Source organism: Monodon monoceros, unplaced genomic scaffold (assembly GCF_005190385.1).
Source record: "Monodon monoceros isolate NGI ecotype Baffin Bay Population unplaced genomic scaffold, NGI_Narwhal_1 Super_Scaffold_19, whole genome shotgun sequence".
Taxonomy (NCBI): domain Eukaryota; kingdom Metazoa; phylum Chordata; class Mammalia; order Artiodactyla; family Monodontidae; genus Monodon; species Monodon monoceros.
In genome coordinates this window covers 80,724,017-80,868,195 of record NW_021703775.1, presented here as the reverse complement: position 1 = coordinate 80,868,195, position 144,179 = coordinate 80,724,017, and the positions used below count along the sequence as shown (strand labels likewise).

General features: G+C 44.6%; 1 protein-coding gene across 1 annotated transcript; it reads right to left on the bottom strand.

Annotated features, from left to right (window-relative positions):
- Positions 1-53,996: 53,996 nt before the first annotated feature.
- NOL10 (nucleolar protein 10) lies at positions 53,997-140,776 on the bottom strand. Its single transcript, XM_029232113.1, has 21 exons — positions 140,621-140,776; positions 136,654-136,699; positions 134,279-134,377; positions 131,523-131,600; positions 130,229-130,266; positions 128,889-129,025; positions 128,084-128,149; positions 126,581-126,641; positions 121,824-121,909; positions 116,987-117,065; positions 115,632-115,781; positions 113,089-113,155; positions 110,783-110,835; positions 84,603-84,729; positions 81,025-81,104; positions 80,725-80,823; positions 79,588-79,677; positions 71,291-71,464; positions 70,780-71,027; positions 60,722-60,824; positions 53,997-54,800 (listed from the first exon to the last, which is right to left on the bottom strand). Exons 1-21 carry the CDS (start codon positions 140,684-140,686, stop codon positions 54,681-54,683), a joined length of 2,067 nt encoding a protein of 688 aa, XP_029087946.1. The 5' UTR covers positions 140,687-140,776; the 3' UTR covers positions 53,997-54,680.
- Positions 140,777-144,179: the final 3,403 nt, after the last annotated feature.

The window sequence follows — 144,179 nt, the reverse complement described above, 5'->3', positions numbered from 1 at the left end:
GCTGAGCCTGGACCGACCGGCTGGTGGGAGCCTCTGTGCCAGTGGTGTGAGCTTTGGCAAGTCAGGCCTCCGCTCCAAGCCCCCGTTTCCCTGAGCATAGGACAGGAGGCACCTGCAGCACGAGCCCTGGAATCGCCCTTGACCCCGCTCCCTGGCCAGAGGGCTCTGAGCAGGGGCAGGAAGGGGCGGCCAATGGCATCGGGCTCCAACACTTACTGCCTCCATCCTTATAGCCAGGTGACCCCACGTGGCACATGTGCTTCCTTGTCAGCACTTGGGGACGGCAACATCCCCTTCACAGAACTGTCATGGTTAAGAAATGAAACTTAGGTACAGACGCATGGAAAACTGTTGACCACAGCATGCGACCTGGGGTTTGCTTGCTGGCTCATCCTTCAACTTGACATATTGAAACATTGTGGATTTCTCTCTTCCTTTTCTGGAGCTCTGTCCTGACGTCCAAGGGCCAAGGTTCAAATCCCAGGCCTTCACTGAGGGGCTGTGTGACTTTGGGCTCTTCCCATCCTTGTGGAAAGGAGATAAAGATTCCCACCTCTGAGCCTTGCTGTCCCCGAGTAGAAGCCCTCAGTCCAAGGTCAGCCTCACGGTAGATAAATGCAGGTAAATAAATGTTTGTTTTCCTTCCCTCCAGGCTGGCAGAGGTCAGTGGTGTGACATGGACAGTTTCATCCAGGCTACGAGAGACAAGAGAAACCCCGTTCATAGCCCCTCTCCCCAGAACCTCCGTCAGAAACTCCTTATTGACGTGTGCCTTGAAATAAACACCCAGGAGGATCCAGTCACAGGCCAGCCTAAGAAAGGGACTGAAAAACCAGCACAAAGTCAAAACTCCTTGGCCTCAGACAACAGCTGAGCAGAAATGGTCCCCTGATTCGGGACCATGGGGTTCCACATTCAGCTGATTGGCCTCAGCTTGCTTATCTGTAAAATGGGCTCTTTGGACTAGGCAATGCTCAGGATCACTGGCGCTCTGACCTCACTTGTGGTTTGCATAAATTTCAAGCTCAGACAAAGGTGGCAGGAGTCCTGGATTGGCCTTGCCTATTTTGACCTCCTGCTCTGGCCAGGGTAGGTCTTCTGAGGTGTGGTGCTCCCGGGTTGGTCCCTGGGGTCTCCAGCACTGCGGAAAGGGGGAGAAACTTGCCCTTGGGGAGCCCTTGCTCTGGGTGGGCCCTGGGCCCCCAGCAGTCATGGAGGGCATCACTATCCCCAGGGCCAGGTGTCAGTGAGGGGCACCAAGGGCGCTGCTCCCAGCTCTGGCCTCTGCCTGATGGCCTCCTGGGAGGCCATCCTCTGCTTGGCCCCCACCTGAGTCGTATCCCTGCTTCTCTGGCTTTCCCCCTGGAGGCTCAGCACCAGGGCTGATGTAGGGCCTGGACCTTGACCCCCCGGGGTGTGGCTCAGCCCCTCACATTAGCACCACCCGTGAGGCAGGCCCGTGAGCCATGGCCACTGAGCCTGCGCGTCCGGAGCCTGTGCTCCGCAACGGGAGAGGCCACAAGAGTGAGAGGCCCGCGTACCACAAAAAAAAAAAAAAAAAAAAAGAAGCACAAGTCTTATATACCAAAAACTATAAAACTTCCCTGAGAGAAACTGAAGATTTAAATAAATGGAAACACACTTCACATTCATGGATTGGGAGACTCAATATTGGATGGATGTCAAATCTCTTCAGAGTGAACTGCAGACACAGTGCAGTCCCTAGCAAACCCCAGCAGGCACTTTCTGCAGGTATTAACAAGCTGATCCATAATTTATATGGAAATGCAAAGAACCCAAACTAGTCAAAACAACTCTGAAGAAGAAGAACAAAGTTGGAGAACTCATGCTCCCTGGTTTCAAAACTCATTATAAAGTTACAATAATTAAGACAGTATAGTACTGGCATAAGGATATGTATATGTGTATGGTAGTAAAGAATGGTGTTTCAGCAAATGTGCTGAAATAATTATATATCCGTGTGCCAAAAGATGAATTTAGATCCTTAACTCACACCTTACACAAAAATTAACTCAAAATAGATCCTAGACATATGTATAAGAGCTTAATATTTTTAGGAAAAAACATAGGATAAAATCTTTGTGAACTTGGGCTAAGCAAACAGTTCTTAGATACAACTGTGAAAGAAAAAGAACTGATAAATTGGACTTCATCTAAAAGTTAAAATCTTTTGTACTTTAAGAGACACCATTAGGAAAATGAAATGACAAGCCACAGACTGGAAGAAAACTCTTTGTCAATCAATATATCTGATAAAGTACTTGTACCCACAATATATAATTCAATAAGAAGACAAACAGCCAATTAAAAGATAGGCGAAATATCTGAATAGACATTTCATCAAAAAAAGATGCACGAGTCGCTCATTAGTCATTAGAGAAATGCTAATTAAAACCACTTCACATTGAGATACCACTTTACACTGGCTATAATTTTTAAAACTTGCAATACTAAGTGTCAACATGGCTGGTGGGAAAATATGTTGAAACTTCAAAAAAACCACAGTTTTTCAGTTTCCTAAAAAGTTAAACATAATTTTACCATATAACCCAGGAATTTTCTCTACCCGAGTAATGAAAAATATGGCCATACAAAAAGTTGTACATAAATTTTCATAGAAGCATTATTCATAACAGACAAAAATGGAGGAAATCCAACTGATCATCAACTGATAAATGGATAAACAAAATGTGGTCTGTTCATGCACTGGAATAATATTCAACAAAAAAAAGAACAAACTGATACAACATAGATGAACCTCAGAATATTATGGTAAGATAAGATAGATACAGAAGACTTCATACTGTATAATTCCATTTATATGAAATATCCAGAAAGGACAAATTTATAGAGACGGTGAGCAGATAGGTGGTTGCCTGGGGCTGGGTGTGGGAATGGAGACAGATGTCATACGTTCTCGAGGGATCCTTTGAGGGTGATGGATGCTTTAAAAGTCAACTGTGAGCCACTATGGAGAACAGTATGGAGGTTCCTTAAAAAGCTAAAAATAGAACAACCATACTACCCAGCAATCCCACTACTGGGCATATACCCTGAGAAAACCACAATTCAAAAAGAGTCATGTACCACAATGTTCATTGCAGCTCTATTTACAATAGTCAGGACATGGAAGCAACCTAAGTGTCCATCGACAGATGAATGGATAAGGAAGATGTGGCACATATATACACTGGAATATTACTCAGCCATAAAAAGAAACAAAATTAAGTTATTTGTAGTGAGGTGGATGGACCTAGAGTCTGTCCTACAGAGTGAAGTAAGTCAGAAAGAGAAAAACAAATACCGTATGCTAACACATATATATGGAATCTAAAAAAAAAAAAATTGTTCTGAAGAACCTAAGGGCAGGAATAAAGACGCAGATGTAGAGAATGGACTTGAGGACACGGGGAGGGGAACGGTAAGCTGGGACGAAGTGAGAGAGTGGCATGGACATATAGACACTACCAAATGTAAAACAGATAGGTAGTGGGAAGCAGCTGCATAGCACAGGGAGATCAGCTCCGAGCTTTGTGACCACCTAGAGGGGTGGGATAGGGAGGGTGGGAGGGAAACGCAAGAGGGAGGAGATATGGGGATATGTGTAAATGTATAGCTGATTCACTTTGTTATAAAGCAGAAATTAACACATCATTGTAAAGCAATTATACTCCAACAAAGATGTTAAAAAAATTAATTAATTAAATAAAATAAAAAATAAAAGTCAACTGTGGTGATTGATGGCTGCACATCAATTTACAAATGTAAATCTACTGAAAGTCATTGAATTTTACACTTAAAACAGGTGACTTTCAATGTACGTAAAATTATACCTCAATAAAGCAGTTAAAATATATATTCATAAAATATATGTGTAGAAAAGACTGGAAGAAAACATGCCAAAACAGTAAGATCTTTTATCTTTGGGTAATAGGATTATGGACGCTGTTATTTTCTACATTTTCTAAATGTTCTCAATGGGTCTGCAGTTCTTAGATATTCAAAAAACAGTGTTTTTTTTTTTTTGTTTTGTGTGTGTGTGTGTGTGCAGGATATGAGGCAAAACTTGTTTGTTGTTTGCTTTGGTGAAAGAAGCTGTTGTCTTAAAGCTGCCAGATGCTTCTTGAGCAGGAAAAGCAAAGACATGCCTCTATTCTGGGCAGAGGCCTCAGGGTCAGCCTCCATAGCAATGCACACGGAAGAGTCACAGGTGTTCATCATCTGGACAAAGGCCATTCCGGAAAATAATCCTTGAAACACAGAGTTCAAGGTCACGGCAGGGTGAGAAGGTGGGCAAATTCATAAACAGTGAGAAACCTCCTGGAAGAAAGGAGTTGGAGACCTTGACTCCTTCCCTTTTATATTTGTTAAGAAAAATTTTGTTGACTATAAACTACATCAGGAAGTGCATAAATTCTGAGCAAACAAGTCCATGAACTTTCCAAAGGTACAACTACCATTCAGAGCAAGATACAGAATGTTCCTGCAGCTACGTCATGCCCCCTCCCAGTCACTAACTCTCCCAAGGGAAACCACCCTTCTTATACCAAAGACTGTTTCACCATTTTTGAACATTATGTGTATAAAAGCATGCAGCACATTCTCTTCTGCATCTGCTTCTTTTTTTTTTTGCACGGGCCCTTCACTGTTGTGGCCTCTCCTGTTGCGGAGCACAGGCTCCGGACACGCAGGCCCAGCGGCCATGGCTCACGGGCCCAGCCGCTCCACGGCATGTGGGATCTTCCCGGACCGGGGCACGAACCCATGTCCCCTGCATTGGCAGGCGGACTCTCAACCACTGTGCCACCAGGGAAGCCTTGCATCTGCTTCTTTTATTCAGCCTTATGTTGGTGTCTTGTACACGCTGTTCATTCTCATTGCTGTGTCCTGTTCCATTGTATGATATACCTCAATTTATTTATTTTTTTAATTGAAGTATGGTTGATTTAAGATGTTGTGTTAGTTTCAGGTGTACAGCAAAGTGATTCAGATATATGTGTGTGTGTGTGTGTGTGTGTGTGTGTGTGTGTGTGTGTGTATTGACAATGGTCCTTGTCGACTCACGGTTTTGTCTGTCTTCATTTTAGCCCCTTTGGTGGGTATAGTAGAACCACATTGTGGTTTTACTTGCATGTCCCCCATGGCTGATAAAGCACATTTTCTTTTGCTTACTCGCCATTGGCTGTGTTCTTTGGTGGAGAGCCTGTTCAAGTCCTTTGCTTATTTTTCTATTGGCTTGCCTGATTGTTATTGGTTTGTGGGAATTAAAATATATATATTCTTAGGACACGTCCTTTGTCAGAAATATGTGTGGCAGGGGGCTTCCCTGGTGGCGCAGTGGTTGAGAATCTGCCTGCCAATGCAGGGGACATGGGTTCGAGCCCTGGTCTGGGAGGATCCCACATGCCATGGAGCAACTGGGCCCGTGAGCCACAATTACTGAGCCTGCACGTCCAGAGCCTGTGCTCCACAACAAGAGAGGCCGCGATAGTGAGAGGCCCATGCACCGCGATGAAGAGTGGCCCCCGCTTGCCGCAACTGGGGAAAGCCCTCGCACAGAAACGAAGATCCAACACAGCCATAAATAAATAAATGAATTAATTAAAAAAAAAAAGAAATATGTATGGCAGGTAACTTCTACTCTGTGGCTGACCTTTTCATTCTCTTAATGGTGCCGTTTGATGAAGAGCAGTTTTTCCTTCTAGTAAAGTCCAGTTTATTGGTTTCTTCCCTTATGGTGAGTGCTTTTTGTGTTTTGTTTAAGGAATCCTTGCTAATCCCAAGACAGTGAGGGTGTCTTCCTATTTTTTTCTTCTGAAAACTTTACTGTTTCACCTTTCCCATCTAGATCTGCTGTACATTTGGAATTGATCTCTGTGAATGTATGGAGTGAGGCAGGTGGAGTTCAACATCACTGGAGCCTCTGAGGGTGGGAGAGACAAGGCCCCACCAGGAGGGAGCGGGCTTGGCCGGGTGTGGCTGGGCAGCATGAGCTCTTTCAGCTCTGCGTGGGTCTCCGACTAGACTGCGCTGTTGACCTGGCCACTACCCAATGTGACGGAGGCTATGAAGAGGTGGGAGGGGCTGGGAGCCAGATACTCAGGTAAGCATTGGCACAGGTGGCCTTGGTCTGGCACGCTGCTGAGGGAGGCCGGGGTGCCCATGGCAGCAGAGAGGCGAGGGGCGGTCACAGTTGAATGGATGCAGGCAAAGACCCCTCCTCCTCTCCTGTACCCTATGGAACCACCTCCAGGCCAGCTGAGGGAAAACCATTGGACTGCGTGAGACCTGTGCTTGGCAATGATCCTTCAAGGCCACGATGAAACCACTGCAGAGGGAAACTGGGTCAGCTCCTCACTTCTCTACAGCTGGAAGCAGAGTGTCCAGCCCTTTCAGACTGAGTTCTCTGAGGCTCTTGGGAAATTGGTTAGATGCGTGCTCAGTTGACTAATTTGAATATTAAAAAGAGATGTGCCTGAGAAAGTGGGTCACACCAGTAATGTATATAAATAAGTGAATCACCCTTCAAGCCATCAAAATAGCTGGTTTTTGATGTGGCCTAGCTGGCAGTTCCTGAGGAAGAGGTAATTCTCCTCACCAGGCCCACCAATGGAGCAGCTGCTTCGGAAAATGTTATGCTGGGTGAGTTTCCACTATGTGGCATAGGCCAGAGCAGGGGATTGCCAGGAGACCTCCCTCTAAGCACTTCTTATCAGTGTTGAATTGAAGGTTGCCTTCCAGAACTTTCCACATGGTCTCGGATGGCTAAGTTAAAACATGGTCTACCAAAGGACTGACAGATCAGTTTAAACTTTGCTCTCCACTGAACAAAAAGTCCTCTTCCAAGAGACGTGCCTGGTTTTCTTCCCCCACCTCAACTCTTCCAAGCTACCAAAGGGGAAGCCCATCCCTCCTGCATAGCCTTTGGGAGTACGGGGTGGGGGGGAAGCAGGGCCCTCTCCACTTGCTCTCTCTTTTTTCCTATGACACCCTGGGGGTCTGCCTTTCTCTACATCACAAAGGCAGTCATAAGACTGGAGGAGTCCTTCTGTTCTGGTAGAAAAAGCATAGGCCTTAGGATAGATTTGCCTGGGATGAATCCCACCTCCATCAGTTCCTACTAACTGTGAGATTCTGGGCAGGTTCTTAATCCTTCTTAGCCTCAGTTGTCTCATCTGTGAAATGGGGACAGTGCCTAGCTCATAGAGTTGTTATGAGGACTAATCAGGATGATGAATCTCAAGAGTCCATGTATCTTTTTGGAACACAGTAGGCACCCAATAACATTAGCTAATATTATTCCATTTTAAACTACCGTCTCCCTTGGGTGTAGGTGCAGAGCCCATCCATCAGAATAGTCCAGAGACACATTGTAGAGCTTTGGCCCAACCTTCTTTGGAAATTTACTTCACTCATGAAGTTCCATTGTGAAATATCGAAACATCGATGTGGAAGAAAGGAAGACAAAACCCAGATTCTGAATCAACCAGTAGGTGTAGTGTTTCAGAGACTCCACAGGAGGGTGAGCCCAGTGACTCACCATAGTGATCCTTTTACTTTTCCTAGTGACCAATCTGATTTTTCCATTACACGGCAGTGATTCACCGGTTCAATGGTTATAACAAACCATTGTTGAAATGCCATCCCTGAGAATGAAATCACCTGCCTCCTTGTTCTCTGAGAAGGGAGCAGCTGAATGGTGGATCGCACCCTGGACTGGGAGTCAGGAGACCCCAGCCCAGGCTGGCCTTGACACAGATTCCCCCGTGTTGCTTACCTTCTCTGGCCTCAGTTTCTCCACCTTAAAGTGAGATGTTGGACTACATCAAACCTAAGCTTTGACATTCAAAGAATTTACAATATTAAACTTTTCTCAGTGAGAGTCTTTTTGCTAGGCAACAGTTCTCGGAGTGTTTGCGATCAAATCCTAAGTGCATGGCACTACAGAGGTGGACATGGAAATTAAGTTAAAGGGCAGGGTGGGGGAAACAATGGATTCATGCTAGATGTCTTAATAATAAATTAATCTAGCCTTGGAGGAATGGGGTCCCCACAATTTTTCCCATCTGTCCTGTGTTATAAATAATAAACGGGAGAGGATCTGCATGTACTGACACTTCAGCTGCCAGGCTGATCATGGCCCTCAGCAGACCTAGGCCAAGAAAGAAGGGAAGGGCTTTGCAGAGGCAATTATACTTGCTTTGCTCATTCCCTGGCAGGAGCTCCATGTCTTAGGACTGACCAAGTAATATAAGCCCATTGGACACATCATTGGGCTACCCTGCCAGTAAGAGACAGGGCTGTCCTGGGCTCTCAAAATCTAAATTTCCTTTTTACTTTTTTTCTCATCTTTAGCATTTTTGGGGCTTCTTAAATCTATGGATTGGCATCTTTCAACTGTTCCAAAAAGTTCTCAGGCATGACCTCTTCACACAATACCCTTGCCCCTTCTCTCTTACTTCTCCTTGGAGAACTTCAGTTATATGTATTTGGGCATCCTTACGCTATCTGTCTGGTCCCTGCATCTCTTTTTCATGATTTTTATCTTTTTGTCTCTCTGTGCTGTCATTTGGATAATTTCTTCTGACCTACCCTCCAGTTCACTGATTTTCTCTTTGTCTATATCTAATTTCCTAGTAAACCCATCTATTGAGTTTTAAATGTGAGTCATTGTATTTTTCATTTATATTTTTAAAAGATCTATTTGATTCTTTAAAAAAAATCTGCCAGATCAGTTTTTTATAGTTCTCTATTTCCTGCCGATTTTTAATCTTATATTTTATTTAACATAATAAGCAGTTTTATAATTTTTTTCTATCATTCTGTTATATGAAGCATTTGAGGGTCAGCTTAGCTGTGTTTTTTTCTGCTTATTCTTGCTCTTATCGCCTCATTTCCTTGTGTATTTCATTATATTTCACTGAGTGTTGCTTACTATTCCTGAAAAATTACTTAGTGGGAATTTTTTTGAGGACTGGGATGAATGTGACTTCTTCCAGAAAGGATTTGCACTTGCTTCTGCCATGTACCTTGGATCATGTCCCCTCCAGGATCACTTTATTCTAAACTTTCTTCTTGAAGTTTTTTGGCCCCTTCAGATGATGTGAATGTAGGCTACCAGTCCACACAAGGGTTAGCATGTGGTTACAACTTCCCAGAGATGAACTTCTCCCCTGACCTCCTCAGTGTCAAGAAACTGGTCCTTGTAGTCTCTAAAGTGGGAGAAGAAGGGAAGTTTGCTTCTGGTCACACTCATCCTGGGTGCGTAGCCCTTTGAAGATGAAGCCTGATGGGCATCAGTGGTTGTCTTCCCCTGCTGGGTAGATACAGTACCTGTCTTTTACAGGATTTATAGCTGGGCCTGTCCTTGGAGACCTCAATCTGGGAACCCACTGGCGATTGCGTAACAATCCACCCCCCAACCCCGTTTCCACATCCCAACATGGACAAAACATCTCTGGTCTTCAGTCCTGGGGGCCTGGTGAGTGACAGTCAGTACCTCCCAAAGTTGGTGAGTTGGGGTGGGGGGTGGCAGGGTGTGTGGATGAGCAGAAACCCATCCCTGTGAGGATGTTTTAGGGAGGAGGGGGCTGGCCTTCTCCATGCTGGCCACACGCTTTTCTTCTCATTCCTCCTGTATGCCACGCACTTCCCAGACCTTGAGCTACCTGCCTAAAATGTTACCTCCCAGCCACACCCTGATTTAAATACTCCCCCACAGCCTTCAGATCTTAGTTTCAACACCAGTTCCTGACAGAATCTCCTGACCAGGTGGGCGCTCCTCTCGTTGTCACCCAGAGCAATCATACTTCTCCTTCATAATGCTTGTCACCCTTCAAATGACTATTTACCACTCGGCTTTCCCACTGGATGGGAACCTGCTCAGGGGCAGGAACCACATCTGTTTTATGGCTTCTGTGTTATCAGTGTCCAGCACATGCACAGCTGGCCCGGAATCTGCATTTGCTGAGTGAATGAAAAATCAAAATCCACAAATGGAAAAATAGTTACTGACACGTTGAAGATACTCATGGTATAATGTTAAGCTAAACAATCACACCAGGACTTCCCTGGTGGCACAGTGGAAAAGAATCCGCCTGCCAATGCAGGGGACATGGGTTCCAGCCCTGGTCCGGGAAGATCCCACATGTCACGGAGCAGCTAAGCCCATGCACCACAACTACTGAGCCTGCGCTCTAGAGCCCGCGAGCCACAGCTACAGAGCCCACGTGCCGCAACTACTGAAATCTGCGTGCCTAGAGCCCATGCTCCACAACAAGGAGAAGCCACTGCAATGAGAAACCCATACACCGCAACAAAGACCCAACGCAGCCATAAATAAATAAATAAAGAACTTTATTAAAAAAAAGAATCACGCCAGTCAATGAAGGGGCATGAAATTATATCTATAATGTGAAACAATTTGGGGGGAAATGCCCATAGGAAAATACTGGGAGCAAAATGGAAAGAAATACAGCAAAATGTTAACCTTAATTAATTCTGAATGGTGTGGCTACAAGTGATTCTAATATTTTTGTATCTTTCTGTAATTTCCAAATTCTCCGTAATGTACATTTTTGTTCTCAAAATACAAAAGATGAAAGTCCTTCAATAGACAGAATACATGGAGACTTGAGTTAAACTTGGGATGTGTTTGCTCATGGTCAAAGCTGCATCAGGTCAACGAGGAGGGAGGAGGGAGCTGGGAGCCCGTGTGACGGCTTCATCAAAGGGCGTGGAGCCTTGAAAGGTCACTCTATGGTCCCAGGGCACGGATGTCTTTCTATATGGTAAGCTCCGGGGCCCTGAGCATCCATCATGGGCACATTCCCAGGCATATCTGAGGGCACACTGTCCACCCAATGCAGGTGTGCTTCATGTAGGGCTACTGTCTGTTAGCAGGAGAATTCACTGCAGGTGTGATTGTGGTATTTCACCTGTGTATTAGTCTGCATGGGCTGTTATAACAAAATACACCAGACGGGTGGCTTGAGCAACACACACTTACTTCCCACAGTTCTGGAGGCTGGAATTCTTAAGATCACGGTGCTGGCCAATTCAAGCCCTGGTGAGGGGCCCACTTCCTGGCTTGTAGATGGCCAACTTCCTTCTGTCTTCACAGGGTAGAGGCAGAACGATGGTCCCTCTTCCCATCATGGGGGCTCCACCCTCATGGCATCATCTAAACCTAATTATTCCCAAAGGCCCCACCTCCAAATACCATCACATGGTAGGGGGCGGAGGTGGTGGTTGGTAGAGCTTCAACATAGGAATGTGGGTGAGGAGGTGACACAACACTGAGTCCGTAGCAACCTGCCTTCACACCTTCCTTTGAGCAGAAATTACATTGTTGCCCCCCTCCCTATGGGAATGCCTCAAAGCACATTACTTATATACCCCTTAATGTCTTCCTACCTGTTCTCCCAGAACACTTTATTTGAATTCAGTCATCTGCTTACCTTATTAATTGATTCACTCATTTATTCATTGAATAAAGACAGACAATACAATGGAGAGCATGTGGTCCTGGATTCTGAGTCCCCAGGGCAGGGCCATGCTTTGGTCATCATTTTAGCCTCACCGCCTACCCCAGGGCCGGGGTGCCCTGTAGGAATGCCCAGTGGACAGAGGAGTGAGGCAGGGTATTCCTGGCATGAGAAACAGCCCACAGAGCAACGGCAGGGAGTGAGGGAGCAAGGCTGGGACACAGGACGGCAGCCAGATGATAAGGGGCCCTGAAAGCTAAGCCTCGGGCTTTGTGCCTGGAGCACAGTGGACCATTCGTTTGAGCTGGTCCGCTCATTGGATCAGGGGAGTCACACCATCTAAAGGACTTTGGAAAGAACTGGCCCAGGGAAGGAAGGACTGGAGAGGGAGGAGACCGGAGGCAAGGAGACCTGCTAGGAGTCCCAGGATTCCCGGGGTTACCGCAGCCTTTGGGATCATTTTGGCGCGTCTGTCTCCCTGTGAGCTTTGGAACCCGACACCACACAATGCTTGGCCCTGAATGGTGCCCAGTGGAACTGGGGGAGAGCAAGACCTGCCAGCCCCTGCCGTGCAGAGCCATGAACACCTGGTTGAGGCTCCCCCGCACTCTGTCCTGTTGAAAGGACACACCTGGAGGCACCTGGGAAGCAGGAGGGTCAGCGAGGCCCTGATAGAGAGGCACTCCTGGTCCAAGTCCTAAAGGCTGAGTAGGTGTCAGCCAAACGGAAGCAGGAGGTGAAGGACGTGTTGCTGAGGGGCTGCTTGAACAAAGGAGCAGGTGTGAGAACAAAGTGACAGGGCAGGCAGCCAGGAGCAATTTTTTGTTGTTGGAGGGAGGCCAGGGCTGAGGCTGGGGAAGTGCAGCGGCCCTGTCAGGCAGCCGTGCTCACCCTGGAGGGATCAGGGGGCTTGTCTGGGTGGTGCTGGGAGCTGGGCGTGAGGAGGCCATTCCAGCAGGGTCTGATGCATGGGCGCTGCGAACGGGCCAGCTGGGCAGGGGCATGGAGGCAGGATGGGGGCAGGGACCACAGTAGAAGCTGCTGTAATTACCTGCATAGGAGGAGCGGAAGAGATCCCCCAAATTTAGGAGGCAAAATTGGGAGGGGCAGGTGATGGCCTGCGTGTTGCATGTGAGAGATGGGGGCAAGGAGACCCCCAGATCCCTGGCTCAGGCGGTCTCAAGGCGGAGGGCGGGGGGGATGTCAGGAGCCAGTCCTGGACGCGGCGAGCCTGTGGTGCGGATGGGACACCATGGTGGGCCGCTGAGGGGCATCTGGACATGGGGCTTCAGGAGTCATGGGCAGGCAGGCGAGGCCTCCAGAGCCCGAGCAGAGTTCAGGGGGAGCTGTGGGCTGAAGACAGAGCCCCAGAGCCAGACACTGAAGCGGCCAAGGAGCTAAGGAAGAAAAAGCTGGAACAGCCCAAGGGGCAGGAGGAGGACGGGCAAGCTCTCCTTTCAGAAGAGTGCGGTCCACACAGTCAAACATGACACAGAGATCCAGAAAAAAAAAAAAAATAACGGCCCAGCCCAGAGCACGAGAGCGCCATCCTGCGTCCTTGGCCTTGGGTCCCAGTTCTTCTACTTACCTGCTCTGTGATCCTGGGCAAGTTACCTTTTTTCCTCATTGACAGAGAGCATAACCCCTCTCAAGGCGATGCTGTGAGGGCTGCTGCATGGCACGGGCCCTCTCTAAGCAGTGCCCCTCCAGCGTCAGCCGTTACTATCGCGGGCGTGGAAAGAGGCCAGCCGCTGAGTCAGGGCTTTATCCGTTGTCTCAGCTCCAAGCCCACCCTCCCGCCCCCGGCTCTAATGGTGCTGGAGTGGGGACCCTGCCAACCGCCATGCCCACACCCCTTGTGGCTGCCTCTGCCCCTGGGAGGCTGGAAGATGGGAGAAGGGGAGAAGGGACCTCCCGTCTGTTTTCCACGTGGGTCAGCGTCACTTCAGCGGCAGCCGGGGACCACACAGCGGGCCTGTAACTTGCAGGTCCCCTGAGCGCCCAGATGGCTCCGCAGATCTGGCCTCACCTGCCCGCTTCTGTCCTTCACACACATGGGCAGACTTCGGACATTTGCTTGGTGTTCCTCTGACACCACCATCCCCAGATACCCACTAGGCTTGCTCCTCCAGCCCCCAGCCCGGCTCAGCCCGGACCCCCGTTTATTGGTGCCGTCCCCTCTCCCCAGCAGCCTCTAGCCCTCCCACCTGCTTTGGCCCCTCTCTCCTCCACAGCACTTACTTAGTATTTTTGTGGGTCCGCCCCCGCTGGAGTGGGACCCCCCCAGGGAGGGATCTTTCGCTGTTTTGTTCACAGATGTATCCCCAGCACCCGGATGCTGTCTAGCACCTATGGGCGCTCAGGTGATATTTGTTGAATGAAGAACCGGTGAACAATTGAATGAGCGGTTGGGAGTCAGTGCTCTGGAGGGGTTGAGGGTCCGGAAGAGATGAGGGGTAGGGATGTGGGAGGCAGGCATCTCCCCCAGAGTGAAGCACGGCCCCTGGGGAGGCCAGATAAGCCAGGAAGGGGCTTCCGGCCACACCGGCGGGCAGGGGGAGAGCAGAGGGAGTTGGCAGGGGGAGGGGAGGCAACCATGCAGGGAGAGGTGGGGAGAGGAGACTTGGGGGTCCAGGATGGCTCCACAGAGGATCTGACTGGCCTCCAGGCCAGTCAGAGGCAAGGAGGCCCAGGCGGCGCCGCAGACGCTGGGGTCGTTGCTGAGGTCAAAGGCACCAAACTGGAAGGGGTAGACCCTCACGGGCATCGTTAGGCCCACCTCACACTGGCCCATCCTGCCAGGTGCAGGTAACCTCGCGTGCTGAGTCCAGCCTGCTGGGGGAGGGGGCCGCAACTTGTGGGCTCTGTAGTAGCTCCTTGGTCGTGGTGGCAGAGGGCGGGACCCCAGAACAGGGGTCACAGTGACCCGGGGTCAGGTCCCCATCCCAGCTGACTGGCTGTGTGGTCCTAGGTGTGTCCGCTTCACCTCTGGATTAGTTTGCTGTTGCTGCCATAACAAATGACAACAGACTTAGCGGCTTATAACAGGCCAGGTTGTCCTCACAGTTCTGGAGGCCAGAGGTCCAAGGCAAGCTCTGGGGCTACGATCAAGGCACCGGAGGGCTGATTCCTTCTCCGCTCACCAGCTTTTCTGAATCCTGCAAGGTTACCCGCTGGTAATAGCTATAGGTCTGCTGCAGGGAGAACCAGCCTGTGCCAGCCTGCATTCTAAACAAGTGAAAATTGTTATGTGCCGTTTCTACAAGCGAAAACGGGGTCTCGGAGAAGACGAGTGACTTGCCCAGAATAAATGGAGCGGCGGGATTCGAACTCAGGGCATTCCAAGAGGAGCACCCCGCCTCTCTGCCCTGCAGGAGCCCCTCGGCTGCCCGGGAGTCCGTACACTTGAGGGGCAGGCTGCCTCTCTCAATGGCCTGACACCTGCCCTGGCAGAACTGACTTGAGTTTGTGTCTCTGTGGGCCCAGAAAGCTGGCCTGTCCTAGCTTCCCAGATGAAAGAGAGAAAAACTGGTGCCCTAGGGTCCATCATAGAGACTCACAGCACTTTTCCTAAGTGCTTTGCACGTTTGATCTCATTTGAGCCTCACGACAACTATTTTCCACTTTGAAGATGGGGAAACTGAGGTATCCGAAAGGCCAAGCACTAGGCGCCCACGAGCAGGGCCGATTGAGGACCACAACCCAGGTTTTCTGATTCCCCGTCCCGCCTGCTTCCACCACACCGGGTGGGTCCCTGGGGAGGGGCTGTTTCATAGGGAGATGGGCTGTCAGAACCCTAGCGGGAGCCTGGCCAGGCCGTGGCCACACTGCCGTCTGACAAGCCCAGGGGCCTGTCCCAACGAGACTCAGATCCGTGTGGAGACAAGTGTGCAGAGTGACCGGCTGTCCGGGCAGACCTGCTGGCACCCTCCGAGGCACAGAGGGCCGGCTCAGAGGCTGGGCTTCCTTCCTTCTGTGGCAGCACCTCCGGCGCCTGGGTTCCCAATCTGGCCGTCAAAGCCAAATTTCAGCTCCAAGTAAAAATGAGTCTGAGTTATAAACCTTTGAAGATGCGGGTTCTTAATGAAAACAGAGAGAAGCCAATTAGAGTGGCATGAACAGTAATCGCTATAATAAGGGTAACTGAGTTGGATTTATTATAGCTGATGACGGACTTTTTTATTTTTTTCGTTAAGTAGAGAAAAAGAATAATTTACCAATATTAAAACATGGTTTAAGTTTTCCTTCAAACCCCTGAGAAACAGATCGGTTTCTGGAACTTCATCTCAAATGGGTAAGCTGGGACGAAGTGAGAGAATAGCACTGACATATATAAACTACCAAATGTAAAATAGCTAGTGGGAAGCAGGCGCATAGCACAGGGAGATCAGCTCGGTACTTTGTGTCCATCTAGAGGGGTGGGACAGGGAGGGTGGGAGGGAGACGCAAGAGGGAGGGGATATGGGGATGTATGTATGCATGTGGCTGATTCACTTTGTTGTACAAGAGAAACTAACACAACGTTGTGAAGCAATTAGACTCCAATAGAGATGTTAAAGAAAAAAAAAATAGTGAGGCTGGAAGAAAACGAGAAAAAGCCACCCTTAGTGAACTTGACTTTCTCAGGTAGGAGCTCTTCTTTTCAGAAGCAAAATCAAATGAATCCAGAAGAATCTGGGAGGCAGTAACGGAAAGTGAGAAGAACAGAAATTGGGAAATCGGACTCCATCATTGTCTGTGTGATTTAGACAAGTTCCTCAGCTTCTCTGAGCCTTAGTTTCTGTGTCTATAGAATGGTGATAATAATACTAACACTGCAGGTTTGTTGGGAAAATTAAATTAAGCTAAATTACATTAAATTTAATTGAAGAAAGTATATAATATGCCTGGCAAGTGGTACACTCAATAAATGTTAACAACATTCCCTAATAGTAGGGAGTTATCTATGGAGAGAGCCCAGGGCTCCAAAAGTCCAGCCACACTATTTTGTTTTTTTAACAAGATAGAAATTTATTTCTCTCTCATCTAAAATTCTACAGGTAAGTAGACCCAGGCTGACACGGTAATTTCATAATCTTCTGGGACCCAGGCCCCTTCTCTCTTAGTGTTCTGCCACCCGCTGAATGAAGCTTTTGCCTTGGGGCCCAATATGGCTGCCAAGCTCCAGCCATCATGCCCTGTTTTCAGTTAGCAGGAAGGAGTAAGGAGCACGGTGGGGTTCTCTGACGTTCTTTAAAGAACACTTCCAAGAAGCCACACACAACACTTTAGCTTACGTACGTTCGGACAGAATTTGTCACATGCCCCACTCGGCAACAAGGAATTCTGAGGAATGTAGTCTTTATTGCAGCAGCCACGTGTCCAGATAAAATTAGGATCCTTTTGCTAAGGAAGAAGCGGGAGGAGCACTGGGGTAAAATAGGCCATCTCTGACCCGTTGCCCCGTTTGACAGGTTGGCCATGTGAGCTGATGGGATAACGCACATGTACTTCTAACATCAGTGCCTGCAGCTCCCCTCGTTACACGGGTGCCTCCAAATCTCTCGTGTCTGACTTCCTTGGCTCGAGCCAGAGCCTGAGACCAGCCAGCTCAGAGGTGGAAGTTGTGCAATGCAGGGACAAAGTGGCATTTTTATGTAGATATTTATTTGGCAGTAGGAATTTACCATGTGCCATGCACCACGGGTATCATAACCTCTCCAAAAGTTTAGGCTTAAAAAAAAGTGAATTTTGCTTTTAGATAATGTTTATTGATGTGGGAAAATCCACAGAATATTATATTCAGTTACAAAGCTCACCCCCAGCGTACAAAACAGTAGGCAATGTGGGATCTTCCCGGACCGGGGCACGAACCCGCGTCCCCTGCATTGGCAGGTGGACTCTCAACCAGTGAGCCACCAGGGAAGCCCTATAGTTATCTTTATACACTGAAAAGGGCCTAGAAGAAAGACCACAAACACCTACTGTGACTGCTCAGATGCGCGATTATCAGTGATTTTTGTCTTCTTCATCCACTTTCTCTATTTTCCAAGTTTCTCACGAGCACGGGTTACTCTCATAATCATAGAAAGCAATTGAATTATAAACTTATATTGGTGCTCCGGGAATGGTATCCAGGAGATGGCCAAGCAGGGCAGGCAGGGGCAGGCAGAGGAGGGGGAGACTGGCACTTCTTTGCCCCGGACTGAATTTGGAGTTTGGGACAAACCCCTGGGGACCCAACTACACCTCCTGCCAGTTGGAAGATGAACACAGCGGCTCCGGGTCACGGGAGGCCATGGCAGGGAGAACCTCTTGCTGCCAGGTTCTCACAAGAGGGCCCTGCACTTCGGGCTGTGCTGTCCATAAGCCAACTGAAGTCTCCAATCAGACGTTTAGCGAGTTCAACGTTGCCGTGAGTGAATTCTCCATTTTTCGAGAGCTCCCTGCCAAGAGCTGTGCTCTGCTCTCTCCCTTGGGTGGGGGGCTTCTGATTTATTTTTTGCACAGGGCCTGGGGTAGACCTGTAGGGAAGGATACAGGCTCTGCTGGGTAGCCTGAAACCCCAGGGGGTGGGAGGTAGAACTGCCCAGGAAGTTGAGCGAGGCCGAGAAGGTGGGCTGGGTTCAGGTCCCAGCTCCGGGCCTCAGGGTCCCCACCTGTGCAATGGGAGCGCAGGGCTATACCTCCTAGGTTCTTCCAGCTGGGACAGTGTGGACTCAGGCTAGAGGCTAGATTCAGAATCTCTGGACTCAGAAACAGATCCACTGGGCAGGTTTGCTCTGGGGTGACCACTGGCCTCCCTCTAATCAGAAGAACTGTTTCCCTGCCAGCTCCCTCCCCCACTGGGTCTCCTCACGCCCTGCCATTGGTGTATGGGTGGGCCAGGCTCTCCCCTGGGCCCCCGGAGGCAGGGAAGCTGGAGAGGATGGGTACGGTGGTCTGGCGGGAGTGGATCCGGGGAGGGAACAGGTCACAGAGGACCTCGAGTGCGGCTCAGGCGGCCACCCGGTCTGGAAATGAGGAGAAGCCGCTCCTGGGGCGGGGCCCCCTCTGATCGGCTCAGTGAGTGGAGGACACCTTCGCACCCAGTGAAGAAAGACGTCCTTCTCTGGGGGCACAGCTGGGCGGCCCCTCGCAGCCCTCCTCCTATGATGCCCGGCCCCAGGAACCGCTCCTGGTGCTTCTGCTATGGCCTCTGATGCAGGGATAAAATGGGGATGAAATGGGCAAAAGGCACTTTAGACAAATGAGCAGAAGGGCATGAGCCCCGCCGTGGGCTCAGAAAGCAGCATTTGTGGAGAGAGAGGTCACATGACGGCTCTATGTTGTTTTTTTAAGGTAGAAAATCACATGGTATCTATCTCTCTTATTTTTTCTTTTTTTTTGCAGTACGCGGGCCTCTCACTGCTGTGGCCTCTCCCGTTGCGGAGCACAGACTCCGGACGCGCAGGCTCAGCGGCCATGGCTCACGGGCCCAGCCGCTCCACAGCATGCAGGTTCCTCCCGAACCGGGGCATGAACCCGTGTCCCCTGCATCGGCAGGTGGACTCTCAACCACTGCGCCACCAGGGAAGCCCCCTGACGTACATGTTTTAGTGAAGGGCTCTTTGTAACACCTGCTCTCAGTTTTTATCTGCAAGTGGCTTGAGTGGACCCTCATCCTTGGGGACTATTTTGGCCTGGTACAGGGTTCAAATTGGCCTTAATTTCCTTTAAGCACCATGCCTTCTATTTTTTTTTTATAGATCTTTATTGGAGTCTAATTGCTTCACAATGCTGTGTTAGTTTCTGCTGTACAACAAAGTGAATCAGCCACATGCATACATACATCCCCATATCCCCTCCCTCTTGAGCCTCCCTGCCAGCCTCCCTATCCCACCCCTCTAGGCGGTCACAAAGCCCTGAGCTGATCTCCCTGTGCTATGTGGCTGCTTCCCACTAGCTATCTACCTTACGTTTGGTAGTGTATATATGTCCATGCCTCTCTCTCACTTTGTCACAGCTTACCCTTCCCCCTCCCCATATCCTCAAGTCCATTCTCTAGTATGTCTGTGTCTTTTTTCCTGTCTTACCCCTAGGTTCTTCATGACATTTTATTTTTTTCTTAAATTCCATATATATGTGTTAGCATACGGTATTTGTCTCTCTCCTTCTGACTTACTTCACTCTGTATGACAGACTCTAGGTCCATCCACCTCACTACAAATAACTCAATTTCGTTTCTTTTTATGGCTGAGTAATATTCCAGTGTATATATGTGCCACATCTTCTCTATCCATTCATCCGATGATGGACACTTAGGTTGCTTCCATGTCCTGGCTATTGTAAATAGAGCTGCGATGAACATTTTGGTACATGACTCTTTTTGAATTGTGGTTTTCTCAGGGTATATGCCCAGTAGTGGGATTGCTGGGTCATATGGTAGTTCTGTTATTAGTTTTTTAAGGAACCCACCTACTGTTCTCCATAGTGGCTGTATCAATTTACTCTCCCACCAACAGTGCAAGAACTTCTATCCCTAAAAGTTTGGTCTGCAACTGTTCAGAGGGTGACACTTGTGACATCCCTCCTAGGGCTTTGGGTGTTGCCACCTATTGCACCGTAAACTCACCTGATCTCTTTAGGGCCACAATGTGACGTCTCACTTTCTGCCCCTGATATGTGGAACCGACACGCCCTAGGTTTCGGGGGTACGATGAGGTCATGGGTGTGAAAACGTCTTTCACAGGAAGGAATGGCGATGGGGACGATGAGGCGGCCACCAGCTTCCTTTCTCCAAAGCCCTTCTCAACAACGCAGACAAAGGCCAGAACTTGGGCCCAGCCGAGCCCTGGGGGCAAACACGAGACACCTCTATCTGCTCTGGCTCTGGATTTCGGTCTAAGACCAATCGGTTCAACCCCTGGCTTTAAGCTCAGTCATTATGGGACTTTAGAAAGTCCCCCATCCCCTCTGAGCCTTCACCTCCTTGTCAGTAGAACGGGGACAATAATCTCTAGCTCAGAGGCTTACTGCAAAGAGCAGACAAGACAGGGGGTGTACGACGCCTCGCAAACACTCAACGCAGAAAACGCATCCCCAAGTGAGCAGCCCCAGAGTGGCGCTGGCTCCAAGGCTGCTGCCCTTCTCTGATTGGCTTAGAGCTGAGTTAGAGCTGCCTGTAGCACCATCAGTCAGTTCTCCTGAGTAGCTGCAGCCCCAGGAGTCTCCACTCTTTGCAGAAGGCGCCTCTAATGTGCAAATACCCAAAACGAGTCTGGTGAGGTACACAGGCAGTTGTGCTGAGTAGGATCCGAACCTGGGGGCCCGACGGTATGAGGGCAATCCTCTGGAAGCGGCACGATGAGAAAACGATTCCCAGCAGTGCTTCCATCGGTGTGTGTGTGCAAGGTCCACAGAGCGTGTCCATGCAAGAGACAGAGCTTTGCCCACGTGGCACAGCCAGGGCCTCTCCGGGCAGCCTCCAGCCCCCTTCTCCTGCTTCCGGGCCCCCTCCCCAGGCTGCCTGCTAATGAGCGAGCAAGGGAAGGACCTAGGAAACTCCACGGAGACCCCATTAGTAAACCAACTCCTTACATGTTAAACAAACAAACAAACAAACAAAAATGTGTGGTCAGTTTTCTTTGTGCATAAAGGCCCTGAGGGGTGGAAGGACACCCATCTGCCCCCAGGAGGCAGATTTCATGCTCTGAGTTGTGTAGACCTGATGGGAAAAGTATGTTTGGGGATAGGGCTTCCCTGGTGGTGCAGTGATTAAGAATCTGCCTGCAAATGCAGGGGACATGGGTTCGAGCCCCGGTCCGGGAAGACTCCACAGGCTGCGGAACAACTAAGCCCGTGCGCCACAACTACTGAGCCTGCGCTCTACAGCCCACAAGCCACAACTACTGAGCCTGCGTGCCACAACTACTGAAGCCCACGTGCCTAGAGCCGGTGCTCCGCAACAAGAGAAGCCACCGCGATAAGAAGCCCGCGCGCAGCAACGAAGACCGAACGCAGCCAAAAAAATAAATAAATAATAAAATAAAATAAAAAAAAGGATGTTTGGGGACTAAGAAGTAAAACCAGGATAGGAGATTGGGGAAAGAGAAGGACCTGGCAGGAAGCCAGATGACAACATATTCAGAGGCCACAGTCCAGGTCCTCTGGGGGCCGAGCAAGGCTTCATGGCTGCGTCCCTGTAGTCCATCCCTCCCTCCAGGCCAACCCAAGTGTTTTCCAACATCCACACCTCCTTCGCAAATGTCCCAGGCCCTGGTGGTCCTGCTGGTACGTCTGGTCTCCTGGGCACATGGCAGGAGCTCTGAACAGACCCGAGTCGCCAGGTGTACTTCTGTCTGGGGCAACTGAGTGGCGTTTCTGCAGGCCACCTCTGCTTCTCTCCCGGGCAGGGGATGAAAGTTCAGGCTCTGCTCTCCCAAGAAGGTCAGAAAGAACCTGTTCATACCAAGGATGGATGACGAGGTGAGCAGCGGTCTCAGGAACAGAATGGGAGGTATAGTGGACAGTCAACCTGCCCTGCAGGGCTTCAGAGGACAGAGGTCGGTTCTCTGACTACAGGCTGCAACACTGGGCAAGGGAGTGAGGCCCGACCAGGTCCAGTGCCCACCCAGACCGGCCAAATGAGCACAACCTCACTCCCCAAGCAGGCCATGGACACGCCAGGGGGCATCCAAGAGGGAGTGGCCATGTCGGGAGCCGTGCGACCCTGCAGTCACACAGGACCCTGCTCTGGTTTAACGCTCCGTTCCGGAAATTCGTAATAATTTCTGAATAAGGGCCCTACCTCTTAACTTTTTTGCACTGGTGTGAGCTAGTCTGGTCTCTGCCCTGGTTCCTGGCACACAGCTCCCGAGACCTTTGTGATAAGAGCTCTAGAAGAGTCTTTTGCTCTAATATTTGGCCTTTGATCCCGGTTCCTGGCACGAGTTCTTAAATCCCTCGGAATTTCCTGGGTGATAGCAGGTGTGTTTTGTTCTAATGAGGTGACTCTGGACAGCTCCTGGGTGGCGGCTGGTCACCAGAAAGGCCAAGCCACAATGAGAAGCTTGGAATTTTCATCCCCGCCTCCCTCCACCCCTCACCGCCCCCCCGTTTCCCAGAGAGGGGAGAGGGAAGATGGTGTTAACGATCAATCATGTCTGCATGATAAAATCTCCATAAAGATCTCAAAAGTACAGGGTTCAGAGAGCGTCCAGTCTGGTGGACGTGCGTGGGTACTGGGGGGGCAGGGCAGCTCCACGCCCCTTCCCACACACGTCGCCGCACGCATGTCTTCCATGCTGGTTACTGATGTAAACCAGTAAACATCAAGGAAATTGTCTTCCTGAGTTCTGTGAGCCACTCTCGCAAATTAATCAGAGGAGGGGGTCGTGGGAAACTCCCCTTCACAGCCGGTCGGTCAGAAGCACAAGTGACACCTGGACTCACAACTGGTGTCCAGAGGGGAGAATGAGTTTTTCCTAAATTATGAAATTATGACATTTTTCTGCAGACTCTGCAGCTGGGCCTGAGCACTGTGGCGAGGGGCCTGGTCAAAGGCGGACCCCTCGCAGGGCCAGGCCTGTCAACTGGGAACACAGGGAAGACTCACGAGGGGAAGGCCGTGTTCATATACGTGCAGCGCCCGGCAGAGAAAAGAAGGACCGGCTTCCTCCGAGCAGCCCTGGAGGACGGAGCCGAGGCCGGTGGCCGGAGCCGGGCTGGGGTGCAAGGGGCTGCAGGGCTCAAAGCTGCAAGGGCTTCGCACCAGAGGTGGGGATGCCTGGCAGACGTGCAGGGGATGCTATGAGTGAGACCTGGGTCCTGGATCTGATACCTGGAACAGCCTTCCTGGACCTTGAACCTCAATTGAAGGCTGTGAGCCACCTGGTGATGGAGAAACCACCATCCAGCACCCAGAGGGAAGTATGACGATGATGGCATCTCCTGAGCACAGGCAGCGCCACCTGCCCTGGCCCAGATCACAGACAGGAGGTCTTGCCTTTCCCAGGTGCTCTTCCCCACGTGGGAAGCTGGCAAGCTCCCAGACCAGGCGCTGGCTGAGCCCAGCTGAGCTGCAGCGGCCAGGCCTCCCAGCATACCCTCCAGTCCCGTCATCAACTTCTTGGGCTGCCGTTTCAGATTTGGCATCTCTCGGCCCTGGGGCTTGACACGTGCCTCCTGTCTGACTGCTCCTCAGCTATAAAAGATGCAGCCAGCTTTCCCCGTGCTGCCCCAGTCAGGCCCCAGTGGTGGTTCTTTAACCAAGCCTCGCTTGCTAGCTGCTGTTTCCTGCTGTTTGCTTAGCTCTGTCACGACTGGTGGTCCAGCAAGAAAAGAAAGGGCGTTCTCCTACCAAGACCTGTGAGATGCAAAATCAATTGAGCCCAGTTGTTTGGAAATTCCTTGCCTTGGAACCTAATATTCTTTTGGCTTTTCGCTTTGATCTTGTGTCTGGAAAACCTTTCTTTCTTGGCCTGGTGAAGGTTATTCTAGCTCGAGTAGCATGTTTGGAGCAGAGAGGCTGTGTGGGCAAGCTGGAGCTGGGGATGGTGATGTCCAGAATGGGAGCGGCCTCCTTCCTTCATTTCTCAGGAGTGAGTTGCTGCTCGTGCAGGGGCCAAGCTGTCCTGGTTTGCCCAGGACTCTTCTAGCACGGGAAGTCTCACAGTCACCCCAGGCCTCTGGCCTGGAAGGAGGGGCTGGGGGCCCTCAGCGCAGGTGGCGGGGATGGGGGAGGTTACCTCGAGGACAGGGCTCAGAATTCTCTCCCACTCTCCCCCCTCCCCACCCCCTCCCCGCAGCTCTGCAAGGTGGCGCTGGCTCGGAGACACCAGCCCACAGCCAGTGATGGGCCAAGAAAAACAGATTCTGCTTCCCAAGCCCTTCCCTGTCTCCCCCCACTGAGGCCCCTCCAGCAGTCCATCCCACCACCATCACTCCGAAGCCCTCCCTTTCCAGCATTTCCTGTATGCCTCACATTCCCACCGGGTCCTGTGCAGTAGACACTCCGACTGGCCTGTGTCCGCTCCTTGGAAGAGCATCTAAATCCGTGGGATTTCCCACATGGTGAGGTGTCTTGTTATTCACAGTGGGCCCCCAGACCACACCTGACGGTTTATGCTAACCGACGGCTCAGGATAGGGGCTGGTCACACCAGGGAGACCAACCGTGTGACTAGGGGGTTGTGGCTTGAGCCACAAGATATCAGACCGGACCTGGGGGGCGGGGACGGAGCAGAGACTGAGGTCAACCACACCGGCTGTGAGTCAATCCATCATGCCTACGTACTGGGATGCCCCCCAAAAGTGCTGACACTGACGCTCAGGTGAGCGTCCTTGCTTGGCAAACGCTCTGACAGTTGTACTTTGCTGCTGGAGGCACACCATGACCCTGAAGATTATGGAAGCTCTAGAACGCTCCTGACCTCACCCTACACAGGCTGAGGTCCTCTGGGCGGTTCTAATTCATTATCTTGCTGTAATAAAAGTGTAACCATTGAGTCTAGCACTTTCCTGAGTTCTCCCAGTCACTTTAGGGAATTATCAGACCTGAGGGAGTCTACGGGAACCCCTGGATTTGTAGCCAGCTGGTCTGAGCATGCAGTTGGTCTAAAATGAGGTCTGTCTCGGGGAGGATGGGGCCCTTAACCTTGAGTTTGCTGACCCCTGGGAGCTCCCCTTCCTGAGGCCTCATCCTCTCCACACCACCCCCCAATTACAACATCCCTCTCACTGGGTCCCTGACTCCTGTCTCTTCTTCTCTCTGCATCATCCTTCAACTTGCTGCCAGAAAGACCTTCCTAAAACTCGAATCTTACCTTGATCCCTTCTTCTGCTCTTCACTGGCCCCCGTTACTTTCTGGGTTAGATCTAAACTCCTTGGCCCAGGGCTCTTGCTGACCTCTTTTTTGCCCAACTCAACCTCAGGCAACTTCCCTCTGGCTTCACTGCCTTCCTTGGAGTTTCCTGAATCTTACTGTCACGACATAGGTCATAACTCTACTTTAATCTTCGAAACTCAGCCAGAACGTCACCTCCTCCTGGAAGTTTATCTTCGACTCTTTTCCTATGCCTCATGACTGATGTAGGTGCCCCCGTACTGGTCCCAGCACTCACCATCACCCCATGGTACTTACACCCGGCAGTGCAACTGTCTGTCTTTCTGAATCGATGGCTACACTGTGCACTTCTCAAAAGCAAGGACCGTGCCATTCAACCTCATGGCTTCAGCCCCCTCACGGCATTTGAAACCCAGGAGGCTCCTAGCACATGTTTGTGGGATGAATGGGTGAACCTTGAGAATCTTCACTGACTCTGTCATCTGAAGAAAGCAAGATTTACAAACATTTATTATTCCATTTGACACTGGTCCCACGTAGCCTGTATGTCAGAAGGTTGTCCTGCACACAGTATACAGAGAGCTCTCAACCACATTGTGTCCCACATTTTGTCCCTCTTTAGATTTGTGTGACATTTGCAGGTCACTTGTACCCAGGGGGTTCCTATGGATAGTTGGATTACATCGTCTGATATCAGCTAAAGTAACTGTGTTAAAATGGAGAAGTGGTTTTGAAATATTCAGCAAAAAACCAAAAAAATACCCCAAAAACCCTAAGAGTGGAAATAATCCTAATATACAGGCCCAAGTGGATAATAGATACGGTATAAAAAAATAAAGATTTGGTCTCTATCCCAGTTCCTGGCATAGAGCTCCTAAAATCCTTGCAGCTTCCTGTGTGATGAGTGTCTTTTGTATGCCGATGGGATGACTCTTGGGGGGGCCAGCTAGATAATTTCAGCGTGGGGGTTGCTCACCAGAGAGATCAAGTCATGATTAGGGAGTTGGAACTTTCAGCGCCAACCCCTGACCTCCAGGGAGGGGGGCGGGCTGGAGATTGAGTTCAGTCACCAATGGCCAATGATTTAATCAATCGTGCCTATGTAATGGGACCCCATTAAAAACCCCTAACCACTGGGTTTGGTGAACACATCCATGTGCCAGAGGGTGATGCACCCCAATTCCATGGGGATGAGGTGCCTATGCTTCAGGCCATTGCAGACTTGGTCCTATGCTTGCTGTTCATTTGTACCTTTTATAATAAATGGAGACAGTCAGTAAAGCATTTCCCGAGTTCTGAGTCATTCTAGTGAATTAGCAAACCAGGATTGGGGGCAGGGGTGGGCGTGGGGATGGGGCTGGGGGCAGAGTTGTGGGAACGCCTGAATTTGTAGGCAATGGGGTCAAATCACGGGCCACCTGGGGATCCCAAGTGTGGCTGGCATCTGAGATGGGGGCCATCTGGGAATTCCCTGGCGGCCCAGTGGTTAGGACTCTGGGCTTTCACTGTCAAGGACGTGGGTTCAATCCCTGGTCGGGGAACTAAGGTCCCCCAAGCTGTGCCGCACGGCCAAAAAAAAAAAAAAAATTAAATTAAATTGGGGGCCATCATATAGGACTGAGCCTTTAACTTGTGGGGTCTGACATTAAATCCAGGTAGATCATGTCAGAATTGGGTTGAATTCTTGGTCCCCCAGAGTATTGGAGAATTAGTTATTGGTGTGGAAAAACAACACGCGTTTGGTGCCACCAGCGATGGCAGAAAACACTGCACAATAGGTACTGAGCTCACAAACATCTAGTAAAAACAGTGCATATCTAGTGGTCTGTGACAAGAAGTCAGCCATTCTCTAAAAGCTACCAAGACCATTGGAAATGTGGATTTATACTGATTGCTCTTACTGACAGGAAGCCTCCCTCCAAGTTCGCGTTCATGCATTGCATTGTGCCACGCCACTTCAGTCAGCAGCACATTTATTTATTTATTATTTATTGATGGCCGCGTTGGGTCTTCGTTGCGGTGCGCGGGCTTCTCATTGCGGTGGCTTCTCTTGTTGCGGAGCACGGGCTCTAGGCGCATGGGCTTAGTAGTTGTGGCTCGCGGGCTCTGGAGCACAGGCTCAGTAGTTGTGACGCACAGGCTCAGTAGTTGTGGCTCGTGGGCTCTAGTGCACAGGCTCAGTAGTTGTGACGCACGGGCTCAGTAGTTGTGGCTCGCGGACTGTAGAGCGCAGGCTCAGTAGTTGTGGCGCACGGGCTCAGTTGCTCCGCAGCCTGTGGGATCTTCCCGGACCAGGGCTTGAACCCGTGTCCCCTGCATTGGCAGGTGGGTTCTTAACCACTGCGCCACCAGGGAAGTCCCTCAGCAGCACATTTAAAAACTAAGCCCCCAGAGCCCAAGACACACCTCAATACTTTTCTCTACAAACTTTAGTTAATCCAGTTCTTCACAAACTCTTGCAAATGAACTCTTTTCACTCTTGTAGTGAAAAGTGTCTAGAAGCTTCTTTTGAGTTTTATTTTAATAGAAAAAGCCTAAGAGGCATTACCAGTGTGCAAACACTTAAATGGATGAAACAGTGATATAGAAGAGGGTCACAAACCAAAACACATTCCTTTGTCAACAAATACTGTTGGAAAATGCCTAGAAAACACAAGTGAAAATCTGAACATTCATTAGAACAAATTATTCAGTGGGAAGTTTGCCATATACAGTTGGATAAAACTAGGGATATTGTTACTGTATCTGGAAAAGATTATGTTTCAAGATCGAAGTGCACAAAGAACTACTATTATTTTCATGAGCCACCAAAAGAAGGTATTTTATCAACTCTAAGTGACCTCTTCAAAACAATGTGTTATTGAAAACCTCTGTGAGCAACTGGAGCTTCATTTTCCTTGGAATTAAAAAAAAAAAAAAAAAGGGATTCAGAATCAGGTTACAAAGAGGGAACTCATTGCCTCCATCGCCGAGGAAGGCAAAGAGTGTGACGCCAACGAGCAATGTGACCAGAAGTGGTTAATTTTATAAAAACAACACTTTTAAACATAGTAGGATCTTTTCAATACTTTGCAACAAGATAGGAGTGAAGAAAATCTCTCATTCCACAGAGATTCAAAGGTGATCTTGTGACAGAACACTTAAAAGACCCACTGAGCTGAGAACAAACAAAAAAGAAGTGCTCCAAACACAGGGAGCCTTTCTCTGATCACGTGACCATCACCTACAGATACTTTAAACATAGACACCCGCCCGCACATGATCTGTCCCTTCAGAAAATAAAACGACATTCTGATAATTCTAAGACAGTACTTGCTTTAGTATGTGCAACTGAGCATTTGAAAAATATATTTGAAAATGTTCCCATTGTCGTGTGATTTTTTGAGGGGGACCACTGGTAATCAAGGTGTCAATAAAAAACTTCCATATCTGCGCACCCCAAAAACTTGGGAACAACAGCAAAGACGCTCGGGAACACAATTCTCTGTTTCCAATTCATCCCAATAAAAAGTCTTGGTGGGTTTTGAATACCTTTATTAAAAATATAATAAAAGCCTGTGATTAGTTTGCAAAAACAACAGGTAGACAACAGGGAAGATGGAAAGTTATTAGCCAGATTTTAATGACAGAAAGAAGATCTTTGTGTAATTGGTGGATTTATTTATTCATTCATTTATTTATTTTGGCTGCACGGCTTGTGGGACCTTAGTTCCCTGACCAGGGATTGAACCCGTGCAGTGAATAAGCAAAGTCCTAACCACTAGACCTCCAGGGAACTCCCTGTAACTGGTGGATTTAGAAGAGAAGTGTGATTTAGTCAGAGTAGACAGATGACAAGGCCCTCATTTGTTTGTTTGTCCTTTATTATTATTTATTTATTTCACTTAGCATAATACTTTCCAGGGTCATCCACGTTGTACCATGTGTCAGAACTGTACCTTCCAAACTTATCTCCCTCCAGACCCCGCCACGACCTCTGCTGTTCCGGCCAGGCTGATCTATTGTTCCCCAATACACCTTCCACATGTCTGTCTCTGACCCATAGCTCATCCTATTTCTCCCTTCTGGAATGTTCTTCCTTTGTTCTCACCAACTCAAGCCCTGCTCATGCTTGGAGCTGAGCTCCAACCTAACTGTCTTTACGAAGCATTCTGAATGACCCCTTTATCCTCAGAGGAGGCTTTCTCCTGGGGTCCCTCAGCACTTACAACTGCACCCAGCACGCTGGGCTGTCCCCTCTGTGTGCACCCTGCTTCCCAGACTCACAGGCGGCTCTTGAAGGAAGACTTGGCCTTGTGTGTCCCTGGTACCCCTATGAGCTCCACACCAGCCCGCTTGCACAGCAGGTGCCTGATAAGTGCAAAAATGCATGGACCGTGATACATTGTCCTAAGTACCCTTTGCACCTGTAGGTCAATTCAGGAGCCACTTTCTGTGTCTGCCAGCCCAGTCGGTGGTCAGGACCGCCCCGGCCTGGAGCAGGCGTGGCTCAGCTTTGAAGACCGACAGGCCCCAGCTCACAGTCCAGCTGGGCCCCTCAGTGGCTGGGGGACCTTGGTTGGTCAGCTTCGATTTCTTCATCTACAAAATGGGCAGACACTGCGGGCTTTCTGGGGTCAGTGTGCGCAACAGTTGATCCCACGTGCGAAGCATATCGCCCGCAGTATCCAGCTCTTAAAGGTGCGAGGTCCACAGTGGCTGAGGGACCTGGACACCGTCCATGGTGGGGGCATGCCTTCCCTACCCACCTTAACCTGGGTGGGTAGGGAACACGACGCTCACCCCAAAGCTCTGCCGTCATTGGCCTTTTCTGACGGGAACCCCACTTAGTGGCTACAGGAATAAACTGAGGGTGGAAAGAAAGAGATTCCGTGGGGTCCTTCCACTGTGGACGGTCATGACCCCCTGGCTTCACCCCAACCCAAGCCATGTGCCCACCACTGCCATCTGGCTCTTTATTTCACAGGAAGAAAAGAACTGGAAACAAAACTGAGTGTGAGGCTGGGCTCTGGGTCAAGGGACGACAGGGAGGTGTTGGGACCCAGGAGCCCCTGGTGCCCAGAGGACAGGGATGCCGATGCCCCTCCAGTCTGCGCCTGCGGCTACTGGCTTCCATTCTGACATTTCCCCCCAAAGCCAAGTTCTCATAGCAAGTGGAATTCCCAAAGCTTTTCTCACCAGTGACCCCTTGTCTGGTTGACCCCAAGGTTGGAAACAAGTCTCATTGTCAGAGAAGGCTGCAAAAGACATTCCTGGGATTTTATCTTTAATTGTTAACGAGTTCATATTTATTTATTTGTTTGTTTATATTGAAGTATATTTGATTTACAATGTTGTCTTAATTTCTGCTGTAGAGCAAAGTGACTCAGTTATACACATATATACATTCAATATTCTTTTCCGTTATGGTTTATCCCAGGATATTGAATATAGTTCCCTGTGCTCTACAGTAGGACCTTGTTGTTTATCCATTCTAAATATAATAGGTTCCTTTTTCTTTCTTTCTTTCTTTCTATTGAAGTATAGTTGATATATAATATTGTGCTAACTTTTGCTGTGCAGCAAAGTGACTCAGTTATACACATACACATTCATTTTTATATTCTTTTCCATTATGGTTTATCTCAGGATATTGAATATAACAGTTTCTTTCTTAAGAATCTGTTTAAAATGTTTCTTTTTCAATGACAGAAGTAGGTAAATAGGCTTTGAAGAACTAGAAATAATACAAGCGTGTACAGAGGAGAATATAAAAGTTCCTCCCCTCTCCCCACTCCAAGCTGGGAGGAAACTGTCAGTGTCAGAAAAAGAGCCTCTGCTTTTCCACCCAAAGGAAGCTGGCCTCGTGGCCCCGATGCTTTGTCCTCTTTCAAGCTTACACAGACGTTTCCTCAACAAGGCTGGCGTCGGGCTGGCCCGGCTCCCCAGCTCCAGCTATTCTCCTATGTTTGCGGCGTGTGCTCACTTCTGCCGGGATGGCTCCCGTTCCCAGGGCGCTGCAGGCCCCGCACCAGAAGGCCTGCTCCACCAGCCAGGAGCTGCCCAGCCTCGAACAGCTGACCCCAGTACTTCCTTCCTGGAGGCCCTTCCTCTCTGGGACGCTGACCCGCACATGGCCTGGGCCAAAGGCTTCATTCAGCAGCCTCTGGAGGGAACTTCCCATCTGGAGAGATTGGTGCTAAGAAGTGATGTCATCCAGACCTGTCATCCACATAAATTAGGTCAAAAGTGAGCTTGGCATCCCTCAAAAAGGGCCCGTCTGGAACTTAAAATAGGTAGTTTTTAGAGTGAAAAAAGAGAAGTATTATTGGCACAGCAGGAAGTCACTGTATAGACTTTGTTACTCCTTAAGTAACACGATTTTAAAAGGTTGGATGAAATCAAATTAAAACACTTATTATGTGCTAGATGGTGAAAAGAATAAAGACACATAAACCCTGGTGTCTCCCTTCAGGGAGATTTAAAGTCATGGATATTGCTGTCATTTGGATATATTAGTCATTTGATTTTGCACTGTGAAGCAAAGATCTAAAGCTTCATCCTTTCATCTTCCAGAAGTTCAGCCCATAGCCTTGCTGGTGCTGGTACAGGAGCTCCACAAAATCACCAGGATCTGGGCTCTTCCCAACTCTCAGTGCCTCGCCCTGGGGTGTGTGCCTTGTCCTCATGGCCCAAGACGGCTGCTGGAACCTGGCCATTGTGCTGAAATTCCAGCCATTGTGGAGAAGGCTGGAGATTGGAAAGGATGCTCCCTCCATAAGAAACATTGGCTCCCAGAGTGGCACTTATCACTGCCATTTTCCCTTGTCTAGAACCTGGTGACATGGTCACACCTAGCTCCAGGGAGGCTGGGAAGTGCAGTCTTTATTCCAGAAGGGCATGTGCTAACATTTGGGATTTCTATTGGAAGATGGGGAGAGACGGTATTGGGGATATTGTTACTACTATGCAGTAAACATAAAGGAAGTGCTGGGCTTTGGAGGGCTGTGGCCTCGGGGAGAAGTTGGGCGGACAGGCCTCTCGACACCACACCTAGAGTATGCAGACCACTGGACCTGTTTGCTCCAGTTAGTTATATAGATTCTGAGACACTCAGGTTGAAAGTCCTGGAGGACACTTGTTCCCACTTCAAACCCCGTGCTGACTTTGGAGGCCCCTCACAGGCTGCCCCTCTTCTGTTTGAACAGACCCGTCGACACGCATCATTTCCTTCCAAGGCAGTTCTCATTTCTTCGACTTAGACAGTCTCTCTGTAGCTTGAACTTAAACCAGCTCACGATTTCTACCCAGGAATAATTCGATTAAATTAAAACGCGAATGAGGTGTGGGTTCCTTGCCAGGCCAGGGGACACGAAAGCCACTGAGAGGGGAACCCCCGATGTGCACACAGACCTCAGGGCACTCAGGGCACGAGTATGTGCCCTGTGGGTGGGCAGGAAGGGACCTCCTACCCAGAAGTGAGAGCAGGCAAGGAGTGGGCTGCCCCAGATGAGGGGCCAGAGACAGGCTCAGGGCTGGGCTTGAACCCGGGGCCGCTGGTCTGCGAGCACCTTTAGCAATAGCATCCTTTCCCCAGCCCCTGCGTAAACCTGTGTGCAAACCCCAAGGGCAGCTCCACTGAGGGGGGCTAGACGGGCAGGGCACGCCCTGCTGGGATTCCCAGGCCCCCATATTGCTGCAGGGAGTGGGGAGCCCCCAAGCACCCCTGAAATGATGCTGCCCTTGTCCTGTCAGGCCCAACAGCCCTACAGGTCATCCTGACAAAAAGGCCCGGAGGAGTGAGACACCCCCAGTATCATGGCCACGTTCCCAGGGGCCGGCCACACCTCAAGGGTCAGGCGGGTTGCCTGCCCAGGCTGTTGGCTTTTTCCATATTTACCCCTGAGAGTTCCTCCAAACAATTGAGAGGAAATACTCTCAACCCCAGCTGTCCAGGATACACGTGTCTGCAGCCTTTTTCCAGGGAGGGATCTGCTGATCACAGGAAGGAAGCCCAGCCCGCAGGAAGCAATACTGTGGCATCGCTGATTTCTCAGCCACTGCGTTCTCCAGGCCGTGAAAGACGCATTGCCTGCATCCTTCCCCAAATGTCGGGTTTGCTGTGGTCCCCGGGGCTGCCACCGTGCTCCACCAGCAAACAAGATGCCACGGAGGTCTGCACACCGGGCCACGCAAGGCTCCCCTCATACACACACGCAGCCTGGCTCGAGCCCCACTTTGAGAGGTTTGGGGCCCCTCTAGCCCAGGGACCCTACCTTCTGACATGAATTACAAGGCAAGCCTCAATCAGCCACTCATGATCTTTCTGTCCGCTATCCCTGAGGACCACGGGAAAGATCGAAAATACAACCGGAACATGCAGTCCATCCCTGTCGAGGACCCGGGCCCAGGTGGAAGAGGGAGATGGGCCCAGCACCACCCTCTCGGCCCCCAAGCCCTACTTTTTCAAACCAAGTGACTCTGTGTCAGCTGTTTGGTTCACCAGGGCTGCCATAACAAAGCACCACAAACTGAATGCCTTCAACAACAGAAATTCATCAGCTCATGGTTCTAGGGCTGGGAGTCCAAGATCAAGGTGTTATCAGGGTTGGTTCCTTCTGAGGCCGTGAGGGAGAATCTGTGACAGGCCTTTCCCCCAGCTGCTGGTGGTTTGCTGGCAATGTCTGGCATCCCTTGGCTGGTAGAAGCATCACCGGGATTCTGCTTTCATCTTCACATGGCCTTCTCCTCGTGTTTGCGTATGTGTCCAAACTTCCCTCTTTATAAGAACACAGTCACCTTGGATTAGGGTCCACCCTGATGACCCCATTTTAACTTGATCATCTGAACGACCCTATTTCCAAATAAGGTCACACTCATGGGTACAGGAGTTTAGGACTTCAACACGTAGATCTGCAGGGGACACAATTCAATCCATAGTAGCAGATAAACTACAGGACCCCTGGTCATATGTGAATATCAGTGTGTCCCATGCAGGAGATGGGACATACTTATACTAAAAAATTATTGGTTGTTTATCTGAAATTCAGATTTAACTAGGCATCCTGGACTTTTTTTTTCCTCTCCACTGGCAACGCTACTATGAGTAAACCCCACCTATGAAAACTGAGATATTGTCAACAGAAAAGTGGGATGATTCGTTGTTTTATGAGAAGATTAATCATAGGTGCTTTTAAACAGCAAATCCCTCTGGAGGCACTAAGGCAATCGGAGAAAAGACCAACATCTGCGCAGGCTAGGGCAGAAGCCCCGTCTGTCCTACCTCTAGGGCTGGGGTAGGGAGGGTCAGCCTGGGGAGATGTACACGATGCAGCCCTTCTGGATTTGGGCTCCCAGGTGTGTGAGGGTGGCAGGGGTGAGCCAGGTGGGTGACCCTCCCCTGGGCCTGGGGCCCAGGACCGTCTTGGCCCGGTCGTCCACCCTCTGAGCCTCGGTCTCTCCCGCACACCGGTCTCTCCCGCACACCGGTCTCTTCCTCCCCGTCTTCACAACCCCTGTGGCAGCTCCCCGCCCAGGTCCCCCAGGGTGCAGGGCCGCTCCTTCAGTCCTGGGCTTTAGACAGTTCTCCAGGTAGAGCACGAGGGGGAACAAACATGCCAAACTCCAAGGCCAGGTGACAACGAGGACACCAAGGGACATGAGAGGCGGGTAAGTGAGGTAAGGGATGCTCAGGGCAGGGGCAGGTGCTGAAGTCCCCACGTCCAGGGGTCTGGGTCCCCTCAGGGACGTGAACTGCTCTGTCCTTAAGGCGAGAGGCTGAGAGCCTGAGCCCACCCATGGGAGGCTGGCAGGCTGGAGGCTCCCTTCAAGGGAAGCGCCCTTGGCCTGCACCCCCCGAGCCGCCAAGCCCTTCCCACACAGTCAGCTGCTCAGTCGAGAAGATGTGGCCGGTCTGGCCGTGGGCTGCCGGTGTTGGGAGCTTTCTCCACTGAGAGAAGGTCTGAGGGGAGCTGAAGCACATCACTCTCTCCAGGGTTCTAGAAATCCAGATTTTCCATTGTGGTGAGCAGCTCCCCAGAGATAATGGCAGGAAAATTGTTCAGACAGATGGGATCAGATGTGGTTAGAATTCACCTGGAGTTCTTTTGTGCCGAGGAGCTGAGCTCCGCCGTAGCTGAGGTGACAGTAAATCACAGTGTCCATCTAAGCGGCATTGGGCAGCATGAGTCACCAGCAACTAGACAAAGGGCAATTAGCAGTGCCAGGCAGAAGCTTCAGGGGAACAGGGTCCTGGCACCTCTGCCTAGTGGCTCAGGGCTGCCTCAGCCCCATCTGGCTGGCACAGCAGAGCTGAGCCGAGGGACAGAGCCGGCATTCGCTCCTGGCAGCCACGGAGGCCCCATCATCCCCTCGAGCTGCACTGAGCGCCCCATTCCAGTCTAGGACCTGACCCGTCACATTTGGCTTGCATCTTCCCCCAGACGTGCTGCTCACTACCTATTCCCAGGTCCTATGGAGCCTCAGGTGTTCACTCCTGGAAAAGCACAAATCCAAGTGGTGACAAGGAGGGCCTAATCCTTGGAGCCTGACTGAGGGTGGCAAACACCCATGAGAGGAGGAATTGGTCTGTCTGCACAATTTGAGGAATCTGACAGATTGGGTATGACTCAGATGGGTAAGTCTACCATCTCCTTCGAATGCATCCTACCTCGTGTAATAATACTGGCGTGGGTTTTGTTCTCTTTTTCCATCACTACTATTTAATACCCACACTCATCGTTTCCCTGAATGATGAAACTGCAGCCACAGACAGCCATCAAGCATTGCAGACACAATCCCTCCCCCAGAGCGGATGGGTGCTGATGGGCGCAGGGAGACGCACGGGGTACAGGAGGGGAAGCAGGCACCGTGCGTCTGCAGGTGGTGTCTGGGGGTCACGAGGGGCGACCCTGATGCGCCCGGTGGGCAGCGGGAGGTAAGGACAGACCGTCCTGGGCGGGAGGGGCCGTGGCTGTCCTCCCTCACGTCACCTTGGCAACCACGCGACAGCTCCACGGATCAGGGCTCAGGCACTTCAGTCAAGCCGCAGAAAAGACGGAGAGTCCCAGCCCCTAGATGGGATACCAAGAAGTGGGGTGTTGCTGTAACAAATACCTAAAAGATATGGAAGTGGCCTTGGAACTGGGTGATGGGTAGAGGCTGCAGGCGTTGTGAGGGGCGGGCTGGGAGTACGGAAACGAAGGGTGATTGCGGTGAGGACACAGAAGGAAGCGGGGAGAGCTGGGAGGAAGGCCCAGTCTTCTTAGGAAACATCAAAGTGGCCACGAGCAGAACGTGAGCAGAAATGTGGATGGTGTCAGAAGGACCCACCGTGTGGCACAGGGAACTCTACTCAACACTCTGTAAGGACGTATACGGGAAAAGAATCTAAAAAAGAGCGGCTATATGTACAAGTACAACTGACACACTTCGCTGTGCACCTGAAACTAACACAACATCGTAAATCAACTACACTCCAATAAAAATAAACAACAGGGCTTCCCTGGTGGCGCAGTGGTTGGGAGTCCGCCTGCCGATGCAGGGGACGTGGGTTCGTGCCCTGGTTGGGGAGGATCCCGTGTGCCGCGGAGCAGCTGGACACGTGAGCCATGGCCGCTGAGCCTGCGCGTCCGGAGCCTGTGCTCCGCAAGGGGAGAGGCCACAACAGTGAGAGGCCCGCACCGCAATAAATAAATAAATAAATAAATAAATAAAAAGAAACACACACACACAGAAAACAAGAAACGTGGATGGTAAAGGCCATTCTGATGAGGCCGTAGACGGAAGCAAGGAACATGTTATTGGAACCTAGAGAAAAGGTGATCCTTGCTATGAAGTGGCAAAGAACTTGACGGAACTGTGTTCATGTTCCAGTGTTTTGTGGGGGGTAGAACTTGTGAGTGAGGGAATTGGATATTTAGGAGATCTCTAGGCGAAGTGTTGAAGGAGCTGCCTGGTTCCTCCCAACGGCTTCTGCTAAAATGCAAGAAGAGAGGAATGATTTGAACGCAGAACTGTTAAGCAAAAAGGAACTAGAACCTAAAGATTTGGAAAACTCTCAGCCTAGCCATATTGTGAAAAATAAACCAGTGTGTTTGGGAGAGAACACTAAGGGTGTGGCCAGCGACCATCTGTTACGGAGTGAACTAAGGCAGAAATGGAGACAGACGAGAGTCTTCTGGAATGTTTCTCGGGAATGGAAGGGACTCTTCAGGGTCTGGTTTTGTCATGTTTTGTTTTCAAGCTATTTATGTGGTGCTGCAAAGAAAGGCTCGTGTTATTCCAACAAAGCAAGGTCAACTTGTCAACTTCACGTCAACTTTAGGACTGAAGACATTGGCCCCAAGTACTCAGAACTTCCAGATGATAGGAATTTGGCTTCTGCACTCAGGTCTTAGGAGAAAATGGCCCAAGACAACTAGGAGAGCTTGTGTTCAAAGGGCAACCTGCTGCAGTCAAAGCCGCGTCTTTGCAAGAGGTGCCCTAGCCCCTAATTCTTCCTACCTGCTCTCAAGTCAGTGCCAGGCCCTGGGCCTGGGGACCCACCAGGGGTTCACGGCTGAGTAAGATCCGGTCCTGGCCTTGAGGACTCAGTTCGCTCCTGTGGGGAATTATAACCCCCCAGTGCAGCCCTCAGTGAACACGGGAGGGCGGTTCTGGGCACTGAGGGGGCCGCTGTCCTCAGTATCCCCTTGGAGTCCTGTCCAGTGGTGCCTGAGTTTCAGAACGAGAGACCAGCCACATCCAGTCCATTTCTATTCCAAGACAGGACTTACCACGGCAGCAAAGGAAATCACAACTTTTTAGAAGGTTTTGCTAGAATGGGTAACTTTCCCCTTAGCTGGCTAGAGAATGGATTTAACTGCCCAGCCATGAGATTCTACTACCCCGGACACTTGCTCTCACACGTCGAGATGGAGCCTGGAGCTGGCGTGACGTGGGCCTGGCTGGTCCTTACTGGCAGTGCTGCAGGAATGTCACCTTAGCGTTTACACCCATTAGTGAGGCTTTGGGCAAAACCACAATGGCCAGAAGACTGGAGATGACAGAGGGCTCAGGAAAGAGCCTTGTATTTCTCTCATGTCATGAAGGAAGTCGTCTGAGCCGATGGGGCAGCCCAGCTGCAAGAAGTCCCTGAGGGGCCCAGGTTCACTCCCTCCTGTGGCTCTGCCACCTCCCCATGTGCGTGGTCAGAGCTGGCCAGCAGCTTATCTGACACATCCCCACCTCTCGGGAAGAGAAAGAGAGGAGGTGCAGGAGAAGACATTTCCCTTCGATCTGGTGACGTGGAAGTAACACATGTGACCTGCTCACATCCGCTCCCAGGGGCTCGAGGACGCAGCCTTGGGCTAGATTGTGCGCCCAGCTAAATCGGGAGTGTCCCGTGACTAGAGGAGTAAGGGGGACAGTTAGCAAACACCTGCACAGCCGGCCGTGACGCGTGGGGTCGGATGGGGCGGAACCCACCGCAGCCTGGGTCACTGTCCCAGCTCTGGTCCTAACTGACACCCGGACAAGCCGCCTCTGGGCTTCCACTTCTGCAAAACGGGGTGGAATCTGCCCCTGGGGTTTCCACAAGTGCGAAAGCACTGGCACAGTGTCTGGAATATCCTAGGTGCCCCGTCAGTGGCAGGCCTTGTTATCAAGCCTGTTATTTATGCTCACAACCTCCCAAATGGTCTGGGCGGTTACACTGAATTAAGATTTATTATGTGCAGGGACTTCCCTGGTGGTCCAGTGGCTAAGGCTCCGCGCTCCCAGCGCTGGGGTCCCGGATTCTATCCCTGGTCAGGGAACTAGATCCTGCATGCCGCAACTAAGAGTCCGCGTGCCACAACTAAAGATCCCGCACGCGGCAACAAAGATCCCGTGTGCCGCAACTAAGACCCGACGCAGCCAAATAAATAATAAGTAAATAAATATTTTTAAAAAGGTTTATTACATGCATATTAATGCATGAAAACCTAGGTCCTCGGAACCTGAGGATCATCTGCGAGCCTGAACCAGAACTAGAAAGACAACCCCGTGGCAGCAGTCAGATAGATCTGTGCTCACGTGGTTACAGTTCCTTTATACACATTATCATTCGCCCCGCGTTATCATCTTTTGGGAGGGAGGAAACAGGCTCCCGAGCTTGTGTGACCTGCGCCGGGTCACAGAGCTGACACCTGATTCCAAGTCCAGGGCTCTTTCTCCACCACGGCCGCCTCCTCCTTCAAACCCAGATCCAGACATGCTTCCCACCCGAGGGGACTCTCTCCATCCTGAGAATTTTGGGTCCTCTAGACCAGGGGTCCCTGTTAGGAACCTGGCCGCACAGCAGGAGGTGAGCGGCGGGCAAGTGAGCGAGGCTTCATCTGCCACTCCCCACAGCTCCCCGTGGCTCCCCACGGCTCCCCACGGCTCCCCATCGCTCGCACTTACTGCCTGAACCATGCCTCCGTCCCCTGGTCTGTGGAAAAATTGTCTTCCACGAAACCGGTCCCTGGTGTCACAAAGATTGGGGACCACTGCCCGACTTAGTAGCCTTGGTCTTGTGGTATGTAAAGCTGCCATAGCCTTGGCCAATGCATGTGGGTGTGGAATAGAGGGCGGGTGACCTGCTTGGAACCAGCCAGAGGCCACAGTGGGAGAGGCGGGCTTCATATTTACTGGGGGTGCCTCTCCTTTTTACCATCAGTTCTTCTGAAATAACTGGGGTAACAAGAAAAGCCCTGTGAGCAGAGTTCCCTTGGCTGGAGTGAAGGAGGTATGGACAAGACAGCCCAAGGGTGTACTGGTTTTACTGGACATGCAGTTACCTTCAGCAGGACTGGGGGGCTGGTCACTTGCTGACTGGGGTCCGCTCCTGGTGAGGTCCTGTAGACTCATCTGTGTCTGAAGAGTCCTCCAGATACTGCTTTGCAGAGATCAGCAGTTGGAGGCCAGAGCTGTAAGCCAGCCTGGATGGAGACCTCCCCACCTCTTGTCTCTGATTTTCTCTCCTTTCCGTCCATTCCCAGTCTGGCACCTTGAGACACCTGGTTAACCCAGACATCCTTTCCTGGAGCATCAAATGCCTAAGAATAGCCCTTCCTAGACCACCCAGGTATGTGCGCACCTTGAATTTCTGCTCCCAGGTATGTGTGCACAGACAGATACAAAAATCAAATAGAATAAGGGGTGGATATCCAGTATATATAAAGAACTCCTACAACTTAACGACAACAAAAAACCCCCAAACAACCCAATTTAAAAAATGGGCAATTAAATAGATATTTCTCCAAAGAAGATATACAAATGGCCAACAGGCACACGAAGAGATGGTCAACATTTGTCGTCAGCTGGGGAATGCAAATCAAAGCCACAGTGAGATACCATTTCACATCCACTAGGATGGCTATTGTAAAAAATAAATACATTTTTTAAAGTAAGGAATAAAAACAGAAAATAACAAGTATTGGCAAGGATACGGAGAAACTGGAACCCTGGTGCATTGCTGGTAAGAATGTAAAATGGTGCAGCCCCTGTGGAAAATAGACTTACCATATGACTCAGTAATTACACTCCAACGCCTATACCCAAAGGAATTGAAAGCAGGGACTCAAAAAAGATACTTGGGCACCAAGGTTCACAGCAGCCAAAAGGTGGAAGCAACCCAGTGTCCATCAGCAGATCAATGGATAAGCCAAGTGTGGTCTATACATACAACAGGATATTATGCCATAGAAAAGAATAAAATTTGGATACATGCTACTGCCACAAAGATGCATCTTGAAAACACACGGTTAGTGAAATAAGCCAGACGCGGAAGGACGGGTATTGTATGATTTCAGTTATATGAGGTACGTAGAATTGTAAATTCATAGAGATGGAAGGTAGAGTAGAGGTTACCAGGTCAGTGGGTATAGCGTTTCTCTTTGGGATGATGAAAAATTCTGGAGATGGATCGTGGTGATGGTTGCACAACAATGTGGATGTGCCTAGTGCCGCTGAAGTGTTCTCTTACAAATGGTTAAAATAGCAGAATGATTCTCCCCCATGGATGGCACAGGCTACTGTTACTTGTATTAACAATGGCATTTTCAGTGAGCAGATGCCCCAGTTAGCAGAGTGAGGCTCGCTGGGCACTGGGGCCTGAGCCGGGCCTGGGGAAGGGCTGGTGCTAGGACAGAGCAGGAGCCTGGCCCGGGGCCCCCACTGTGCCGCTCGCTCCACGGTGCACGCCCAGCAAGCATGGGGGACGGAGGGGGCGAGTCGAGTTGAGTCATCTGCAGGGTGTGTAGATCCGGGGAGGGTCTCCAAACTTGCTGGCCGTGGAGGAAATAATTTTCATTTTTTCTGAACTCTCATCTAACCTAGACATTCAGCAGGGACTCTGTTTCCTATTTCAAGACTTCTCCATACAGCTGTGTTTGCAGACACCTTCATAAACAGACGTCCAGGGGAAGGAACCAGAAGGAACCGGGCTTCTCTGGGGCCGCTGGTCAATCCCTCGGCCCCAGCGCGCCTCGAGGGTTTGAACGGGAACATGGTGGCGGAGCCAACCGAGGGGCAGGAAGACTCTCAGAGAAGCTTTCTGGATTTGACCTCCAGCCATGAAACAACTGTAAACAGGAACGGGAGTCAGAAGACTTCCTGAGCATCTATTTACTGGCACCTACAGAGCCCTCCGCCTGGCTGGCAGAGGCGGCCTGAGCTGGTGCAGTAACGCCGGCCTCTGCCCCCCCGATATGGGTTAATAGTCCCCTTTCTCTTGTGGCTTTTCCAGGGCTCTCAGAGGGAGCACGAGGGCCGGTTTCTGGATGGGGCCTCGGATTGCTCTCTCCTGGAACATCCGTCTTGCTTCCTTCGCCCCCCATGTGGCTGGGAGGTGGTCCCCGGGTGAGAGCCCCTCCCGCTACCACCCCCAGAGCCGAAAGCCTTGAGCTTCTCCTACCTCCGCACACCGCTTACCATTTTGCCTGATCTGTGTTTCCGGTTTGTCTTTTTTTTTTTTTAAATACACTTAATGTTTTTCAACAGCTTTAGGGTTACAGAAAAATTGAGAATATGGTACAGGCTGTTCCCAGGTACCCACACCGGTTCCCACTCTTGCGAGCATCTCAGATTCGAGCGGCACATTTGTTACAGCTCATGAATCAATGCGGATATGTTATCCTTAACTTAAGTCCAGACTTTACTCAGATGTCCTTGGCTTTAACCTAACGTCCTCTCTCTGTCCCAGGACCCCAGCCAGGACACCGTGTTACATTTAGTATCATGTCTCTTTAGGTTCCTCTTGGCCTAAGTTTCTCATGGATTTTTGTCTCCCTCCTTAGACTGGAAGCTCCTTAAGGACAAAAAGCACCCCCAACCCCTCACTGTGCCCTGAACGTGCTTTGCCCACCGAGTGCCCCATAAATGAGGAAGCATCGGCCTGTAGCTGTTTTCTCCCAGCAAATATCCAAACACCAGTAAGATCAAGCGAGAAAAACCAGTGGTTGTTCCTGTAGAGACGGGGTTCTGGGGGAAATTCGCTTTCCTTGTTACATTTCTATAATGTTTAAATCATTTTAAATAATCAGCATGTATTTCTCTTCTAATTAGAAAGAATAAGGGAAAATCGAGTTGCGAGTTGGGGCCTGACGGTTTAAGAACACAGCCTGGGTGGGTTTGTTCAGCACTGGAGGTGTCTGGACGTCACCCCCTCAACACACGAAGAGGCTGGTGCCCTGAGATATGGGGTGGCCGCCTGGGGTGACCATCGGGTACAAGATGTGCCCAGAGCATGGTGTACTGGTTCCTTCCAGCCCTCACCCACCCACCCAGGGTGCCAGAAGAGACGAGAGCTTCAAAGCCATTTGGTATAAATGAAACCCGACACATGCCCATGACCCCCAGTATCCTCCTAAGGCATTTTGGACACCCAGGTCCCACTTCTGAAAAGAACCATTGTTGGAATGAGCAAGGCGATGTGGTGATGGAGGAAACAGGGGCTCAAGGTGGCCATGTCACCCTTGGGCTCAAGAAGATGCCGGGGTACCCTTGCTCTGGAATCGAGGCCCCGCCCCTCTGGCTCCCGTGCCCCGCCCCCCCCCAGCCCTTTCACCTCCTGGCATATCTGCGGGCTGTCACTCATTCCCTGGGCCAGCCCTGTGCCTGGAGGTTCAGACTCCACTCCCCCAGCTCCCACGTTTCCCCTGCACTCCCCATCCGCTACTCCCACCCTGCACTGCCTTGCCCTGTCATGCTTTTCTTGGCTGAATTCTGTCCCCATGCAAGGAGGGACCCGGTCTTATCTGTCTCTTATATGTCCCCGCCTCTCATTGTCTGGGACAATGCCAGGCACACACTGGGGGCTCAGAACACATCTTGCCTAAGGGTTTGAAGAGCAAACTGATTGAACAAGTATTTTCAAGTATAACTGACATAAACCCTGAAGCCTCAAGCCGTGTTTAGAGACCATATCCTAATAAGGGAAGCTGGGAATTCAGGCAGACAAGCCAAGTCAGGTCTCCAGGGCCTGACTGCCCCCAGCTCCGGGGCCTCCAACCCGTAACAGCCATGCCCGCTTGGCTGCCTTCCCGCATTTGCCCTGACCTGGTGACCGTCTTCCCAGCAAGGGCCCTCGGGGAGAAATGGGCAAACAATGAGGTTTTTCCACCAGACACTCCGCAGCCTAGAAATGATGGAAATATTTTCTAAAACTGCTGAGCTATAAGTCAGATTTATATACTGTGTGTTGTTACTTAAACTGCAGATTTGCTTTGGGCAGAAGTCAAATATTTGGTACCCAAGAAATTCGGATTCTGAAATCAAAGGCAGAAAGCACAGGGGTGAATGGGTGCAGGGGAATGTTCAAAATTCACCCGAAGCTCAGGGTTTATTCTCATCCAGAAGACTGCAGGGAAAGGAGCAGCAGGGATTTTTCCATTAGGGGTCTTGGCAATGTCCCAAGCAAGGGAGGAGAGGCCATGGCGACCATCAGGCAGCGGGACGAAGGAGGGGGGAGAAGCAGGAGGTGAGTCCTCTGGTCTTCGTCCCCAGCATCCTCTGAGATGGCCCTTCAAAGATAGAAGCTGTCTGGCAGGTTGTATCGGGAAGCGGGAGTGACCAACTGGTGGAGATTTGGCTTCTACTGATGAAACTTGTGGCGCAAATGGGGTCAGGCAGTGGGGAGCGGAGAGTAGGACCGCATCAACTGTTTCCATGGTAACGGAGCCTGTGACCCAAGTGTGGAGTTCACTTCGCTGACACGGGGCCTGGGACCTCATTTGGGGCTGAGTCTCCACCGTGGTGCCACCTTGTCACACAGTCAGATGACCGTACTGTGGGCAGAACCCACTGGAAGGGTGTTCCTGCAGTGCCACACTTATGTGCCAAGCTGGGTCCACACTGGACCAAACGTGTTGACAAGACTGGGCAGGGAAGGGGGGTCAGATGTTGAACGAGGAACCTACCATTTTCTAAGCACTGTCTGGTTCTTTACACACTTTATCTCATTAAATGGCCCTGCAGCCTCGTGAGGTAGAATTATGCCCACTTGACAGAGAAAGAAATCCAGGGGCTTTTAATGTTTCCAAGTTTCTAGATGTGGTAACCGGCGAACCTGGCTGTTTCCTCTGAGCCTTTGGTACCCGGAGATCTGCAGGTGGGAGGCCAACGGTGGGTGTGGTCCCTGTCGAAGAAGTTGTTGCTATGGTTACCAGTAGCAGGGAGGAACTCTCAACCCACAAAGTTCACAGAGGTGCAGCTCAGTCTGATGGCCTTTTTTGTACGGGCACGCTCAGCCCCACGTCACCAGAGGGTACGACAGGAGCCAGAACAGGGTAGAGGCGTGCAGTGTATTCTGTCCCAGCCCCTCACCCTTTATCAGCATCGTTTGAGACGGGGCTGCGTGGGGCTGACACAGCCCATCTCCTGGGGCCTGTCAGGGCTGGGAGAGTTAATTGGAGGGTTAAGGGTAGAGACGATGGATGGCCCTGTGAACGGAAGAGCGAGCGGTTAGAAAGTAATAAGAGATGAGGATGAACAGAGAGTGAGGAGAGGCGGATAGAACGCTTAGATGGTGCGGCCCCTGGGGGCTCCCCAGACTACGGGTGAGCTGGCGGGTCTTAGCCCCCAATCCTGATTTTTTCACGTGGTGCCTGCCACTCAGCTCTCCACAGTGAAGAACACGCGGGTTCTCCTTCACGTGCCGCTGCACTCAACTACACGAAAGGCAATGACCCATACTTGCTAGGCCAAAGCCTGAGGGAAAGTAATTATTTTCCAGCAGACCTTTTTTTTTTTTTTTTTTGCGGTACGCGGGCCTCTCACTGCTGTGGCCTCTCCCGTTGCGGAGCACAGGCTCCGGACGCGCAGGCTCAGCGGCCAAGGCTCACGGGCCCAGCCGCTCCGCGGCATGTGGGATCTTCCCGGACCGGGGCACGAACCCGCGTCCCCTGCATCGGCAGGCGGACTCTCAACCACTGCGCCACCAGGGAAGCCCACAGCCACACCTTTTTACGTGTGTTTTTCAAACAAATCTGTTGTCATGGTAACCCTCTTAAAACAAGATGTGACCTGGTTTAAAGAACCAGAGCTAATTACAATAGTGCTTTATATTTAGTTATACCTTTCTTCTGAGGAGTTTAATGGATCTCATTCATTAAGCTCCATCCTCTGAAGTCTTTAGGGGACAGATACTATTAAACCCATTTTATAGACGCAGACACCGAGGCACGGACGGGTTAAGTGACTTGGCTGCTGACTGGCAGCTTAACCACGAGCAAGTCTGGGCCAGACCCAGGTCTCCTCTTGTTTCCGTCTGTTTTCTCTACTCATCAGGCTCCATTCTGGGTTTTGAAGCCCTTCATCATGAAAGGCTCAGAGTTTCCCACAGTGTGGCTGGGGGACCCCAGATTCTGCTGCCTTCCTTGTGCAGAAAAGGCTGTCCAGCCAGGGGACTTAGGGGCACGGGGAGGGAGAGAGGAGGCCGGCCCTTCAGGGGTCTGGGGGCCAGAGGTGCTGTTCCTCCAGCATCGCACTGCCTGCGTCACAGCCTGCAGAGCCCGCATCATCCTGCACACTTGGCCAGATGTTCCCAGGGCTGATGGGGCGGCAGGGGCACACAGCTGACACCAGGCTGCTCCTGCCTCCATGCCAAGAGTCTGACACTACACTGGCCAACGGGCTCCTCCTTCAACCTCCAGGCAAAAGCCTGCCCTGGGGCCTCTGCTCGGTGGCTCTCAAAGGGGACCCTGCTATGTTAGAAACCCGAAGTTTCTGGCCCCATCTCAGACCCGCTGAATCAGAAACTCTCTTTCTCAAGATTTCTGGGGGCTTTTCAGTATCTCTGACTAAAATGTTCCTCCCCCAGCATCCCAGCCACCCTTCCTCCCCTCCTTCAAGCCTTTTCTCAGATCTCACCTTCTCAGCAAGGCCTATCCTGACCCAGCCTAGTTGGCTCACAGGTGGGCTCTGTCCCATCCCACCTCCCGCTGACCCAGCCCTCAGGGCCCTCTTCACCCTCACGACGTTTGAGAGACAGTGCCTGTCCCCGCGTGAAAATGGAAGCCCCGTGAGAACATGGCCCTTTGCTTGGTCACTTGCACGGTGTAATCCATCGATACTGATACGCACCATGATTTTTGACTCAGGTGACTGGATGAGCAACGAGGAAGAGGAACAAGTACTTGGGCTGAGGGTTGGTGGGGGCAAGGGGTCGATGCCGTGTGTTTTGGGCGAGGTGACCCGAGGCACCAGAGGGCACACGGATGAAAGGTACAAGAGGCGGTCCTGTGAGAGGAGGAGGAAATCCCGGGGCACGTCCGCACCTGTGCAGGTACACGAAGATCGGCCAAGGACCAGACAGCGCCCAAAGCTCAAGGAGCCAAGCAGGGCGGGAGAAGCGGGTCTCAGATCCGGCAGACACAGGAAGTGAGCCTCCCCCTCTACAGGGCTTCAGTACAGGAATGGGGGGAGGGCAGGAGGGCGGGTAGGGAACACCCGGAGACATTCAACTTGCCCTGCAGAGACCTAGGAGGCAGACCCAGCCGGGATGGGAGGAAGGCCATTTGTCAGCTGGGTATGTCAGCAGAAACTGGATGGTGAGTTCAAAGGGACAGGACAGGGGAAATCCAATCAGGCAGGTGTGTGGCCAGCTGAACTGGAAGGTCGGTCCCGTCAAATCCCGGGAGTCCAGGATTCATGATGCTGTCCTGAGTCTGAAAGAACCCAAGGCTACTAGAAAAATACAGCTGGCCTCCCTCCCACCCAACAGGAAAGCTTGCGGCCCTATAACTTTGAAGTTCCATCTGGGTTTACAAAATAGTCTCAGAGTCTGGAACCCAGCACCGTCAGAGAATAACAACTTCCTCCTCAATTAAGATGTGTGTGTGTGTGTATGTGTGCGCGCGCGTAGACAGGAAAACTGGGAGTGTGTGGGTGATTTCCAGCCCCTGCAGGACAGCTGGGCAGCAGGATGCCCCACAAACACCCTGAGCTGTGTCCTTCCTGAAACCTGGCTCCAGGCCCATCATATCTTTAAGGGCAAGGACAGAACGTCTTCTAATACATTTCCATTCACCCAGGATGCGCTCATGATAAAGGTTACATGTCTTGAGTAGAAGGCGGCACCCTAATTCCCAAGAGAATTCATTCAAATGTCACAGACTTTTTATTGCATAATTTTGGAAAATTTACATGTGGATAAAACATGAATTTCTGGAATAAAAATTATTAGGACTGGAATTTCCCCTACGTGTTCAAAAAGGTGTGTGGTACCCTAAATCAAGCCACTTATATAGGCCTTAATATAAGGACACTCCAAATATAAGGCAACTCGCTGTTTTCCCAAAAAGAAGAAAAAAAATTATGCCAACTTGGACAGGGATGTCGAGGAAATAATCAAGTATCTACTTATAGTATTTATTTATACATATACTTTTTCTAATACTTTGCTGTCCTCTTTCAAAGTTTTGAGAAGAATTCAGTCACTTCAAGACCCAACACGTTAATTTACTTTGGACTTTTCTTGGATTAAAATACATTACTTTTAGTATTCTCAGTGCAGATGAGAGATGAGTTTTCTATCAGATAAGAAATATGGAGGCAGGTCTTTTACAAAGAGTAGAATGGTTATGTAACTACCATCATCTACGTTTGCTTAAAAACAATGACAGCATAAACTCCAGGATTTTGGTTCAACTTCATGGCTACATAGGTAATATGAGGTTTAAAAGTCATTTCAAAACCAAAATCAATCAAAAAATAATCATATTTTTAATGCATCAAGAGTTTACCTAAGAACCATAAAATCTTTTAAATTTTCTTATAAAACCACCCAAACTGCTCTTCTATAAAATCTATTTTGCATTTAATTTATGCTGAAGATAGAGGTTTGAAAAAAAGAAAAGTCACTGAAATACTCGTCTTGTGCATTCAGTCAAAAAAAAATTCTCATGGAAGCTCCAGCAAAATGTCTCACTACACAATTTATCACTATTAGAAGTTACAGCAACAATTACAGGTTTGGGGGACAAACTTTAGGGGGTTCTGCCAACATGCTCCTGGAGCATGAAGACAAACCCATCTGTTAGGGTAGGTGGCAATTTCCAACTGGGCGCTGGAGCCATCATTACTGGGTCATGTAATCAATTTAATAGGTGGGAACTTATTTGGGGGAGGATGGCGGGGTAAAGGAAATGTAATAGGACAGAACAGAAAAATGCCAGCCTGCTTTATATACTGGGAGGTACAGTTTGTAACACTTTTGATACACGTGTTCTGGGTCACAGTGTCAAATGTATTTCTTACTGTGGGACACGGTAAAAAAATTTTTTTTGAAAAACAGGTAGGATTCTGGAAACTCAGAGAGGCAATAAAATCCGAGGAAACGCAAAAGCAGAACCCAAACTTCTCAACTCTTACGTCCTGTGTTTTATTACTCTGAGGAAGCAATTGGTGTTCTACAAAGATGCTCACGGGGGGTGGAGGGGCAGGAAGGAGAGAAAGGAACGGGATGGACAGTTCCTGGGGATTAAGAGATTCAGCCAGAACAAAGGGTTCTGAATCAAGGGTGAGCTTGTGTAAGCACAGAAGTTCAAGACACGGTGAGCAGGGCAAGAAGCTCACCTTGGCCCAATGAGAAAACAGAAGGTATTAGAAGAGAACGTCCACCTGCCTCCCTGTCACCTATCTGAACCCCAGTGGCCTCTGCCCGTGTGTCTGTGTGAGGTGGGTGTCTCTGTGCACTCTATCCCATTCCCTCTCAGGCTAGTGTGGGGGTGCTAAAATTTGTCTACAGATTCTTTCTAGGGTTGTCAAATCTAGCAAAAAAAAAATACAGATCATCCATCACATTTGATTTTGAGATGAATGATTTTTTTAAATCTAAGTATGCCCCATGTAATATTTGGGACATATCTATACTAATAAGTTATGTTTATCTGAAATTTAAATGTAATTGGGTGCCCTGTATTTTATCTGGCAACCCTACGGGATACTCCCTCCACTCAAAAGATGGTACCCAATTCCTCTCCCACTGTGAGTGGGCTGTACTTAGTGACTCACTTGTAACAAATCAAAGAAAGGGTAAGTGATGATGTGCCACCCCTGACACCAGGTCATAAAAAGCACAGTGGCTTCTGTCTTGGTCTCTCTTGCTGTCTGGGATCCCTTGCTCTGGGGGAGGGAGGACACTCGAGCAGCCCTATGGAGAGGCCCATGGGGCACGGAACTGAGGCCTTCTGCCTACAGCCATGTGTGTGAGCTTGGAAGAGGGATCCTCTGGGCCCAGTCAAGACTTCAGATGACTGTGGCCTTGGCGGACGTCTTGATTGTATCTTCACGAGAGACCAGGAGTCAGAACCACCCAGCAAAGCTGCTCCTGAATTCCTGATCCACTGAGGCTGTTGGATAACTGTTACCTTAAGCCCCTGTTTTGGGGCAATTACACGGCAATGACAACTGCTGTACCTACTAGTGGGTATCGCTCCAGTAGCTGTCCCGCCTCTCTGACGTCACCATTTCCTTTCCCTGGCTTACTTCCAGTGGTGTGCAGTCATGCTGGATCTCTCCCGTTTTAAAGAAAACTCTCTCTTGATCTCACATTTTCTGTTCCCCTGTATTCCCAAACTCCTGCCAACTGCTGTCTGTAGTCACTTCTTCTGACTCCTTTTTTCTTCTTTCCTGTCAATTAGGCCTTTCAGCTCTGTAAAAGCTCTTGTCAAGTGAGAATCATCCCTCTGCTATTCAACCCCAAATCTGATCTTCTGTCCTCATCTAACTTGACTCAACTATTCATTTGATAAATACTTATTAAGTAGCTACTATGTAACCAGGCATTGTACTAGGTGCTGGATATACAGCAGTAAACAAAACAGACCAGAAAAGAAAAAACAATCTCCCTAACCTTATGGAAGGCACTTGTGGCGTGGGGTGGAGGATGGGATAAACAATAAACAAGTAAAGCGCTACGAATATTTCTTGTAAAATGATACGATGTCTGGGATCAAAACACTTCAAAACAAAGGGCCAATGGACAGGAGTAAAGAGGAAACAGGATGAGCTTCTGTGGTTAATTACTGAAGCTGGATGATGAATGCGTACACGGAAGCTCATTAAACCGTTCTCCACTTTGGTTTGTGTTTGAAATTCTCCATAGTAATAAGTTTGTTTGTTTGTTTTTCTTCTCTTAAAGCACATTGTGGTGGGTATCGGTGCTGGGAGCAGGGGTGGGACAATTCTGCACAGGGTGGTCGTGACCTGAAAGGTGAGACAGACATGCCGTGGGCCGACGAGAGAGCACTCCAGGCAGAGGAAATGGCAGCTGCGGAGGCCCGGCTTAAGAGGACACTCTGTGTGTTCCAGAAACAGCATCACATGGTGACGAGGAGTAATTGAACGGGGTGCAGAGGGGCCGGACCGCATCATGCCGTGGAGGCTCTGAGGATCCGGGTGTTTGCTCTGAGGGCAGCCCCTGCAGGGTTCTGAGGAGAAGGGACCTGATCGGATCTAGTCCGAGTGGAATCCGTCCTCACCCCCTCAGTCCCACACCAGCTTGGCTGGGGCCCAGCACTGGGGCCGCGGCCTCCTCTCCCCCTCATGCAGCGCCGCCAGCCCAGCCCAAATCCTGCCAACACACCTTCAAAACAAATCAGGTCCCACCACCGCCTCCGCCCCGTCCAGGCCCGCCCAAGTCACCCAAGGGCCTCAGCGCTTCTGCCCATTCTTCTCATGGCAGCTGGAGGATAAGTGAGGCAGGTCTTTCATGAGGTGGAAACCCGTACAACTGTCTTAGGAACTTTAATCATTTCAGTTGCAGGCATAATAAGACGTCCATGAATGGCACTTGAACAGCACGTTATAGTATGAGGAACAACCCATATAGCACGATTCGTTGGTATCGTGGTAGGTATGGTAATAGTACACAGCTGTTCACAGACATTTAAAAGGATATACCTTCTACTGTTAGTCGTTATGGATTAGTTGGGAATTTGTTATCATGGGTACATGTGACTTTGATGAAACAATTCTGTTTCTTATGACTTTAATTGAAGTATAACATGACACAGAAAAGTGTACAAGTCATGAGAGTAGCTCAGCTCCCAGGTTAAGGACTGGAATCAACCAGGTGCTATAGATGCCCCATCATGTCCCCCTTCAACCACTTTCCCCTCTCTCCAAAAGTAACCACTGCCCCAGCTGCTGGAAGCAACTTTCTTTTAATAGTTGGACCCAAAATAGAAAATATTAGGCATCAGGTCGAGGGTGTCAGAGAACAAAGGGGATCTGGTACAGGCAGGCTTAGAGAAGTCATGACTCGGTAACCACAGGGTGGTCCTGAGGTAAAACCCACGCCCCCAGCTTTAGGCTGGGCCTCTCCTACTGGCTCAGGAACCCCCTGCCCTGGAGAAGCACGGCCACATCATCAGGCTGCTGAGGAAGCTATCAGAAACACAGGGAAACTATGGAAAACGAAACTCCAAGAAAGAAATGGGGGGATTGTAGCAGGTGCTTCAGGAATCGCCACCCTGAAGAGGTGGGCCTGTTTAAGGGGTCGCTAGGGGAACAGCGGGGCCTGGAGGATGCGCTCTGCAGCTTTCTATCTACCCAGCAAGTTTTTCTCGAATGTCCCTCACAGCTTCAGCTCAGGCCCTCCATCTGCCCTTTCAGGACTCCCCCAGAACAAAAGCTGAGGGGCACCTCGCTCTAGGAAAATCTTGATATTAAAGAATACGTTGAGGGACTTCCCTGGTGGTCCAGTGGTTAAGAATCCACCTTGCAATGCAGGGGACGTGGGTTCAATCCCTGGCCAGGGAACTAAGATCCCACATGCCACGGAGCAACTAAGCCCGCGTGCCACAACTACGGAGCCCACGCGCTCTGGAGTCTGCACGCCACAACTAGAGAGAAACCCGCACGCCACGACTAAGACCCGACACAGCCAAAAATAAATAAATAAATGAATGAATAAAAAAAAAAAGTAAAAAAAAAAAAAGAATATGTTGAGTTCAGAGGGGCACGTGTGCAGAGGGGAGGGGCGTGGCTGCTGAGCGAGCACTTCATCCAGCACTCCCGAACCCGTGCGAGGTGCTCGTGCACGTACAGGCCGCATTCGCTCCTCACCGAAATGAAGCGTCAGGCCCGCTTACAGGAGGAAACGAGACTCAGAGAAGTTACGGTCAGTGGGTACGGAACTGGTAGCAACAGGCCTGGGACCCCACCCTGGGTCAGGCCGTCCCCGCTGCCAGCGTCCCAAGCGTCCAGAATGGGTCCACACCATCCTCCTGGCCCTGGCGATGCTCCAGACTCAGACAAGCCCTAGCTTCACAGGGCGAATGAGGCCCCTCTGCCAGCTGCAGCACTGCTTCTGGAATCTGGCACACGGTGTACTGGCTCCCCACGTCACACGGAGGGCCCCAAAGAAGGAAAAGGGGGGCCCGGGAAGGCCAGGTGTATGTACAGAAGAGCCTGACCCCAGGAAACAGGTCTGGAGCACAGCCCTCAACCCCTGGGGACAAACTCCAGCTGGCAGTGTCCTTTAAGTTCTTCTCAAACTCCCAGCTCCTGAAGACAGCAGCGTGGGAGACAGAAAAGCGAGCCACAGAGAGCTGAAGCCCCGTGAATAGCTTAGGGGACGAGCTGAGAAAGGAAAGTACCAAACAGGTGCGGGACCCTCTGGTATCACAACACAAGTTGGGTTGGCTGCCCATGTAACCAGAGTCTCTTTCTGGTGACCGTGTCTGTCACACACACACACACACACAGACACACAGACACACACACACACAGAGACACACACACACGCGCGCGCACGCCTACTCTCTCTCAGACCACAGAGGTAACAGTGTGACCCATGCCGTTCCCTGCCTGGGGGAGCAGGCCAGTCTGCACAGAAGCGGAGATATAACGGGGAGGGGGTGTAGGAAGAGAAGAGGGGAGACCTGAGCAAACAGGAGTCATGTTGAAACAGGAGGGAGAAAAGAAAGGAGGGCAGACGGGCCTGAGTTTGGAAGGCCTGGATCCAGGTGTCCCGAGGCAGCTAAGGCTCGACAGCCTGGCTGTGTTAATTAACGCCTTTGCCTCTTGGCTCACAGCATTTCAAGTTAGATTCCATCATTTACAATCCAAAGAGTCACTATCCCAGTTGTACATAAAGAAACGCATCTCCAAAATCACATTCATACACAAAAAACTAAGGAAACCAAAGTTATTTTTCAAATTAACTCAAGGAATGGGTCTCTCTCCAAGAAGCTGTTCAAATGAAAGCATTTATTTTTATAAACATTTTCTCCAGCCAGTATGTCTCTAATTATACTTAAGAAACAGAATAATAAAAAAAAAAAATCTGTATTTAATCTTGTGCCAAGTTAAAAGAATATCCAGTAGCTTCCACTTCTTGTTTTAGGCTGTTATTACCATTACTTTATATTCTCTTGGTATAAAAATATATTAAAAAAAAATCCCAAACTAACACATAAACAAGCAACACAGCTACCAGCATATCCTTATAAACATAAACATGACCGACGCTCACAAGTCAGGCAAGACAGGAATGGCATCTCGGGGTGGTTGACTCATGGATGGTGGCAGGCAGTGCAAGAAAGTTTCTGGAAGACCGTTAGTCCTGGTTTTCAGCACAAGAGAACCTCTCATGTCACGTTTCACAATATTCAAAAACAACCACCTCGTTTACTTGATTAAAACCGGGGCAAGGGACAATGTTCTCGGGGAGCCCTGGGGGCACTGCATGGCCAGCGGGCGCAGCCCCGCAGTCTGACCAGAGGCCTGGGACCGGCTGCCAGATGTCGACCCCTGCAGACGCAGCGAGGGTTTCCGCGGGGCTCCGGGAGCGTGCGTCCCCGGCGCAGACAACACCCTCTAACGATGGTCAAGTAGGGGAGGCAAGCTCCTCCAAACCACATGTGGGGCCGGTTCCAGACTCAGTGGAACGGCCGTCCTCTCCTGGGCCTGGACTTCAGGCGACCGGCTGAACGGCGGAGGGTCTTCCTCTCTTGTCGGTGCCGTTTCGCAGCCTCCTGCTGCTGCTTCTGCTGTTCCGACTAAAAGAGAAGATTAAATGAGGAGAGAGAAAGAGAAAGGGAAGGCCAACACCCCTTTTCTGTGGCCATCAGAACGCCAACAGCACAACCACCAATCACTGCCCTGCTCCGGCAGGGACAGCAGGACGAGGGCCAACCCTTACGGTCACTGTGAAACCTGAAACCCTAAACCCCTGGGTAAGAGAACGGCCTTGACACACGGGTCTAAACCACACAGTCTGAGGCTGGCTTTCCAACTCCCCACACAACACGGCCCCTCCCAGGAGAGCCAATTTCAAGAGGACGCTATTGCTTTCAAGATGTCCACGACTTCTCACGTAGAACTGTCTTTCGTTTACAAGCCAGAGACATTCATTAGTTTACTCAGACTGTCTTAAAGACACAAAAGTACTTCTGTGTCCTGAAAGCATATAATAACCCACCCATGGTTAAGCGTTCAGTCTCCAGAGCTGGTTCCAAAGAGTTTTTGGCTATTTCCAGAAAGTCAAACTCCCCTTGGAAGGCAGAGATCTACCATTAAATGCTGATAAAGGCTCGGCAGACACGTCAGTCGCAAGTTCATGGCTGGAACGGGCGCGTGGGTTCTAGGCGGGCTGCTTGAAAGGCACCGTTCTCAGCACCCAGGCGAGAGCCAGACCTCCTCCAAACAGTTTCACTACGTTTAGCAGAAATTCTTAAAAGAGAGGAGTTTCAACGCAGAATCCGCAATGAAGTAAGAGCTATAGAGTTTTAAAAACACTTTTGGTGGTTTGGATAATACAAACTCCTAACCATGAAGCTCAAAAAAAAAAAAAATCTTAGCCGGTGGAACTGACAGAAGGTAACTGTGAAAGCAGGGGCAGGGACAAATTTTTAAAGGTTGGAAAACACTGCCTTATAGATACCTATGTACGCAGCCTGCCTGCCTGTGACCTGTATTTTCCATGCACCTGAAAATACTATTTGTATTTTAGTCTTGAAGAGAAAGTCCCTGCGTTCACTTCCAGCTGGTATCATTCAATATTTTAAAGAGTTGGAAGGTGAGGGAATCGTGAGAAAGGAAAGCAATTTATAAGACCAAAAAGAGATGAATCGCCCCTATTCTAGGAGACTCTTAGAGATTCCGAATAATTATTTAAGTTCTTTTTCTGACTATTACCATTTTTGCAAAGCCTTTTCACAATAAAGCCTGCCCTGTGTACTCCTCCCCTTGGCTCTACCTTGGCCCCGTCCCAGGTCGGGGTGCCGTCCGCACCCCACGGGCCCCTCACTGCAGGGGAGGAGCCTCCAGCCACAGGACTTTTTAAAAATAAAAACAGTATGTAGTCTTCTGCTAACTAGAACTTTTCAATAACTTTCCACGGCTCTTAGGATTGAGGTTAAAATTGAACATGACCTACTCACCAGGCCCCACAGGACAACTCTACACGTCTTTCTAGTTACACCCAAAGCCACAGTTCCCCTCCCCAAGATGGCTGTTTCGCACGCATAGGCGCCTTCAGATCCCTGAGCGCGCCTGGAACCCTGCCTGCCCCACCCAGGCTCTGACTTGACTCTAAGATCCAGCCTGTCCCTCACTCATCTGCCCCACACTCCATGGTCCAGGCCAGGTCCCTGACACTCACAGCCCCGGGCCTCCCTGGGAGCACGTCCCACATTACAGTGATGTGACTGTGTGTGTATCCCCCTCTATAGCCTGAGGACTGTGGTGGCAAAGACCAAGTCTGTCTTGTTCTGTGTATCCCCAGAATGTGGCACAGAGCAGGTATTTGATACACATTTGTTAACGGAAAAGTCAGAAACCCCGAGGGAAACTGCATACTCCCTAGCAGACCAAATAACAGTGTCATCAAGACCCCTGTAAAGTCAGTGAATTTGTTTTTGCATGTTAAAAAGTATCCCTAGGGCTTCCCTGGTGGCGCAGTGGTTAAGAATCCACCTGACAGTGCAGGGGACACAGGTTCGAGCCCTGGTCCAGGAAGATCCCACATGCCGCGGAGCAACTAAGCCCGTGCACCACGACTATTGAGCCTGAGCTCTAGAGCCCGCGAGTCACAACCAGTGAGCCTGCATGCCACAACTACTGAAGCCCGTGCACCTAGAGCCCGGCTCCGCACAACAAGAGAAGCCACCGCGATGAGAAGCCCGCACACTGCAACGAGAAGCCCGCACACTGCAACAAAGAGTAGCCCCCGGTCGCTGCAACTAGAGAAAGCCCGCACACAGCAACAAAGACCCAACGCAGCCAAAAATAAATAAATACATTTATTTATTTTTTAGAAAAAGTATCCCTAAAAAAAGCGCTTCTTGTCCAAATAACTTTGGGAAAATAAAATAAAGATGAACAAGGTGTTCTGGGTGGGGCTTTTAAGTCAGGTGCTGTTATGCGTCTCTAATACAGACATCAGTAGTAGATTACCCTTATGTGTCCGGTGGCAAAGCCCCTTTCCACGAAGCCCTGCCCACTGGTTCCCACAAGGCAGGAGCCTAAGCAGGAGCTCGTATGCAAGAGCGATCGTCCTGCAGACAAACCCCTGTCCAGAAAAACCTCTCATCAGCCCCCTTCTGAAAAGAGGCTGTATTTGGAAGACGTCGCCACCATGTGACCCATTTGCTATGACCGAAGAGCCAACTAGCTCACTCCCCTCCTTGTTCCTGTCCCGACTCCCTCCCCTACAGCCACAGCAGCCCTGTCACAGAGACAGGGGAGGATGAACACAAACCCACACCCTCGTACTAGCAGCGGCCCAGGGCCCCTGAGGGACTGAACTACAGGACATTTGAAACAGGATCTGGGACCTAATCCCAGTTTTGCCACCTCACAATTTTAAATAATATTAAAGCATAGGTTTTCTCCCTCAATTTGATTCACATATGAAAATACTGGGAAAACTCGAGATCTTACCTGACTATATTGTACCCCTAGTATAAAACGATCTGTATAAACAAATATACAAACAATTCCCTAAATATTCTTAAGTAAAACTAAGACTTAATAGTTAAAATTCTGTTAGCCAAATGATAAAACAGGCATAAGCCAAACACACCAATTGATGCATCCCCCAGAATAGTTTCCAAGCCTCTGCTGGACTCAACCACGAGGCTGTGTTAAGTACTTTTTACTCAGTGTTGCTTTTGTTTTCAGGGGGAAAAACACCCAAGAAAATCAGAACCATCTTATTTTCACTTTACCACGAATTACAGCCTGATATTCAACTCAGTACCTTCCAATTAAGGGGAAAAAGTGGGAAAGGAGTGGGCATGCATCCTCCTTGAAGCTCACTCCGTGCCACAGAGGGAGCGCAGGGCCAGGGCAGCCGCGAGCCAGAGGTCCTCCCACAGCTGCCGTGCGCCTGACGCCCCCTCGGCCTCTTGGACTTCAGGGGGAATCGGGAAATGTTTGACGGTACACAGAGAATTTCTAAGAAACTAGGTGCAGGCACAGTTAGTTCATCTGAACACAGAGCCAGTTTTGGCTTATTTAAATGAGAAGTGTAAGAGTGCAAATTTGCTCTAAATGGAGGCAGATTTAACTGAAAAGCTTCTTACACTTATAATAAAGATGTTCTGAGGCGGGGTGGGAGGAGGGGGGACTTGGAGAAAGGTGGTCAAAAGATACAAACTTCCAGTTAGCTAACACTGCTGTATTATATTACACACATGAAAGCTGTTAAGACAGTAAATCCTAAGAGTTCTCATCACAAGGAAAAAACAGCTTTTCTTCTTTTTTTTGCTTTTTCTTTTTATTGTATCTAATACAATGGATAATGGATGGTAACTAAGAAGAAAAATGTCCTTATCATTTGCCAAGCCTCCTGATGACACCAAGAGAACTGTCAAAGAATCAGAGATGAATGGGAGAGGATGTGAACAGACATTTCTCCAAAGAAAATATACAAATGGCCAATAAGCACATGAAAAGATGCTCTACCCTCATTAGTCACCAGGAAGATGTAAATCAAAACCATAATGAGATACCACTTCACACCCACTAGGATGGCAACAATAAAAAAGACAAACAATAACAAGTGTTGGCAAGGAAGGGGATAAAATGGAACCCTCATACACTGTGGGTGGGAATGTAGAATGGTGCCACCGCTTTGGGAAACAGTCTAGCCGTTCCTCAAAAAGTTAAACAGTTATCATATGGCTCAGCAACTCCATTCCTAGGTATATACCCAAGAGCAATAAAAACATGAGTCCGTGCAGAAACACAGGCCTGAATTTTCACAACAGCATTATTCATAATAACAACAAAAAAAAACCCAACCCAAGTGTCCACCAACAGATTAAAGGATAAGCAAAATGTGGTATATCCACACAATGAAATATCAGTCATAAAAAGGAATAAAGTCCTTGCACATGCTACAACATGGATTAATCTTTAAAACATGCTAAGGTGAAAGAAGCTGGTCGCAAAAGAAAACACGTTGTATGATTCTATTTATATACAGTGTCTAGAACAGGCAAATCCCTAGGCAGGGGAGATGTGAGTACGGGGTGATTGCACAAGGGGTTTCCTCCTGGGGCGATGAGGATGTTCCAGATTTAGACAGTGGTAATGAACACCCAACTTGGTGAATATACTAAAACCTCTGAACTGTATGTACACTTTAAAAGGATGAATTTTGTGATATGTGAATTAGAACTCAATTTTAAAAAAGAATCAGAGGAGGAGTCTTTGTCACTCTTTCCCTCTTGGAGACAATGTATATTAAGGAAGATTGACTAAATGAGAAAAAAAATTTGACAAATAAAACCATGTAGCAAAAATAGAAATGAAGTTTTCCCTCTCCTGAGAACAAAGAAAAATAAAGGGAACAGTGAACAGGCTAGAGAAGAAACATAACCTGGCCTGAAAGAGTTAATCAATCCTAGTTTTATTTTAACTGTTACTAATCTGTAGTGTCTGTAGTTAGATCTGTCCTTCACAAAGCTAACCTGTCACCCCTAATCCTGTGTAATTTACATTCTACACCTGGTATTTGCTCCCCCTGTAATCTCTTGTAGCAAATCACCCCTTGTAGCCGTTTGCACTTCAGAAAGGAGGTCACAGACCGATAACCCAGAGACTAACGGACCCAATTACCGGGCTGCTGGACCCAATTACCTGGTTGCCTGACTCCAGTGGGGGCTGTCTTGAAATAATGCAAGAAGAAGAATGTAAGACCTTCATCATTTTGACCCTTATCACTCACCTCGGACTGCGAACTCCCCTATAAGAATCCCTGTAACTCCCCGGGAAGGGGGGGCACAGTTCTTGAGGCGCTAGCCTATTGTGTCTTCCCTTTGCCTGGCAAAGAAAATAAAAAGCCTCTCCACTTCTTATCTTCCAAATCTCTGTATTTGTATTCGGCATCGGTGCGCAGGGAGCCAAGACTTGGCAAGAGCTTCACCCATGAGTTCCTAGCAAATATTTAAAGCAGCTTATTCCTCCTTCAATGGGTACCAGGCATCATCAAAGCCGGCTGAAGAAATGACTGTTACAAGTCAGTTCAGAATAACCTACTACCGACAGAAACTACCTACCCTGGATAAGCTGATCTTACTGCCATGAACACATCAGAACTCACCAGTTCTTGATCTCCTTTAAGTCCATGTGAGCCTGAACTATTCCATCATACCGCAGGAGGTCACGACTTGTGCTTTAGAAGGCCCTATTCAGGTGGTCCAGCCACCCAGAAACCACACGGCAGCTCCTCACCAACAGTACCAAGCCTGGGGTCACTGAGGCCCTGTCTCCCTCAGGACACCAGAAACACGCCAGCTCTGCCGAGGCCAAGCCGTGTGCTTGCGGCCCAGGACAGGTCCTGGCTGCAGGAAAAAGGCCTGAAGAGAACATAGCTCCTCAACAGGGGAAAAGCCTGGGAAGACACACACAACACTACTGGAGGCCTATTTTGCTTCTATAAATTAAAAAAGAACATTAAAAAGCAACTTACCTTCTTTAATGTAAATGTCAATTGTTTGCTGCCAACCGTGGTGTCCGATACACACAAAGTCCCATTTTTCGCTTCGAGTTTCAACCGGTCTTCAAGGGTTTTACTGCAGGAAATTTAAGAGAATGACATATTAATTAGCATTTTGTTTTGATTTACCATTTGAAACAAGTTTTAATTAGAATTGATCACACGAAGAATGATCTTTCACAAATTTGGTAAAGACAGAAAATGGCATTCGTTTAATACAATCAATGGAGAGAATTGCGGGCACTCAAAACCATCATTATTCAGACTCAGCAGATCCCTAGTAGAAACAATGGCTGTCCCAAACCCCCACTAATTTAATATTTTAAGTGGGGGTTCCACATATTTCAATGGTTGCTACTTATCTTACTAAATCACATTTCTGAAGCCAAAAGGCAAAGGAGCAATATTTCTGAAGCCTGTAATTTACCGTAATAGTCAGCGGCACTTACGCTGCTAAAGCATTTTATATGTAATCCACGCATGAGTTAGGTATGTGAGCATCTTGGCAACTCATTCACCTTCTACAAAGGACTCAACACAAAGGAAGCTCTCCAGGTCGAGCCACAGAGAAGTGCTATGAGAATTCTGATTTGTCCTTCACTCGGTCTTAGCTCATGGACCACACTCATCACCCACAGTATGACCAACTTGAAACGTGAATACTCGTCTAGACGATTACACAGAGGGAACAAAAGCAGTTACACTGAGGGTAAATTCTATCTGATCCAGCCCTATTCACTGCTACTTCTCCAGGTGTTTTCCTTTCAATTTCTTACCTGAATTACCCTTTCTGACACAATTTGCCCAAATTTCAATTTCATTTCATTTCTTGATCATGTTTCTAAGGTCTCTTTTTATAATCTTTGTCACTGTTATGGTTTGCTGTGCCCGGCAACTGATTGCCAGCTACAACAATCAAGACGTTAAATTTGAATTTTGTACCAGTTATACAACACTTCATTGAATGTTCTTATAATAATGTATTATTATAAAATCAGATCATTGTTAAGCTGGTTTAGAGGGAAAAAACAGTATTAAGCCTAAAGATAGACATTTTGAGTCAGTTTTTTTTTTTTTTTGCGGTACGCGGGCCTCTCACTGTTGTGGCCTCTCCCGTTGCGGAGTACAGGCTCCGGACGCACAGGCTCAGCGGCCATGGCTCACGGGCCCAGCCGCTCCGCGGCATGAGGGATCCTCCCGGACCGGGGCACGAACCCGCGTCCCCTGCATCGGCAGGCGGACTCTCAACCACTGCACCACCAGGGAAGCCCCTTGAGTAAGTTTTAAAGTTAGCTCTAGCCCTTCTAGAAAAGGCTAAAAGCAACACCCTCATATCCCTGGGATGAAACTAGGAGGGGAGAAGAGAGGGAACAAAAAACAAGAATATGGTTTTCTCTTCTATTCGGTTCCTTCCTCAAAAAAAAGTAAATATACTTCCCTTTCCAATCCTCCTTGCACCAACTTAAAACTGTGCCCCCTTTTTAAAAGTGAATATGAAAAAACTTGGTTGAATTTAAAAGGGGGTGTGCGCACTGTGTGGAAGGGTCTTCTTTTTCCTGAAATATGATCTTCGTAACTAATTACTGAGAACACAGCTCCTAAATGATCCATTAGACAAAGTGATGCTCCTTTGAAATTCTGAAGCCAATGTTTGATGTTTACACCTTTGAAAGCCCTACCTCTAGCTTATGACTACTAGTTAGTACTAAACATACCTTTTTTACATGATTTGAGACGTAAACGTGGTTAGCATAAAAGTGGCACTGTTTTCTAAGCAATAATGTTATTAGGAAGCACTTTTAAAGTACTTTTCATCTTCAAGGTTCTTAACAGACTAACTAATTAATCCTTTCAACATCCCTGAGACAGAAGCGTTTATCCTCTATAGATGGCACAAAGGGAGGCACGATGTTCTCTGACTTGCCCCAGGCCACAGAAGGATTCAAGCCTAAAACCAGGACTCCACCTGAAGAATTTCTGGTTTCCAGGCGTGTGTCAGACCATGCCTGATTTATAAAGGTTTGCTCAGGAAATGTGTCCACTAAGTATTCTAAATGACAAGCTTCCACATGACAAACTGAATGAGAAATTAAGGTTTGGTTTCGCCTTTTTTTCACTTGAGCAGAACTCAAGGGTGACGTGTAAACTGACTCCGGCGCGCCTGTGACTCACGTCAGCTCTGCAAATTCCTCCAACCCTTCATTGCACTTTTGTTCTTTCCTTTCAGAGCTCCAAGTGCTGAGATTTTAAAGGTAACAGGAATCCTGAGTAAGTATGGAGCCACTGAGACAAGGTGGTACACAGAGAACACTAATTTGGGAAGAAAAAGACTTTTCAAGTAAACTGTGGGAAATGACTACTCTTTTCAGGGTGACCTATTTCCTGCAGGTAGGGCAGAGAAGCTCTGGTCTCCTCTCCGTGTACCTGGCCGGGCACCTGCAGAAACTTGTTCTGCCTCGGCTGCTTGGAGAGCCCTGAGCTTTAGGAGGAGCCGTGGCACAGGATCAGACGCAGGGGCCGAGGGCAGAGGCTCCTGCAGTAAAGCAGGCCCCGCTTCCCTCCCTTTAAAGGCAGCGCGAGGAGAGCGGCTGTGAACCACCAGTCCCGAAGCCTGAATTCCCGAAGCGTGAATTCGCTCAGAGGGGATTGAAGACGCAGTCAGGCCCCTGAAAACTGTCTACTGTAACCTTAGAGGAAAAGGCAGAACCCCCCACCCCTGCCCGTCCTGCTCCCGTTCGCCCAGCGCTGGCCAGCCCTCCGTCCTGCTCCTCCTCCTGTCTAGGCTTCGGGTCGCGGGCCTCTGGCTGCTTTGTAACTGACGGTGAAGTTAAGAGGTTTAGGGAGAAAGTACCCCCCTGCCGGTCACAAGACGATCAAAACTCCCCCACATCTGCGGGGACTGCTGAGAAGACAGACATGGGCTGCAGAAGGTGGAAAGTGACAGGAATGACTCAGTACGGGATGGAGAGGGTATGGGGGGAAGAACCTACATGATCAGTGCGGCTGCATTAAAAGAATGAAGAAAAACGGGCATAAACTACGAGGGGAAAAAAATCAAATTAGATATTTATTAGATGGCCCAGGACAGCTGAATGATTTACTTCTTTGAGGCTTTAAAACACACACACACTAGTATCTATTTCCTTAATTAAAACTAATTAAAAATAATGCTCCTTCACAGAGTTTTTAAATCACTCTGTGAGGAAAGGGAGGTAGGGGAGTGGAAGACATACCTAAAGGCACCTGCTTTAGTACAGCGTTGAGAAGAGCGAAATGAGCTTAACAGAACGGAATCACCCCACACAGTCTACATCAAATGGAGTAAGAAGAGAATGGAGAAACAGAAGTATTTAAAACTTAAGTACTTCGTTTTAAATATATAACTTTGACAAATATTTACATACACTGTCAAGGTTACTGGAAACTATTTCAGTGCTTTCAGTTTGCACTCGTGGCTTCAAAGCCTCTATCTCAGCAGATATAAGTTCAAGCAACCACGAGATCGGTTATCTCAACGTGCAGCTCAGTTAAAATTTTAGAAGATCCCTGATATTCACTGTTGTTGCCAAGTGTGGGGAAACAGGCACCCTGGCAAGAGGGCAAAGGGCCCAAAGCCCTTCTGGAGGCCGATCTGGCCAAATTGATCACACACCTCTTTTGGTCCAGCAAATTCCATCACTAGGTAAGGCAGTCTAAAGAAATTCTTGCGCATGTGTATACATTTATAACTGTGAGAAAGGAAGAGAAAAACAAGAAACAACCTAAACATCCAAAATTAGATAGCATGGCCCATCCAACTTATGACATTTTTTTTTTTTTTTTTTTGCGGTACGCGGGCCTCTCACTGTTGTGGCCTCTCCCGTTGCGGAGCACAGGCTCTGGACGCGCAGGCTCAGCGGCCATGGCTCACGGGCCCAGCCGCTCCGCGGCATGTGGGATCTTCCCGGACCGGGGCACGAACCCGTGTCCCCTGCATCGGCAGGCGGACTCCCAACCACTGCGCCACCAGGGAAGCCCTTCATGAAATATTTATGCAGCCATAAGGCAGACCTCCATGTATTTACCATGAAAAAATTTCAAAACTTATTGTTCAGTGAAAAGAGCACGTGAAACAGCAACAAGGTTAGTGCGATCCTTTCATGTCAAAGGCAGAAAAGCTACAACTGTACACGTGAGTGTGTGCATATACGGGAGTGACTGAAACCTAAGAAGGCGCCCAGAGCAGGACCTCAGGAAGGGAGTGTGGGTAAGAAGAGACTTTCACCTTTCATCCTGTGTTCCCAAGTATTACAATGATAATATGCTCGTGTATTACTGGAGCACATATTACTGGAGTAATAAAAGATTCTCTTTTTTTTAAAGTGAAAGTTTGGAATTAAACTGCTTTCAAAATTAGATTTTAAAAATGTTTATATTAAAAACGAGACTGCGTTCTTTTAGTTCTTATCCACAGTCAGTGAAGAAAATTAGCTGAAGAGTAAAAACTGGCCATAGTTATTTAAAGTGGGTAAGTTTGCAGACATGATAAGCAGCTCACCAAGAGCTACTAAAGTAGCTGGTGAAGAAGATGAGGTCGTCAAAGGCAAACAATGTCTTAAAAATCTTTGAATTTCCAGGACCTACCAGAGGGTAGGTGCTTCAAAGAATGCTTTCATGAATTGGGCTGAAAGGGCCACCTAGCGTGTAGTATGTATTGCCCAAGAAGAGGAGCTACCCTCAACTACTGAAATTTAGAAAGTTATCCCAAGGACTCTTTCTCTGGGGTTTACCAACAGACACCTCCAATATTTACATCACGCGCTGCAGACCAAGGCTGCCCCAGGTAACTGAAGAGCTGATGTGCCCAGATTCCTGACGGCGGCCAGCCGGCGTGAACTCCCAATCTTTCTACCCAGAAACACAATCATCTCCACCCATCCTGACTTCTCTCCCTTGTCTCTGAAGATGTACTGGTGCTCCTGGCCCCATTCACTCCGGACTGCGCACCTAAATCAGCTCTGCCAATTCAGGCCAGTCTCTCATTTCTTCACTCTCCCCTTCCTCTCCGCGTACTGATCAGTCACATCTCTCAAGCCTAAAAGCCCTTTCCTATCAAGTTACTGGCTCTGAATACCTTCCTTTCACTGCCAATGTCTTGAGAGAACCATCTATGCTAATTGTTCACAATATTCTTTTATCTCCCATTCATTCATCAATCCTGAGAAATTCATCGCAATAAGACACTCTTCCTATGGCCTTTTTCCAACCTCCATTCCGGGGCCTCCCGTGCTCCGCCTGACATTCGAGCCACGCCCCTCTCGGTGAAAGTCTCTCCATGCTTGGCTCTTTCGTTTTCCTCCCGCCTCTCCGGCAGCTCCTTAGTAATGTTTACTGCCCACGTTCTCCTTTACCAGCCCTCTAAATCAGAATTCTCAGCCCCAGCCTAGCGATATATTCCCAACACCTCTAAAATCATATGTGTTACTTTGCATGCACTTGTATGCTGTCAGAGAGGTGTACGGTTTTCATCATAGACACAAGAAAAATACTTGTTCCCAAGGGCTCCACTCTTGGCCCTCATCTCCCTCTACATGATGGTGGGAAGTCTTTTTTTTTTTTTTTTTTTTTGAAGTACGTGGGCCTCTCACTGTTGTGGCCTCTCCTGTTCCGACGCGCAGGCTCAGCGGCCATGGCTCACGGGCTTAGTCACTCCGCGGCATGTGGGATCCTCCTGGACCGGGGCACGAACCCGCGTCCCCCGCATGGGCAGGCGGACTCTCAACCACTGCGCCACCAGGGAAGCCCGGGAAGTCTTTTTGATGCCACAGTTTCAGTCCCGCAATGAAGCTGGTATCTCTTACACCAATGTCTCTGGCCCACCTCCTACATTTCCATTTGTCAGCTGGACATTACCAAGAAGACATTTGGGTCTTGCAGACTTAATGTGCCGAACACCCGGCTCAATACTTTAGCCTTAAATTTGTTTTTCGTTCTGTATCCCTTATCTCGGTGGCAACATTGCTAGACATTTCAACGTCACCCCTGACTCCTGTGACATTAAATTAGTGACCAAACAGTGCTGTAGTGTGTCTTATTCTTAGACGTACTTATGAATACTCAGGCTCCTCTCCACCCCACACTTCAGGCTTTCGTCACTTCCCGCCAGGACTGCTGTGCAGTGTGTGAGCTGACCTCAAAGGCCCAGTTTCTCCCTGCATTCTCTCTAAAACTGCGGTTATTTCATAACAGTCTCTGGGAAATAGGGACTTTTTCGCTTATGTTTTTATTTTCTACAACAAACATGTACTGCTTTTACTGTGTAAGTATTTCCATCGTTGGGAGAAGGGGCTGAGCAGATCTGATCACGTTCATCTTAGCCCAAACCCTTCCCTGGCCCGCCAGGACCTGGGTCGGGGCCTAACACGCCTCTCCGGCTCATCAGCTGTGCCCCTGCCACTCACTCTGCGCTCTCGCTGCACAACGAGAGCGCTTCCCTCACTTCCACACAGCAGTCCTCCCTCCACGCCGCTCCCTCGGCCTAGAATGCCAGCTTTCCCACCCTGCTTTCCGTGCTCATCTTTTTCTTTCAAGAGACCAGTTTTAATAGGACCTCTAATAAAGACGCCCTCAAATCTCTAAAAACTGACCCTCTTTCTTCCTTGTACACGTTCCCCAGGCCTCTGAACAGCTCACAGTGCCAGCGAGAATGGGAATGCAACGGGCATGTGAGCTGTGCTTTTCCTTTCCATCCCCCGGGCCTAGAACAGCACTTTGCTCACATGAGGCACCCGATGAATGACTGACTGATGAATGGGTGGGTGGGGAGGCTGACAGGTGGATGAGCAGACACACAAACAAAGCGCAGCATACTGGAAGGCATATGAAAAGGTGCTGACAGACATGTGCATTTACCTAAAGCCTTGTTACTACGTCAAGCAAAGGACTCACTCAAGCACCCGGTCAGGATTCACTCTTCACTTTTCCCTTTATAGAAATGGTTTTAAGGTTGGGCAAGTCCAAGTGAACTTTTAAACATAATACACTTGCTTCTGATGTTGTGTTTTGTTGGTCGCCTTGTGGTAACTCACAGAATAAACATAAGGAATCACTATAGCTGTCTGAAGGATAAATGGTTCAATGCTTCATTAAATAACATTAAAATATTACAAGTTCAGAATTTGCCAGAATAATCCGGTCAAGACCAGAGTTCAGTAAGCAGTATGTGCCAAAACGCCAGCCAACTGCAGGCTGTTCATACCAAAGGGTCATTACTTTAAGCAACTGGATTTGGCTTTTAAGCTTGTGTAAGTATCATCACTCACATAGCTCCTCTTCTCAAAACAACTGTTTAACTTGCTGACGTTTAACGTAGTAAGAACGTTTAACTGCAGTGCATTAACTTAGCTATTATCTATCATTAAATACTACATTTTCATCCCTTTTGTTTTTTACCTTAATATCCTACTACAACCCACAGGCAAAGCAAGAATGTCAGTGAGTTTAGTCATGTCTCCCACCCCCAAATTGTGGCTTCCTGTTACCATGGTTACCCTGAAAACAACTGCTCCCAGATTTTCCTGGGTTTCAGGTAAATGAGTTCTTTTTCAGCATATCTTGAAAGGGTAACTTCCAGAGTTGCCTGACATGTAGGCAAGGCATAGAAGATTCACACTCTCACAAGGATTTATCAAGTGCCTACTCGGGTCTAGGTACTGATCCAGGAGCTAGGGGTAAATAATGTAAGACAAAAACAGCAGATAATCTAAAAAGAAATTCACTCCACGGAATCAGAATACTGAAAACAAGCAGTCTTCCCTCTGCTTCTGAGTAGGACTCCAAATAAAAATCTAAGAATGACAGCTACGTAAAATGCGAGGTTGCACACATTGCTGATGGAAGGTAAAATGAAGAAGCCTCTTTGGAAAACAGTGCGGCAGTTTCTCAGGTTAGACACAACGTTACCATGGGACCAACAATCCCACTCCTAGGTACGCAGCCGGGAGAAATGAAAACATACGTCCATGCAAACATACACAAATGTTCATAGTACCATTATCTGTGATAGGCAAAAACTGGAAACAACATAAATATCCTTCAACTGATAAATGGATAAATAAAATGTGGTATATCCATACCCTGGAATATTATTTGGCAATAAAAACTAATGAAGTACTGACACATACTACAACATGGATGAACATATAAAACATTATGCCAAGTAAAAGCAGTTGGACAAAACACCACATACTATATGATCCCATTTGTATGAAATGACAGGGACTTCCCTGGTGGTCCAGTGGTTAAGAGTCTGCCTTCCAATGCAGGGGACGTGGGTTCGATCCCCAGTCGGGGAACTAAGATCCCACATGCCGCGGGGCAACTAAGCCTGTGTGCCACAACTACTGAGCCCCCGTGCTCTGGAGCCCGTGCACCTCGACTGGAGAGAAGCCCGCATGCCCCAAATAAGACCAGACACAGCCAAATAATAAATAAACAAACATTAAGGGAAAAAAGAAATGTCAGAATAGGCAAATCTATAGAGGTAGAGAATAGGTTAGTGGATGCCCGGGGATGGGATGGGGTAAATGGGGGTGAATACCCACGGGGTAAGGAATTTTGTTTGGGGGTAATGAAAATGCTTTAAAACTCACTGCGGTGGTGGTCGCAGAACCCTGTGAATAGGCTAAAAACCAACGACTTACACACTTTTAGTACGTGACCTGTATGTTATACAAACTACATTTCAAGAAAGTTGTTATGAAAAAAAAAAGTGAGGTTGGTAGGTAAAGAAAATTTCTTCAAAAGGTATTAAGCCTATTACTAGATTCTTTGTCTACCAACGTCTCTTTTGTTAGTCAGAACCAGAATTTCTAGGTGCTCCTGGATCTAAGTTGAAGGGTTTGCTCGTCATTTGGTTTCCCAGATATTTGCGAGAAACTGCTGAAATAAAGATAAACAGGCACACCTCCATTCCAGAAACAAGTCAGCCTGTCTGTCAATATCCTCCCCACCTTTTCCCCCTTCTTCCGTCTGAAAAACCACATTTTTCAAAACGGGAAGGTGGGGGCTAGAGAAGTACAGGGTGCAGAGCTGGTACCGCCCCTAATGCCTCACCTGTCTTGCTCGGGCCCTCCTCCTCCCCGCCTTTCCTTGGCTCCCCAGGCCTTTAGGCTCTTCTTACAAGGTCATCTACTCTGATTGGCTATCGATCCAAGTCCTGTATATCAATACTCAGCCTAGAAATTCTCAAAGCAGAGACTTGGGTGACTTAGAGCTCATACACGTTTTGGGCTTACATACCCAGCTAGTTCCTTACTTAGACACTTGACAACTGAAACTGTTCAAATAATACCATTTCTTTTAAGGTTGATTTTTTAATTGTGGTAAAATATATATAACATAAAAATCACCATGTTAACCATTTTTCAGTGAACAGTTCAGTGGATATTCACACCATTGTGTAACCATTACCACTGTCCATTTCTAGAACTTTCTTATCATTCTAAATTGAAACTCTGTATCTCATTAAGCAATGTCTCCCCACCCCTCAACCGCTGGCAACCACCATTCTACTTTCTGTCTCTATGTATTCGACTATCCTAGAATACCACTCTTTCTGATCTCTCAGTTTTCCTACAAAAGGCTTAAAATTCCTGGCAAATTTTCCAAGTGACCTTTTTAATAATCAGGTAAACTACAATGAGGGTAAACATAACTGAAATTCTAACTTTTAAAAATAACTTTCTGTTAAAGAAGTTGCTACCTCTTAATTACCACCGTAATTTAAGAGTGTGGCTTCTGCAGTATAAAAGTGCTCCAACGTATATATTTACCAATACTCATGGGGCCACACCCTGCACCTTATATTGTATGTAAACTATACCTCAAAAACTTGTTAAAAATAATCACAGTAAAGACCAGTGTATTTCCCCTCAGGCCTTCTGGTGCTTCCCTCACATTAACTCCAAAGATCCAAACGCCACCTTTAGGGCAAGGAGAAAAGCAAGGCTGGGACAACTCGACGAACCTTCACTGAAGGCTGTGCTACTCACTTCATCAGCTTCTGCTTTGTGGCAGAATCTCTGAAGCTTCTGAATTCTTCGCCTGCTTTGATCTCGTAAAACTGGGGCTTGAGGACTGTCTGCTGGTCCTCCCTGAGCCGTTCCTGCCGCTTGACTTTTTCCTCTTGTTGGAGAAGTCGGCGCTGTCTCCTGACCTCTGCAACCCAGTCTTTGTCATCATCCGAACTCTCAGAGCTTTCTGCATCACTTGGTTTTCCTTCCGGTTCTTCCTCCTCTTCCTGAAAATAAAAATAGTAAGAAGCAGCTCCTCTCCCCCAACCCAAAACACTGACCCACTATTTTCTTTTAAATAGCATTAGCCCATCAGAGTACGTGACCCTGCATGCATCGGAAAAAACATCTTTAATTAAATAAGATATATTCCTAAGCTGAAGGTCAAACAAATTACAGCTCAAGTTTGTTCAAAGACTCTTTCAACCTACACAGAGAACTTTATTTTAAACAAACAGAAGCAAATTCTAAATGATAAAGAGTACGTTACCTTTTCATGAAGTTCCTGTTGCTCTAAGAGTCTTAGTTTCTTCTTCCTTTTTTCACTAATTTTGGAAACAAGTGGATTCAAAAGCCTAAATTCTTCACTCTCTTCGTCTACTTGGAAGTCAGGGTTCTCAAACATAACTTTAAATCGATCATCGGTGAGAATATTAGGAAGGCTCTATAAGAAAAAGAATGTCAAAATTTAAAGTTAATACTGTAATAAAATCTGACCAGAAAGATGGCTTAAAAACATTTTACTCGATAATAAATTAATAAGCTACATAAAGCACAACTTATTAAATTATTATGAAATTGTTGAAAGAATCAGTTTCCAGAACTTTCTAACTGCTTATCTCTTACCCACAATCAAATTCGATTCACCCATTTCACAGAAAATATGTATTAGTTGGCCGATGCACACAATGAGCTAAGACTGAGTCTTTCGGCCTAACTTTACGCTTAATACATTAGAAAGAATTTTCTTCAATTAACATTTTTTGGTGCAAAAACGTTTTTCAAGAAAATACATGTTTTTGAAACGTGGCTTTTTAAGCATAGCTACTATACGGAATGAAAATTAGTGAGACTTTCAACTTCATATTCTAAAACTGGGAGAGGACGTTGCATCAATCGTAAGTCAAGAATTAACAAGGTGGGGAGCTGGCGGTGTAAGTTTACTGACTCTGAGTTATTCGGAAACCTAAGGGGTATTTCCTTCCCTCACAGGACAGCCTCATCGATCTTTTTCTCCTAGGCCATTTAATTGTTCTCAAAGGATATAATGTGAGACTCTACGATTCTGACATTATAAAACTTTACTGTTGAGACCCATTTGGGATAGCTCAGGACTGACACTGCATTCCCTTTTATTTATACCACTCTGAACAGAAACATTTTCTAGAATGTACTGTAAATTTATCTGTTCACTTAAACAGATGATAATCTTATACACTCAGGGCTCTCCTATTGTTCCTTATCTGCAATAGGCTTGGAAACAAGATAAATTAACCTACTTAACATGGTTTGTAAAGTAAACAGCCTAAGCACAGGCTGGAAAAAATGAACCTGTTTGTGGTAAACTATGGCTCTACTTAACAGACTTTATTTTACTGGCTGCTTCTCCACTATTGGGAGTAAATAAGGTTGTAAGTAGTTGAGCTCGGAATGTTGTATAACTGAGCTACACAAAAAATTGGTAAACCATGAGACATTAAGGAACTTGGGCTATTTATTACCTGTATGTACCTAAAATCTGACAAACCCTTACTAAAATTCTATGATATACTGAATATATATTTGAGATATATCGAAGTCTTCCCTGACTAAGTATCATTTCCAAGACAGATTTAGGTTCAAGGAAAAAACAAAGATAGGTAAGTTCTAGTTCCTGATCCCAAGGCATTCACAACCTAATGAGCAAAAAACAAACAAACCTCTATGCTACAAGGCACCTTAAAAAGGATGCTACACAGAGTTGAAAGTGCTCTAGGAGCAGAGAGGTAAAAAGTAATTCCAATAAGGTACACCTCAGAAGGGTTCACAGGGGATATGCATCGGGGAGGAAGCTTAAAAGATGGGTAGTTTTCAACAGATAGAAATTTGGGGAGAACATTTCCAGACAACTGAGGAGTGGTGAACAGTCTGATAATGCAAGGATAATGGCAAAATTTGAAAAAGCAATTCTTGATCAGGCCAGATTGTAAAGGATTTTAAATACCGTGACATTATTCTGCAGGTAAGGGGAAACTATTAGGGAAGAAGAGGATAAGGAGGAAAGATACAGACAGAAAAGTGCGTCAAGAATCTCAGATGACAGGGCTTCCCTGGTGGCACAGTGGTTAAGAATCCGCCTGCCAATGCAGGGGACACGGGTTCGAGCCCTGGTCTGGGAAGGTCCCAAATGCCGCGGAGCAACTAAGCCCATGCGCCACAACTACTGAGCCTGTGCTCTAGAGCCCACGAGCCACAACTACTGAGCCCGCGCGCCACAACTACTGAAGCCCACGCACCTAGAGCCCGTGCTCCACAACAAGAGAAGCTACCGCAATGAGAAGCCCACGCACTGCAACAAAGAGTAGCCCGTGCTCGCCGCAACTAGAGAAAGCCCGCACGCAGCAACGAAGACCAAATGCAGCCCAAAATAATTAATTAATTAATTAATTAAAAAAAAAAAAAAAGAATCTCAGATGACAAAAAGAAGCCTGCTTTGCGATTCCGCAGCGGCGTGCTACATGTGGGCTGTTGAGGGAGAAACCAGAGTCATGAGGAAGACGAAGAGGCCTCTTGAGGAAACTGGGAAAAGAGACAGGGCCTGAATTAGGGCAACTGGAATCTAAGGGTGTTTTAGGAAAGGATGAGAGTGAGATACACTTCTAAGTTCGAACTGATAGATACAGCTACAGATGAGATGGGAGGAGGAAGACTGAAAAAGAGGGTTAAAAATTTTTCTCAAGGGTCTAGCTTAAGTCACTAGAAAGCCGGTGATACAGTAAGTCAGGATCCATCACTGGAGATGATCAGAAAAAGAGGCATAGGGTGGAATAAAGGACAAGAAATTATGTACCAAGAAACCAAGACATCCCCCAGTAGCTAAGTAGTAAGTACACCGTGGTACATTCAAGCAACTGAGTATTATTTAGTGCTAAAAAGAAGTAAGGTTTTCAGCCACAAAAAGACATGGAGGGACCCTAAATGCATATTACTAAGCAGAAAGACGCCAATATGAAAAGGCTACGATCCCAACTATATGACCCTATAGAAAAGGTAAAACAATGGAGACGGTAAAAAGATCAGTGGTTGCCAGGGCTCAGGAGGAAGGGGTGAACAGGTGGAGCACAGAGGATTTGAGGGGATGTGAAAATATTCTGATGTTCTAATAGTGGATACGTGTCATTATACATTTGTCCAAAACCGTGGAATGAACAAGCCCAAGAGTAAACCCTAATGTAAACTGTGGGCTTCCGGGGATTATGATGTATCAATGTAGGTCCATCGATTGTAACAAATGTTCCCTCTGGTGGGAGATATTAATGGGGGGAGGGGGGATTACGCACGTGTCCGGGCAGGGGTATATGGGAAATCTCTGTACCCTCCTCTTGATTTCGCTGTGAACGTAAAACTGTTCTAAAGTAAAAACTGTCTTAAAAAAATATCCAGTGCATGAGAAAAGTTAAAGAAATTATGTTCCATATGTATATGTATAACTGATTCACTTTGTTATAAAGCAGAAACTAACACAACATTGTAAAGCAATTATATTCCAATAAAGATGTTAAAAAAATAAATAAAAAATAAAGTCCAATTGTTTGAAGATCATAAAAAGAAATTATGTTCCATTTAAGGCTGGTTAACTCAGTCTATGGCTCAAGGAGAACATCATCTGGATTCTGACGGACACCATTAGGTGCCTAATATCAAGGCACCAAGACTCAGGAGAGGAGAGGGGGATAATCTGGATAAATTTTAGAGTTACCTGTAAACACAGGATACATAGTACTGCCAAAGACCACATGAATAGCTATTGGCCTGTTACACATTTTCAGGTTTCATGTATATATATGTAAATCCCAAGGGAAATGTTTTCTTTTTCATCTTACTGTATTATTAAATAATCACATTTAACAAATAACTGAGAAATGTGTTAAAAAAGGATATGTTGGCTAGTATTCTTTTTTCCCTTAATTTAAAACAAATAAGTTGCATTGCCTAAAGACAAGTATGCCTTAGAAGAACAAATATAAAATACAAACTCTTCTAACCCAGCTGTAAAAATATTTCCATCAGAGTTTCCTAGTCTGTTTGTTTTCACAGCTGTCTTATAAAAAAAAAAAAAGAAGTAGGATGAGATGTAGCTAGTGATGTTCTATAGTAGTTCACGAGCGTCTGGCTAGCGATCTGCCCTATAAATACACATGTACATATGCCGAACACTTGCCACTGGAATTTAGGAAACATCTTAAAGTATTGTTCATACCACAGCCCTGCCTCAAAGAAGTATATTATGTGTAGATCTGAGTAGCATGCTTATTATCAATATTTTGTCCCAACACAGTGACATATATGAGAAACACTTAACATTTAAAACAGATTAATTCTTTCAATGCTATGATATCTATGAAATTAAGGTGATGCAGACTTCTGAGTAAAGATGGTGGTTTGAACATGAGCATCTTCTAATCTCTGCTAAAACCCCACTAACGCAATAGAAAAGGGGCTTTAAAAAGACACAAATCCTTAAGGATGAGAAGGATAGGAAAGGAAACAGGAGCGATGAGGTTGCAGAAGCAAGAAAGGAAGGTCTAGCACCCGCGGTCTCCAACTGGAGGGAGGCTTCTCTGGAGGGGAGGACGTGGCCAGCTGGGGCCACAGCATGGGGAGGCAAGGGGAGCACCTGGCACCAAGGGGGTGTAGGCGAGGGGCTGAGGTGCCACCCACCCCGACACCCCAAGCCCTCCTGTTGGTAGCTCTCAGTCCTCAGAACGTTGGTAGCCAGGCCACCACCCTCCAATCAGGAGACTCGGAGCGGCGGAGAGAAAGGCTGAAAGATGCCGCCACTTGGCGCTTCCCCAAATAAACAGTCTGGCCAGGTCAGCACACAGGACTGATGAGCCCTGTCTCCACCTCAGAGCCTCCCGTCAGCTTTTCAAATCTTTCACTCTTTAATTTGAACAAATGACCATGAATCACAGCAGGGAAAGACTACTTAAAATTTTTTTTAAGAAAATTTCCCAGTACTGTAGAACCTAAGTTCCTGGATTGAAAGAATAAAGCTGAAAGAATAAATGAATTAATTCTTAATTAGGATTAATACCACCAAATTAATTAATACCAAATACCGCCAATTAATACTACCAGATTTCTAAGTTTGGATAAGGTCCAGATGTTTCGCGACATTATGAGGTGGGTCACTTGCCACTGCAGATCCAACATCAACTGAAAGGTAAACACCTTAGACTTTAATTATGTTATCAGTGATAGTGATATCTGGGAACATATTTCACCGTCGGCCTCCATGAAATTTCAGCCGGAGCCAAAGCAGAACATAACTGCACCATGCTGACTTTCAAATCAGAAGTCATCAGAGCTATTAAAGCTCCTGCGGGTTTAAAGAGCTGAATTCAAAGACGAGACTAATGAACTGCTGATGGATTTAACAATTCCTTCAAGTCTTCTTTACAATTATAATGAAGAAGTCTTTCCTTAATTCACGAATGGTTTTTAAGGTCTTTTTTTGGGGGGGCGGTGGGGGAAACCACACCACGCGGCCTGTGGGATCTTAGTTCCCCGACCAGGGGTCGAACCCAGGCCCTGGCAGTGAAAGTGCGAAGTCCTAACCACTGGACCGCCAGGGAATTCCCCAGGTCATTTTAATTAGATAAAACTGTTAAACAAATCATACAAACTGTCTGATAACAGACTCAGATTTTTAGATGACTATATTTAAGTATTTCTGGAAAGAAACTGAGCTCTGGTAATGGAGCCTGACTCGGGTCAGCAAGCCACTAAGAGCAGATGAGCTGAGCACACTGGACAAACGCCACTCTCTGGCAGGGTTCTACAGTCCACACAGCTACAGACACTGTGCTTCCAGCTTCCAACAGCTGAAGGGAAACTGCTTGATGGAAGAAGATAAGAATTTCCAAGGTTCTTCCTCTTTGCACTTGCAGTAGAAATAGCACATAGTCTGATGATTCTTTACAGGATAACCCTATAAATGCTTTGACTAAAACTGTTTTACAGGCACAGACAACCATGATTTTCCCATTGACTCTACAGATCACTTTGCATGTTTTCAGCTCCCAGGGTCGTTGTTACCATCCTGCACTAACGTGCACAGCAAGGGCCGCCTGTGTTCTCCATCTCTTCCGGCCGTCCCTAACCTCAACGAAAGTCTGTGAGGCAGATGGGGGCATGGTGAGAAAAGGGCGCTTCCCCCACATCTCCACAATCATAAGACCTTTAAAAAGGATCCTGAACTGTGTATGCTGTGCTGCACAAAGTATCAAAATTAAATTTTAAGTGCCCTACTCTCTATAACATTAAATGTAATAAAGACTCATAAGCATAAAACATAGAAAAGAATACATCTGCAGCCTAAATTAGCTTCACTCCCTCCCTACTGAAACTTTAGGGCATGTAAATCCAAAGATCACTTCCATTAAGCTTGCAGAAGGACATATAAAGCTGAAAGGTTACCTCCCTAACCATCCTCAGGCTGGGCTAACAAGACAATCAATGTGGGGACTTCCCTGGTGGCGCAGTGGTTAAGAATCCGCCTGTCAATACAGGGGACATGGGTTCGATCCCTGGTCCGGGAAGATCCCACATGCCGCAGGGCTACTAAGCCCATGCACCACAACTACTGAGCCTGTGCTCTAGAGCCCGTGAGCCACAACTACTGAGCTTGTATGCCGCAACTCCTGAAGCCCGCATACCTAGAGCCCATGCTCCGCAACAAGAGAAGCCACTGCAATGAGAAGCCCACACGCTGCAATGAAGAGTAGCCCCCGCTCACCACGACTAGAGAAAGCCCGTGCGCAGCAACGAAGATCCAACACATATATAAATAAATATAAATAAATTTATTAAAGAAAGAAAGAGAAAGAAAGGAAGGAAGGAAGAAAGAAAGGAGAAAGAAAGGAAGAAAGAAAGGAAGAAAGAAAATAAATCAATGTGAATACTCTGAGGAGAAAGTCAAGGTACAGGAAGCACTTACATTTTAAACATTTTAAGATATACATATATACTTAACACCCTGATGTAAAGCAGGAAGGTGCACAGCCATAGCATATAGATGTATAAATTCATATAACAAGTTTAAGTCATTGTTTCAACATTGGTATACTATTCATGTAATCAAAGTAGAAATGTAAAAGCCATCTATGTACTTACTTGTGTGTGTGGGGGTGGGATGAACTGGGAGATTGGGATTGATTCATGTACACTAATATGTATAAAATAGATAACTAATGAGAACCTGCTGTATAGCACAGGCAACTCCACTTCCATGTACAGCAGAAACTAACACAACGCTGTAAAACAACTATACCCCAATAAAAAATAAATTTAAAAGAATTGGAAAAAGAAGGGAAAAAAACAGCATATTAAAAGAAGCTAACAGACCAGGATAAGAGGATGCAGAAAGAGTGAGGAGGCCAAGGATGACGGAGGGAACAGTGAGAGTGAACCCGTTCATGGCACCGGGAACGCCCCTCGCTGGTCCTATTCCTGCATCTTAGAGAAGAACAAGCTATGACCCAGTGAAGCTGAGGATCACCCATGATGACACAACTAGTTAGCAAGGGGGCCAGACTCAAGACCCTTTAGTTGCAGTCCCTTGACGTCACTGAAGAGAATGGTACAAAAATTAACACATGAAGAGCTCACTTATCTCCCATTCACGTACCTGGCTAAAAACTAGAGAGAGAACCGAGAAAGAATAAACAAGCAAACAATCCCCTCCTGAGAGCTCAACACAGCTGGCCCAGATACGAGGTTCGGCCATCTATCTTCTCAGGCAGGTCCTGCAGGCTTGCAGGAGAGATCGGATCTTTACACCTCATTCCAGAGAACAGCCCATCTTGGTAATCTGCCTGCCTGATCTAAGCAGGTGAGAAAACAGCACTGGGGAGGAACGAGGAAGCCTTCGCATATCCGGGAAAATTAGAAAAATCTCCTCCTGTCTTGACGACATCAGCTAAATGAAGCATTGACCCTTATTTAGTTTACAATCGATCTTTCTCTATTTTACATTAGGAACGGAATGTAGAGAGCAGTATTCATAGGAGTGCACAGTCCCAATGATGCCAAGTCTAAATGAAAACTGGTTACTTGTGAAGTTATAAACAAACCTAGTTAGTACAGAGAAAAACAATAAACTCAATATTGAACAATAAAAGGATTACTTAAGATACATGCACAAGATAAAATACGCAGCTCTCAAAAATATTTACAAAAGAATTTTTAATAAAAATGGGAAGCTATGTGTGTTATTTTATAGAAACAGGATAAATATTTTATATAGACAGTAGTATCCTGCTATTAGTTTATAATTTTAAGATAAATAAGACAGGAAGGAAATTCACTAAAATATTAATGATGCCTTTGGAGAGAATTATATGGGTGACTTTCTTCTTTATATTCTTTTCTACAAACTTCCCATATTGAGCACATACTATCTTAAAAGCAAGGAAAATAGAAAACCAAATGCATTTTTAAAGTAAAAAGAAAAAAGATACAAGTTACTGTCAAGAAAATGGAGAAACAATTTATCAGTATTTTCTCTGCCTTATAAAATCTTACCTTAACCTTCTTTTTCCATGTAGATCTTTGCTTTTCCTCCTCTTCCTCAATTAATTTAAGTGCCAGCTCTTTGTTAACTTTTGGCAATTTCTAGTAGAGGTGAAAAAAAAAAACTGTACTGAAACACCTACAATTTAGCTTTAAAGGTTAAAGCGAAAAGCAGGGACAGGAGGACTCCACATCCTAGCCTGACCTGTGGCCAATATACACACACTCACTGCTTTTAAAAACTTAACAAATAATCTGGAAAAAGGAAAAACCTGTCACTAGTCTTTTGCACCGACAGTGTGTGCATGTGTTTTAAACAATGTCCAGTTAGAAATGATTGTATCACTTGGTGGCTGACCTCAGTCGGAAGGCAGAAGGAGATGGGGTTTGCGCTTCCCCTCTGCTTGCCGTTGGCGTGACGTCACCCATCAACGCTTCTTTGTCCTGGCAACAACAGGTGGCTCCAGCAGAGCAGGGAGTCCACTTTGTGGTTCTCCCACGCTCCTGGAACAGCCTCATCCTACCTCGGGAACCCCAGCGCCAGCTGTCAGCCCTCCACGGAGGTCTGAGTCCCAGCTCTCAGGCCTGCCTCTCTCCTGCCGCCCAGCCCTGGAGTGTTAGCTGCTCCCTGAAGCCACGGCCTCTCTTATCAATACCTCAGTATTTTTGCCTTTTCAGTTCTCTAATACCTGGGTAACAATTCTTTACAGTAAATTCCCTCTGTTAATAGAATTAGTGTGGCCTGATTCCTGTCTGGGCCCTGGAACAGTCTAATGACCATTTCCCATGATCCAAGCAGCTAGCCTAAGACACTCCCAAATGTCAGAAAGAAATGGGGATTAGCAAAGCACCAACACTCCAAAATCTAAATCCCTATTTGAAAACAACATCATGTTTTCCTGGTAGGACTGACACTCTCAGCTCACCTGGCATTATTTTCCCACAATACCATTACCACGGAGTCTATAATGATACAACTGTCAAGAGTATCCACAGTCACAACAAATAAAATAAACCAGAAATATTAGTAAAAGATGTAAGCTAAGGATGGAAAAACTAAGAAATGGATGGCAGGTTTCTTTGAATAATAAATAAAATACAAATGAAGTACCTTTCTCTAGTAGATTCAATGCTGACTACAATATTTACCTTTAATTGGACTCTCTGTGCTCGTGTTTCTTCTATCTTCTGTCGGATCTTATCTTTCCTATATTCTTCAAAAGCAAATGGATTTACCATCAATTTCACCTTTTCAAAGTGGAAAAAAATTAAAAATAAGAGAATTGTATTTAGCAGCATGTCTCATCTACAGCACGGCTATCATGCCAAAGAACAGACAGATCGCTTACAAATCTTAAGTATGTTTTATACAAACGAAAGTAAGTAGAGAAGAAATGGCTACAGAGTGCTTTTATTTATCACCTAAAATAACTGTAGTTTTGTACTTACCCTGTGGTAGAGTCTTATATCCATGAAAAATCCATGCATATATGCCCGGAGAAAAGGTGATCCAATGAGATGGGTGAGCCCTGGGTAAAGTTAATCAAAAGAGGGCAGATCTTCATGAAATCTTGATTAAAATTCAACGATCTTTCATGACAACAATTTGATTATAAGTTCACTTCTGAGTAAAAATTTAAGGATCAGAATTACTGATCTTCTTCAATAATTGCAAAGAAAATTTTACTCTGCTTCAGCAATATCATCCTTCCTTCTTTTTAATGCAATACTAAGCATAAAAATGATGGCAAGGTCTTTATGAACTATGACAGATAAGTAATGAAGGGTTCCCTATACAAGTGGTTCTCAGAATTTTGGATTCCATGAGCTAGTTTAACTTTAAAAATAATACTGAGGGCACTTCCCTGGCGGTCCAGTGGTTAAGACTCCACGCTTCCACGGCAGGGGCACAGGTTCGATCCCTGATCGGGGAACTAAGCTCCCGCATGCCGTGCAGTGTGGCCAAAAAAAAGCCCAAACAAACAAAAAATGCTGAGATCAACACTAGGTTGTCAACTTTCAAACAAAGGACACTGTCACAACAGTAATGTAGCTAGGGCATGTTTTTCCCCAAAAAGAACAGCTTTTGGCAAATTTATACCAACATATATATTACATACAGACATACTTCATCATGGATGAATTAAAAGTTCAATGCCAATCAGTGTTTGGAAGCTTTAAACAGTACCTTTCACAGGGTTTCCTAGATTTAGATTTCATTTACAATTAGTGGTACTGGTGGTCACATAAGGATGCTCTGCCTATGTCACAGAAATTATTTATTAATTGCAAATACTTACACAGAAAAAGGTTATGAGGATATTTATCTTCAGAATAAGACCACCTATGATATACTCACATAAAAGGCAGCTTTAGTTGGTATAATACTAAGTGACTATGTTTCCAAGGAAAACATTACCCTGATTTCCAAATTTTAGAAATAAACATCGCTCCAGACCTAAAAATCACTTACTAGGAAAATCACATAGATGTACAGAACAATATACATTACAGAATAACATCAAAAGGCAAAATTAAATTTAGGATAATCTCATAAAGTAATAAGACTTGGTCAGAAAAATACTTTCCTAGAATTCATTAGGTTAATAAAACCACAGGGTTTGGATTTGCACAGGAGAAACTTAAAAGGTGGTAGGGGGGTCGGGGGGAGGGAGGGCTGAACCTTAATGAAATGTCCAATGCATAACAGTCTGCACTTAGGTACCTGCACACGTGTGCTCCTAATTTTTTGTTTCCTCTGTTAGGTATATAAAATTTATATTTACGGCCCAGCATTATTTCCATTCCAGGAGAAAGCTTTTCATATTAAAACAATTCTACACAGAGAATCTGGCAGGAGCAGCAGCTTTTCTCATCATTAGCTCCACAGAACACTAGTCCCAAGAGATCTTTGAGGAAGAAGAGGTTCTATGATCAAGTTAAGTTTGGGAATTGTTTCATATTCTCCTCCCACTCCTGGGGATTTATAGTGTATGATGGCATTAAAGGCTCAAAGAAGTCCATAAGTAGAGAAACTGATTTATCTTGGCTTAACCTAGCATTTCTCAAACTTATTTGCCACAAATCTCTTAAAATGATAGGTAACATTTATGTATTATGTTTCAAAACTGTGCTGAGTACTTTTCAAGCATTATCTGATTCATTCTCCAAGCAACCCCATGGGTAGGTACCATTACTATTGCCATTTTATAGATGAGGAAACCAAGGCACAAGGAGGTTAAGTAAATTGGCCAAGTCATAGAGCTATTAGTCATGGGATGTGAGCCCATGTCAGCCCATCTCTAATGCCCATGATATCAGCCACAATGCTACCCATCCAGCACTGCATACACAGTGGCCCATGAAACACGGTATAGGACCTGCTAAAGGCCATAATTGGGAAATGTCAGAACTTGCAAGTATTCAATGCTATAATCTTAAGAAATAAGGGAAGTTAGTTACATGGCCTTATTTTTACTTTAACATAAATTATTTAAAAAGGTTTTATATATGATCATAAAATCTGTTGAAAAATTATAACCAACGGCTCATTTAATATTAAAAGATATTACTAATTTACATGAAGATGATTTCTAGTATAACTTATTTTGTTGAATATTGTATCTATTTCCATAGTTTTAAAAATAGGCAGTATGAATGCATTTTAACAAAACGTATCTAAACCTTTATCACTGCCTTCCTCACCCAAAATAAACACAGTGAAGAGACTGAAAAAACACCCAAAATATACTAAACATAGTAGTTTTTAAAAATCCACAAAATAGCAATGACTTTTTAGTCTCCAATTTAAGAAGGTAGGTGAGTATGACACAAGTATACTGTAAAAATTACGTTGGAGATATTTAAGGAGGCACTTCAGTAGGAAGACTTAGTTCACCCTATTTCATCCATAAGTCATATTTTTAAAAGGCTAAATACAACTCTTTTCTTTTTAAACATTAAAATTTAAAGAATAATTTTGGTGGTAGCTGGTAGAAAATAATTCTGCCTGGATTAACTGTGCTAAAAGATATAGTTTAAAAATAGAATTTAAGAATCTCTCTTCTAATCTATTTGTTATATGATTCTATTTTCTTTTAGCATTTAACTGCTATAGTACCTCTATTTGTTCTAAAGATAACTAAGCTGCCTAGGCTTGTGGAGAATGGATCCTCTAAGTTTTCCCATTCTCAGTAATTTGCTATGTAGCCTTTTCCCAACAATAGAACAAGATTAGCAAAACCTAGTCTTGTTATCCTACAAACCAGTACTAGTCAACTAAGATAAATATGTTCTTCAGAGGGGTCAGTATGGCTGAGGTTAAGAGCATGGACTCTAAGTTTAAACTCTAACCCTCACATTTACCAACCACTGAAGCCTTTGGCAAGTTGCTTTAATCTTTCTGGGAAAAAAAAAATCTTTCTGTGCCTCAGTTTCTTTACCTATAAAATGAAATCATAATAGTATCCACTCCATAGCTGTGAGGATTAAATGAGTTGCATATAAAACATTCAGAATACCGCCTGGCACACGTAAGCCCTATTTTAAATGTTGGCCATTATTAAGAAGCATTTCTTGGTTTGTATTCTTTAAACCTAAGTAACTGTTAAGGTTCTACATATTTGAGGATTCAATCTATGGGTTCTAAGTTTTGGATTAGGTCTTTTAATAAGCAAACCTACATGGGGACAAAAATCATTTCCGTGCAGTCTCTGAGATTTCTCAAAATCTTATTATATTCAAATAGTACTTGAAAGTCACTGCTCCCTTGACTGATACTTTTCCTATACACAGGTGGTAGGTTAAAAAAATTATTCCTCATTTAAGATACAAAAAAGCCTCAGTAGGTTGAATTTATCTGAATCTTTTTCTAAGCAGAGATTATATATACTAAGTTTAATGTCTGATTTGTCAGAAAGAGATTTGGAAAATCAGATAAATGTGACTCCATCACTTCTAATGTTCAAAACTCAAAACAAAAACAAGCAGAAATAATCTTATAAACATTTCATCATAATTTTTTTTACCTAAATTTTCAAGGTCTTTCTTGGTGACAAATTTGTAATCATCATAAACTGTGCTTTCTGGATTCTCTTCCAGTTCTTCTGTCAAGTTGTCTAAGAAGGAACACCACCTGGGAGCAGGACCCAAAACCTGCCGGTGTTGATTAGAAGGTTAGCAAATGTACATTCTAATCATGTGAACTAAGAGTTATTTTACAACCAGATTTTGTGTTATATTTATATAATTTAAAAATCCTTGATTCTATCAGAAGTACTGAGAAACAACTGCAATATGCATAATCAAGTCTATAATGGAAGAGAAAAAAACAGAGTAGGGAGAACTTAGGCCTATAAGGGAAAAATCTCAGTCTGGGACACAACAATATTAATGAATATTCTTACATGAGAACTATGAAAATATAAATAATAATTCAGGTAGTAACAGTAACATCCATCTATAATTCTATTATCTCTTTCATTCAAAACAGTACTGGAATCTACAAAAGCATACTTGGCATATCAGACCTTTTGTTTGCCACTCATGACGAAAGTCCAAAATGAGAATTACCCTTTTTAAGGGTTTTCAACTAATCACTTGATAACTACATTCTATCTTGTATGGTCCACTTCATTTAATTGATTAAAAATTAAAATTCTGTATACAGAATTCTTTAGATTTAACCTAAAATGGGCTGCCAGGATCCACAATCAGTCCCAATAAAAGGCTGAGGAACAAAGGATTGAACAGAATTTATAACCAAGTAATAAAATATGAATACTTCAATTTGTAACCCAATCACTTCCATAAAATACCGTGATTGCTTCTTACGCTTTTGCCCTTGGTACAAATCTTTCCCAGCAGATGCCTCACGCATTGAGGTCAACGCTTATCCCAAAAGAAATAACACTCAGTGGGAGAGCCAAGCTACTGAAACCCTCTCTCACGGTGGAGGCTTTCAGAAGAGAGAACTCTGGGCTCTTACAAAATGGAACTTCCAATGACTTCTTGCCTGTGTATTTTGACAGTAATCAATCATACAGAGGAAAAAAAACAAAACTCATAATGGAAATTATTAAATCTAGCTTAAACTTTTTGGAGAAGGGAAGGTAGGAGGAAGAGAGTTATAACAAAGGAAGACAGCCCCCAACACCCTTTTCAACCATTTCAAAAAAAAAAAAAAGTAAATGTAAGATACAGCCATACTAATTAATTCTATTATTTTGCCTGATTAGAGAGGGTGATCCCACCACTCCTGCCAAAGGCTATGGGGCTCATGAACGTGAAAAACAACTCTTAATGAGCATTAAAAAGTCCCATGGAGAATTTTCTTACTTGCATAATCTGTACAATTTTTAAAACAGAGGTAAAGGTCTTGATATGCTAAGTGGTTAGACTAACCATAAAAGACAAACCTTCAAGAAATGAAAGGTATTTTTAAAAAAATTCAATGTAGACCACTTTAAAGAAACTGCTGTGATTTTAAGCAATTTTAGGACAGTAGCTTGAAGTCGACAAATATCGATATTAATTGCTACTATACATAAAGCACGGTGCTAAACCAAGGTCCCCAACTATCCTCTTACTCCCCAAGGAGTTAGAAACCTAACTGCAGCAGATGGTTTGTGCATGCACACACACGTGCACATGAGCACACACTCAGCCGTTTAAAGCCATGAACTGAGATTGTGCTGAATCCACGTGGAAGACGGGCGAGGGCTAGATGAAACAGGCCGGGTTGGGACACTCAGTAAGTATATTTGAAAGGATTTCCGGTTGGAATGAACACGTGAGCAAGCTAGGAAAACCACGGGGGGCACCTTCTGAGAGTGAAAGTTTAGGCACCTGCAGCTACAGGGTATCTGCTTCCCATCAGTCACAAATATGCAAAAGCAAAGCTCGACCATGTACTGGTGTATGACCTAAGGGCAGCAATCGTCTCCTCTTTTAGAGAGGAAGAAAGTACACTAACCCTCAGCACTTTTCTAGAATGTAAAATCCTCAAGAAATTGTTCTCATGGGAGGGTTTAAACTTCATCGGTTTTAAGTGCTTAATTTCCAGTACCCAGAACATTGCCTGCCAAGTAGTAGGTGTTCAATAAGTGTTTCATAAATAAATCTAGTCACACATAAAACATGTATGAATGCATTCACGAATTCCACTGCACAAGGCATGAAGACTTAAAGGGTCTACTTTGGCAAAAGTATTTTTTAAATTGTCTAGTTGTCCTTACTCAGATAAAAACATTCAAATACCTCACCATAAAATTACTGGATATAAGAACACTTTTTAGTGAAAGTCAGATTTATTTTGCCTCCTATGCAAGGGGGTACTGGTACCAAAGGACCTCATAATCAAGTAGTTTCACCTTTAAACCTTAAATCAGTCATAAACATGGGCTTCAAAGACAATGAAAAGATTACACTGTGTTTACTGACTTTTCTTGGGGGATGAGGGGTAGGAATACTAAAATTTCAGACCAGATCTGAACTTACTTTCACATGGCCCTTTTTTATAATGTTCCACAACACTCTTTGATAGTTACCTGGATTCTAATGAAACTGTTTCAAATTGCCTCTCCAGGGACAGCTCTGGTTATGGAAAATAATCTCTGCAATCAAATTCACGGCCATTAAATTTTACAGGAGGAAATATTTCCATCAAAAACAAAACTAAGTCTAATGGGTTGATTATTAATCACGTTTCCCTACTTCCTACTCAGAGAAAAAAATCAGAATAACCATAACAAAGTTCAAATTACTGATTTAAATTACTGGTATTCACTGAAGGTTTTATCCGCATTAGAGCTTTCCTCAAAGGTCTACCACTAAGTTGCAAAAACAGTGGTTGGCTTAACTAACAAGGAGGGTTTAACTACGTGCACAGCTCTGATATACCTATAATGACCACAATATTAATTCATGTGTAAAAATTTCTCACTGTCTTTATTCATAAAATGTTAATCCTTCAACGAATATGTAAAAATATATTAATTTATTCTTAAATTTCAGGCTTTACAACTTGAAGAAAACATCTTTTTTAACAATTGGTGTACTATTACCACTACGTCAAAAGTTTCTAGGTTTTCTGTAGTGTCATTATATTGCTATATTCTATACTGCAGTCAAAACTGATTATTGCTTATCTACATTTTTATGCACCAGAAGAGTTTTGTTTCAGAAACTTGGTAAAGACTGTTCTATTTTAAACTTCAGTTATCTGTTAATGACTTGCCACTTTTTATAAGAATTTCCTAAAGTCACAGGTCAGTAAAAGTAGAGAATTGGACACAGACTCATCAAACTGCTATAAAGGGATACTGTGGGTCCCTCAGCAACTTTAATGACAATCATATCAATCAATTTAAACAGAAATACTTGGTCCTCCAAAATAGGAAAGAATCTTTATCAGTGTGCTTTGGGAAAGCCTTGACTGAAATGCAGCCGAGTATCTACTTGCTCTAATCCGTTTGGGCAAAAGAACCAATTTTAAGGTACATGAAAATACATGCCATGTGCCCAAGCTCATCTGCCTGTATGATTACAACCTACCTTTAAGATGTTAATTACAGATGCTTAATTTAAAACCTCAAAATTCTCATATATTCTGGTAATGGGCAAAAATGACTAAGAGTGGGGAGGACAGACGATGAATATTAAGATTCTTAGGGAGTTGACAGAAGAGGGTACCCCTTACCCCATTCTTTTGAAAAACCACTGTGCCACATCCTAAAGCTGGGTTAAGGCAGAAATAAGGACTGAGGATTACTAGATGGATGGTTTTAACAGATCAAGGGTGATTAAAATAACAACAAAGTATTATTAATATCATTAGAGACAAAGAACCAAACTACTAATTCAATATAGATGCCATAATTTTTCCCATTTACTTATAATGCTACTTAGTATTTCCTATTTATATGAAAATCACTGATAATATAGCACAGCAATTAAATATGAAATTGTTACCCTGACTTTTAAGAATAAATTTATTTTTTGGCTGCGTTGGGTCTTCGTTGCTGTTCACAGGCTTTCTCTATTTGCGACGAGCGGGGGCTGCTCTTCGTTGTGGTGCGCGGGCTTCTCATTGCGGTGGCTTCTCTCTTGTTGTGGAGCACGGGCTCTAGGTGCACGGGCTTCAGTAGTTGTGCCACATGGGCTCAGTAGTTGTGGCTCGTGGGCACTACAGTGCAGGCTCAGTAGTTGCATCACACGGGCTTAGTTGCCCCGCGGCACATGGGAACTTCCCGGACCAGGGATGGAACCCATGTCCCCTGCACTGGCAGGTGGATTCTCAACCACCGCGCCACCAGGGAAGTCCCTTCACTTTTAAACTAATGATTTAAAAACAATTTTAAAAACCTTAGTAACTAAGAAATTTCTTAATTACTCTATTTGGTAGTACTGTATCAACACACAATAAATAACTTCTTTTTTCTTTTTTCACAATAACTTCGAACAAAAATGGGAAACTTTAACTGTATGTAATATATCCAAGTGTTCTAACATGTATCAGTTAAAGTTTCCCCATTAGAATTTTAACCCACATCTAATCTGAAATCTGTTACTCTCACTATAAGGCCATAACCCTTTATCAGAAGTAACCGGGGCCAGGGACTTCCCTGGTTGTCCAGTGGTTAAGAATCCACCTTCCAGTGCAGGGGATGCGGGTTTGATCCCTGATCGGGGAACTAAGATCCCGCATGCCACGGGGCAACTAAGCCTAAGCACCGCAACTACTGAGCCCACACGCGCTGGAACCCGGTGCTCCACAACTAGAGAGAAGCCCGTGTGCCGCAATGAAGATCCCGCGGTGCCGCAACTAAGACCCAACGCAGCCAAATAAATAAATAAATATTAAAAGAAGAGGAAGAAGAAGAAGAAACTACTGGGGCCAAAAAGCATTTGAAACCTTAGAATCTTCTGCATTTTCAAAAGGTAACACAGTACGTATAGTGCTTTTACGTAAAATCTTCAGTGGGGTCTGGGTCAGTGATCCATAATCAAACACATTAATAGTTCTCTGCGGCAAAATCTACACATCTTCATACCGGTGATCTGGATAAATAGACTAGAAAGAGCCTCATCATTACATGTCAGATTTGAGTCCTAATGAAGCGATTCAGGTTTTGCCACTGATCAGTTACAAAAAAAAAAAAAAAAATTCAGGGCTTTCTGGATTTCAGAATTGCAGATCAGAGATGACGCGGGTATACTATAATGTAACTATCATTAACCACTATTACGATTAATCATAATTTTTCTAAATGTACAGCCTGTATCTCCAGAAGGAGAACGGGATTTTGCCAACTAAGATGACCAACTCTGCAATACATAAACTCAAAGGCAAACTTCCTTTTCAAACTTTCCCTCTATTATTAGTTGAACAGCACCACTAGTACCAGCATGTATTTTTAAATTCTGACAGCTGGGGCTTATTAATAACCGGTCATAAATAAGCCTAAAAGAGGAGAGACAGCTGGGTGAGCCAAGGGAGTGGCCACGAATTTAAGCATGTAACTGCATTTGCAACATAATGAGCTGCCTAATTGCGTATCCAAGTTTACATGTATTTGCGTGAGTAATTATGAGTCATTTAAAGGTACTCTACTTGTAGTACTTTGTTCTCTCATTCCTAAAAATCAGATCAGCAAAAGAGCAATTTAGTTTCACATTTTAAAATATTTATTAAAAAGGAGAAAAATTATTATCTGCCATGATTTCAGGTTTCTTTCAATTCACTTTTTGAAAAGCAGTTTAGGCACTGAAATAAAATAATAATAAAATAAGGCCAGGTGATAAAGAAAAAGATCACCTATGCCATTCTGTGCGTATCAGCCGACAAACCAATAGTTAATCTATGCAATGCCCTATGAGTACAAATAAGCATGTGATGGAGCACCTATACTCAAGGGTTAGGGAAGACAGGACACCCCAAGCAAACAATTCAATGGCGCACTAACTATATATTTTTATCTCCTTTCCCTCCCAAGCCTACTTAAAATGATAGTAAACCAGTATAAAAGGTATTACCCTTCAAGGACAAAAAGAAGAAAATATAGTGGTTAAAGGATTTAACACAGTATAAATGTTGGGTACGGGCTTCCGTGGTGGTGCAGTGGTTAAGAATCCGCCTGCTAATGCAGGGGACACGGGTTTGAACCCTGGTCCGGGAAGATCCCACATGCCGCAGAGCAACTAAGCCCATGCGCCACAACTACTGAGCCTGCACGCTAGAGCCTGCGAGCCACAGCTACTGAGCCCAAGTGCCACAACTACTGAAGCTCACGCTCCACAACTACTGAAGCTCACGCTCCACAACTACTGAAGCTCACGCTCCACAACATAAGAAGCCACTGCAATGAGAAGCCCGTGCACCACAATGAAGAGTAGCCCCCGCTCGCCGCAACTAGAGAAAGCCCGGGCACAGCAATGAAGACCCAACGCAGCCCAAAAAAAAAAAAAAAATGTTGGGTGCTTACAGAGGTAAGTATCAAAGAGGGGACTAGATTCTTTCCTTAGAGTCCTTGAAACCCAGCACTTCCAGGCTCCATGCATCTGGGAAGATGGGCCCAAACAGAGGGGAGATGATGGAGTTGATGAATATCTAAAGTCCCACCACCCCTTAGGAAACCAGAGGATGATTTTTTGGAGAAAGTGAAGAAAAGCTGCTCCACGGGATACCTGGCACAGGTGACTTGAGCTGCGGGGGCTGAAGTTAGCAAACTAACTGGCAGCCTGCATATCAGTGTGCGGCCCTCAGCTCCTTCCGCAGCTCCCAGAATGCCAGAAGCCAAACACATGCTGCTGTGCGTCCATTCCTGCCAGCCTAAACCCCTAACAGTCCTGGTGAGGAACTGGGGGATTCTCTATAGAAAACGAAAGATCCCCAAAGACAGACTTCCAGATGTTGATATCTGGGAATCCTCCAATATAGGCACAGACCTCATTTTATTGCACTTTGCAGATACTGTGTTCCTTACAAACTGAAGGTGTGTGGCAACCCTGTGCTGTCGGATGACGGTTTGCATTTTTTAGCAATAAGGTATTTTTAAATTAAGATATGTACATAGTTTTATAGACATAATGCGATTGCACACTTAATAGACTACAGTATACTGTAAACATAACTTTTATATGCACTGGGAAACCAAAACATATGTGACTAACTTTATTGCGACATTTGCTTTATTGTAGTGGTCTGGAGCCAAACCTGTGATTTCTCCAAGGTATGCCTTTGGTCATTAGCTGAAGAGTTAGCATGAAAATTACCAGAAGACAAGACCACGGCATACAAAGAGCTTCCAATCAGCATTTAGTATTTCATTCCTTTTTTTTTTGGCTGCATGGGGTCTTTATTGCTGCGCACGGGCTTTCTCTAGTTGTGGCGAGCAGGGGCTACTCTTCATTGCAGTGTGCGGGCTTCTCATTGCGGTGGCTTCTCTTGTGGCTTCATTGCAGAGCATGGGCTCTAGGTGCACGGGCTTCAGTAGCTGTAGCACGCGGGCTCAGGAGTTGCGGCATGCGGGCACCCTAGAGCACGCAGGCTTCAGTAGTTGCTGCGCACAGGCTCTAGGGCGCGTGGGCTTCAGTAGTTGTGGCTCACAGGCTCTAGAGCGCAGGCTCAGTAGTTGTGGCGCACAGGCTTAGCCACTCTGCAGCATGAGGGATCTTCTCAGACCAGGGATCAAACCCGAGTTCCCTGCATTGGCAGGCAGATTCTTAACCACTGCACCACCAGAGAAGTCCCTAGTGTCTCATTCTTAAATAAGAATAGATTGCCAAAGATCACCATTCATTTATTCAACAAATAGTTATTCTCAAGTATTTTTCTCTTCACTGTAGATACAGCAGTGAGCAAAACAATCAAGAATCTCTACCTTTAAAGAGCTTTCATTCTGGAGAGGGAAACAATAAACAAACAAAGGAAAGAGTATAGAGTATGACAGACGGTGATAAGAGCTATGGGGAAAATAAAGCAGTGAAGGGTGATGGAGAACACAGGGGAGGGGGAGCAGGGGTGGAGAGGGAAGCCCACGTTGAAGTGACAACTGAATACAGACTTAGAGGAGAGGAGAGAATAAACCATGAGAATATCTGGCATATGCAAAGGTCCTGAGATCAGAACTGCTTGGCGTGTTTGGGGATCAGCAAAGAGACCAACCCAGTATGGTGTGAACAGAGGGAGACAGGAAAGGGCTAGATCAGGTAGGGTCTTCACCTTTTCCTTGAGTGAGATGGAAGTCACTGGAGGGTTCTGAGCAGAGGCGTGACATGATCTGACTTATGTTTACAAGGATCCCTTTAAAAAGGATGGGAGACTTACTGGTTCCAGGAAAGCTCTGTCATCAGCTGAATTAAGTCAACTAAGCAGAGACTTTGGTGGCCACACAGAAGAAAGCTATCAGATTTTACAGACTTAATCCAGCAGAGTCTCTAAACAAACAAAATGGCAACAACAGTGAATTCAGGGTGGGGGTCATCTGAGTTCCATAACTCCCAAATTATATTATCTAAAACATCTAGTTTTCAACAAAAAATTACAAGACGTGCAGAGAAAGCACGGCCCATATACAGGGGATAAAAAGCAGTCAATAGAACCTATCTTTTGAGGAAGCTCATACTTTAGACTTACCAGACAAAGACTTTAAATCAGCTATTACAGATATGCACAAAGAACTAAACAAACAAACCCGTGCCTAAGAACTAATGAAATGTATGAGAACACATGTCTCATGAAATAGAGAATATCAACAAGGAGAGGGAAATTATAAGAACGAAATAAAAAAGAACGAAATAAAAGTCTTGGAGTTGAATAATACAATGATTGAAATAAAAAATTCACTAGAGGGGCTCAACAGATATAAATCAGCAGAAGGAAGAATCAGCCAATTTGAAGACAGGTAAGTTGAGATTATCCAGTTTGAGAAATAAAAAGAAAACTGAACAGAGCCTCAGACACCTGTGGGACGTCAAACAGACCAACATACACAAAATGGGAGTCCCAGAAGAAAAGAAACAAAGGGGCAGAAAGAGTATCTGAAGAAATAATGGCCAAAAACTTCTCAAATTTGGTAAAAACTATTAAACTGCACATCCAAGAAGCTCAACTCCAAGTAGGACAAATTCAAAGAGATCCACACCTAGACACATCACTGTCAAACTGTGAAAAGACAAATGTACCTGAAAACAGATATTCATACCACTCCTTTCCTGTTTCAAACTTTTGAATTTGAGGTATTGTAATGTCAAGAAAGCTTCTGGGAAACTGAAGTAACAATGTACTGAAAACTGAACACATACATCCACTGGAGATCTACTGACTGTGAGCTTGGCAACATTCAGAACATGCAAGCTTACACCAAATAGTCCTGCTAAATTGAGGAAAAGGGGAAAGAGAATTACTCTCAAACCACTGCAATTTAAGAGAGCAAAAATCTTGTTCAAAACCATGAAATTCCTTCATAAACCAAATCTCTTAAAGTTCTCTTGTAAGTATTCAAAGCTGTATTATACTTAACCTAAGTAATTCTAGTTTGAGTTAGAATGAAAAGCTTTTCCTGAAAATTACAAACAGTGCATTAAATAGCATGAAGAAGTCCTCAGCTTCCATCTTCCTTCAATTCTCAAGAAAAAAGAAAAAAATATCTTATTCTGGTCCCTGTCTTTTTCAAAGTCCACTGTTAGTTAAATAGGACAAACATGGTTCTTTTAAGGTCTCCCCTTTATTCTTTCCTGAAGAGCCTGGCTCTGCACCTCTGCTGCAAATCACCATTGGATGTTTATCATCATGTTACACTTGAAATCCCACGCAGTTTCCCCAAGTTCACATCCAGAGTTTACAGTTCCAGTGACTCCAAGCAGTGCTTAAGTCCTCTACTTCCAGCCTTTTCCTGTCCCAGTTTCCTAACTACACTAAAAATGCTCAACCTTGACAGCTATGTCTGCACGTAAGTGTACACACAACAGTCCCATGGGTGCTAAAGGCACTAGGCCAATTTTATCATTTGAGAATGTATTTATCTTTTTGATCACACACCTGGGTAATGTGCACTCTCCAAGATCTTATTTTGTCATTTTATTCCTGCCAAGAGTTACACAGATGGTTTTAGTGTGTTATCCTGGTTACCACATCAGCAGTTTCCTGGTTCTATCCTACTTCCTCACAGGCAAAGAAATTTATTAATAATTTTTCGGCATATTCTTACGCTTTCCAATTCTTAAGTCTATGTAAAAACTAAGGGCATCCTAATATTTAAAAATATCTAGGGATGGAAACTTGGCAGAAACAAAGGAAGAGTAAAATGTTTTTAAATGAAGGTTATACACTTCAACACTGCTACTCTAGAAGGGTCAAAAAATATTTTGCCACCATTTAGCAGTTAATGTTTATCTACAGGGTGCCACACATGGAACTAGGAAATCCTGAAGAATACATTTTAAATTCAAGCAAAAGGAGATTTCCATATATTCCCAAAGAAAGCCAAACTAGAGCATTATACTGGCAAAACAAGAGGGTAAAAGAACCCAATTTTGACTCATAATTGAATAAAAGGTAACCAACCATAAAGCACGTAAGTAATTTTCTACAAGCCAGGTAGAATGTCTATTTCAGATTTTAAATACATATATTTCCCACTGTGATAGTAAACAGGATTCATACACGACAATATTAATGGCCCTATTAAGATGTATGATGTATGTGTGTGCAGGGTTGTGGGAGGGAAGTAGTGCGTATATTGTATTTATCTTTTTTTAGTTAAGTCTTAGGATAAATTCCAAAAACTTCACATAAATCTAATCATTTTCAAAAAGAGAAGTGCTTTACAAGGAAAACCATACACATAATGAAATATTTAAACTCAGACTGAAAGGAAAGCTATATAGTTTGGTGGGAGGAGTGATGAAAGGGAAAAGATTACCTGCTGTAGCAGAACCAAAAATTGAACTTTGGACTCCATGGCAACCATGGCAAAAGAGATGCATAATGAGGTAGAAAGAGATCATTTACTTGATAAAGGAAGCATACTGATATGTCTGGAAAGAGAAACTCTCTTTTGGAACTAAACTCGAGAAAGCATTTCATAGATCTCCCTCTAAGGAACTCTAACACTGAACAATACTTCTCTAAAAGAGGTTTACAAGAGAAACTTTATATGACTGTTAAACATCAAAGAAACACCATTAAACTGTAATTTACGAAGGCCCAAGTAATGTGATCCAAGCAAGCACCCTGATGACCTAACTTGACTCTGACATACTTCAGAGCTGCGCTGTCCAATACAGTAGCCACTGGCCACATGTGGCCACTTAGATTAACTAAGATGGAGTAAAATTTAAAATTCAGTTCTTTAGGCACACCAAGCACATTTCAAATGCTTAATAATCACACATGGCTAGTGGCTACCACGTTGGACGGAGCAGATCTTAGAATATTTCCATCAGAGAAGTTCTACTAAACAGCACTAGTTTAGAGAGCTGAAAGAAACGAGTGGTGAATATCCATTACTAGGAAACTAGACAAATAAATTATGACATCTATATAATGAAATATTGTGCAACTTTAAAAAGAATGGGTTTGCTTTATATTTATCTGATCTGATCACAACAACATATCGTTAAGTGACAAAAGCCCCTTTCGAAATTGTATGCATCACGAGACCCCAATTCTGCTAAAACGCACATGCTAGTGTTTGGGGGGTTTGGGGGCATGGAGGGAGAGAGAACTGACTTGACTCTGCAGAGTGTGCACCGTCCTGTTAAGAATGGTAGTGGGAGGGGCGGTTATGAAGGACTTTTTCTTCCTTGGTTATATATTTTTACAATGTTTGATTAAAAAAAAATAGAGCATTTTTCCTAAAGTAATAAACGACATCTCCAAAGGGACAGAGGCACAGAAACAGAGTTACCAAATGATTAACAAGCCCCCTACAACATCAAACTGAAACATCAATTGTTCCAGAGCCTGTAATTCAGGATTGAGACCCTTAGTGAACATCTGGATTGGTATTTGTGATATTGACTGAGAAGAGACCTTTAAGAAAGACAAAAGATCCTTTTTCTCTCCAGAAAATTCAAGAACTTAACTCACTCACAACTTTTGATCCTTTCCATAGAGATAAACCAAAAGATCAAAATGCCCTCCCAGGAAGTAGCTTGCCATTATCTGAAGCTTCGGAGTTTTAAATCATATACCTGGGAGAGAAAACTTCAAGTCATCTCAACACTTCCAAAACTCAGCTGAGCACCTGCTCCACCGCCTGTAGCTTTTACCTTTGTGAACGGCACCATCACTCATTCAGCCCCATCTGCCTTAGTCCCCACTCCCAACGATCACCAAGCCCTAAGGAGGCATTACCTCCTGACCGCCTCTTCTATCTGTCTCCTCCTTCACCAGCCACCGCCACTACCTCAGAGGGCGCTCTCAGGACCTTTCCTGGTCAATTATGATCTGTCCTAGCCCCTGCTTCCAAAGCCACCCAATCCCTATAGGCAGAGTAATCCTACACCCATATCTGATCGCACTCCCCTGAATAAAACCCTTCAAAGGCATGCCGCTCCACTTTAAATCAAAAGCAAAAATGCTAACATAGTACAAAGGTTTAGATTTAAGGCCCTTACATCTCTCCAGTTTTATTTATTTCTTGCCCCTCCCTGCCCCTGGAAAACCTAAGCTCCTCCCAGGCACACAGAACAGATCTGAGGCTATAGCATCTAGTTTCAACTCCCTGTGTGTAGAAAGATCTCCCTGATTCCACCACCTTTCTTTCTACCTCTTTGTTGGTTAACTCCTACATGTCTTTCAAGATTCAATTCAAATGTCTGTACTCCCTCTGACTATCCCACCTATGGAAAGATGGCTTCCTAGCGTGCTCCTACAACTGTAATGTTTGTTCCTTTACAAAACTATAAGCTCCAAGGCAACAAATCAAATGTCTTTGATACCCCAGGCCTTAGTGCAGGTGCATGAAAGGTGCCTACTAAGGATTAATCCAATGACCCTTACTCCCCCAAAAACTCAAACTAGGAACTAGTCAGCACAGACTATCTAGTCAAGCCCACAAGGACAAAAAACAAAGGGCTGGATTTCCTTCAGTGACCAATATAAAAATAAATGTACTTACAAATTAAAACAATGAGATACCACTACACATCATGAGAATAGCTAAAATCCAAAATACTGATAGCACCAAAAGCTGACAAGGATATGCAGCAACAGCAATTCTCTTTCATTGCCGGTGGGAATGCAAAATGGTACAGGCACTTTGGAATAGTCTGGCGTTTCTTACAAAACTAAACATACTTTTATCAGACAATGCAGCAATCACACTCCTTGCTACTTACCCAGCAGAGTTGAAAACTTATGTCCACACAAAAACATGCACATGAATGCTTAGAGCAGCTTTATTTATAACTGCCAAAACTTGAAGCAACAAGTTCCACAGGTGAATGAATAAACAGACTGTGGTACATCCATGCAATGGAAGAGCATTCAGCAATAAAAAGAAATGAGCTATCAAGCCACAAAAAGACATGGAGGGATCTTAAAGGCATATTACTAAGTGAAAGAAGCCAATCTAAAAAGGCTAAATACTGTATGATTCCAACTATGTGACATCTGGAAAAGGCAAAACCACATAGATAGTAAAAAGATGAGTGGTTGCCAGGGGCTTGGGGGAAGAGGGAGGGATGAATGGGTGGAGCACACAGGATTTTTCGGGCAGTGAAACCATTCTGTATGATATATAATGGTGGATACATGTCATTATACATTTGTCAAAACCCACAGAATGGACAACACCAAGGGTGAGCCCTAATGACTTTGGGTGATAATGATGTGTCAATGTCAGTTCATCAACTACAACAAATGTACCCTCTGGTGCAGGATGCTGACAGTGGAGAAGGCGGTGTACACTGTGTGTGTGTGTGGGGTATGTGTGTGTGTGAGAGAGAGGGGGTATGTGGAAACTCTGTACTTTCCACATGATTTTGCTGTGAACATTTTGAAAACTGCTCTAAAAAAAATAAAGTCATACAAATAAATGACTGAATGAATGAATGATACAACCATGTCCAAATATGAAAGAAACATAAACAGACCTAAACTTCCTTTCAATATGTCTCACTATTATCATTTACACATTATTTCTTTCCAACCAAGAATAATGTTCTGTTCCTCAAGAAGGTAAACACAGCCTAACTAAAGATTTGTGCCAATGTGCAGATCAATTATTCATTTCCATTTAACAATTTTCAACTTCTTTCTACAGCAATTTAAACTGCTAATAATACGAGTCAATCCCACCACCGCCCCCCAAAAAAGCATGGGGGGAAAGCACATGATACTGAAGCAAGGAGATAGATAGATGGGGGCTCTTTACATTTCTCTTTACGTATATTTGAAATATTTCCAGAATAATTTTTTTTTTTTGCGGTACACGGGCCTCTCACTGTTGTGGCCTCTCCCCTTGCGGAGCACAGGCTCTGGACACGCAGGCCCCGCGGCCATGGCTCACGGGCCCAGCCGTTCCGCGGCATGTGGAATCCTCCCAGACCGGGGCACGAACCTGTGTCCCCTGCATCGGCAGGTGGACTTTCAACCACTGCACCACCAGGGAAGCCCCAGAATAAAATTTTTTAAATGAAATGTCAGTAATATTCATTCCTTCAAATTGGCACGCGTTCAGCAAGAGCCCACGAAGTACCAGACACTGTTCTGGGCACCAGGGACACAGCAAAAAGTAAAACACACAAAAGTCCTGCCCTCAGGGTGCTTACATCTGAGCACATGTGCATTAGAAGACAAACTTGCCTGGGATTTGAGAGAACACTAAATCAAAGTAAAGAAAAGTCTAAGTCTTAGAACTTTCTTCTTATTTTCTGTATTAGCTGGGCCTTTTAAAAGAATGGCCCAAATTTCTTGCCTATTTGTATAACCTGCCTTCTATTTTTAAGGAAAAAAAAAAAACAAAACACAACAAAAGAAAACCCATAATAGGTAATGGGCATATTAATCAAAGAAAGTACCAGAGGGTTCAAAAGCAGTCAGGTAAACTCAGAGACTAAAATCAATCCCTGGTTGGGAGCACTACACTCTACCGCCACCAACTAGGCGACCACACCAACAGGACAAAAGGATACTAGATTTACTTCCGACTCTATCTTGTCCAAAACAAGAATGGTAAAGAGACCAACCTGGTAAGCATGTCGTCACCAGGGCTGGGAGATAAGATCCTTGGTCAATATTTGATTCAGAACTGAAAACCTAGCATCTGAATAGGAAGTTGGCATTTACTTTCAAGAAAACGGGCATGCCAGATGTGTAAACATTTATGCAAAAATAAATATCATCCAACATATTAACATAATAAAATAAATGTCATACGTGCGTCAAATATTTCCATATGGAAATTACATTCATTTTTACCTCACCGGAACTGAAATTAACTTTTGAAAATGTGACAGGATGCTCAGAAAATTACTTCCTGAGTGTCACACATTAACGCTTTCTGTATGTCTGCTATTCTCGTGACCCAACAAAATGTGATGGGAAATGGAGGATTTCCTTTGTTGAGAAAAATGCCACAGATACTATGTTACTGCCTGAAAGTGTTTAGATTAAAATAGGAAGACCACATTTCCCCTTTGTAAAGACACAAACAACTTGTTTGTATTAGATCAGAATACTTTATTAGCCACCTGACATTTATGCCCTACTTCCCATTTCACAATTATGAATATATAACTGAAAAATTACAAACAGAACACAACACCTTATAAAGCGATTTCATGCATAAGATAAAATTCAGTTACAGTAGATCTGCTGTGAATTGGGTTAGAAAGGAAGCTCACTAAAAAGAAACGCATCTGCTTTTCATCCCTCTCCTTTTTTGTTAATTAGAAGAAAGTAATGAAAATACATGGAGTTTGGAATCTAACTTTTCCACTAACTTGCTGTTCTGACTTTAAGTGCTCAATAATGAAAAGTTTCCTTAGTCTAATGCCCCATCAGTTGTTTTTTTTTTTTACCTCACAAAGGGTGACTTTCTTTTATGAACTTATTCTTTTCCTAAACCCTAAAAACATGCCTTCTCTAGATGCTGCCTGATAACACAATTCCTGAACTCTTTTCTGATCTTTCTCTAATCCTCAATCCGTGAAATATTTCTCAATGAACATTCACGTTAACAGCCCCAAGATGGCCCTTTCAATTGTACCCCCTCCTCCTTCCCCACCCCCATTCACATGTGGAATCACTGCCAACATTCTGCTTAATTTATTCCTTTGATTTAGAGGTGAACAAAACCCCGGGATCCCTTTTTCGCAAATGCTGCTGCTAAGCCCTATCTCACTCATTCTGAACTTCCTAACTATATTTTCTATTTGTTTATTTATTTATTTTTTTTGCGGTACGCGGGCCTCTCACTGTTGTGGCCTCTCCCGCTGCGGAGCACAGGCTCCGGACGCGCAGGCTCAGCGGCCATGGCTCACGGGCCCAGCCGCTCCGCGGCACGTGGGATCTTCCCGGACCGGGGCATGAACCCGTGTCCCCTGCAGCCGCAGGCGGACTCTCAACCACTGCGCCACCAGGGAAGCCCTGTTTTTTATATCTTTCCCTTTCTCCTACTCTGTTCACTGCAATTAAAATTTCTGAATTTCATTGGTTTAACCTCTTACATAGAGACCAGGTTCTAAAGTCAAGCAGCCAAGACTAAATAAAGTGTAATCAAACTTGAAAAATCCCTTTGGGATGTCCTTCAGTATGTCTAAAAGAGCACCTATGCCTCAGGTGTTGGACCAGGACCAGATACAGTGACCTTACAGCCAGGAGCCTTGTCATACCAAAAACCCCTTACCTTAAATTACCAGAATCACACTCAAGTGTGGCAATGCTATGAGAGGTAGTGGGAACAAAAATCTTTTGAAGAAAACATTCAAGCTGCCTTTTTTGAATGGCGTTCCTCATCTCAACCACATAACACAGAAAACAACTGTTTTCTCAAGTCTCCCAAGAATGATACGTAACTAGCACCTTCCTAAATGCACAGATGAGAAGGTGACTGACTACACTCAGTGGATGCTTTAGAGAATCAGGGCTGATTTCTGTTAGTTGAGAAACGATCTTCCACCTTAAATTCAGTCCTAGACACAGGCCTGCAGCGTGAGATGGATGGAGCCACATCGCTCCCCAGCACCCACACCTTGAAAGACTTCTATTTAAATTTACGTAAGCTAAGTGAGCATAATTAAAGGATTTAAGTGAAAATGTAGTCAATAGCCACCAAGATGCTCCCAAATGCAAAGAAACTGCGACAGAAGTATTAGCAAGAATGCCTCTGACTTGGTGAGACCACAGTTGGTTTTTTCATCTATTTAAACCTTTTTTAAAAACTATATATTATTTTTATATTCACACACAAAACCTACTTTTTAATGATCTCCAAGAGCTTATGATAATTTGGGGAAACATTAATGAAGTGGGAAAAAGGCAAGATATTAAACCATATCAACGTTTCAGATTAAAACAATGGAAAAAATAGAGCCAAATATTAAAAGGTGTTTGCCTTTGGATGGTGGAAGAGTGACGTTTCTACTCATCTTTATTTGATGTTTTCTATAAAGAGTGTGCTCTGTTTATATAATGTGGGGAAATGGACTTCACTTTTAAAGATCAGATTTTTAATTTGAGCAACCAGATTTCATCACTGCTTTCTGTTTCAACAGCTAACGGCAAAACCGATGGCATTCAATAGTTCTTTCTCAACCTCTATTTTATATGATCTGTAACAGACCGAACAATCTCAAATCATATTTCTGAAGTCATTTTCCTCACTCACACCTATGATTCTGTCACGACCTTTTCAATGTATCTTTATTGTGCTCAGTATCACATTCCTCCTAAAAGCTACATAAAAAGCCCATGTCCATATAATGCTAAATATAAATACTCTTTGACACTGGATCCATCAAATTTTACTCATTGCAAAAAAAGTATAACAGTAACAATCAGCTGAACATCTATCAGGCACCAAGCACCATGATAAATGACTCAGTATCTACTGTGCATAGCTGCCTTACAACATCATTCTTCCTTTGTAGCTCAAGTAACCAAGGCTGAGACAAGGTAAGTAACTTATTCAAAGTCACCATATTTACAAGTAGCAAAGCTGGTATTCAAACTCAGGTCAGACTAATTTTGAAATTCCTTCCATAAGTAATATGGAATGAAGAAATGCCTTCTGTGATCCACTTTGTTATAAAGCAGAAACTAACACACCATTGTAAAGCAATTATACTCCAATAAAGATGATGTTTAAAAAAAAAAAAAAGAAATGCCTTCTAGATCCAGCTCTGTGACCAACTTGTCATTTGACCTTGAACAAATGACTTGATTCCGCCTATATATTAAGGGGCTAGACTAGATGACCTCAAAGTTCCCTTCCTGTTCTAGTGTTCTGTACTTCAAAAGCTTCCCCTGTTCCTTCGCAGCACATTGGAAAACCCTTTATTGTGGAAAGCCATTTCAGCAACCATTTGTCCAGTTTATGTTCTGTTTTGTTTTGTTTTGTTTTGTTTTTTCGGTACGCGGGCCTCTTACTGTTGTGGCCTCTCCCGTTGCGGAGCACAGGCTCCGGACGCACAGGCTCAGCGGCCATGGCTCACGGGCCCAGCCGCTCCGCGGCATGTGGGATCTTCCCAGACTGGGGCACGAACCTGTGTCCCCTGCATCGGCAGGCAGACTCTCAACCACTGCGCCACCAGGGAAGCCCTATGTTCTGTTTTGTACATCCCTTGTATGTCGGCAAACTCTCCCGAGGACAGTTTTCTTTGCATCTGGTACTACCTCCCTAAACCAAGAGAATATGTTGCAACTGGCACTAGAAAATAGAAATTTCTAAATCTAAAAAAACTAAAAAAACCAAAACAACAACAAAAAAGGAATTTCTAACAAAATTACTTCTGTCACTACATCTAACAGCTCTCTGCTTAAATAAGCATCTTAGAGGAAAACGTGATCCATCACTTTTAGGACTCTACATGGACACTAATATATTCAGGGCCACTTCAACATACACTAGTGGTCTGAAGAGATCTCACATCTGGGGAATCTCTGGTATCAAATTAGTAAACGTAAGTGCCCTCAGCCTTGGCTTCAAATCGAAATGGATCAATGGTCCAGATTCAAAGCCAAATCTTAGGGAGCAGCATGCACAGGACTTCCACCAGCTCCAGCTAAAGCACAGGAAGAAAAACAATGGCATTGTTTCCATTCTTTAAAACACGTAAGTCCATCCTAAAGCCAACTTTTCCACAGATTTCAAAAAAGGTACCACAAAAGCTAAACGCCCTTACTTTCACATTCTCCTTTTGTATTTTTCTAGGAAAGAGTTCATCTTAACAGCACCATTAAATCTTTTGGACAAGGCATTTCTTTTAGAAATCTGACAGCATTCCCAAACACAATGATTGCATCGTCCCACGATTCTCTGATTCTGCTGATTAGAACGTACTGTCAGAGCGAAGGAACTGATCCTTACCCTACTGTATAAAAACTATGTCTAACACTTATGAGTCATGTTCTCCACTTCTTAATTTCACTAACGGTAGGAGAAAAGGGCAGATGGTAAATTTGAATTTGGTATAACAGCTAAAAATCATTGCAAACCAGCCATTGTCAAAACATGCAAACATTATCCAAGATTCTTCAAATTACGGTCATCATATTACTCTCATATGTATTTGTTTTATTAATCTTCAGCACATATTAATTCAATGTCTACAGTATAGTAGACACTGCTTTAGGTGCTGGGAATATAACAGGGAAAAGAGCACAACAATATCCCTGTGTCCATGTTTTACATTATAATGAGGAAAGATATACATTTATTATTTATAAATGTATTCATATATTTATTATTTATATAAATTTACAAATAAGTAAATAAATATAGAAAGCTTTTGTGTTCAATGGAAAGCTACGCATACTCTAGAGTGGGGGCCACAAACTTTTCCTTAAATGACCAGGTAGAGATTTTAGGGCTTGCAGACCACGGGGTCTTTCTGTCGTAACTACATAACTATGCGTTTTTAGTCAGAAAGCTGCCATAGACAACACGTGATAAATGAATGCGTGCACTGTGTTCCAGTAAAACTTTATTTACAAAAACAGGCAGCTGGTGCTTACGTATTTAGTTTGCCAAACTCCTGGTCTAGAGATTATCTGATTCTGATTCCATGGGATATATTTTACAACTCTGTAAATTGCAAGTAACTGACAGCAATGCAAGATAATTGTCTATAGTCACGTAAATGCATTCTGTCCTGGACAGATAACCCTCCATAACTTCGGAAAGGCCTATCTATTTATTTGCACATCCCCAATTCAATATCACTTTATTCCACGTAAATCTGTGCTATTTTAGACTTCACCTTTGATGACATGTACCCGATTCCCTTATTTAATTAATAAGTTAAATGAAATTTTCAACACGTATTCATTTGATACCTATGTGAAAGTCATGACTTCACATTTCTCTGAAAATTATCCTGTAACAGTTTTAGAGGTCTCACCAAGATGCACAATGGATTCACCTGACAGTGTCAGGGAAATTCCATCACCAGAGAAGCACAGCCAAGCGCAGCTTTTCTTCTTGGCTCCATATGAATCCAAAGGGGCAGCAGGACTTCGGTAACTCTGTTTCTCTAACTTTAATTTTCCTCTCTACTAATTTTGTGCTTGGGTTTTGGTTAATTTATGGCCTATAAGTTATTCCCCCTTGCTGGCAGCAATGACTGGGGATTTGGTCTTATGCTCTAACCATCTGGTGATCCCTGTAAATAGATAGATGGTTTACAGAGATCTAGTCTCTAATGGGTGAGAGAAAATGGAGACTCTGGTGTTTTAGCCTTTTCCTGTTTGTGGGACATTTTAAGTTACGATAGGAGTTAAGATGCTATGCTATGCAAAATGATAAGCCTTTGGAAGGTTTAGGAAGAATGATAGACTCTGATTTTTGTTTTTATTTTTATATTTTAAATCAACCTGGCTGTCGTATGGAAAATAGAATGCAAGAGAGACAAAAGTGAAAGAAGAAAGATCAGTTAAGAGGCCACTAAGGTAATCCAGATGAGTGGTAGGAGCGGAAGTACTGAAAAATGGCTGGATTTGAACCAATATTGGAAGAAGAGTTGATGTGACATTCGGATGGACTGGACGAGGAGGCGTAAAGAGAGGGGGAGGAAACATGGGGGTGCCTGCGCTCTGGGCCTAGAAACTGAGGAGACAACGCTGCCTCTGCTGGAACGGGAGACAGGCAGGGGCGGGGCGGGTGGAGAGATGGGATCAAGACTTCTGCTGCAGGCACCTTAATACAGGGCACCAAGTAGACGTCCAGGTGGAGAAGTCCAGTAGCCCAGTGGCTATGTACCTCTGCAGCTCCGAGAGGAAGGAAAGGCTGGAGACAGAAGTTTGCAAGTCAGCAGCACGCAGGTGCCTTACAGAGCATAGGGACAGATGAGCTCCCTGGGGGAGAATAAACAAAGAGACAAGCACTAAGCCCCAGGGCTCACTAACATTTGGGTCAAGGGGAGAGAGCTGAGGCCCAAGCACTGGGCCATGCCAGCAGAAGCCACCAAAGAAGACCAACTGGAAGGGCCGACTGGGCGACGGGAGGAGAACCAAGAGAATGTGGTGTTCTAGAAGCTAGGCACAGCCTGGTCAACTGTGTCCAACGTTAACTAGAGATAAAGTTAAGTGATCTGCATACGAGATGTACTTTAAAGGAGAAAGTACAAAATTTGACTAAACTTCACTAATTTTTTTGCACTTCCTTTGGCTTTACATGCCTTTGGGAGGATATGTGCGTGTGTGTTACAACTAAGTGAAGCAAGCGTTCTTGAGATTTTATGCTTCTTAATACGTAGTCATCTCTCTTTGCAAAGACAGAGTTCTGGAGGTAAACATGCATTATGCCGGATAAGTTCAAGTGCTATTTTCTTAAAAGAAACAGAAGCACTGGTGCAAGTTAAATATAACCTTTATGCTTTTAACTCTGCCCTATTTGCAGGTACTCTGGCTCCAAAAGTACTTTCCAAATTTAAAATATAATTTTAAATTAAATAGTAAATGTTAAAATATTTAATACAGTTTTTTGATTCATTATAAAGAATAAAAACATCTCAATAAAAACAAGTATTTTGGGCTTCCCTGGTGGCGCAGTGGTTGAGAATCTGCCTGCTAATGCAGGGGACACGGGTTCAAGCCCTGGTCTGGGAAGATCCTACATGCCACAGAGCAACTAGGCCCGTGAGCCACAACTACTGAGCCTGCGCGTCTGGAGCCTGTGCTCCACAACAAAACAGGCCGCGACCGTGAGAGGCCCGCGCACCGCGATGAAGAGTGGCCTCTGCTCGCCACAACTAGAGAAAGCCCTCGCACAGAAACGAAGACCCCACACAGCCAAAAATAAATAAATAAAAACAAGTATTTTTTTCCCCTAAGAAAATGTTTTAAAATAAAACACCTAACTGCCAATACTGAAAGATGGGTTCAGTGACATTGCATCATTATAGTGGCTTAAATTTACATGTTCAGGAAAAAAAAAAAAAACCAAACCACAGATCCTTAATCAACTGACTTTTATTCTTCTAATTCAAATAGCTTCCTAAACAAATAATAACTCTCTTCCCCCAGTTCACGCATCCATACGCATTATCACGCACGCAAGCCATCAACTACCCCGTCGTGAGTGGCCTCTGCAGCTCACTGACCCACGCGGGCTTGGAGCCCAAGGAGCATTTCCAACAGAGACAGTACGCAGCACACTGGCAGGTTTGGGGCTGGGTGCCACAGGACCTGGATTCCCTCTGGAGTCTATACAGTCGCCAAAGGTGTTAATTATGAAGAACTAACCTACGATTAAATTACATTTCAGAGGAAACCAAACTTGAAAAACTACTTCTGGCATTAGTCCTGAAAGCTGCCGTTGAATTCGGCCCTGGAATTTAAAAAACAAACAAACAAAATAACAGATCCTGGTCTCCGAGAGGGAAAAAAAGAGAGTACTGAGAAAATGGGGAAAGGGCTGGAGAAAATCCATTTGGTCATAAAAGACTAGTTAGCTATTGGGATATGTAAGTAGCAGAGAGTATATAAATCAGTATTTGTATTTAATCTAAAAAGACTTCAAGTATTCAAGAAAGATGGTATCAGGTAGAAAGGCAAAAATTAATAAGCTAAATAACAGAACATTAAGCTGTCTTCATTTTTAGCACAGCCCCAAAGCAGGGAAAAAGAGTTTTCAGACCTGGTTTATAAGATGTTGATACAAATCACAGTCCCAACCTCCCATATTGGGCATGAATTATATATTAAACACACACTTCTCTGTTTCTATAGGCCTCAAATAAACCTTTGTGCCAAATCAGCTTGGTGAGTTTGATAAAATCTTATGAAAGATGGCAGGCTTTCAGACCCCTGGGCTCTCTCTGCTTTGAAGGAGTGTCACAAAGAATAGGTTCCAAGTAAAGACAAGCGGCACTCGAAAACCTCACTCCGTGCAAGGCAGCAGGGCAGAAAGGCAGGTCAGGAAGGACCACTTACGTACCAGCTGCAGCACAATGCTTAACTGCACGAGAACAACTCTGCTCTCACTGTCCGCACATGCACAGTCACCGGGGAGCAGCCTCTGGATTCTTTTTCACAGCGCTCAAGTTAAATCTGAGCTACAGAGCTGAAACTAAAAAGACCTTATAAGATAAGCTAACGTTTGTCAAGAAAGCAGTTTCTCACCACCTGGCCAGCATCTAGTCCCTCTCACATGTGCAAATTAAAGTTCCCAGAACTTGGAACAAAAAAGCCCACTCTGAGAAACAGACCCAGAGAAGCAGAAGGGAATAAGGGTCTCCTCCAGTTCTAAGAGTCTATCATCCCGTTTCTCCTCCTGGATTCAGGGAGGGACCTCCTCGTCTGCATGTTTACCAAGCAGAAAGCAGCTGTCTTCTTTGGTTCTTTCCTCTCCTTTCCTCCTCACATCCAATCAATGACCAAGCCTGTCTTACAACCTTGACAATCTTTCCAATTCTGCCCCCACTGCCACCATCTTAGCACAAGCTGGTAACACAGCCTTCCCGCAGAAGTACTCAGAACTGCCCTCCCCGGCTCCACACCAAGGGGCTCTCAGCCCACGACTGCTGACCAGCTGAGCAGACCCCGCATGCGGCCTCCACGCTCCATCTCAGATTCTGGCAGATTCTACACACTTCTGACGGGAGGGCTCTTCCATTCAAGACATCGACGCCTTACAGGCAGCTGCGGACAACCAAAACACAGTGAGCACTCCTGAGAGGAAGACGGAAGGAGACCTCCACCAGGAGAAGGAAAGGGAGGGGCAAGCTGATTTATTCTGCCTCTCCTGACGTTCCCAGAGGGGCTGACGCTGCAAGAAGACTATTAACACTGGACCGAGGGAAGGCTCTTCTCGTGATCGACACAAGTCTTCATCAGTGGACACCTCCGGACACACCACCTGGCTATTCATGGATAACAAACCTCTGAAATCACTGCCCACCAGATCAGACTTCTTTCAAATTACCCCAGGACCCCCAAAGCTCCAAATACTAAAAAGGGAGGCCTGGCCAAGGTAACACAGGGACCATCACCTCTCCTGTAGATTGCTACAGCCTGTTCTTGCTGCTTCCGGATTGGATCCTACCTAATCCATTCTCCTGATGGCAGCCCAAATAATCCTTCAAAACTGCAGATCTGACCACAGCACTCTCCCGCTTACAGCTTTTCCAGGAGTGCCTGCCCTGCACCGTCACACCTGGCCTCCAAGACCATCAGAGCCTGGCTGCGGAGAACCTTTTCAGCCTGAGCTACCGCCAATCCTCAAGCGCTAATGCTCGGCCACGTGTGTTATCTTCTCCCTGATCTTAGCACACAATGTTCCCTTTACTTCCAAGACCCTTCTCCCATTCTGCACCCCACCCTCTTCATCCAGGAGACAGAACCAGCCTTCTGGTCTCTCCCTGGAAATCAATTCCTCTGGGAAGGTTTCTCCGAGTATCCTCCACTTTTCCCACCAGTTTCCAGCCCCATGATGGGTTCCTTACTTCTGTTACAGCATTCATCACACTGACTGGAAATTGTCTACTTTCTTGTTTTATTCCCTAATAATGAACTCCTTGAAGAAAGGGGCAGGACCCTATACACTGTTACACTGCCAACCTATAGCACTGTGTCTGCCACACAGCTGATTCAATCACTTATTGATCAGATGAAGATAAAGATATATAAACTAACAGGAATATGGAAGCAGTATCTGTGAGACTCCGGGGAGAAAAGGAACAAATGACAATTTAGGAAAACGGAAAAGCTGCTGTTTGAATAGTCTTCATTTCACTATCAATCAAAAGAAACATCTCAGAGTGCTTTCAACAACATATCAGGTTCCTGAAACCACAGAAAGTGAACATCAACAGAATACTTTTTTTTTTTGAAATACACACATGGTTGAGATATTTCAAAAACCCATCATCAATATAAAGAACCTTCGTAACGGGAGGCTAACAGCGACTATAGAGAGTTCACTGCCCTAAAGATCTGATCTTCAACACCCCTCACGCTCCTCCCCAAATCTCAGAAAAGGAGATGTTTGCTAACCGTAATCTAATGCCAACTTTGTACTATATGCTTTTCTGTTTAGGTAAAGGTAGGGAAGCTTCTGGCAAACGTAACAGAAGAATTCTTTAAGGAAGAAAAAACGGCACAAGATTGCAAACTGCATGTCATCACTGATCATGGCAATCTAAGACAGTTTCTTTTATATAAACTCATTTTTAAAAGACACAAACTACAAAGAGATGACTGGAAGAGAACTAGACTTTTATTTTAGAGGATTAGATCTCCTGATCACTAATAGCTGAAAGTTTAAGATTCTGGAACGCTTTGAAACAAAAAACAAATGTAGATCTGAAGAATAAAGAAGAATTTCTACTATTTTAATGGGATATTAAGTAGTTTCCCATGAACAATGGTTAAGCATTATTTTACCGGTTCCAGGAAGCACAGGGAATTGACAAGTGAGCCACTGTGTCTAATTTACACAGCCACATGCAGACCCAAAGTCCCTCGACACAGTCAGCTTAAAAATACAGTATCTTTTCTTGTCCTGTTTTTATCATAACTCCTTTCTGTATCACTTACCGGAATGTAATAGATGCCCATCTTGGGGGTTTCATTGGCAGTAAGAAGCATTCCTAAAAATAAACACAATGAAAAAGGTAAACACATGGGGAAAAGAAAAGCTCCCTTTTCTACTCGTTTTACGGTTTGAAATGGGTGAGGTGCTCAGAACACGGCGAACGGCAGAAGAGCCAGACCGGCAGCCAGGCACCCTCGGAGTCAGCTTGTGGCCTGTGGTCCCTGACCCTCCCAGACGGGGCACCGTAAGTATCAGAAAGACCAGCCTCCCCATCTACAAAACACTTAGGCTGTCTGTACTAGCTAAGTGACTGAGCAGTTCCCGCCATGAAGTGCTCAGGTCTATACAAAGTTCGCCATCATTTTTAAGGGGGAAAGTTTTAAGCTTCAGACACATAGATACAATGTAGTTCTGATGCACTATTTATTATAATATAATAAGGAAGTCAAGAAGGTTTTTCTCTGTTAATCAGGAATCAAAGAACCAAGGTAAAGTATTTCCCACCAAATGGCACAGCAAAGTAGTTCCTAATGTTTGAATTAAACTTTACACCTTAACAGAAAACAAAATAGCTTACAGGGAATGCTATGTGTAGCGACACTAGAAAAGACCCATACAGAATCCAACAGCCTGGGACTTCCCTGGTGGCGCAGTGGTTAAGAATCCGCCTGCCAATGCAGGGGACACGGGTTCAAGCCCTGGTCCGGGAAGATCCCACATGCCACGGAGCAACTAAGCCCACGCACCCTAGAGCTTGCGCATTGCAACTACTGAGCCCAAGCGCCGCAACGACTGAAGCCTGCGCGCTCTAGTGCCCCCGTGCCCCAACTACTAAGCCCACGTGCTGCAACTACTGAAGCCCGTGTGCCTAGAGCCCGTGCTCCGCAACGAGAAGCCACCGCAATGAGAAACCCGCGCACCGTAACGAAGAGTAGCCTCCGCTCGCTGCAACTAGAGAAAGCCTGTGTGCAGCAACAAAGACCCAACGCAGCCAAAAATAAATTAATCAATTAAAAAAATAAAGAATTTAGCGTCTGCAGACCTGCTTTTCTCGAGACCACACTATTCACTGTGCATGGGACGTGGCTCCCAGGGTGAGGCTGTGGATCAGGGCGGGGCTTCACAGCCACTTGGGAAGCACGTGAAAAGTAACTCATTTCGGGGCTCTACCCCAGACGCCGAGTCAGTACCCCTGATGTGTGTAGGGCCAAGCAAGCCATACTTCTAAGACGCTCCCAGGCGATCCTAGGGGTGGCCAGGCTGGAGACCCTCTGCCAAATGCTGCCACTGCCCCCTGCCTCCTCATATTCAAAGGCTCAAAGAAGAAAACATAATCTTTCTCTCCAAATTTGCTCTCTCTCCTGTGCTCCCAATCTCGGCTCCGAGTATCACTTCCTACTCATCTTAGTTCAAAACTGATCTACCTTTTACCTGGTGGACAGAACCACCTCTGGAAGCAGGGTCCTGACCACAAACAGCACCCAGCCACTCAGCAGCTCACTCCTGGGTCCGCACCAGCCGGGCACCACCTGCTTCCCACCCCATTCCTCCCAGAGCTCCTCCGTGCACCGTGCTGTGCCCCCGCCCATCCTTCCTGCCCTTCTTATACTGTCCCCTCATGGGGATCACCTCACCTCCCAACTCCACCCAGCACCCCAGGCTCAAAGATCTCCTCTCATTGCTTCAGCTGATATCTCTCTCTCTCTCTCTCTCTCTCTCTCTCCTGCCATCTGTACATACATAACAGAACTCTTCCTACTTTGCCTCGTATCCCTCCATCAAAATTATCTGTGTACGTACGTCCTCAAAATACAACCCTGCTTGAGAGTGGGAAGTGTTCTCATTTTCCAGAATTCTTCACAGATTTGCCTTGAAGGGATTGTTAAACCTTAAAATCTGCCAGGTAATTTACTGAACAGCCTGCAACACAGAATATACGAAACCCACGGCTTTATGAGCCTGTGTATCATCATCAGGGAGCTCCAGCCTCCTCCAAATCCCTACACACGATTACCAATCACATGGAACAGCTAAAGCGCACACTACATAGCACCTCACCTGCCACCGACCTATGGACTGCTACCAGTTTCTACTAATAGCTAGGCTGGCTGAGGCTTAAGTCACTGAGAGGGTCACCCTCTCCATCATCCACGCCACTTCCTGCTCTTAATTTTTCAAGTAAATACAATATCCAAGAATTGTCCCAACCAAGCCAAACCCTGTCTTAAGAAACAAAATGAGTTTAAAACCCTATAAAGCATAACCTAGATTCATCTTGCAGAATGGCCCGTTGCTACATACTGCATACCTGAGTTAGGATAGAGGCAAACATCATTAATGTCATGTTCTGGCTCCAAGGAAGTAAATATTTTTCCCTAAAAGAGTAAGCAAAAAGGAATTATTAAAATAGTTAAAGGAAGACAACTTTTGGCAATGTGATATACAGAAAATAACCTGGAGACATAACTCCACTACACCCTGCTGATGTGAAAAAATAAAATCACCTAACTGAAATCACAGCATTTAAGTTCAAAACAATCTTAGAGAATCTGTTTTATCAATTTATCAAATCCTCTCATTTTAGAGAGGAAGAAACTGAGGCTCGGGGGGAGAGGTGACTTTCTTGGGAAAATGAGTATAAACTTTTAAAGATAATGTCTAAACAGGAAAGGGTAAAGTCTAAAATAAAGTTGTACATCAACTTTAAAAAATTCTCATAACCTGGAAAACACACCCTAGGTAAACTTGTCCTCAAAGAAACCAAAGATGAAGAGACGGTCAACAAGGCAGAATGAGGACGGTATCTGCCATACCTGCGTCACGAGGACTTGAGGGGGATCGAGTAAGATGATGAATATAAAACAACTTACAAAAAAAAATCCTATAAATACATAAAGTGTTAGCTATTACATAGCAAAGGGTAAATTTTTTTTTAATGTGGGGGGAAATATACTATAGTTTTAAAAATTAAAAGAAGTAAAAGAGAAAAGACAGAAAGTAAGTAGATGGGAGTGGAAAAAGGTGATGAGAAAGATAAACAAGGAAAGCAAGTCAAGCAGAACCAAGTAATTTGGGTGTTGGTCAAGAGGACGTATTTAGTCACTGCAACAACACCAAAATAAAACTTACTGTAGCAACTACAACATGATTTCAAGAACTGCTGTTGAAAATGTCTGCCAGCTCTTGCATTTATTAACCCATTATTAGAGGCTCCACGGCAAAGTGGGGGCAGCAGTTAAAAAACTAATTTTGCACCCAGTGAAAAACAGCAGCCAGGTTCTAACTGAAGACAGACAATGGGACTCGCATGGCTACCTCCCTTTCGTCTCAAGTGCCCCCTGAAACAAAAAAACGGAAAGACGGAAGGAAAAAGGAAGGTGAAATGGGAATAATAGCATGGAACAAAAAAGAAAAGGGGCCACAGTTCACAGAAATCCGTGTTGGGGAAAACTATGCAGCAGTTAGAGGGCCTGGGAGGATGCGTCCAAATTGGTAAGTTTACCACTAGGTAGGATGGAAGCCAGGTCAAGGGAAACTTCTACTTTCCCAGTATACTATGACCTTTCAAAAATAAAATGTTTGCATTTGTAGTATTAAAAAGAAATACTGTTTCAAAGTAAACTAGTTTGGATTATCAGAAAAGAGCAGAGAAAATTCCAGCCTAAGACACCATGTATCTTCCCAAGAAAGCCCTCAAAACCCTCCAACTCAAAGCAGCATAGTCGGTTCCCAGGCAATCGTCAGGGTAATTCTTCCAGGAATTGAGAAAAGCCGGAAGCGCTTCCTCTTCTCCCTAACAGAGTCTCAGGAGCTGCAAAGGTAACAGGGCTGGAGAGACGGGACACACCCCAAGGATAACTCTGAACCTCCACAGCACATCCAGAGAAAAAAAGAAAGGGAGCTAAGTAAGGTCAATACTTTGAGAGTTGACAAAATGAAAATGAAAAACAAAAGTAATGGTCCAAGCAGGCAGGGATTCTGCTCAGTAGCTGAACCATGACGGAGCTGCTGGTGGCATCTCTGCCCTAAACGCGGGCAGCCCTCACAGGAGAGACCGACGCTTGCCCTCCGGTAACTAATGCTGAGGCTGCTGGGCCCTCCACCCACTTCATCTCAAAAATGAATTTTTTTTTTGAAGTAACACTTTTTGACTAAAGATGCTGTTTGAAATCAATAAACGCAAAGACTCTTAAAAGCAACTGCTACACTGAATGAATTTTTTCCCAGTTGATGAACTAATCTTTTACTACTCTCTCAAAATACTTAGGTTTTAAAATGAAAAAGCAAAAACAGAAAGCAGAATAAAACCAGCAACACAGGGTTTTGCTACCTTTTAAATGACACTCAGAAGGGCAGGGAACATCAAATTTTCTGACGAAAATATTGTTTTTAAGAAAAACACTATAAGAAATTATTGTAAAGGTATCATATCTAAAATCCAATTGTTTGACATGCAGAAAGGGTATGAAATTGAGATGTATAATAATACTGATACGGAAAGGTTAGTAGTAGCTCATAAAAACCTTCCAAGGGTTGTAAGACAGCCTCAAAATCTAGGGAGTTTCTCATGGATCAATCTTTTTTTTAAACAATGATTTACTCTCTACCTAACTGAACATGTAAAAATGCATGCCTGTTCTAGCAAACGAGGAAACCTTCTTAACAGGAAGAAAACAATCTTGACTGTCTTGAATATGAATAGTATCTATCCCGAAGGAACTGACTTCCAGTGAAGCGCCTAACGGTCTTTCTCGAGAACCCACATTGCTCAAAAAAGGCAACAGAAAGAAAAGAAACATTACATGGAAAATAGGCAAATAGTAAGTAACGTTAAAAGCAAAAAATACGTACTGAGTTCTTATTCCACATTTTGATAATTCGAGAGTCAGCAGACAAAATCAAATCTAATGAATCCTGGAAATGAACTGATTTAATGGGCAGCCCATATTGGTGATCCTTAACTAGCAATGGCTTATCAGACCGAAGATCATACAATAAAACCTAAAAAGAAAAAAAGTTATTTCTGTTTAAAACGAACTACATATTTTATCTTGAAACTTTTAAAACTTAGAAAAACGGCTGCCATTTGCTTCATTACCTTTTTTATCAACACAATGAACACCCCTCACTCAGGGTACAAAGATTCTGAAGTCAGCCAGCAAAAAATACTCCAGAAAAATCTCTTAAATTACCCTTCCAGTGTATGGTTTTATGAATTCAACCCTGAGAGTAGTTTTTAGGCACACTAAGATTGAGAACTACTTAGCTATATTAAGGAAGGAATCAAAAGGGAAGTCCACAAGAATTTGTGTCATTTATGAATTCAACAAATATATACACTGAGGGCCTACTGGGTACCAGGCACTGTCACAGCGGCTGACAGAAACAAGAACAAGAAGCATAATGAAGACAGTCCTGGTAGATTCAAGACAGATGGCGGTTGCAGGGTTATGACTTTCGGGGGGAGGGGGGGGTCTCTTCTGAGCCCTGTCTTGATAGGCAAGGGGCCTGGTGAAGCTGGATCTCAGTCCCAGGTGACAGATGACACAGGCAGTAACTCTACTGGAAGCAGGGCTCACACCTGTGCTGAGGTCAGAACAGACTTACAAGTGTGTGGGCTCTGCCTTGAAGGAAAGAGAGAAAAGATGAAATTAAATCCCTGAAGCTCTTTCATTTGTACTCCTCAGACTAGCGTTTGCTGAGGTATGTCCCACTGACCACGCACAGCACCGCATGTGGGTGATAGTGCCGGGTGAAAAAAAAGGTTCCTTGGGCTAATACATTTTGGAAATACTTACTCAACACATTTTTTGTCTGCAGGAATTCTCCGAGCTTTCAATAGATATTTAAATGCACTATAAACCTCACAGAGTAGAAATCTGGAGAATCCCAAACCTGTGTGACCACGGAACTCCACTCCACGCTCTCTAGAAAAGGCTGCTCTAAACCACAGTCAGGACACCTGAGGCATACCCCACTGCAGCTTCAGCTCGAGAGCCTCTCACACCAACCATTCAGGCCAGAACCGGAATTTCTCAAGGTACTAAAGGAACACAGCATTCTGAGTACCCTCTCCACTCTGACCAAAACAATAATGCTTCATTTTCTGTTCCCAGAGTGAACAGACATGTGGATGCTTCCCATGATACATACACGCCCCTGAAGTAGTAAATGAAGCGTGAAGTTTGCAACTTAAACATATTTACCTGCCCTGTGGATGTTCCAACTGCCATGGTCAAGGCACCATTAAATTTCAAAGCAGAGATCGTTGGTAAACTGTTTATCCTGAAAGGCAAAACATTTGTATTTCGTGCATATATGGCCAAATCTCCTTCCAAATAACAAATTCATTATTAATCTTCATTTCAATTCTAATGGGGACAATCACATTTCTTAGTCTTCTGTTTAAAAGGTAATTGTAGCCAAACTTTCTTAATCAAAATGAAAAACAACCTTTACTTATAAATGTACTTTAAAAATCTGTAGATTATGTTCTTTAAAAACTGTAAGAAATATTTTCAAAGTAGCTACAAGCAAAAAAAGTTTCTGAAAATATAAAACCAATTGAAAAAGATCAGTATGACAATATCTTTCATTTTGATTAAGCCAGGATAAGGTATTTACAGAAACATGCCCTTTTTTGCTTGAGAGAAAACAGTTTTATATTCGGGCATAGATATACCCTTTTTTTTTTTTTTTTTTTTGCAGTACGCGGGCCTCTCACTGTTGTGGCCTCTCCCGTTGCGGAGCACAGGCTCCGGACACGCAGGCTCAGCGGCCATGGCTCACGGGCCCAGCCACTCTGCGGCATGTGGGATCTTCCCGGACCGGGGCACGAACCCGCGTCCCCTGCATCGGCAGGCGGACTCTCAACCACTGCGTCACCAGGGAAGCCCCCCATTTTCATTTTTAAAGTTAGTGATGTCAAGCTAAAATAAAGACTAGTCCCCAAACGGGGACCCAGAACCTGTAAAGGTAACAAAATGATGGATGTTTATGGCTCTGAATCTGGAGTATGCTTCTCACTCAGTAACCAAGAATAACGCTCTGAGGGGGAAAGGGTCCTAGAAGATGAGTCAGAAGCAGGCCACAGTCCTGATTTCAATACCTATTGTCTCCACGACCTTGGACCAGGACCTTCAGTCCAGGCTGCTGACTCTTGGCATCCTCAGGTCTCTTATGCCACCTAAAGCCTCAGCCTGCAACTACACTGAAGCATCCACGGGAACCTGGAGGTCTCTCGTCTGTATCACTTTCAGTCATCTACTCTTCAAAATGAACTCTGGAATCATTTCTCAGTGCGGTGACATTATTTTTCCTCATTTATTCAAACTTTTTTTTTTTGTATTTTTTTAAAATTTATTTTATTTATTTATTTTTGGCTGTGTTGGGTCTTCGTTGTTGCACGCGGGCTTTCTCTAGTTGCGGCTAGCTGGGGCTACTCTTCATTGCAGTGCGCAGGCTTCTCACTGCAGTGGCTTCTCTTGTTTTGGAGCACGGGTTCTAGGCGCGCGGGCTTCAGTACTTGTGGCTCACGGGCTCAGAAGTTGTGGCTCGCAGGCTCTAGAGCACAGGCTCAGTAGTTGTGGTGCACAGGCTGAGTTGCTCCGCTGCATGTGGGATCTTCCTGGAACAGGGCTCGAACCTGTGTGCCCTGCATTGGCAGGCGGATTCTTAACCACTGTGCCACCAGGGAAGCCCTATTCAAACTTTTTTGTTTCTTAATAAAATTTTGTCCCTTTCTTCAGATAGTCACTTATTAAGCTTATCCCTCAGTACTTTGCAATTTTTTTGTTGTAAATTATTTTGTTATAAATGAGAACTGCTTTTCATTGTATCTTTCTAACTGGATATTGCTGATAAACATCAACGCCACTGATTTTGTACATTTATTTTGTAACCAATTTACTTAGCTCTCTTATTAGCGTTTATAGTTTTTCAGTTAGTTCTACTGGGTTTCTTAGGCAGACAATCACATCGTCTGCAAAGAACAGAAGCCTGCCCTCCGCTAGCCGAAACTTAACACGTATTTCTTTCTCTGACTGTATTGGCTCCACCTCCCAGAACTCTACCTATGTCAAATAACAGAGGTGACGGCTTACAATGTTTGTGTAGGAAAAAAATAAAGCTAAGCATAAAAAAACTAACAAATAAAATCACCTGGGGCTTCCCTGGTGGCGCAGTGGTTGAGAGTCCGCCTGCCGATGCAGGGGACACGGGTTCGTGCCCCGGTCTGGGTAGATCCCACATGCCGTGGAGTGTCTGAGCCCGTGAACCGTGGCCGCTGAGCCTGCGCGTCCGGAGCCTGTGCTCCGCAACGGGAGAGGCCACAGCAGTGAGAGGCCCGCGTACCGCAAAAAAAAAAAAAAAATCACCTGAAGCTGAATCAGCAGGCAGAGCTACTTTTAACACTTTGTAACATATACAGATTTTGTCCCTATGACTAGACACATAAGTTCACTGTTTTTCTTATGAAAATGTGATAAAACTCTATAGGGAACTGTATGATTTGCTTTTCCACTTAACAGCATATTTGGAACATCTTTCCCTAGAAATAAATATGCTTCTGCCGCATAATTCTTAAAGGCTTACGTAGGCTATTGGTCAACACTTCCTCATCTGTAAAATAAATACAAAACAGTACCTGCATCAAAGACTGTTGTTGTTTTATTAAATAAGTTAATATATGTAGAGAACTTAGAACGCTACCTGGCAAATAGAAAGTACTGTAAGCTATTATTTCTACCAAGCTGTATTTTGATTTGCTATCCCGGGCTCTTTCTGACATCTTAGTATTATTATAATGGGATAAACACCTTGGGCTATGGAAGATGGGAGAAGGTGCACTCTGTACACGTAGGAAGACCTTTAAATTGATGTTACCTTTTCTGTCAGGCAATTTAGCAATGGGCACCAAAAGCCTTAAGAACATGTATGCTGTTCAAGCTCTTGATATTTTCCAAGGAAATAATCATAAAACTGTAAATAGATGTGTACTAGTGAAAAACTATAAGCATCCTTCACGAACCAAGAGTGGTCTGTTACTTAAATTAGACCTACCTGTATATATGCAGGAGTCATTTTTACTTTCTTCTGTGCATTTTTTGAAACTGCTTAGTATCTTTTTACATTAAGTACAAATCATCTTTACAAAATTAAAAAAAAATTTTAATAAATAAAATAACCTCCATCATGACAGCTGAAAAATGCCTCACCCCTAAGGACAAAAGAGGCCACCAAAAATGTCTGTGAATCAATATTCTATCAAAAAAAGAAAAACTACTCCCATGTTTCTAGAGACCACAGTTAAGATTATTTTTTAACATCCCTTCCTTAAATTTTGTATAATGGTACTTCTACTGTAGTCGTTAAAGTAGAAATAACCTTAAGACATACTGCAAATAACTCCTGCTGGCCTGTTTTCTTAAATGACTTTTCAAGATGAAACAATTAATGACAGAGTTTGTACACAAGTCTCTTTATTCTAATTCAAACACAAGTTAATGCTTAAGGGTAAGAGAAAATTAACCTCTTTGCTTCCTATACAGTGAGTAAATATCTTTCACTTAAACCTGATTTTCTACTTTCTAAAAATAAACAAGTTTCTGATTCATTTTCTTTCATACCTACTTGATGAATACTAATGAGCATTTTCCATTGCTTTATTCTATTAACAAATGTAGAGACTCATAATTCAGTAATCTGCACATTAATGTTTTATGAGTTTTTCTTTATGTGTACATTTCACAATAAAAATGTCTAAGTAATTCCAAAACAAAATGAAAAATCAAATGTAGAATGAGTTTTCCATTTTTAGATTGTTTAATACACTATACTCCATACCATGACTAATGAAGTTATTCATTAGCATTACTTTAATAAAACTCAGTAACAATACTCAGGAAAAAAATTTCCTATACTCACTTTCAATGTCATAATTAAAAGATGGAAAAAATTTTTTCTTTACTTATGACACAGGGAAAAATGTATACATTAGAAACAGACATCTTTCCATTCAGTGATTCTTAGCTTTTATTTCTAGGTCAAGAATGCTTTTTTACAAAGCTGATTTTTTCAAAAGAAAGAACTATATTTCTTCTTCTCTCCCCCAGAAAAATGCAAATCACACAAAATTCTACAATAAATTTAGAGTTAGTCTCTCTCAGCCCACCCATCTAACACTCCACCTCCTATGTGACATGACTGTAGATAAATGTCTGATCAACTGAAAAGACAAAGTAAAATGACATTTCCATGAATAACAAGACCCCAGAGAAAGGGCATTCCCGAGCAGATTACAGCAACTAATCCCATGTCAAGGATCTGACAAAGAGAGTGATAATCTGCATGTGCTAATATGAGCACAGAAAAATGTCTGAAGGGAATTCCCTGGCGGTCCAGTGGTTAGGACTCGGAACTTTCACTGCCGGGGGCCCGGGTTCGATCCCTGGTTGGTGCAGTAAGATCCCGCAAGCCATGAGTCAAGGCCAAAAAAAAAAAAAAAAAAGTCTGAAAACATATGTACCAAGCAGTGTAACAGTAAGTACTCTTGTGAGTGGGAAAAGGACAGGGGGCTTATAGGTATTACTTAATTCAAGCTTTAGAGGTTTTCATCCCCCAACTGTGATTTACTTTTCCAATTATTTTAAGTGTAGGAATGGCCAAATAGGAACAAGAAAATATCAAAAACATTGCTTCCCTCTACCTTAGAATTCAAAGCACATATTTTTGTTTGTTAAATGGAGTGGTGGACTCCTGGTTCCACCACCATATCCTACAGAATGGGAAATACAAATTCCTGCAGTGTATTCGTTTTAACAAAATTCCACGGCAACTATATAAATAAGGAATTCCATCTGGCTTCCCCACTTAGTGACCTTTCACAGGAAAGGATTTCTACATAAAACAATCACAAAACCACAACCTCAGATAAACGTGTTTTAAGAGTGTCATCCTTTAGCAACTGATTTTAATTTAGTGTTGATACGTTTGTTTAAATCAGAAGCTGATGAGTATTTAAACTGCGACTTCACTCCCACTTACTCAGAATCAGCTGTGACGCTACTTAAGGCGCAATCTAACAGGCCAACCCTGCCACGCGTCCTCGGGTCCCAGCACTCCACTCGGCCCTAAACAGATAAAACACAGTCATTTTAAATACTAGAATATTTTTAGAAAAATACAAAAAAAAAAAAGTCTCATTGATTATCTCGTGGGGAATAAGAATTTGACTTTTTCTGTATGCAGAAAATTATAAGACACTGATGAAAGAAATTAAAGACGATACAAATAGACGGAGAGATATACCATGTTCTTGGATTGGAAGAATCAACATTGTGAAAGCGACTCTACTACCCAAAGCAATCTACAGTTTCAATGCAATCCCTATCAAACTACCACTGGCATTTTTCACAGAACTAGAACAAAAAATTTCACAATTTGTATGGAAACACAAAAGACCCAGAATAGCCAAAGCAATCTTGAGAACGAAAAACGGAGCTGGAGGAATCAGGCTCCCTGACTTCAGACTATACTACTAAGCTACAGTAATCAAGACAGTATGGTACTGGCACAAAAACAGAAAGATAGATCAATGAAACAGGATAGAAAGCCCAGAGATAAACCCACGCACATATGGTCACCTTATCTTTGATAAAGGAGGCAGGAATGTACAGTGGAGAAAGGACAGCCTCTTCAATAAGTGGTGCTGGGAAAACTGGACAGGTACATGTAAAAGTATGAGATTAGATCACTCCCTAACACCATACACAAAAATAAGCTCAAAATGGATTAAAGACCTAAATGTAAGGCCAGAAACTATCAAACTCTTAGAGGAAAAACATAGGCAGAACACTCTATGACATAAATCACAACAAGATCCTTTCTGACCCACCTCCTAGAGAAATGGAAATAAAAACAAAAATAAACAAATGGGACCTAATGAAACTGCAAAGCTTTTGCACAGCCAAGGAAACCATAAACAAGACCAAAAGACAACCCTCAGAATGGGAGAAAATATTTGCAAATGAAGCAACTGACAAAGGATTAATCCCCAAAATTTATAAGCAGCTCATGCAGCTCAATAACAAAAAAACAAACAACCCAATCCAAAAATGGGCAGAAGACCTAAATAGACATTTCTCCAAAGAAGATATACAGACTGCCAACAAACACATGAAAGAATGCTCAACATCATTAATCATTAGGGAAATGCAAATCAAAACTACAATGAGATATCATCTCACACCAGTCAGAACGGCCATCATCAAAAAATCTAGAAACAATAAATACTGGAGAGGGTGTGGAGAAAAGGGAACACTCTTGCACTCCTGGTGGGAAATGTGAATTGGTACAGCCACTATGGAGAACAGTATGGAGGTTCCTTAAAAAACTACAAATAGAACTACCATATGACCCAGCAATCCCACTACTGGGCATATACCCTGAGAAAACCATAATTCAAAAAGAGTCATGTACCAAAATATTCATTGCAGCTATATTTACAACAGCCAGGAGATGGAAACAACCTAAATGTCCATCATCGGATGAATGGATAAAGAAGATGTGGCACATATATACAATGGAATATTACTCAGCCATAAAAAGAAACGAAATTGAACTATTTGTAATGAGGTGGATGGACCTAGAGTCTGTCATACAGAGTGAAGTAAGTCAGAAAGAGAAAGACAAATACCGTATGCTAACACATATATATGGAATTTAAGAAAAAAAATGTCATGAAGAACCTAGGGGTAAGACAGGAATAAAGACACAGACCTACCAGAGAATGGACTTGAGGATATGGGGAGGGGGAAGGGTAAGCTGTGACAAAGTGAGACAGTGGCATGGACATATATACACTACCAAATGTAAAACAGATAGCTAGTGGGAAGCAGCTGCATAGCACAGGGAGATCAGTTCGGTGCTTTGTGACCACCTAGAGGGGTGGGATAGGGAGGGTGCGAGGGAGGGAGATGCAAGAAGGAAGAGATATGGGAACATATGTATATGTATAACTGATTCACTTTGTTATAAAGCAGAAACTAACACACCATTGTAAAGCAATTATACTCCAATAAAGATGTTAAAAAAAAAATTAACTTTTTCAAACTTTTTACCTTTCCCCTTTTTAGTACTGTTAAATGTTTTATCATTAGCTGCATTTCTTTTATAATTTAAAAGAAGAAAAGAAGGATGGTTAAGAAAAACAAGTGCAAAATGTGATGCATGATCCTTGAATGGACCTTGATTTGGTTGGTGTGGTAGCGGGGAGACGAGTTATGAAAGACATTTTGGTATAACTGGGAAATTATAAATTTGTAAATATTATTGTATCAATGATAAATGTTTAATATATGTACTATAATAACTATCACAGAAGAAATCAAAATCCAACATATAATATAAAAATTAGTACTTCCCTGGTGGCACAGTGACTAAGAATCCGCCTGCCAATGCAGGGGACACGAGTTTGGGCCCTGGTCCGGGAAGATCCCACATGCCACGGAGCAACTAAGCCTGTGTGCCACAACTCCTGAGCCTGCACTCTAGAGCCCGCGAGCCACAAGTACTGAACCCACATGCCACAACTACTGAAGCCCAAGCTCCTAGAGCCTGTGCTCTGCAACAAAGAGAAGCCACTGCAATAAGAAGCCTGCTCACCGCAATGAAGAGTAGCCCCCGCTCGTTGCAGCTAGAGAAAGCCCGCGTGCAACAACAAAGACCCAATGCAGCCAAAAATAAAGAAAGAAATAAATTTATTTTTTAAAAAATTAATGTAAAATGAATTTTAAAGTCTGGTCTAACTATGCATATCAAATTTCAAGCCCCCAGTAATCAAGGTACCCAAGGAATTTCAGGGACCCAGCCTTTGGTCTGGGGGGTTCTGCTGCCCTTTCAACAAGTCTCAGGGCTGGTCTTAAAACAGCTAGTGAGGGCTTCCCTGGTGGCGCAGTGGTTGAGAGTCTGCCTGCTGATGCAGGGGACCCGGTCCGGGAAGATCCCACATGCCGCGGAGCGCCTAGGCCTGTGAGCCATGGCCGCTGAGCCTGCGCGTCCAGAGCCTGTGCTCCGCAACGGGAGAGTCCACAACGGTGAGAGGCCCGCGTACCGCAAAAAAAAAACAAAAAAACAAAAAAAAAACAGCTGGTGAAAGAGCAGCCTGCTCTAATACAAAACTTCTCTTACAGAGCACGCTTCCTGATTTCTAGCCTAACTTACTCTGTAAGGACTCTATTCAAATAAACAATTTTTTCAAGAAAATTATTTTAAAACTTCCCCTTGGTAATCTCAAGAAAAGTAATTAGCAAGATACTGCTTCACTGGCCTGACTCAGGCTTAACAGTATTATAACACTGTCAACACAGTTTTATATGTCTCCATTAAATCAACCTCATGTGTTCCATTTCAAATTTTAATCTTTTAACATAAAAATAATTTTAGTAAAGAAACCTAAATTTCATCCAGATGGACTGGTTTAATAAACTACAGTACATTCAAACAATGGAATCCTATCCATCAGTTTATAAAAATTACTTTAGGCGTTTCCCTGGTGGCGCAGTGGTTAAGAATCTACCTGCCAATGCAGGAGACTCGGGTTGGAGCCCGGGTCTGGGAATATCCCACATGCCACGGAGCAACCAAGCCCGTGCGCCACAACTACTGAGCCTGCGCTCTAGAGCCCGTGAGCCACAACTACTGAAGCCCATGTGCCGAGAGCCCGTGCTTCACAACAAGAGAAGCCACTGAAATGAGAAGCCCGCGCACCGCAACGAAGAGTAGCCCCAGCTCGCCACAACTAGAGAAAGCCCACGCGCAGCAACAAAGACCCAACGCAGCCAAAAATAAATTAATTAATTAAAAAAAAATTAGTTTAGCTTTATAAGTAATTACAAGTACCAATGTATAAAGACGTACATTATATGCCATTACATTAAAAAAAAAAAAAGCAAATGAAGAACCATGGTATAATTTCAATTTTGTGAAAAACTTTTAAAACCATATTACTAACACATATGCATACCTGCACATACACAGAAAAACAAAAAAGGAGAATACTGCAAGCCATTAGAGTTACCTCGGGTGTACGAGGATTTGGCAACTGGAAGGCACAGAAGGGTACTTTTTTAATAATACGTTTTTGACATTTTTACCTTTTTTTTATTAGGAGTATTTAACAATATTGTCATTAAAAAATGCAAATCTAGAAAAACTTCTGGTAAGCATGAAGGACACTGATTGAAAGGTGCTGTAGTTTAAAATGAAAATGTTGTGCATTTATTGAATGCTACTATAGAGGATGTCCAAATCAAAACCCCATATACCTTTCCAGTTTATAATGTTTTCAAATAGGTTCTTTCATGTGATTCTCACCAGCACAGCACCTCTATACAGTTGCCAAGGTAAGTATTATCATCTCCATTTCACCGATGAGAAAAACAAGCCTCAGGGAAAGTCAGTCATAAAACTATCAAGCAGCAGAGAGCTGGGACTGCCTCCTGTTAAGAACAAGGGTGGCAATCATACTGGAGCTGGCAATCCAGCAGCGACTTCAGGTCTCACCCCCGACGATGATGGCCCTCGCAGACCACATCAATGCACAAGGGGCACAGTCTGCAGCAACGGCACAGCTGTACCTCTGTGGAACGTGACCCACGGTCCATACGAAAAGCAAACCAGTGGGCTGTGGCTTCATTAGCACCCTGCTCTTAGGAACCAAGCAACACTGTCTTTAAATAAAACTCCATTCGTTATCAAATACAGAGCAAATGTTCTAAAAAATAAAGTCAACGTACGCTTACCTCTATTGTTCCTGCGGCAAATAAGCCATGCACTGAATTTACGTCACAAACATTATTCTCCCTAAAATAGTAAAGCCATAAGGGAGAGAGTTTTAGCATCTACTTTTGCAGGGGGCGGGGACGACAGACACTCAATACTTTCTAAACAAACAGTAAACGCAATGCTGTGCATAAGGTGGCAGCAGATTCTCTCGCTCATCTGCGTATGAGAAGCACCGAGGCATTGAAGGGGCCAGTGCATTGTACACAGTCCCCGCAGTTTCAGACCCCAGGGTGACACTCTATCTGCCAGGGGACGAGACAAGGAAGGGCTTTCTTCAAAAACACTATTCCACCATCGCGAGAACACGTTTCCCAATATATTTTCTCCCAAAGCAAAAAGAACGCAGGCTATCACTACGCCAATCCTGAGACTTGACCAGCTTGTTGAGTACACTGACCTAGGCTCGTTTTCTTTTTCTGAAAAATGGCATTCACCAATCTCATAGGTTGTTGTGAGGATTAAATGAAAAAACTACATGTTCAGCACAATGTTTAGAGTTTACAAGACAATAAATAAAAGTTGTTATTATAAACAGGAAATTCTGCAACTAAAAAGCATGTAACTTTTTATTATCCAAGGATGCATCGTGACATTACTATAATTTCTGTTTAAAGAAAATAAGAGTATTTCAAATCAATGTGGAAAAGTAACCCAGAGTTTACCTGGTTTTTTATCACTACCTGTTCTTCCAGCCTTTAAAAATCCCCTTCAAAGCAATAAGGAAAATCCAACAGGCTCATTATATACATAGGTGAGAAGTAATCCAGCTTCCACTCTATACTAGCTGTGTGAACTTAAACAAGCTACTTACCCTCTCTGAGTCTCAGCTGCCCTATCTGTAAAATGGAGATAACAACAGTACCTATACTGTAAAAATTTGTTATAAGTTTCAAATGAGTGAATATATATAAAATCCTGAATAACGCTTGGCACATAGTAAGTACTTTCACTACTGTTGTTGTTACTATTACTCAGTATTAATACTATTATGACAGATTCATCCCTAAAGGATTTCTCTATGAATAAAACAAAAGTACAGACCATAACATATGATGAAAAGAAAACGTGAAAAACTCTTAAATGTCTGCCAGCAAAAGCATAACAAAATAAAATAAAAAAATAGTACTCCAAGTTATTTCAAAATTTCTCTATAACAGAAAATATCACAAAACTAAATCATGAATGAAAATTTAAAGAACACAGAAAAAAACAGCAACTGAATTTCTGGAGTGAGTTAAAAACTCTTCACATATATTAAAAAAATTTTTTTTTAATTTTACAACATCCCCAGGTCTTCTAGTGAATTTTTTGTGTGGGAAAAAATTTAATGTTACTCTTTTACCTAAGTTGCCCAGAGCTCTGCTTACAGGCAACACGTGTCATTTGACAACAAAGTGGGCGTCTGGCTTCATCTCCTGGCCAAAATAAATACAGCAGGATTCTTATAACAAAACACTCACGCAGCATCAGTCTGTAGAGGATTCAGGAACCGTCCTTGTTCCAAGTTCAATCTATAAACTTCAGAGCTGTCAAACAATGAATAAAGTGAAAAATCCAGGAAACTAAAATGAACGTTTCTTCAAGCAAATATAATTTTTAGAAACATGGATCTGTCATGAAGCATCACTTCCCTTTGTAAAACTGATACAAAAATGCATTCTAACCCTAAAAGATAACCACCTTACTTGTAAGTTTGTTCATGCATAAAAGTGATTTAAACGACCCATGTGCCAAGGAAATATTATGAAGTCATTAAGTAGGATATTATTTACAAATAACACGGAGAATACAAGATCCAAAATGTATCTATAAGTGTATGTATATAAGACTACAATGAAATAACAATAAAATACTAATAAGGGTTTCCTCTGAGTGGCATAATTATGGGTGATTTTTTTTCTTCTTTATTCTTTTTTATATTTCCCCAATTTTCTAAAATGGATATGACTTATTTTTATAATCATAAAGAAGGTAGCATTTAAGAATAAAAGTTTTAAAATGCATGCAATGGGGCTAAGATACTGACTCCACACCACTGCTACACTACTGGGTCACCCATGTCTCTCTAGATTTAGAGCACCACGCTAATAGAAATCAAGGATGTAATTCCTAAATGAGCCAGTCACTTTGGAACTACACTCTTTGAGCAACCATAAGGCAGGGATAATGTCTTATCCTTCTTTTAATCCCTCTCCTCAATTTTAAGAACAGAAGTTGCTTGGGGAGGTGGAAAGGAGAAAACAAAGGGTGATTAGACCCCAATACCTTGCGCCAACAAAGTACAAGTCACAGGATGGATAATGGTAAGAAAAATCTCTCCCGAACTTTGGTATTCTGGTTTTGTAGTAGAAACCTGATTGTGAATGAAATTCAATGTATCTATCATTATGCAGGAAGACAATCTGAAAATGAAACAAGAAAATTAGTTTGCTTAGGTTAAAGTATTTATTTCATCATCATCACTGAAACCGGCAAAGCAAGAAAATCTCTGATCTCTCTCATCCTTCTCCTTGCTCTTTGTAAACGCATGTGTATAAACACAACTCGCCATGATGGTTAAGAAATGTGTTTGAGAATCAAACCTCTCCATTAGTTACTTAATGCCTTCCTGCATCTTAGATAGGTTTTTGGCAAACTTTACCTTCTAACTGAAAGACTTAATACGAATGCTCTTCATCTATCTGGCACCAGCACTTTGTAATGTAGAGCACTGCTCAGTAACCTCAGCGAGTCATTTCCTATTTTACTTAAGAACACGTTTTAGTAATCTCACTATTATCACACGGAGTTTGATAGGCTCCTTGTATAAATTTAACTTTAACGTATTACAAAGGCATCTTAAAAATCTGCAGATGGTATTGAAAAGCAAATTTATCAAGATCTAGAGAAAATATACTATAAAATTACAAGTCCCAAAACGTACGATAAACGGCTACCACAGGCAAAAGGATAAACTGTACCCCATAGTTTCCAGAACTGAAGACAACATAGAAAGCATGTCAGCTCTGAAAATTCAATTTTCCTTCATGATGACATCTCTAAAAGTTTTTCATTTTAAACTGAATAAGGCACTTTTACCGACAATCTTGTAACTGTTGAAAATTACCACAAGAGTTGAAAGATGCACTAATGGCACCAAAAAAGAAAGAAAAGGAAACATAAATATATTAGCTGTGTCTTGAGCTGTTTCAGTATACGCACAACCACTTATTTGTAGGGTTAAGAAAATTAAACATACAACACTGCTGCTGTACTTTTCACATATGAATAAGAAAACGAAAATAAATGCAATAATGAAAATCACACATCTAGAACACAGGATGGTCTAAAAAGATGACTGCTACCAATTCTTAAAAATATAGATAAGGTCTCATTCATACATGCTATGGCAAACTTATTTCGATATTAGACTGGCCAAAGGCTATCTCTATCCCATACATGTGACAAACTAAGTATATATTAATAGAAAACAATAGGTTTTATTTTACTATACAGCCATTTTAAATTTAACAATAGAAACATCATAAAAACACTTATCATAAAAACAAATCCCTCTCATTCATTTCCTGAGGACAGGCAGGATAAACCAACGCTACAAAGCATACCTTTGAATAGTCATCAGACAAAGTTTCAAAGGTGACAACTGAAAAATAAGGAATAGGAAAAATACAATTATCAGTCCATTTTTTTAATAAAAATACAAATTTGATGCAAAGATTCTAACTCAACACAAATACTATATACAAATGCTGGGTTTTTCTTCCCTTTTTGCACCTACATAACACAAGAACAAAGTTTCCATGCTATATTGCCCCCCCCAAAACACCAAATGGAAAATTAAAAGCTTTATAGTTTCTTTATACAGATCAGCTAGATTTTCTACAGAACTGAAGCAAATTAAATAATAAATTTACAAAACATAATGACTTCTAAATTTTGTCACAGTTTTTCTGAGATGTTCAAAGTAAAACAACAAACATTAAAAACTCAAAACTTTTTGCTTTAAAAAAGGTAACAGTAACTTTTTACTCATTCATAGTATACCTGCTAAATGAAAATAAAGAATGAAAACAGTTATTATTAGCAGCACATGGAGTTTGTACTGTTTTTTAAAAAGAAGACAGTGAAACAAGTTAAGAGAATACATAATCCCATTAACTTCTTTTCCCTCAATCTCAAACATGGGGCCACCTGACAAAAATACCTGAACTCTCCCATTTCAACCTGCGCCCTGTGCCAGGCAGAATTCTAAGAATGACCCCGCTGACCTTCCCCCCCAGGGCAGTCCCCTCCTCTGGAGAGTGTGGGTGGACGCTATCAATGTGAGGAGACACCGCTCTTGTGATTACATCACGTTCTATGGCAAAGGAAAGATTTATAATCACACGAGCCCTTTCAAAGCAGAGTTTTCTACAGCTGGTGGCAGAAGGGGTAGTCAGAGAGATTCAGAGCACGAGAAGGATCCAATGAGCTGCTGCTGGCTTGAAGGAGGAGGGGACCAAGTGAGGAGGAATGCAGGGCTCTCTAGAAGCTGAGCATGCCCCCAGGCTGACAGCCAGCAGCAGAGGGGTCCCTAGCCCTACAACCAAAACAAACTGCATTCTGCCAACATCCTGTAAGTTTGAAAAGGGGTCTTGCCCAGGGCCTCTGGAAGAGTCCCACCTGGCTGACACCTTGAGGTCAGCCCTGAACACAGAACACAGAACACAGAAAAGCCTGGACGGACTTTACCTACAGAGCTGTGAGCTAATAAATGAATCTTTTTTAAGCTGCTGCGTTTATTGCAATTTGTTACACAGCACAGAAAACTGATACACAACCCATGCCCATTTCAAAAAGCAGAAAAGCAGCTAAAAATAAAAACTATTTTTGTGATTTCAAATATAACCTCTTACTTACCTTCTGAATCTAAACACCTTTCAAACTTCAAGGATAATTGATAGGTGTCATAACATCGAACTCGAGGTTTGTATGTTCCTATAAAAAAATTTAATGTGATGTAAAACCTAAAGGACATACTTTTCATTATCAATATCCTGCAGATATGTTGAGTATACTTTTTGTTTAGAGGTAAGTAAGATTCATTATAAGCATATCAAACAAAAAGAATTTAAAAGCAGGCTCTCCTAAAATGGACGGCTAGTGGGAAGCTGTTGCATAGCACAGGGGGATCAGCTTGATGCTTTGTGACAATCTAGAGGCCTGGGATAGAGAGGGTGGGAGGGAGGCTCAAGAGGGAGGGGATGTGGGGATATATGAATACATATAGCTGATTCACTTTGTTGTACAGCAGAAACTAACACAACACTGTAAAGCAATTATACGCCAATAAAGATATTAAAAAAAAAAAAGCCCTCTCCAACATCCCAAGGGAAAAATGAACAAAGGATATAAACAAGCAAGACACGGAAAATGTATACACCTGTGTATGAAATACAAATAACTAATCAACTTCACAAATAACCTAACAAAGTAGATTTTTTAAAAATTAGTTTTTGCCAATATTTATAAAATAGATAAATAATAAGAACCTGTTGTATAAAAAATAAAATTCAAAAATTCAAAAAAATTAGTTTTTGTCTATCAAATGGCAAAGATGAAAAACTGGTTAGTATCTATATTGAGAGTGATGTTCAAAAAAAGTTCTCTCATACTTTGGTGATAAGTATAAATTATTAGAAATTCTTTGGAGGACAATCTGGCAATATCTGTAAAACATGTGATGCTCATACACCTTATATCTGTATTTCAACTTATACAAATTTATTCTACAGAAACACACCCATAAGTGTACCAAAGACATGAAGAATGTTCACCGCAGCATTATTTACTGATGGCCAAAAATTGAAAGCAAATTAAATGTCCACAGATAGGGAAACGGTTAAATAAATGATGGTAAATCATTATAGAGGTTATAAAGAGGATGACGCAGACCTGTAACTCCTGACATGGAAAGCTGCCAAAACATATTACAAAGTGAAAGGGAGAGTGGGTACAGCGGGTGCAGTGAGGGCTGCAGAGTGGCGCTTATACTGTGATCTGGCTTTTGTAAAACTCAACAATGACAGTGTCAGTACTCTGTACAGAAAGAAGATGGAGGAATAAGCACAGTGATATCTTGTGTATTTTAGTGCAATCTTAGGGCCTTTCACATTTTATCTTATGTATTTCTATAATGTTTGCATTTTTTATAAGTTTATCATGAAAAGAAAAAGACTGACTTTTAAAACCACTAAGGATATTTTTAAAAGAAAGGAATGAAGTAGTCCTATGTTTTCTGGCATGGATCAAAGCCCAAGATCTCATTTAAAAATAGTATATAGTATAGTATATATACACACACATACTCTATATACAATATATGTGTTACATATAATCTATAATTAAAATTTAGATTCTGAACATAAAACTGGACGCTAAAAAATGTGGATAGTGTTAGTAATGAGACAACCATTAACACAGAACAAAAGAGACTAGCACGTGGATGTATAAAAGTTGTCAAATAAGAAAGTGGTTGGAAAAGAGATATAGATGGATAATGTTAAGCCAACAAAAAAATTTAAGTGGACAATACCCAGGATATATGTAGCAAAATCACAACCATAAAAAGGTTGGGTAATGCTGTTCTAACTTATAATATATTAAAAGTTCCCTATATTTGTTGACTTTTTGATACTGATGAATACTGCTAACATAAAATCTTAGTGACATAAAAAATACTAGTACATGACAGAGAAAATCATTACGGTAAAAATGCCCTTTCCTGGAACCATCATTCATCGCTGGTGGGAGCGCAAAACGATCTGACTGCTCTGGAAAACCATATACCTACCCTCTGACCCAGCAATGTCCTCAAAACAGACTTGGACAAGACGGTTCATAATGCTTTACCAGTAACAGTCGAAGAATGAAAATAGCCCAGGTGTCCACCAAATGAAGAATAAATTAACAAAGTGTGGCATATTCCTATAAGGAAATACCATTTGCTAATAAAGAAAGAACACATTACTGACACGTATAATGACATGAATAAACCTGAAATATGAAGTCCTAGATGAAATAAGTCTTACACAAAAAAAATACATAGTGTATGACTGCATTTACACGAGTCCATTTAAAACAGACTACACTTGTCTGTGGTGAAAAAATAAATCACAGCAGCGGCCGGCTACACATGAGTGGGAGCAGGGATTGACTGTGGGGGGCATAACGGAATGCTCCGGATGAAAGAATGTTTTGTATCTTGGTAGGGGTTTGGGCTACACAGGCGTATGCATTTGTCCAAACTCATCAATGTACTTATACAAATTTATCTTTAAAAAAAAAAAGCCATAAACGAATACTGAACTCTAGTTAATGAGGTATTTAGGGGTGAAGTATACTAATACCTGCAACTTACTCTGAAATGTATCAAGATACAGGATGGATTGATGGATGGCACAAAGACGGGTAGACAGATATGTGATAAAGCAAATACAGTAAACTATTGAAGAATCTAGGTGACAGGCTGTTCACTGTACAGTTTTTTCAATATTTCTATATGTTTGAAATTTTTAAATAATAAAATGTCAGGGTAATTTTTAAAAAGTGACCTTTCCCATCATAACATTTCCTGCTACGAAGTATATGTAAATCATAACCAAAAAGATGCTTACCGGCTGCTAAAATATACTGTCCATCTTTTGATACCTTAATAGTGGTACAAACAGTAGGCATTTCAAAATCCTGAATAAGTTCAATTCTCCTACGGACATCTACAAAGAAAGAAGATAAATAACTGGTTTAACCGCCATGTGCTTACTCTTGTGTCCAGGAAGACAGTATTCAGAGCGGGGTCACTACCAATGGCAACGTCCCTGTGCCTCCCAGCCTCGGGAAAGCGCACGGACACAGCCCCGCCCATGACACAGCAAGCTCTTCTCTTAGCTCATACCTTATTTTTCTAAACTAAGTATTTTATTTTTATTTTTCAAAAAGGAAAAAGTGTCATCGTTAATTGGAAAAAAAAAATGTCCATAACAGTGCATCAAACATCCAGTTTCAAGCCCGGGATAAAGGGGCAACAGAATAAACATTAAACCACTATTGTTATTCAATCATGGATCATGGCTAAGACAAAAATCTTTACCATTTTTTCTCCTAAATAATAACAAGTCTAAACCTTTAAAATCTTAACTTTATATAAGAAGCTGCTACCAAGCTGACTTTTGCCTCTTTGTGGCAGCACTGATCTGCGGCCAAGAAGATCCAGGCTAGAGGAAGCCTTAGAGCAATCTCTGGGTCAAAACACTTAAACGTACTCTCACAAAACCTGGTTCCCTGCAACAAGAAAGTGTGGATTCTTGCTGGCTGCTACTGTAACAATGCGCCCACTGTGAGGACTGTGTATGACTCTCTGGCACATTACTGCCTTGTTCACTAAACCAACCAACTGAGCAGGAATGGCCCACTAAATTTGGAAGACACACGATACTCTTGAGATGGGCTGGAAAGGAGTCAATGAACAATTTTGTCCTCTAAGTAATCTGAACCTGTTTTCTTACACACTAGAACACTGGAGTGGAATGAGAGAATCAGAAGAAATCAAAATCAGTAAGCACTGTGAAAGCAGCAATTATTCTTTTCCTTTGATTTAAAGTTGTAATTTTCTAATTTTATATAAAGCCTACTTCTTCTCCAAGATGCTTGCTTTGACGTATTTATCTCACATCCAGAAACCTTTTCAATATCTTAGGTCTTTGATTTTCAGAAAATAACTTGAACAAAATATGTGGGAACTTAATCATCTTTCAACTATGACAAGTTGTAATAGAGAAAATTTAATGAAAATTTGTCCAAAATGATTTAAGTTAAAAACTGATCTTACAAACCTATCTTCCCTGCTGTCATAACTTAAAGAATCAAAATCTTCTACAATGACCATATGTTCATGTTCATATGTACTGTATGTAAAATTACTTCGTTCAGAAAGAAAATGTCCATTGTCTCTATAGCTCAAAAACTGACAAATGGATTTAACAAATGGAAAAAGATATGATACACTGGAAAACAAAGTGATTATGGAACTGTTAGGAGAGCTAGTCCTTCTATGACTGCTTGCATTCCTATTGGTCTTGCTGGGTATGGCAAGACTGTGAGGCCCTGGCCACTCCTTTACCTGAGCCATTTCTCAGCATTATTTATGCAGCTGGGAACCTCCACAGGTGAGTCTCCTCTAGACAAAGAGCAGGCGTGTCTACTCCTTGCTGTAAAGGCAGTGGACTTCTCAAGTTCAGTGTTCCTCAGCTGCAACACAAACCCACTGCATGCAGTGCACCCATCTGGGCCGCACTGAGTGCCCTTGTGGAACTTGGGCAGGGGGGTGACAGAGCATGCTGGTGATCATGCTATCTGCTGTGCCGCCTGAGTAATGCAGCCCTTGTCTCTGACCCAGGAGTCTTACGTCTTCTGCTATCATCCATGAAACAGTAACAAGCTAACTTACTAGTGCTTAAGTAGGTAAAATCAAACCCTATACCCACGGGACTGTATCAAGCACAACAAAGGTTTTCTTAAGAAGGAAAAGGGGGCTTCCCTGGCAGTGGTTAAGAATCCACCTGCCAATGCAGGGGACACGGGTTCAAGCCCTGGTCCGGGAAGATCCCACCTGCCGTGGAGCAACTAAGCCTGTGCGCCACAACTACTGAGCCCGTGTGCCACAACTACTGAAGCCCACAGGCCTAGAGCCCGTGCTCCGCAACAAGAGAAGCCACTGCAATGAGAAGCCCGTGCACCGCAAGGAAGAGTAGCCCCTGCTTGCCCCAACTAGAGAAAGCCCGCGCACAGCAACAAAAAAACCCAACAGAGCCATAAATTAATTAATTAATTAAAATTTTTTAAAAAAAGAAGGAAAAGGGCAGGAAGTTTATTTTCCACTGCATGAATTCCACTGTGTTTTTGTAAACCTTCACTTAAATATGATAACAATAAATGAGAAAAGCATTATAACGTGGATCACAAATGTAGCTGAAATGAAAAAAATAATACTCACCAACATCTTTCTTCTGAAGTGCTCTCTTTTTTCTGTCAGAAAGCCACTTAAAGAAAACAAAGAGACTTTATTTTAAAACATATTTACTTGAATTGTTTCTCTGCTTACAAAAATAATACATGCTCATATTAAAAAATTGAAACTTCACAGGAATATATAACATAGAAAATGAAAATACTCTGTAATCCTAACCCTACTGTTAACATCCTGTTACATGGATTTTTTTCTGGTATATATTTACATATACTAGACAATAAATTTTTAGAACTACTATATTTTATACAAGAGAAAACTAGTTCATCTAATCAACCTAAGGGAAAGGAGTAAGCCTCAAATATTATGGGTTATAACTAACATATGGAACTTTAAGTGAAATTTTAAAAAGCAAACATTAAATGGAGAAAGTTTCTTAAAGAAATATATTTTTTACAAAACATAAACCTAGATAAATAAACCTGACCAAATAGCTGACACTTGATAATAAAGAAATGATACTTTTAAAAGTCACATTCGCTGACACTAGATTTTGTTCTGTAATTCCTGTACCTTATTTTAGCTTGCAGCGTAAGTCCATTGCATGAACAGATGCCAACGATGAAGCACTAACCAGTTACGATTACCTTAAAGCAGTGGTTCACAACCGGGGGCAATTTTGCCTCCGAAGGGCATCTGGCAATTCTTAAAGTGTACTTGGTTGCCACAATGGGAAGGGGTGGGCACTCCTGGCACCTAGTGGGTAGAGGTCAGGGATGCTGCCAAGCCTCCTACAATGCACAGGACAGCCTGTACAACAAGCATTGTCCAGCCCAAAATGTCAATAATGACGAGGTTAAGAAAACATACCCTCAGGAGATCAAAGAAAAGCAAGAGAAAAATTAACAGATGTCATTTCTAAAAGCAGAAACCCAGTGTACAGCCCATGTTAGACACAGGACATTATAATCTTGAGGGCTCTCTGGTCATGTAGCCCCACTCCTGAAGACCCTAAGTGTGACGCCTGAGGCAGTGTGGACGCTGGAACAGGTGTCACTCTTTGAAGGGCCTCAGTCTGAGCCAGAGCTCTCCTCCTGCCTTGTGTTTAGGGCATTGATTTACAGGTCTGTGCTAGTCTTTGTGATTATACTGCTCTGATTTCATTTTAGGCAGAAATGTTTCAATTAAAGGTGATGTTAAACTATATTTCTGGGCACTCGATACATTCTTCTACATCAACTTAATAGAAGCAAAACAAAGGGCTTCTCGTTTCATAGGGGATTCGATTTCCTCTTCTCAGGGAGTTATGCTAAAGAAGGGGGCAGTTCATTCAATAGCTGGTCTCACACATCAGGAGCTTGGGGCAAAGGGGAGGGGACTGAGATTGCCTTCTAAATGGGAGCCTGGGACCTAAAAGAGCCAGAAATTCCTTACAACGGTGACGATGGAAAAGAGTTGAAAAATGATGAAAAAACAGCTCACTCTGCAGTTTCTGTACACACTGACAGCACTACAGGAGAGCACACCAGACAGAGTCAGCACGGGGCAGGAATGAACCAGTCTAAGTTTTAAAAGTTCAACAAAGAACTGAAAGTTGTCACTGATATCAGGCATCCTCTTTGTGTTCTACAAAATCACAGCTGATAGAGAACGTCACTTTACCGATGCCAAAGAATTTAACCAGAAACCCAGCAAAAGAGCTCTGGAAATGCTGATGACCTAATTCTCTCACTGGACAGGCATCCCGCCATTGTTGAAAAAAAAACAAAAGAAAAGAAAAGAAGAAAAAAAAACAACACCCTGCTTGATCTTACATTTGAAGTAGGTAAAGCAAAATAGGCAATTTGTTGATAAGTCAGAATTACTTTAAAAGAAGATTTAGAGAGATTCCCTAACAGGATACACATACCCGTGTACTCAACATTTCCACCTGATGTTTATTAGAACATCAAACCTTCAGTATCAAAAATAAAAGTTTTCATGCCTTTTGCTCACTACCTTCCCCTGACCCCCAATGTGCTCAATTCTCCATTTCAGTTATCAGCAACACCGTGTACCCAGTTATTCAGATCCACACCCTAAGAGTTCTCTCTTGACTCCTTCCTTCACCTCAGCTCCCTACGACTATCCAACCCATTAGCAAGTCCCATTAGCCTACCTCCAAAACACCTCCTTTACCCCACCCAGTCTTAGCATCTCCTCTGCTACCATCCTAGCCAGAGCCACCCGTCTCTCAGTTGGACCATCTAACTCATCCCCACTCACACCCTCCCCAGCTGCAGTAATTTACCAGAGAGCAGCCAGTCTGAAACCCAGCAACAGCTTCCAACAGCACTAAGAATAAAACCCTAATTTCCTGCCTTGGCCTACAAGGCCCACCTCTCCAGCCTCAGCTGTCCCCACCCTCTTGCCCCACTGAGCATTCCACAGCCACAACCGTGCTTCTCCTGTTTCTCCAACGTGCCAAGTGCCTTCCATTGTGGGTCACTGACACCTTCTGTTCCCTCAGTACGGAAAACTCTTCCTTTCTCCCATCTTCAAAAGACTCAATCCTTTTCATCAACCAAGTTTCTGTTCAAATGTTACCCCCTTGTAGAGGGGCCTTCCCTGAGGGCTTGAGTCCAAACCACTTTCTCTAAACAATTCATCCACAAGTGCTCTCTTATAGACACTCAAAGCACTTTTCAGTATCTGAAGTTGTCCTATTTGCTTACTTATTATCCTTTTCCCCAACAGGGAACCTTATCTGACCGGTTCATCACGTATCCCAACACTGAGAACAGGGCTGCCTGCAGGTACTCACATCTCAGCAAATGTGCAGAACGAAAGAACAAAATGAGAAGGATCATGCTGTGTGACAAACAGCTGGAGAACAAGGAGTTATTTAACCTGAATTCTGAGAAGAGTCTAATCACTGGCTCCAAATCTTTTAGGGTCAGACACAAGGAAGAGTTACACTTATTCTGATTTCCAAGGGCAGGACTCAGAGCAACCGTGGCATGTAGAAAGGGGGCGTGTTTTGTTTGTTTGTTTGTTTGCGTTATGCGGGCCTCTCACTGTCGTGGCCTCTCTCGTTGTGGAGCACAGGCTCCGGACGTGCTGGCTCAGCGGCCATGGCTTACGGGCCTAGCCGCTCCGCTGCATGTGGGATCTTCCCGGACCGGGGCACGAACCCGTGTCCCCTGCATCGGCAGGTGGACTCTCAACCACTGCGCCACCAGGGAAGCCCAGGGGGTGTGTTTTAAAACAACTGTCTAACAAGCAGTCTCAAAATGGAAGAGCTTCTGCCAAAAGTTTCTTCTCACTGGCAGTGCTTCGACAGCAGCCTGACCAGCACTTATGAGAAATAACATACAAGCTACAGAGCCTAGGCAGATGACTCTGGACAAGTCACCCTTCCCCTCGCTGGAACTTTTGCATATTTTCAACATGAAAAGATTGGAAGAGAATGGCTGACTTTCCAAACGCCTTCCAATTCTGATGTCCTAAGACTCAACGAAATCGAGTTAAGTTCAGCAAGGTTCAAAAATACTGCCGTCCACATCATAAATGCTGCTGACACAAAGTCTGCATTTCTCTTCACTGCTGTATTTCTAGAACTTGGCATATAACAGGAATTCAACGAAGAGCTGATGAGCGGGCATTAAAGTGGGGGAGAAATACCTGTCAACCAATCTGTCCACGTTTTCCTCCTCGGTGTGGCAGCGGCTGTGAACATTATACAAGCCCAAAGGTACAGCTCCTCTGTTCTAGAGAACTTTACTCGCAAAAAGTTCAAGCCAACTCATCAATCCCGATCACCCCTCGGCCCAGGCTCTGGCGCGGTAACAGCACTGTCCTCGTCTCCCAGCACCGACCAGCTCCCCCAGGCACCGTCCCTGGACTCTGGGCCTCCCCTAGTCTGGGGCCGGCCCGGGCCCAGCTGAAACTACCAGGAACAGGGAGGAGGAAAGGGGCGGCTGCCCCGCGAAGAGGAGGACCCGACGTGACTCACCTCGGGAAGGGACTTGCCGCAGCTGAGACTGTAAATCTTCACTTCGTTGAGGCTGGAGACCTGCATCGCGGCGCCGAGGAGCAGCCACCCCCGTTCCCGTCCGGGACGCTGCAGTGCACGCAAGCACCGTAATCTCAGGGCCTCCGGGAGCGCGAGCGCCTGGGCGGCGTGGGGCCGGGGGGCGGGCGCTGGGTGATGACGCACTTCCGGGCGCCGGGAAAAGCGCCGGTCCCGGAAGTGGGAAAGTGGCGGAGTTAGGGAAGGCTAACTAGTGAGGTCCTGGAGTCGGTGGGGCTGGGAGCGACCTTAATATAGGGAGGGCGAAGAACTGCTTTCCCTTTTCTCAGCAGGGAGGAGCAGGAAGCTCTTAGGGTCTCTGCTCAGGCCGAAGGGTCTAGGTACCCGGGAGGGCGAGGCTGTCTGGGCTGACTGAGGCTTTGGGGGGGCCCGGTCAGGGAATCCAGGGAGAGAATGCGACCTGGAAGCGAATTCAAAGTGGAAGTGAGTTCTTTTCTCACCAATGTTCCTGCAATATTCCATTAGAAATAAAAGCTTTTTTAAAATGATATTAAATATTTTCATCTGGAATTGACATTCATTCTGCAGGGGAGCAAAATTTACCATCCCAGAATGTCTTTTTGGCGTGCGTATTATTTCTAACTGAAACCAATCAAGGCCCAAAAGACACAGGAAAAAACTTTGACCTTCCCCTTTACTGTCTAGAAGAATGTAGATGGAGGACCTGTTCTAGCAAGGGCGCTGTCGCCATGGATAACTAGAGTGTGAACGGTGTGGTAAACAGGGAGCAACCTAGCAAAGTCTGTTAAAATTCCCCTCTGTGTCCCATTGTCTCTGTGATACCCAGCAAGCATTTGTTTACCAAACATTTGCTTTCTAATCTCCATGTCAGTTGCCTTCCTCGCTTTTGAAGTCTCAAACCAGTACCCGAAACAATCTTTTTTGTCTTTAGCCGAAGATGGTATTTAAGATGAGGGTTTCCAGCATTTTGGTGCATTACTCAGTTTTCCTGGGTCCCTCCCATGTATACATGTTATTACACTTTTGTTTGATTTTCACATATTAATCTGATGTCAATTTAATTCTTAGACTAGCCAAAAGAACCTAGAAAGGTAGAGAAAATTTTCTTCCTGGCAATCTCACTAAATAAGGAAAGAAAAGAAAAAGCATAGTAAGAAGAGGGGAAAAAAGGTAAAAGAAGAGGTGATCAGGGAAGAAATGGATTTGAACCTGATGTTTTTTGAGATGGGTGTGTGACAGTATTGACAGACAGACCCTCACTTAAGTATCGTTTTCAGAAAGTTCACAAACTTTCTCTGTTGATCATCCAGTTACTTAGAGACTGTTGCCTAGATCTGAGGACTTAAGAATTCTTGGTGTGGTTAGATGAAACTTCAGCAGAAAGTGTCGGTTAACTGTGCAAAAGGGTCCTTTTGAAACTGGAGAGTAGTACTCACTCTACTTTCATGTAACTGAGGTGGGTCACTTTGAGCACAAGCTATATTTTTCATGGCAGAATAAGGACTTCTGAGCTCAACAATTTTGTTCCTATTGTAACTGTCCTTATTCTACCTTAAAGTTCCAGTCCAAATTCTACCTTCCGCCTGAGACTTTTTTTTGAGAAAATACGCAGGACTGCCATCCTCCTTGGGGAGGCGGTGTCCCAAGGGAGAGAAAGATCATGGGCTTCAGAGTGGTAATAAAATAGGCCTTTTAAGCAAGTTGTAAAAATAGAAAACGTTAACAGAAACAGACTGACAGATCTAGAGAACAAACTAGTGGTTACTGGTGGGGAGAGGGAAGGGGGAAGGGACACGATAGGGGTAGGGGATTCAGAGGTACAAACTATTGTGTATAAAATAAACCAGCTACAAGGATATATTGTACAGCACAGTGAATATAGCCAATATTTTATAATAACTTTAAATGGAGTATAATTATAAAAATATTGAATCACTATGTTGTACACCTGAAACTAATATTGTACTCAGCTATACCTCAATTTAAAAAAAAATGGAAAATGCTTATTTTCCAAAATATGCAGGATGATTTCCAAGACACTTTGAATACTTTCATACACAAAAAAATACTACCTTTATTATTTTTTAAAATAAATTTTTATTTATTTATTTTTATTTTTGGCTGCCGTGGGTCTTTGTTGCTGTGCGCGGGCTTTTCTCTAGTTGCGGTGAGCGGGGGCTACTCTTCGTTGTGGTTCCTGGGCTTCTCATTGGGTGGCTTCTCTTGTTGCAGAGCACGGGCTCTAGGCGCACGGACTTCAGTAGTTGTGGCACTCGGGCTCAGCAGTTGTGGCTCGCAGGCTCTAGAGCACAGGCTCAGTAGTTGTGGCGCACGGGCTTAGTTGCTCCGCAACATGTGGGATCTTCCCGGACCAGGGTTCGAACCTGTGTCCCGTGCACTGGCAGGCGGATTCTTAACCACTGCACCACCAGGGAAGTCCCTACCTTTATTATTTTCAAGAACGTATTGTAAAGACCCATTGAGTGTAAACCACAAGCATGTCTGTCACTTATTAAGTGACATGTGTTAGGTATAATATATATAGATATAGCCTACTCCTAACTTTGATAATAAAGAGTCCTAGACCATTTCATTTTACCTTATTCAATCCGATTTCCCACCGACTGACCCCTAGACTTGCCATCTACCTCATGAATATCAATTTCATTTCTCTGCTTTTGAATCTTGGCTGATGGTCATTTGAAGCCCTCCCCTTGTCCTTATATCCAGAGGCCACCATGTCCTCAAAACTCACCTTCTGAATATTTTTCTCATTCTCCCATGCTTTCACTGTACTGAATAAATACCTTTATTTTTTTTTTTGCAGATTTTTATTATTAAAATGCACAGTAATTTAACACATCCTACAGACAATAATAATGAACACGGATGCCATGCGATACTAGATGCCTGTTCTTGGCGGTTTCCTGCAGGCACTCTGGTTTCCTTAAGTCACAACCTCTCAAGCCTAATTAAAATATCATTTTTAAAAAGAGAGCCCATAAAGCTTCCTTTTTTGTTAAATTTGGGATGGGCTCCTTTTTTAAAATTTAAAAAGTTTTTGATTTCTATACAATTTTTAAAGGTTACTTTCCATTTACAGTTATTACAAAATATTGGCTGTATTCCCCGGGTTGTACAGTAACATCCTTGTGCCTATCTTACACTCAACAGTTTGTACCTCCCACTCCCCCAGCCCTGTATTGCCCCCCACAACTGATAACCACTAGTTTGTTCTCTATATCAGTGAATCTGCTTCTTTTGTTACATTCACAAGTTTGTTGTCTTTTTTAGAACACAAATAATACATATAAGTGATATCATACAGTATCTTTCTCTGTCTGACTTATTTCACTTAGCATTATGCCCTCCAAATCCATCCATGTTGCCACAAATGGCAAAATTTCATTCTTTTTTATGGCTGAGTAATATTCCATCCTATACATATACCACAGTTTCTTTATCCATTCCTCTGTCGATGGACACTTAGGTTGTTTCCATGGGGGATGGACTCCTTTTG

Excerpts from the sequence above, each read along its gene's own strand:
- NOL10 (XM_029232113.1), bottom strand. The coding sequence starts at position 140,686 with ATGCAGGTCTCCAGCCTCAACGAAGTGAAGATTTACAGTCTCAGCTGC. Across the intron at positions 134,378-136,653 it reads ACTTCAGAAGAAAGATGTTG|ATGTCCGTAGGAGAATTGAA; the intron begins GTGAGTATTATT and ends CTTTCTTTGTAG. Across the intron at positions 80,824-81,024 it reads ATATAAGACTCTACCACAGG|GTGAAATTGATGGTAAATCC; the intron begins GTAAGTACAAAA and ends CACTTTGAAAAG.